The sequence below is a fragment of the Ixodes scapularis genome, unplaced genomic scaffold, assembly GCF_016920785.2.
Source record: "Ixodes scapularis isolate PalLabHiFi unplaced genomic scaffold, ASM1692078v2 PGA_scaffold9__187_contigs__length_104089568, whole genome shotgun sequence".
In the NCBI taxonomy this organism is placed as follows: Eukaryota; Metazoa; Arthropoda; class Arachnida; order Ixodida; family Ixodidae; genus Ixodes; species Ixodes scapularis.
Window position 1 is genome coordinate 88,280,345 of NW_024609884.1, and position 144,179 is coordinate 88,424,523.

The following is a 144,179-nucleotide window of genomic DNA, read 5'->3' on the forward strand; positions in this document are numbered from 1 at the left end:
GCGGACAGTGTTCCCGGGGTGATTACGACGGGTTTTAAGGCGGTTACAAATCCAGAAAGCTTCTTCCGTGGTGCCAATATGACGAAGGGAAAACTCCTTCATGAATCTGGCCGCGTGTACGACGTGAAGAGTCCGTTTCGACGGACAAGTGGATGTCACGGAGCGCCGTACTCCGCAAACAAAATTAAGCGCACTCACAAAAAGTTTAGTTGGCGTTGAGTGGACTGCGCTAATTATGTACGTTTATTTATGAATCAGCTTGGCAATAACTGGGCGATTTTTTTCGCGCCGTTCCGTGATTCCCACTACTATCTTCCTGTAGGCTGATGGAAACATCCAAGGGTATACGCTTGGGTGGGCGACCGCAATCCGCTTCTCGATTCCAGTGAAATTTGCTGCATACTTTAGAGTTTGCCGTCGGTGTCGATGCTGTTTCATTGCCGCTAGGATAAAAAAAAAGTTAATTGTATTATTCGTTGGCAGCTTAAACAGAGCGCGAACTGGAAGGTAAGAAACGCCACTAACCTGTATGGACGCACAAGTCGCACCCAGGTCGCCCAGTACTCCGCCTCGTACGGCTTCGAAGGGACGATGTAGTATACAGGGTGTCACAAAAGAAAATTTACACGGTCTTTTTTACCGCAAAAATAAACTAGGCATCGCCGAACGCTCATTCTCCGTCCAAAGGTAGAGCTAGAGGTCACAACCAGATGCCAAAGTTTCAGCCCGATCCGATAACTTAATCAAAAGTTATAACTTATAAGTGATTTCTGAAAATTTCAATGGGAAAATGGCGGCCGAAGGAGTTTTCAAACACATGGGGCTCTATGGCACCAGAAACCGAAAACGGGCAAAAATGGGCTCCATTTTCCCATTGAAATTTTCAGAAAATCGCTTATAACTTTTGATTAAGTTATTGGATTGGGCTGAAACTTTGGCATCTGGTTGTGACCTCTAGCTCTACCTTTGGGCGGAGAAGGAGCGCTCGGCGATCCCTAGTTTATTTTTGCGGTAAAGAAGACTGTGTAAATTTTCTTTTGTGACACCCTGTACTTCGTGCTGTGCGCGATCTTGCTCGTACTGTTGCAGCCGACCAAGCAGCAATTGTTGCGGCTTTCTTGGTGCAGAATAGCCATCTTAGAAATTTCAGCGCTACTAACCCACTGCAACGCACAACCAACGCAGCGACTGGCAGAAGCTCCCCGATGCAACGGACCCGTTTGCCGCTAGGGGCGCTCTGGTCGGGGCTTGAATTAGATCCGCACGGTTCCTATATTGCTGATTATGTGGTGTAGATATACTTCTGTTATTTGCGGCATGTGCGGAGAGTTTTGTGCACTTTTCCGTAGGTTAGTTTTTGCGGTAGATTTGTTTGCGTGCTTACGTAGGTTTTGCACCTGCTTAACAAAAGGGCGATTGAAGTTATCACTTAGAGTGTATCAAAATTGGTCGTTGGAAAGTTTTTTTTTTTTTTTTTTAGATTCGTCCGCGTTATTTTTTGGGGGCTTGCCTATGATTTGATTTACAGTATTGCACGTTTCCCGGATGTTCTCCCCACACTGTTTGAGGTGTGCTGTACAGAACATCTTTTTGGACAGCCTTATTTTTGCAGCTACCCTGTTCCCTATTCGCCTATACTCTTCCTTCAGTGATTTATCTTGCAGGTTTTGCCTGAATCTGTTCCATAATTTATTTTTCTCCTTAACTCAACTATTTCATTATGAATCCACTTATTGGTATGATTTCTTTTTTTTAATTTGATCGTCTTCTTTGAACTTTCATATCTGCTTCCAAGTTTCTCGAGAACCGCTTCATACAGAGCTATATGTTCAAGCTACAAGAGAGAGAGTACCAGTTGTACTTTTTTTATGCTGTAGTCCACTTTTTTGTTTTCTTGTCAATGATTCGTTTGTATTCGCTTTCTTCCCATCTGGTGTGTAGAGTTTTCATCCAGTATCCGGCAGAGCAACGAAGTAATGATCTGCTACTTTTTGTTTAATTATGCCACATATATAAAAAATAAATTGCTTGTTCGGGCTATTATATGATCAATGCTACTCTTTGTAATTTTATATGCAAGGTGCTCTTCCCTAGTGTAACCATGGATCACATTTTCTAGCCCGTAACAGGACAACATACTCATGTAATCCGAGATTCCGTATTTATTTTGACTCGAAACGTCAATGTTTAAGCCGCCTGCTATATAATCGTTCTTCAAATTCTTCATGGAATAAATGTAGATTTCCACTGTGTGGTCTATAGAGGGGCACATTAAGTGAACGATATAGCGGCTTTATGTGTATTCATCACGAGAGCTTCGGAATGCTACAAAGCTACCTCAATTCGGTCGAAAAGCCAGCCATTTTTAACGTATATCAGAATCCCCCCTCCTTTCCTGCCTTCGCGCCGTACAGACATTTCGTGGTACCCGTGTATGAGGAAATGCAGGGGTTCGTTTATCTTGACATTTATTTCGGCAAGGATAAGCACATCCATATCTACCAGTGCATCTGCTATGAAACATTCAGTTCATCCCTGTGCTTCTTGAGGCTTCTAACGTTTATTTGAACGATATAGCTAGGATCTGGTCTTCTTTCCTTTTTTCTTCTTCGGTTAGAACTTTTTTTGGTATAATTATTCTATTATTCAAATGTATCGAAATACAATAGTTGAATTTTATTCAGGTCACAATCGTCATCAATTCGAATTGCATGGGCTCCGTTCCTCTTTTTCACAAAAATGTGTCCGTTCTTCATCCAGACGTATTTGTAACTCATTTCCCTCGCGCAATCCTTTGTATTCCAATACCACCATCGCTGCCTGGCCAAGTTCTCGTTGATGTACAGTGTACTCAACTGTTAAATATAACGCGGGAGCGGTGGCCGGAGAGACTGCATGCGTCATCTACCGGCTCACTCTGGCAGCTTATGCCGCTGTTGTTTTCTGGAGTTTTACTCCCAGCTCCGAAACAATCAGCAATGCGTGACTCGACGATAAAAAAAAAAAAAGTCGCTTTTTGGTTTTGTTTTTGTCGTCTGAAGAAGGAGGCCTTTACCAAAAAAAAAACAAAAAAACTGCAAAATCCCCGAGATATGGTAACCCCGGATGGTAAATGCGTAGGTATGATTAAACAGAGTGAGAAGAACAACAAAACAAACAAGTAAAAATTTAAAGCGTGGGTGATAAATAAAGAAACGAGGAGGTCATGCGATAATTGTAACATTGCAACACATTGTAACTGTTTTAATATCCGCGGCTTTTTTGGTAAAATATCAACATGGGTTCCGACGTCGTTACTCAACAGTTACTCAGCTTCTCCACACATTCCATGAATTTGCTGCTACAGTGGATAACGAAGGCCCAAGTGGATTCTATCTTCTTAGATTTCACGAAAGCCTTCGACAGGGTATCGCATCGGAAACTGCTGTTCAAACTTAAGCAGATACTCGACAACGATCATCTTTTACGTTGGGTTGATTCTTATCTTACGAACCGTTGACTGTACGTGACTGTTGGGAAAGCGGTGTCCCTAGATTTGCCAGTTCTGTCAGGAGTACCCCAGGGCTCGGTAGTTGGGCCTTTTTTTTTGTGTGTTTATAAATGACCTGCGTGTAGATAAGCCCGGGATTCAGTGCCGTCGTTTCACCGACGACTGCGTTTTGTTTGCCAAAGTGTCATGCACTTTCGTTCAATTATGGTTAGGCCTACAATCTGTGTTTTGCTGGTGTCAAGCATGGCAGATGGATTTCAACGTAAAATATACGTGCAAATGACAGTAACTCTAAAGAAGTCTCCAATTTTGCTTTGCTATTCTATCAACTCAGTATACCGTTAGAAAGTGTCACTTCTTATAAATACTTGGGTATTACCATCACATCTACTTTAAGCTCGTCTGTTCATTTAGAGAACATTATAGCAAAAGTGTCTCGTAAACTGTGGAGTCTTCGAAGGACTATGCGACATTGTACCCCGGAAACCAAGCTTGTTGGGTACACTAATTTGATTCGTCCATTATTGGAATACACGGAAATTTCGTGGTGCCCGTATTCACAGTCATTGATTGACCAACTTGAGGAAATGCTAAAAAAGCACTGTGATTCATATATAATGCATACGGGATGTATACGACTGTGTCATCCCTTTATGCGTTATTCGGATTAACGCAGTTATCGATCCGCAGAAAAGTGAAGCGTCTAAATTTTTTCTATAAATTAATACAGGATAAGATTAGAATGAAGTTCGAAGACTATCTGGTGTACAATCTCAGTCGAGTCACACGGCAGAAGCATGAAAATCTTCTTCGAGAGTTTCAATGTAGAAAATACATTTTTAACTACTATTTTTTTCGCAGAACTGTCCCAGACTGGAATGGCCTGCCTCACAACATTACAGGCAGTGCCACCTTCGACTCGTTTGTCAGCACCTTAGATGGAGTTTTCATTCCACTTGACTAATCATTGCCAAGTGTTACCTCTGTTTATTGGGAAGCGTCTGTTCTATATGCCTTACACTTTTTCTCAACTATGTTTTTTGAAGCCATGTATAACTAGAGCTACGCTAATGTATTTGTCACATTTGCACTCTCATGCCTTGGCCCACAAAAGTAGGCCGGCATTATTATTCAAATAAATAAAATTGTATCGGGGAGTGGCGACAATCGCAGGAAGAGCCACCTTATTCTCTGTCGCATCATTGATTTAATTCATAGACTGCTCTGATATCAGTTTTGGCCACCGCTCCCGCGTTATATTTAACAGTTGAGCACACTGTACACGTGTTCGTCCTTCAATGCTCTACGTTCGGAGGCCCATCTGTCTCGTTCCGATCTGTCATCGAAGCGTACGATGATATGACTCAATCTTATCGGGCTGTGGCACAGATAAGTTCAGTTTTGTTTTCAGGTTCTTTATGACTGCTGTCAGGTCTTCGCGATCGTGTTGTGTAATTTCATGAATTTCTATGTTTTTTCTCCGGGAGTATTGTTCCGCTTTTTCCACTGTCCTTCAAGATCTTTAGTGCTTGCATCTCTTTCGTGCCCGAGCTGTTCGATCTCATTTGTCTTTTTTTTTTTTAGTTCAGTCATGACACGGGTCAATGAGTCTACCTTTTTTATAAGGTCATCATATTGCTCGGAAAGCATCCTTGTCGAGGTTTCTGTCGCTTGAATAGTTTTTTCTTGTCTATCGAGCTCTTCAATCGTGGTGTCATGTTTGAGAGACTGGATGTTTAGCTTCTGTTCGATGTTTTCGATTCTAGATAATAGGATTTCCTCTAGCTTCTGGTTTGTTTTCAACATCTGCTCCATGCTCAGATGCTGAGATGTTTTTTTGCTACCTGGAGGGTGAGAAATTTTACATGGGAAGTGGTCGGACAACGACGGTGGGAAGTCGCGAGGAGATGCAGTGCATTTTGAGAGTTCGGGCATTTGTGCGGCGGGAAGTCATGACTTGTGAATGCGATTCCCATCGCGTGTGAGCGGGTCATGAGCCCGGTGAACATGTAGCGATGCGTTGTCCAGCTGCGTGACAATTGCTATGAAGCATTAGTGACTTGCCTGTCGGTGATGCCCTGGATGATGCTTTCGATTCGGTGTTGGTCAGTGAGCAGCACGGGACATTGCACGAGAAGTCGCAATTTGGAAAAGTGTATTGATGAAGCGCCTCAGATGGAGTTCGGAGGCGCTCCATGACACGTTGTTGCCACTCGATGAGGGTGAGTTGGTCGCTAAACTGCTGGAGGAGGGCTGCTTTCCAGTCAATCCATGGGGCATGGGCGTGGCCGGGTAGGTGCCAGTTCTTTGCAATACCTCGAAGCTTACCGATGGCGATCGCACGGAGTGTCGAATCAGTCCAGTCGGCGAGTTTTGTCTTCTCCATTTCCTCCTGCCATTGTTTGGTAGAGGTCATTTTTTAGTCATCAAATGTTGGAATGAAGGAGCACAGATCTGAGAGTGTCGCAGTCTGTACTGGACGGCTGTGCATCTCGGCCAAAACTGGGTGTTCTGGTGTAGGCAGGAGACCAGGAGTTGCATTACGTCCGGTGGGGCCACGGGCGTGGCAGGAGGCTGTGTCGTGTCTCCATTCTTGGTGCCAAGGGAGGCAGCACTTGAGGCGCGAGGGTTTGGGGCTCGGGGGCTTGGGGCTTTCGGTCTTGAAGAAAAGGGAGGTGGGCGACCAAGTCATGTTTGGATCCCGAGGAATCCAGTCAACTGGCACCCAGTTCCGCGAGGAGGAAATTGGCGGTGAATGCATGAAGGGCGGCTTGAGTTGCTTGATCCCACTGGATCATGGCGAGGGCGTAGGTGATGGCGTGCAAGATGGCGAAGTAGGCTTACCACAGGCAATGGTCTAGAAGTATTCCATGGTTCAGGAGGCGAAGGCGAGATATTGGAAATTGAGGTTCGAAAGGTGGACTGTGCCAGATATGTCGGTCGCAGGTAGGCCCAAGGAAGAAGGAACAAGTTTGACGATTAAGATAACTGTTTATTACCGAAAGGGAAGCTCTGTTTCAGTGACACAGGCAGAAGCAACTGCAAGAGAAGAACGCGTGCTTGAAGAATCTTGAGGCGAAGAGGCGATGTCAGCGGGCATTGGCGAGGGCGAGAGGCTAGAGCGAGGAATTCTTTATGAAGTGATGTGTAAGGTTACAGGCCGGTGGCGAAGAAGTCGGCTGCCGGGGCTCACACGTCGAGCAAAGTCGACCTGATTGGTGTTTACATTTGGGCGATGGGCAGAACCGGAGGGCTAGGAGAATGGAGTTGCGTCGGTTTGAGCGGCGAGGGGCTTGTTGGCTGTAGAGGACTGTGGTTCCGCGGAGAAGTCGAGAAGGAAAGAACGGAGCGAGAGCGGCAGAGGGGACTGAAGAATAAGAGATGGCTACGGTTAACATATGCTTACAACAATGTGCTCTTTTGCTAGGCAGGCTGCATGTCGCGTGGACTTTGAATTTACACGTCTTGGTCCGAGAACCCATGGAGCAGAACGGAGACGCGTTCGGACTGCGAGGTCTCTTGAGAACAACTGGTCACACACGCTGCACAAGTACCCGAAGGGGTTGTCTGCTCTCTGAAATTTACCGGTCGCCGCGTCGAAGGGATCGACGTGCAGGTTTCGCCGTTTCCGCTGATTTGCGTCCGCCTTGTGCTCTTGCAGCTCATGGTCTGCGGAACGCCGTTGACACATTCTCTTTACCTCTTTCGAGAGGCACGGCCGTGAGTCGGACCGAGTGCGACTGAAACGGCTTGCGACGTTAAACGGATTGCTATGGCAACGCGGTTGGAAGCGGCTTCGAACCTCGTCTGCATAGCAACCCGTAAACGAACTGCTCTTACTCTTATTCTCAACCCTCTCTCCATATCACGCCAGCTTTTGTATTCGAACAGTGCCTGATTTCGCCGGAGAGGGGGTGCTAACAGCTGCTGAATGCATCATAGGTAGGGTTCCGTGTTTTCCCGAAAAACTCCGCAAAACACCTGCCGGTATTATTTTGGGCAACTCGGATTTATCCGATAAACTCCGAATTTTGATGTGTCAATGCCCCCCCCCCCCCCCCCCCCCGTCCCTCAAATAAACTAAATAAAGACGGTGTTTTACAATTAAGTTTGATCAGCGCACATGGCCAATGGTCCCGGGAAAATGCCACTACAGTTATCTTTTAAATCTCAGATCATTGTGACAAAAGGGGTCTTGCCGCTTTTCCCGTCAAGGTTCAGGACGACATGTCATTGTACTTTCCGGTCACGACAAAAAGCCTCTGTATTGGTGTCCAGTTTGGGCCATAATCCTATTTGTGTTTTAAGAGGAAGGAAAGGTTGTGTTTCTGTAACAGCTAAAGCTATGGACCATAGAGATTGCAGACAATTGAAAAGAGGGGCATTTGAAACTTCCCTATTACATCCTTTACTGCTCCACCTCGCGTCGCCGCGGGGCAGCATGAAGTAAGATGGAATGAATACGTGCTTCCCAGCGACACACTTCCAGGAGTTTATTTTTAAGGTATCGACGTCTATCGAAGCCACACATGTGTGCAACCTTTGCCGCGGGACAAATTAGTATTGAAAATGGCAATGGCACCAACACCAAATCTAGCTGAAGAAATATTAATTGATACAAGCGCGTTTTATTTTACTTTATGTAGCATACGTTTACACCCGCATATTATTTATTTAATTTTCATAGGAAAGACTGCGAAATTAAGCTCCGCATTTCGGCGCTTTTTTAAATCAAACAAAAATAAACGCCTATGAACTCCTAATTGGCAGGTAAAAAATAAACTCTGAAAAACACCCTCCGAATTTGACGAAAAATAAACTCCGAAAACATGGAATCGTAATCATAGGTTGGGTGCCAAACCTTTTACATGCAGTGGCGTAGCCGGGAATTTGCTTCAGGAAGGGGAGCGGGGGGCAAGACTCATGTACTACAGGGTCGGTTGAATTTCAGGGAGGGGGGGAGGGGGACTGAAGGCTCATAAGCCCCTCCCCTGGATACACCACTGATTACAAGGTATCATTGTTTGAGTCTTTTGGTGATGGGTCCAGCAAGTGCGCAGCTCCCACCGCAGTCTGAGCTAAGGGGTGAATGGAGTATAGTGAAAAATTTAAAGACTGAAACAATGATAAACAATAATACCGGGTGATGAAAGGGAGGTCCGCCTCCCTTTCATCATCCGACCCAGCTCTCCGCGGTAGGTGGTGGGCGAGAGCGTGACCACGTGGCAAAGGATCAATGTACAACTGGTCCAACGCGCTCGTAGCTTCCAGTGCAGTCTCAGCTTAGGGGTGAAAGGAGTACAGCAAGTGCATTATTTTAATCTAAGAAAATTCTTTCAACAATGAATTAAAGTGCCATCGTTTGAACACAAGGTGACTTTTGCCTGAATGCCGAGTGTCTAATGCAACCGCAATGAATGCGGTTGCACTTCTAATCGCAATGTAGTTCACACACCGAAGTACAAAAAGATGCAAATCCAAGTTTTTCTTTTGTCTGTTGCAGGCAAACCACGACTGAAGTGCTGGAATCAGAGACCACAGTCTCGTGCCTGAAGTTTTTCCTGCTCGTGCTATGCCTTGATCAGAGATGCACATACAAGATATGGCAGAAAAGTAATGAGACTGGCAGCTGTGCACAAACTGACGATGCTGCTGCTTCCCCCTTCACATGTCAGTTAGGTTAACCACTGCCGTAGACTCAGTATAACTTTGAACTTGCTACATCGGCTATACGATTATTGAAAGCGTCTCAGGTACAATAATTTGTGCGGTGGGTTAAAGCAAATGGACCGGCAAAATTCTGAGCAATGTTGTGCCATCAAATTCTTCTCCCACCGGTGGCAGGAGGTCTCTTCTGTGGACAACTCCGGGGGAAGGGGGAGGGGGTTGTGGGACATATTACGACAAGCAGCTTACCTTTAAACTAATAACATGCACATGCATCCAAACGCTGACACAGCTTTAACGCCACGCCAGAAATAGTCCCAAATAATTCATGTTGTACCCATGAGTTTAGTTCTCAACTTCGCCACTAGGGGCGCGAGGGTTGGATCTACTCCGCAAAGTGGTCTCGAACGCCTCGTCGAAATCCACTGGGGTCCGAGATCCCCGAGACTCCCCTGACTTTAAGCACTGGTGTCATCGAATAAAAAATCAAATCAATGCTCTTTTTTTTTTTTGAGAGAGTCATGCGATTGCCCAGAAAGAATTTGTGCCTCTAGAACAAACTGACAAACTTTTTAATGGGAAGTCCTTTAAAGGCTGAAAAATAGGGTGGCACATGTGCAACCGGGACCATGAGCGAATGACGTTTGAGTGAACAGCGGTCATTTGAGCGAATCGATGTTTTCGCGAAACACTCGAGCAAGAGTTAACCAATCCCCCCTTTCCCCCCTCCCCCTCCCCTCCCTCCCGCCCGCGGGTGGTTATCATTTGAGCCCGTTGTCGTTTCGCCCTTCTCATTTGGCCCTTCTCAAAACAACCATTCTCAAAAAGATCTTCTCTCTTGAACCTGTCGCATTTAGCCCTTTCCCGTTTCGTCCTTCGCATTTCAACCCTCCTCATTTGAGTCCGTTCTCGTTTCGCCCTTCTTACTTGGCCCTTCTCAAAACAACCATTCTCAAAAAGATCTTCTCGTTTTGGCCCGTCGCATTTGGCCATTTCCCGTTTCGTCTTTCGCATTCCAACTCTCCTCATGTGGGCCCGTTCCCGCTTCGCCCTTCTCCCCTGGCCCTTTTCAAAACAGCCATTCTCGAAAATACCTCTCTTTGACCCGTCGCACATGACTTTTTTCATACAAAAATCGTTTTATGGTATATTAATAAATACATCGATATATTTTGTGCGTGTGTGTGTGTGCGCCACGCTACAGGCATACTTTTTCTGCTAAGGATTTTAGCAGTGCGTCGAGGTCGTCGTGAAAAGTTAATAGCTGACAATAAAACAGACCAACTATTTATCGCAGCCAGATCATATTCCGAAATGTCACGTTGTTTGAGGTCTCTCGACTTGAGACAATGCCACATGCCACTTCTATAATGCAGTGGTTCTCAAATGGGGGTCTGCGAAGGTATCCTAGGGGTCCGCGAAGCCCTGTCTCAACAGTCAAGCACGGCAATATTAGTTGTCTTTCTTCACAGTTGAGAAGAAACTTTCCAATTTTCGGGTGAGTACTCTCGTGTGTATGTCAATGAGATAAGTCTACATCACACTAGCAATTAGTTATATCCATTTATTAAACCATTATCGTGATACCCTATGCCTTTCTATTCCCCGCACCTCGAACGGGGTCCTCCATCATCTCCGGTTTTCTACAAGGGGTCCGCGAAACATCAATGGTTACAAACCATTGCTATTATGTATGCTATTTCTGTTCAAACAAAGTTTCCAAATTAAATGTTCATCGCTTTTTTCTTCTCGTTTGCTTAGAGGAAGGGAAGCAGGCGTCATTGTGTGATTCTCAGTGCATACCTCTACACATAACATATATCTGATGGTATGTTGGGGGCCCAAGCAAGGTAAGGCCCATCAACAAAATCGCGAAGGCCTAACGACGTTAGAAGCATGCCGAACTAGTGCCATTCGGTCGTATTTCGAACGGGCGAAATGAGAATGGGTCCAGTTGCGAAAAAATACAATTTGGATCTTATGAGAAGGTTCAAACAAGGCGGACCAAATGGGAATGGGACGAAATGCGCACGGTCAAAATGCGAATGGGACGTTTTCAGATAACGGGCAAAATGAGAATGGGTCCAGTTGCGAAAAACGCGATTCGGATCTTATGAGAAGGTTCAAACGAGAAGGACTAAATGAGAATGGGACGAAATGTGCAAGGTTCAAATGCGAATGGGACGTTTTGAGATACGCCCAACCCCCCGCCCGCCGCCCCCGGCCTGCGTTTTCGCGGCGACAGTCTGCGGCGGCTGATTATGCTCGAGTCCCACTAGAGCGACAAACAGAAACAAGTGACAGTGACATGCCTCAAACCAGTCTTTCGCGATTTGACAGGCTTTGTAGAATAAAGAAAACTATGCTCGAACACTAGCATCATGCACGTGAGAATATCTTTGGCAAGCCTGCAATCACTCGTGCTTTCTTCACGAGCACCGAACGACTAAACGCCTGCCAAAGACACCATCATGCTGCAAGTGTTTTGAGGCTTGTCGCTGTCGTTTCTTTCCGTTTGTCGCTCTAGCGGGAATCGGGCATTACAAAAACGTTAACCCACCTGGCCCACCCGTGAACGCCGCTTCACGGCAGCCGACAATTCGCTGAAGTATCTTTCGATGAAAAGTCGGTGTTCGCTAAAACGCCGTTCAACCTAGTGCCACCCGTGCAACCAGGCATTGCAGGCATTTGGATGCTGCACTATGGTTGATCGAATGCCATTTCATCGAAACACGTTTTAGAGAACAGGTACGTTTTATCGAAGCTCGGTTTAGAGAAAGCGGAGCCTCTATTTGAAGAAACTCGAGTTTATCGAAAAGGAACGCTGTTTAAAAAAATGAAAGACGTTTACAACTCCCTGTAATACCCAATTAGAGCGCAGCTCTTCAGGAGGAGGAGGGAAGGGTACGGAGGGGACGGTATGCCTCTCCTCCTGCCTCATCTACTTCTCCTCTGCTCCTCGCCTCCTCCCCCTCTTCCCTTCCTCCTCCCTCTTCCCTCTCTCCCTCTTTCTCCTCCCTCCATCCTCCTCGTCCTCCTCCCTCCCGCGCGGTGCATTATGGGAAACGTCCCATAATGCAACACGCGCGTCACCGCGGTGCATTATGGCACGTTTCCCATAATGCACCGCGCGGTTACGCCGACGGCGACGCGTCACGCCGACGCGTTGCAGCTACGCCGACCGCGACGCCGACGCGTCACGAAAAAGCGTTACGCCGACGCGTTAAGGCCGAACCACAGGGGGCGTATTCATGACATATTCACGGGCGTTTTGGCGGACGTAATCCCGACGTATTCAGCGATCCGACCATGCAGATCTCGGCGCTTCGGCGTATTTCTGGGTGGCGTATCCGGAAGCGTACGGCGCGGTGCCGGCCAATCAGCTCCCGAGTTGACAGCCAGAAGTTGCCCCAGGATTGGCTTGACTAGCTATGCGGCCGGCTGGCTGGCTTGACTCGGCCGCCGAAATGGGAGCTCGCTTGGCGCGTTCGACAGTTTATTGGCTAACTGTACGAAATCGCTATATCTCTTTGGAACGAGCGATGAACGACTGAGACAGAAGAAAATAACCTCTAAGTTGCGGGCGATGTGAAACAATCATAAAAGGAAGGGTTTTGAGCAGAGATCGCGGCCGTACTCCTGCCGGGACTTGTTGGCAAGTTGGCGATTGCAAGGAACATTTATGAAGCAGGCGTTTGCAAATTAGGCTTTCGTGGTTGATTAACATTTAGTTATTTCTGTCCCCTTGCTGAACGCAGTAATATAACAGCCGATCTAAATTTTGCCTCCTTTCATGAAAGGCGCATGTCGGGCTACACTGCACCAAACGTCGACGAGACGTCGACGAAAAGCGCCATGTGTGGTTTGCGACCTTCCCCTCTTCAATTCAGTAAAAAAAGCGCCCGCCAAATGCCGTGATGACGCCGGCTGAAACGCGCGTAAATTCGTCAAGAATACGCCCTATGTGGATCGGTCTTTGCGGTCACGCCGACGGCGACGGCGACGCCGACGCCGCTCAAGCCGGAAACGGGCGCCTAAGAGCTGCGCTCTAAAATTCTTCTCTCTTTGGCGCATGTATCATTGAGGCGCGTGTTGACCCTTGATCCACCCGGCGATTACGCCACTTCGCCGGCTGCAGTCTTTGGCAGCTCATTACAAAAATGTTAACTCACCTGACCCATTCGTATACGCCGCCTCGCGGCGGCCGAATTCGCTAAGCAGAGGCTCATCGCCATTTTCTCTAAACTGCGTTTCTCTATACACGTTTGCAAGTACAGCCTCGGGGCGCCGCCATCTTGCTCAGTTGGGGTGCGCTTGGGCACGGCCATAATCCGAATACGATGGCGTCGGAATCGGATTATAGCGCGCCCCATCTGAGGAAGATGGCTGCGCCCTGAGGCCGCACTTGCAAACGTGTATAAAGGAATTCGATGAACTGGGGTCGATAAAACTGTGTTCGCTAAAACGAGCCCCTCTAAACCGCATGTCTCCGCTTTCTTTCCGCACCACGACAATGCCCCATGTCGCACGGCAATCCCCAAGAATGAATTTTTGGCAGAAAGTACTTTCTGTGGTTCCTCAGCACCCCTATTCGCCAGATCTCAGTGCTTGAGACTTTTTTTTTTTTTTTTTTTTTTTATTCTCCCGTCTGAAAGACCACTTTAAAGGGCTCCATTTTGTTACTTTGGATAATATCCAGAAGACCGTAACCGACGAGCTGAAAGGCGTTCCAGCAGAAGCCTTCCAGCACTGCTGTGAACAATGGAAACCGCGCCTCCTTCAGGGTGTAACTGCCCAAGGGAACTACTTTGTAAGGGATAACCCTAATTGGTAAAAAGAATAAAATTCATGGTTAAAGAAAATCGGTCACATTACTTCTGTGTTACGCCTAGTATGACATCCCTATTTGAAGCCAAATCCTTGTTGCCAATACCAACAGGTGCACCACATTTAAAATTCTTGAAAATATCAGTTTATTACCTAAACAAGGGCCAGTACAAGTAGAACAACAGCACAGAGTTACATTTTCAGAGGAGGAATAAAAGAAAGTTAAGCGCTTGCTTTGGCGTGTAAAAGAAGCCAAAACGAGCGCAAAAAAGACTTGCACACTGAGCCCCACAAGCTGCTCTCTCGGCCATGCCTGTGTGGCCAGGGGCGCCGAAAAAAAGAAAATTTTTTTTTTACACAGGCCAACTAAGAGCACTCGCGCGGTGCCGGAGGTCTCCACCGCGCACAAAATGGGCATTCTTCGACGCCGAACCACAATTTGCCGCCTCCTCCTATCGGAGGAAGACCGTGGTAGCCCAGCTAAGGCCACTTGTTCGCTGCGCATAAGCCTGCAGGGCGGTGGGGGTTGGTGGGCAGAGTCGTTGCCTACGGATGTGGCTCGGCCAACTTTTCCGCCTCCTCGTCGTCGTCATCGGTGTCATGGTGGTGCGTTATCGAACTGGGAGTCTCGGGCATGCGCAGGGGCACCTGAAAGCACACGGGACTGGGTCAAGAGCAGCCCTCCGAGGGCAGTCCAAGCGGCGGTTTATTGGCAACAGATGCAGAGCTGTTGGCCAAAGCTGGGCGCGCGGCACGGAAGCTGGGTCGAGAGGGACGCCAGGGTCACGGGGATGGGACGCGCCCGGAGGCCCTGACCTACCTGTTCGGTCTTGGACAATCTGCGCACATGCTCCGAGCTGCACTTGCCTTCCCCGTCCAGCAGGCTCTCGCCATTCATCTGGTGCGTCGGGTCCTGCTCGTGGTCCACGGTCGACTCGTGCGGCATCTGCGGACAGTCGGAGGCTGCAGATTTCGGGGCGCGCCCACATCTCCAACTCCCATGCTCACAGCGTGCCTCGGGGTTCTTTCGTGCAGCATGGATCCAAGCCAGAACTACGAACATCCCAAGCTTGGAGAGCCAGCATCACCCCAGAACGCCTTATTTGCTACATATTCCTAACATAGGCACAGGCAGTGTCTCCTGCCTTTCCCAAGTCTTCATCACAGAGCTGGTGCCACACACACTCTCCAGAATAATAAAAACAAACTGAGCAAAGAAAGTCGTCTCCTATACCCTCTCTCAAAGAGAAAGAGGTCCTCACCAGCATTGGTGGTGCCCGGAACATGTAGCTGAACGGGTAGTACATGAGGTTCACGAATGTGTAACCGTAGATGTCGGCGTAGCGACAGATCTGGTTGGCAAAGAAAGTCTGACGAGAACCTGCGAATGGTAGTGACACAATCGGTTAGCTCAAGCAAGGCAAGAGTCTGCAGAAGGAAGGACCTACCACTGCGGAACATGCTGCCCAGGATCCCATAGCACATGTCGAGCTCGTGTGAAGATTCCTGTAGCAGTCAAAGACCAATCAAATTCATTTTCAATAACCCCCCCCCCCAAAAAAAAAAAAAAAGAAAAGAAAGAAAGGAAGAAAAATGTAAAGCATTTTAAATTTAGGGTCTAGGTTCCCATTACAAATGCTTTGGTGACACACGTTCGGGATACAAAACACGTGAACAAAAGATTAAAACACCGTATGCACAGGATTAATCGAAAAAGGTACACAACAGAATAAATACCACTATATTGAACAAAAACAGCCAAGCACTAAAATGCTATGAATCTGTTAATGATAAGCTGCTGGTAGGGCTACTAACCGTCCCGGATATTGCGGGACTGTCCCGACTTTTAATGAAGCGTCCCGAGCCCCGCATCATCCCTGCCGGGACAGCTATATGTCTCGGATTTGGTCTTTATAAACGTGGCTCTCATCCCCTTCTGCCAAATGCTTCTCCCACATTACCTTCTCGTTCGAATTTTGCCTTGGGAATGATACACCAAAAGAAGTTGACTTATCGATTTTCTTGCCATTGGCCTGTACGCATGCATTATGCAGTCTGTCCAGCGCCATGACTGGAACTCGAAAAGAGTCGCACAGATTTGCTACGATTTTGCTACTGGACACCTTGTTACCACCAGTCCAGTTAGTAAAACTTCAATCTGCCATCTGCTATTTTAATTTTGCCGAGACAGTGGTACGCCAAGACGCTTTGTCTGACTGCTTGCCATCGTCTGTTTGGATGTAAGATCCAGTCTCTCCAGCAGCATGACAGGAACTCGTGAAGGGTCGCACGCCTAAAACGCGTGACACGTTGCGAAATACAAAGTTAGCACGAATTGCACAAAGCAGTGCTGCGGTGGCTATCATTGGCTGCGATAAACTTCAGCTACTTTAGCATAGAAAGCCATGGCAGGCCGGAAATAGGAGCGAGACTGGTGCCGCAGGAGCCGCAGCAAGCAACGCCCCCCCCCCCCCCCCCCCTTGTCCCGTCCTAACTTCCTTCATTGAAGAGTTGGTAACCCTAGCTACTGATGGCAATACAGAGTTCATTCACCTTCTCTCCAGCTAAAAATCAGACCCCCAAATTAAAAGTGAACCCACTCGGATGGACTGCCGAAGCTTGCTGATGTCTGGAACGTCAGTTGAGCTGCTGTCAAGGTTCCTGAGGGAAAGTAAGACCAGCAGTTCTAGAAAAAAATATTCACAACAGAGCTGCTCATGAAGCAAGATAACCAACTTGTAGATGTCGCCTAGACTGATGTCCAGCTCCTGAAGCTTCTCAAAGAGAGTCCACTGTGAGATGCTGACGTGCAGTTCCCGTGCCAGCTCAGGAATCATGAGGAACGTGCGCCAGCCACGCGTCTTCTTGGACTTAAGAATGTCCCCGTAGATGTGATCTCCGATGTAGAGTACATCCTTGCCTTTAGCCCCAACAAATTCTGTGAACACGTCGCAGCTACCTGCACGAGAAAATAGTCCGGGCCTTAGTTGCTTTTTGCTAATAGTAGGAACCTAGTCTTGAAAACCTTCAGTAGATTTCAAAAGCATCTGTAGTTCAGCTGAGCTCAGGTGACACTGACAATCCTCCATTTGGTTCAAAGAAATGTTGCCAAGTGTTACCAAACAGCACTGCAATAAATGAACATACCTGCGGTAATAAAACTCCATGTTGACTACCATGCGAAGCTAGGATGGCAGGTCCAGGAGCCAAAGGCGGACATTGCGTTTTGCTGCCCTAGGCAGCCTTTAACAGTGCTGCCCCCCCCCCCCCTCCCCCAACCCCCCGCTTTCCGGGAGGGCGCCACGAGAGCGCACGACACGAAAGCGCCGACGGCAGAGCGCGTGACAGGAGAGCGTTGCGACACGAGAGCGCGTTTCATTAAAGCAGAAGTTTGGGCTAGTTGGTATTTCATGATTAAAGATTAAAACAGCGCAAGGACACGGACAAGAACAAGAAGGTAGACAAACAAGGCGCTGTTCCGTTTTCACCTTCGGAAGTGACACGTCATCCCTGCGCTTAAACGTGGCCGTTATGGCGTCTGACGCTTTAGACATAAACATCCCCTTAGGCACCACTACGAAGCCTCCCTCTTTATCCGCTGGTAATAAAGACAGGGAATGTTCGCGCCTTGTTTGTCTACCTTCTTGTTCTTGTCCGTGTCCTTGCGCTGTTTTAATCTTTAAGCGTTTCATTAGAGCGCGCGTCACGAAAGCACTGAACAGCTGCAGTCACGAAGTCGCTTTTCCCCATGGCAGAACGTTCAACTCTCAAATCCCCTTCACTAGTAACTTGGTATTAATATTTAATTAACTGTTACGCGGCAGCCAGCACTGCACAATATGTGAGTGCAGTTCATATTTCGTCATTAAACAAAGGAACGAACGGATGGATTTCTAGCGCGTTCACATTTGGACGTTTTCCCGACGTTTGCCAGAATTAAACATGATATTGATGTAACACCGCGATAGACTCCTGCAGCCTTACTCTCAGTAAATAACTAAAATGTTCAAACTCGGAAAAAAGCTCATCGTCAAACCGACAGTTTTTTTTTTTTTTTCAGCCATATTGATATGTGAACAAATTCTTGTTTCTGGGAGGAAAAAAATGACAAGTAGCATTGTCTCGATAGTGAAAGTAGTGACCATATTCAAAAGAAACACTCTATGAGCGGCTGCGATGACAACTGTGCGGTAATCACTTCCCCACGGGTCTGCATACTCAGCGAATTAAACGACCCCACGCGTTCGAAATGCGACTCCCTTTGGTGTCAAATGGTCCTCTCCGTGAAAACAAGTGTTTAAAGACCTCAATATCGATCATTCCCAAGATGCGCACATTCGCTCTCGTGACGCTCACTCTAATGACACGCGCTTTCATGTCGCGGCGCTCTCCTGTCGTGCGCTCGGCTGTCGCGGCGCTCTAGTGTCGTGCACTCTCGTGTTATACAGCCCCGCTATCCCTGGTCAGCGACTATGGGGAGCGGTGGGGAAGTAGCTCAACTTGGAATTAAAATTTTTAAAAGTTGTTAGATTTAGCGCTAGGATTTCCAAAGTAGCTAAATTCGTAGCTAGACTACAAGAAAAACCCAATCAATTTGGGAGCAGCCACAAATTGGTCGCCCCAAAAATTCTGCAACCCTAGGCAGCTGCCTACTCTGCCTATTTGTAATTCCACCCCTGCCAGGTGCACACAATTTTGGAATTCTGGAGCAATTTTCTGGCACTGCAAACATTTTGTTAGGCCCAAGCTAATTACTGAATTATTTGCTAGAGCAGTGGTTCTCAACCGCTGATGTTCCGGGGACCCCTTCCGGATCGACAGAAGTGATGGGGGACCCCATCGACCAAAAGGGAAGGGAGGGTATTGGATGATTACGAAGACAAAAGGAAAAATGAAGGAAGCTATAAATGCGTGTAAACGAACGTTGAGGCTCTTAAATGGACAATGATCAACCCTACCCTCTCGGTGCATATGGTTTGGTCAATTTAGCTTTATGGCACAGCCAGAATCAATAAAAAAGGTAGTTTTTGTGCTCGGCTTGACTGACGGTGCTTTGGGGACCCAAGAAGGCCTTCAGGGGCCTTAAAGGGCTTGCGAACCTCCATTTGGGAACCACTGGACTAGATGAATCATGAAAACCTCATCTAGTGACAACAAGAATCAGCCTTTTTCCAGATACAATGCTGGTTTTGCACAGACAGGAGCATGCATTCACCAAAGCATCTTGCTTTGGCTGCTTGTTTACCTTGCTTCTCACAACTTGGGCAGAAAGTTTTAAAATCGGTAGACTGGAAAGTGCATGGCATTAACCAGGAGGTCCGCTTTGAAGGGTAGATCGAAAATTCTTAATTTCAAAACAATCATTTCTGGACCTCTTCAATATAAATCCTATCCAATCCTTTTTAATGACCCATAAACTGGCGCCGCAGTTCACGTGGTCGTGACAGCAAGTTCAAACACAATGCTACGCCAAAACCAGCGCAATCTTGCTACACCAAGCAGCAGTAACTTCCAACTCAAAATTTCAATCATGTAGTATATTATTAACCATAATTCGCTACTTGAAATGACGAAAACCATTTTTGAGTATAAACCTATTTATTTATTAACGCATGCGTCTTGAAACAATGGTTAGTACCACATGGGGCACCAAATACTAAAACCCCATGTCAAATGTAAAAAAAAGCTTCACATGAGCACGTTCAATGTCAATATATTACTATTACAACTATAATGCAACTTCACTGTAAAGAGAAGTTGCAGTAAGCTTGTAATGTTGCAACAAAAAATAACAAAAAGTCCAAACTAACGAGACTTTTGTATACAGTCTAAATAGTGCTCTTCCAGCAAAGAAATGACGTATGAGTGAAACAGCATGAGGCTACCTCCAGAGTAGACTTGGCCCAGCTGCAAAGGTCCAATGTGACTGCCAATACGCAGTGCCCCAGTAGTCTGCAGCGAGAAAACAGCCCGTTAACGCCTTCCCAACAAAGCGTCCCATGCAACCCAACCAACCGTGTCCACTTGTCTTAGGATGGTGCCCTCGCCGAAGAAGAGAGGCTTCAGGGCATCCACCACGATGTAGTCGAAGTAGGACTCCCAGCTCCGCTGGAACAAACACAAATCTCTCTCTTCCTTTCCTAGATCCCAGTGCTATCAAACAGTTTGTGCAGCAGAGTCAATACCAGACTATAACTACAAAAGGCATAAAAAATAAAAATGAAGAAACATGGAAGGAACAAAAAATTGTCGGCAGCGTTTTTTGGCACGTCTGATTAATAATGAACATTCTCGCAGAGTTTTATTAACATGCATTGAAAAATAAAGGCAGAAATGACTAGTATTCACACGTTGGCGATGCGTGCGAGGCGCGCCACGTTTGCCTGAGCACGAAGAGAACCGCGATAAGCATCAGTTCCGAAACCTGATGGCTCAGGGGCTACTAGGCCTAGCCTCGTGTGCATATATTCTCTAGTAATGCGAAATTATAAAAACATTGACTATCAATTCTATTAATATTTTTTTCAAAAACTATTGATAGTATCGAACACTACTGATAGTACTATCAATAATACTACCGACCGTTTAGTACTAATAATACTATCGATATGTTGGCTCTTGGTTGAATATCAATACTATATTAAATGTCAATTTTCAGGAAACTATTGAGTGCAATGGAAATCAAAGCACAGCCGAAAAAAAGGGGATGATGACAGATGTGTATGGGCAGACAATGCAGGATTCTGGGAAAAACATGAAATAAAAAGGAAACTAAACATAACGTGCAGTTCTTACAATTAATTCAGAGATGAAACAGTGATGGCATTTTGGTGCTTTTCTTGTGCCCATATTTTGTATATATCTGGGGTTCGGATATCAGGTTTCAAAATTTAGGATACGCCCAATAGACCGATCTCACCAGTCCGTTTGACTACGCCACCTCTGCCGCAGTGCATTGGGGAAACTTTAGTCTTTCTGCTCGTGCGACAACCCCACTGGAGCTCTGCACGTGTGGAGCAAAAGACGGCACGAGCCCTCGCATCCACGGCCGTTTGCCCCCTGTGAACTAAAGTTATGGCGGCGTCACGCATGCGCCGAACGCTTGGTGAGATTGGTCCATTGTAAAACTACAAAGCATATTCAGTATTTTTTTTTTTGTCTTGGAGCTAGGGAAAGCACTCGCTGAAGACATTTCGCATCAAGGCTTTTCTTAAGTTTTTTTTTTTCACGGTTGTTTCTTCATTAATAGTCACATATGACCTTCCATAGTCTTGAACACCGACAGGTAGAAATGACCAATCTGCTGCGGATCATAATTTGTTTTCCTACCAATGACCGTTCATAGCTAATTCCCGGAAATAGGAATTTAGCTGTTGACGTAGGCAGTTTTCGATAATGATGGCTGGAAAATGATTTACCTATTGGCTTAAAATACAACTTTAGTATATATAAGCCAACACAAATGTAGAAGTAAATATTTTTGAGTCAGATGGATGCAACAGATTTTGTTGTGGACTCTTCAAATTGAACATTACCAGATAAAAAGATAATAAGGTGTTTTCACATGTCAAACCGCCATTTTGTTGTTTGTTTTTTCAAACAAAATTACTAATTTAAAGGATTACATCGGAACCTGTTGCGGAGATGGCAGCCTTGTAATTATAAGCTTCTACGCTCTACGCATATGAGAGGTCATGAAAATCCTCTGAATGCTCGCCTCCAGCACACGCCAAACAGCTCGCAACAACAAAATGGTGGACGAAATCGCGTCAGTGAAAACACCCTATGCCAAGCCAACATAGTTACTGGTGCTTTTATTTTTTTCCACTCTTCAAATAAATTAAGTTTGGAAACACAACATTGAATAAAAAAAGAACGATAAAAAGGATTGTTTCCAGTTATTCAAGTAACGAAATCGTTGGCAATCAGGTATTATTTCAATGACAAAAGCTTGTGAATCGAAAGACGACATTTTTTTCCTTTCTTTCTCACAACCTGTTTGGTCTAAAGCAGGGGTGCACAACATACGGCCCGCGGCCCAGCTGAGCGCAGAAACCGCTCACAGTGTCATTCAATGCACTGCGGCCGTTGACTTGGCAGAAAGCATTCGAACCCGTTGACGTACTTTTCTCAGAGTCCTCTTTTCCGGGGAGAAACTCCGCGTCCTCAGTTCAAATATTCCCTCTCCACTAGACCCACAGAAAACAACAATACAAAAGCCTGTACAGCCATCCAGTGCGTTGTTATGACCCGACCCCGCGTCCCTGTGTTTGTGAATGTTCCATGTCTTCTTCATCCCGTTTCCTCCTCCCTCTCTACACGGAGGCTACAGCCCTCTCCCCTCCTGTTGGGACATGATCAGTGACAGCTTGCTGCAGATAGAGAAAAGCTAGTCGTGTCGCGCTTGGAATATGAGTGCACTTCCAAAGAAGAGAAAAATCGACCAGGAGGGCCGGAAATTCAACCAGGAGTGGACATGGAGGTACTTTTTCATTGAGAACGCATCAAAGTGCTAATGTCTTGTGTGTCGAGAATTTCTTGCGGCTCCTAAAAAATACAACGTTCGACGCCACTACGAGACCAAACATGCCCGCGACTTCAGCGCTCTTTCGGATTCGGAGAGAAAAACAAAGTCCGAGGACTTCAAACGGAATTTGCTTGCTGAGCAAAGTATTTTTACAAAAGCAATGAACACATCTGAAGCAGCCACGCGGGCGTCTTTTCAGATATCTCAACAGATCGCTCGTTCAGGTCGTCCGTTTACTGATGGCGACTTCATCAAGGAATGTGTTATGATTGCTTCTGAGGAGATGTGCCCGGTCAAGAAGTTGGTTTTCCAAAACCTGAGCCTGTCAAGAATGACAGTACAATGACGTGTGCATGACATTACCGACGACCTATCAAAACAGCTGGAAAGGAGTTGCATTAATTTTGTCTACTACTCTCTTGCTTTGGATGAGAGCACAGACATCAAAGACAGCGCACAGCTGCTTGTTTTTATCCGTGGTGTGAACGAAAACTTCGAAGTGACTCAGGAGCTGGCAGAGCTTTGCTCAATGCACGGACGGACTACGGGAGAAGAGATCAGCAAGGAGGTCAAAGACGTCATCGAGAAGCTCAAGCTATCATGGGAAAAACGCGCAGGTGTCTGCACCGATGGAGTTCCAGCCATGATGGGAAAGAGAAATGGAGCCGTTGCCTTACTTCAAGCGTTCAGTGGTGTAGAACTGAAGCAATATCACTGTGTGCTTCACCAGGAAGCACTCTGTGCCAAAGTGATGAAGTTTGACCATGTGATGAAGGTCGTGACTTCGGTTGTAAACTTTATACGTGCTCGGGGATTGAAGCACAGAAAATTTCAAGAGTACCTGAAAGAAATGGAGAGTGAGCACATGGACATCCCGTATCACACTGAAGTTCGCTGGCTAAGCCGTGGGAATGTTCCGAGTCGCTTCGTTGCGCTGAAGGCCGACATCATCGCTTTCTTGCAAGAGGAAGGGAAACACATACCAGAGCTGGAGGAAGAACAATGGTCGTGGGATCTGGCATTCCTTACCGATATTTCAAGCCATCTGAACACGCATAACATAGCTCTCCAAGGAAAGACCATCTCATTTCGGACATGGTGAGCGCGATCTTCGCGTTCCAAGGAAAGCTGCGCCTCTTTAAATTGCAGCTTGGGGGTGGAAGCATAAAGTGGAGATTTGGGCCAGTTGGTTCATTGCAAGCAAAAAAGCGCCGAAAAAATATACAGGGACACAGACGAAGGGAAACAGGACAAGGCGCACTCTCAACTGATGTTTATTGAAAAATTCACACGTTATATAGCCACACAAAAAAAAAAAAAAAATCATTTCTTTTTTATCTACTCAGCCCGCGTTTCAAAAATTCAAACTCATTTGTAGATAAGGATACCGACGTGTCACTTATACAATTCTTGTCTCTGGTCCTAATTGCATACGCCTCGTGTAATTCCCGCGACACTTTATCTTTGTATCTAGCCAAAATCTTGGAGTCATTGAAGGCCGGGGTGCAAGAGCATCTATTGCAATGAATTGCAAGGTGCCCCGAAGGCGTCGTTCTTGTAGAGGCAGCGTGCTCTCGGGTGCGATCATTAACGCACCTGCCCGTCTGGCCCACGTATGTCATCCCACACGTCATGGGGATTTCATAGACGACGCCAGTGGCACATTCAACGTACTTATTTCGATGTTTGGTAGTGCAGGGATCTGAAGATGGCTGTGGTGAATTGATCTGGCGACAAAGTCGCGCCATCTTATTGGGTGCTGAAAAAGCTACCGGCACATTGTAGCGCTGGGCTACCTTTTTCAGATTGTGCGTTATATTGTGCATATATGGAATGACAACAGGCCTCGTGGTCGGTCTATCGCTGTTTGATTTCCGATTACCTTTAATCTTTTTGATTAAGCTTTCTGCCACTTCAACCAAAGCTCTCAACGGAAAACCAGCCCTCTGCAGGCGTTCTATCTGACCCTCGAAGCTGCCTTGCGCACTGTGCAAACATGACTTTCTGAGAGAAGCCCCCAGGCACGAACTGGCTATGCCCCTTTTCACTACCTTCGAGTGGGCGGAATCAAAAGGAAGGATGCCCTTCCTAGTTCGAGGCGCGTACTTCCAACAAACATGGTCCCCCAAAAACGACAGCTCGAGGTCCAAGAATTGCAGTTTGCTTTCTTTTTGTAACTCATGCGTGAATGTCAACCCGGAGCAACACAATTTAAACACGTCTAGCAACTGAGAGACTTCACTGCAAGGGGGCCCCGCCGAGCGGCTAAGGATGAGGAAATCGTCGACGTATCTGAAGATCTTCACATTGTCATCGTTCGAAATGTTCAAAGCGATGTTTTTTCCACAGCTGCCTAGAAAAATGTCACACAAAACAGGTGCAACACTGGACCCGATGCAAACGCCTTTTCTTTGCACATAAAGACCCCCCTCGAATGACGCAAACGTATGTTTTAAGTAAAAAACCAGGAGCTCAAGAAAGCTATCAACACTGATGCCCGAAGAATTCTGGAAAGCGACAACTCCGTTCTGGTCTATGCATTGTCTCACCGCCGAGAATAGGGGTTCATGAGGAATCGAGTAAAATAAATCCTCGACGTCGATGGAAAACCCACTGCGCATGCACTGGCCCCCTTGCCTCAAAAATTCAATGACACATTCTGAATTTCGCACTATGAACGGATCATGCAACTCAAGCGCGCACAAATGTTTGCGCAGGAAATTACCCATGTGAAACTGCCAAGCGCCTCTTTCTGTAACAATGGCCCTAAAGGGAACTTCAGGCTTATGTGTTTTAGCAGTAAAGAATATGTCGAGGTTCAATTTCTTGCTCGACTTCACGCTCTTTAGCAACCCCGGTAGTTCCAATTTGCTGCATAAGTCCTGGGCCCGAGATTTCACCTTTGACAAGGGTCCCGGAAAGACTCGCTTGAAATTCTTGTCGATGGCCTGGCTTGCCTTCGCACCGTACAGAGCGGACGGAGCAACGACGAATCCTCCTTCCTTGTCAGCAGTAACCAGCTTGAGGTTGTGTTCCGAAAAGTAGGTGACGATGTTGCTGGTCTTGAAGCTTCTCGTTGATTGGCCAGCGGTGCGTTGGAGAACGTCCACGCCGTCGGCCACGCATCGTTCTTGGTGCTCAGGCACAGCCAAGCCGCCCATCCATCTCACCAAGGACAGCTTTGTGACGGGGCACAATCTCGGTTCCTGGCTAAACTTTGGTCCGTGGTCTAAGGCAGACTTGATGTCTGGTGGTAAAGTGGCACCTCCAAGAATGGTGACACCCTCTTGCTTCTTGACGCTGGCGGCACTCTTCTTCACCAGCGAGGTCCGGACTTGCTCCCAAAGGACATCTGTGTATTGTGCCGCTGTTCGAAGGTGTTTTCTGAAGGCTTGTTCCGCAGCGTGTGTCCCGGCACCAGAAGAATAGCACGTGATCTTCAAGCAATACCTGTACCTCTCAACTTGTTTCCAAGTCTCAGACCGGAGAATTCTGCAAATTCTCTTGGCATGACCAGTAGAAGGCTGGACTCCGTTGAAGAGGGAGGTCACTTCACATGGATAGCATCCACGGCGAATGGCATATGAAAGGTGTCTGGCTCGACAGCACGAGAGGGCGATAAGGTTAATTAAAGGATAAACGGATTGATGGCTGTTAGGAGAACATAGAACAGAGCCCGTTGCAAAAGAAATAAACTGCAGTAAAGTGGAGATTTGGGCCAGTTGGTTCATTGCAAGCAAAAAAGCGCCGAAAAAATATACAGGGACACAGACGAAGGGAAACAGGACAAGACGCACTCTCAACTGATGTTTATTGAAAAATTCACACGTTATATAGCCACACACACAAAAAAAAAAAAAAAAATCATTTCTTTTTTATCTACTCAGCCCGCGTTTCAAAAATTCAAACTCATTTGTAGATAAGGATACCGACGTGTCACTTATACAATTCTTGTCTCTGGTCCTAATTGCATACGCCTCGTGTAATTCCCGCGACACTTTATCTTTGTATCTAGCCAAAATCTTGGTGTCATTGAAGGCCGGGGTGCAAGAGCATCTATTGCAATGAATTGCAAGGTGCCCCGAAGGCGTCGTTCTTGTAGAGGCAGCGTGCTCTCGGGTGCGATCATTAACGCACCTGCCCGTCTGGCCCACGTATGTCATCCCACACGTCATGGGGATTTCATAGACGACGCCAGTGGCACATTCAACGTACTTATTTCGATGTTTGGTAGTGCAGGGATCTGAAGATGGCTGTGGTGAATTGATCTGGCGACAAAGTCGCGCCATCTTATTGGGTGCTGAAAAAGCTACCGGCACATTGTAGCGCTGGGCTACCTTTTTCAGATTGTGCGTTATATTGTGCATATATGGAATGACAACAGGCCTCGTGGTCGGTCTATCGCTGTTTGATTTCCGATTACCTTTAATCTTTTTGATTAAGCTTTCTGCCACTTCAACCAAAGCTCTCAACGGAAAACCAGCCCTCTGCAGGCGTTCTATCTGACCCTCGAAGCTGCCTTGCGCACTGTGCAAACATGACTTTCTGTTGTCATTCCATATATGCACAATATAACGCACAATCTGAAAAAGGTAGCCCAGCGCTACAATGTGCCGGTAGCTTTTTCAGCACCCAATAAGATGGCGCGACTTTGTCGCCAGATCAATTCACCATAGCCATCTTCAGATCCCTGCACTACCAAACATCGAAATAAGTACGTTGAATGTGCCACTGGCGTCGTCTATGAAATCTCCATGACGTGTGGGATGACATACGTGGGCCAGACGGGCAGGTGCGTTAATGATCGCACCCGAGAGCACGCTGCCTCTACAAGAACGACGCCTTCGGGGCACCTTGCAATTCATTGCAATAGATGCTCTTGCACCCCGGCGTTCAATGACACCAAGATTTTGGCTAGATACAAAGATAAAGTGTCGCGGGAATTACACGAGGCGTATGCAATTAGGACCAGAGACAAGAATTGTATAAGTGACACGTCGGTATCCTTATCTACAAATGAGTTTGAATTTTTGAAACGCGGGCTGAGTAGATAAAAAAGAAATGATTTTTTTTTTTGTGTGTGTGTGGCTATATAACGTGTGAATTTTTCAATAAACATCAGTTGAGAGTGCGCCTTGTCCTGTTTCCCTTCGTCTGTGTCCCTGTATATTTTTTCGGCGCTTTTTTGCTTGCAATGAACCAACTGGCCCAAATCTCCACTTTACTGCAGTTTATTTCTTTTGCAACGGGCTCTGTTCTATGTTCTCCTAACAGCCATCAATCCGTTTATCCTTTAATTAACCTTATCGCCCTCTCGTGCTGTCGAGCCAGACACCTTTCATATGCCATTCGCCGTGGATGCTATCCATGTGAAGTGACCTCCCTCTTCAACGGAGTCCAGCCTTCTACTGGTCATGCCAAGAGAATTTGCAGAATTCTCCGGTCTGAGACTTGGAAACAAGTTGAGAGGTACAGGTATTGCTTGAAGATCACGTGCTATTCTTCTGGTGCCGGGACACACGCTGCGGAACAAGCCTTCAGAAAACACCTTCGAACAGCGGCACAATACACAGATGTCCTTTGGGAGCAAGTCCGGACCTCGCTGGTGAAGAAGAGTGCCGCCAGCGTCAAGAAGCAAGAGGGTGTCACCATTCTTGGAGGTGCCACTTTACCACCAGACATCAAGTCTGCCTTAGACCACGGACCAAAGTTTAGCCAGGAACCGAGATTGTGCCCCGTCACAAAGCTGTCCTTGGTGAGATGGATGGGCGGCTTGGCTGTGCCTGAGCACCAAGAACGATGCGTGGCCGACGGCGTGGACGTTCTCCAACGCACCGCTGGCCAATCAACGAGAAGCTTCAAGACCAGCAACATCGTCACCTACTTTTCGGAACACAACCTCAAGCTGGTTACTGCTGACAAGGAAGGAGGATTCGTCGTTGCTCCGTCCGCTCTGTACGGTGCGAAGGCAAGACAGGCCATCGACAAGAATTTCAAGCGAGTCTTTCCGGGACCCTTGTCAAAGGTGAAATCTCGGGCCCAGGACTTATGCAGCAAATTGGAACTACCGGGGTTGCTAAAGAGCGTGAAGTCGAGCAAGAAATTGAACCTCGACATATTCTTTACTGCTAAAACACATAAGCCTGAAGTTCCCTTTAGGGCCATTGTTACAGAAAGAGGCGCTTGGCAGTTTCACATGGGTAATTTCCTGCGCAAACATTTGTGCGCGCTTGAGTTGCATGATCCGTTCATAGTGCGAAATTCAGAATGTGTCATTGAATTTTTGAGGCAAGGGGGCCAGTGCATGCGCAGTGGGTTTTCCATCGACGTCGAGGATTTATTTTACTCGATTCCTCATGAACCCCTATTCTCGGCGGTGAGACAATGCATAGACCAGAACGGAGTTGTCGCTTTCCAGAATTCTTCGGGCATCAGTGTTGATAGCTTTCTTGAGCTCCTGGTTTTTTACTTAAAACATACGTTTGCGTCATTCGAGGGGGGTCTTTATGTGCAAAGAAAAGGCGTTTGCATCGGGTCCAGTGTTGCACCTGTTTTGTGTGACATTTTTCTAGGCAGCTGTGGAAAAAACATCGCTTTGAACATTTCGAACGATGACAATGTGAAGATCTTCAGATACGTCGACGATTTCCTCATCCTTAGCCGCTCGGCGGGGCCCCCTTGCAGTGAAGTCTCTCAGTTGCTAGACGTGTTTAAATTGTGTTGCTCCGGGTTGACATTCACGCATGAGTTACAAAAAGAAAGCAAACTGCAATTCTTGGACCTCGAGCTGTCGTTTTTGGGGGACCATGTTTGTTGGAAGTACGCGCCTCGAACTAGGAAGGGCATCCTTCCTTTTGATTCCGCCCACTCGAAGGTAGTGAAAAGGGGCATAGCCAGTTCGTGCCTGGGGGCTTCTCTCAGAAAGTCATGTTTGCACAATGCGCAAGGCAGCTTCGAGGGTCAGATAGAACGCCTGCAGAGGGCTGGTTTTCCGTTGAGAGCTTTGGTTGAAGTGGCAGAAAGCTTAATCAAAAAGATTAAAGGTAATCGGAAATCAAACAGCGATAGACCGACCACGAGGCCTGTTGTCATTCCATATATGCACAATATAACGCACAATCTGAAAAAGGTAGCCCAGCGCTACAATGTGCCGGTAGCTTTTTCAGCACCCAATAAGATGGCGCGACTTTGTCGCCAGATCAATTCACCACAGCCATCTTCAGATCCCTGCACTACCAAACATCGAAATAAGTACGTTGAATGTGCCACTGGCGTCGTCTATGAAATCCCCATGACGTGTGGAATGACATACGTGGGCCAGACGGGCAGGTGCGTTAATGATCGCACCCGAGAGCACGCTGCCTCTACAAGAACGACGCCTTCGGGGCACCTTGCAATTCATTGCAATAGATGCTCTTGCACCCCGGCCTTCAATGACACCAAGATTTTGGCTAGATACAAAGATAAAGTGTCGCGGGAATTACACGAGGCGTATGCAATTAGGACCAGAGACAAGAATTGTATAAGTGACACGTCGGTATCCTTATCTACAAATGAGTTTGAATTTTTGAAACGCGGGCTGAGTAGATAAAAAAAAAATGATTTTTTTTTTTTTTTTTTTTGTGTGTGGCTATATAACGTGTGAATTTTTCAATAAACATCAGTTGAGAGTGCGCCTTGTCCTGTTTCCCTTCCTCTGTGTCCCTGTATATTTTTTCGGCGCTTTTTTGCTTGCGGTGGAAGCATAGTTCACTTTCCAACCTGCCAGAAGCTCTTTCCCACCGGCGAAAATCGGAAGACGGTAGCTGCGACGTACGCTTCACAGGTTGAGTACCTGCTCTCCGAGTTCCAGCAAAGATTCAAGGCATCCGAAAGTGAGAAGAGTAACTATGATTTGTTCCGCGATCCGTTTTTTTGTCGCACCGGAAGGCACAGGTCCGACGCTGCAGCTAGAACTCATCGACCTCCAGTGCTTGCCAGAACTGAAGAGTATGCATCGTGAGTCTCAGCTGCTGGACTTCTACAGAAGCCTTGACAGGAGCAAGTACGGAAACCTTGCGGACCACGCATTGAAGCTTGCATCACTTTTTGGGAGCACGTATGTCTGTGAGCAGACGTTCTCACTGATGACCCTCAACAAGACCCGTCTTCGATCTTCTATGACGGACATGACACTGCGAGATGTGCTGAAGACAGCAACCAGTGCGATGACGCCAGACATTGAAAACCTGTCTGCAGCAAAAAGGTGTAACGTGTCACACTAGGTGCGGACCGCGCAGTTTCCAATAAACAATTTTGAGCCCGCGTCATTTTTGAGTTGTGCACCCCTGGCCTAAAGTAACGTCACACTTGTCTTTTAATCTGGGTAAAGTCAGATCTTCGGATTCAATCACCATCGCTAGCATCACAATTCAAGCAGAGTTTAGGATTTTTAGGATAGGTATTGTCATTTTCCTAATGGACCATATTCGAAATGCACAGCGCCATCTATTGGGGCGCCGAAGAACATGCTACGTCTCACCAGTTGACTTCGGCGCTGGCAAAGGCCAGGGGGCGAAAGCGTAGTTCTGAAGAATCCTTCACTCACACAAGCACTCGTGAAGAGAAAGCGCTTTCGAAAACAAGGCGTCTGCACACGTGCCTTTGCCGGCCCTCAAAGCCAAATTTCTAGCTGAAGTCTACGTCCCCCATGTTGGTTGCGACGAGAAACCAGCGACCGGCGGGGCGACGAGCACATACATGCGCAAGAAGAGCGCAAAACAATACTAACCCTTAGCTCGCTGGTATGGCTGAGGATCAATGACGGTGAGCAGTGGGCGAGAAGGCCTCGATTGTTACCGGCGCTACGAAATTGACAAACAGCAGAGGAATCTCGACGCAACAAAGATGGCAGCGCACATTGTTGCCAGATGTTCGAACAATTTCACATATGGTCTATTAAACTTCAGTAATATACCATCGATTGTTTTTCTATGGTTTATTTTCAATAGTTTCCAAGGATAATTTGTATAGCTTTCCGATAGTTTTTCAAAAGGTTTTTAATTGTTCCTCAATAATTATGCGGAAGTCCCCAATTGCAGTTGCGTTTTTCTCCAAGCTTCACGACATTTCCCAGAGGAACACTTGATGTCCTTCGTCCATAATAAAATACTATTGATAGCTTTAAGATAGAATTAGTTATCGATAGTTTCACGAGAGTCGACTATATATAGTATAAAAGTATACCGATTGTTTTTTTGTTTTTTTTTCACTATCGAGAGCTATAGGTTCGACTCCCCTTATCGATAGTTTTGCACCACTAGTACTCTCGTTCGAAGCGTTATTTTGCAAGCTTCCGAAGTAGATTGTTTGCTTATTTGTTTATGCTTTCGTGCACGAAAGAGAGCCCCGTAGAAAGTTAATATGTGGAATTAACAGCGTAAATACGACAAGGAAGGATAGACAAGGGAGACAGGATAGAGCGCCGATTCCCTTGTCTATCCTTCCTTGTCGTATTTGCGCTGTTATTTCCACATAATGATCAACCAACTAAGCCACAAGATGATCGCGATGTTATTTCCACAGTCGTGTGCACAGCCCTGCGTGGATAACAGTTTGATCACCCGCATCCGATCCGCATCTGCAGACTTTGTATCCGCACCCGAACCGCATCCGCAATGTTCTTAAATTATTGTATTCGCATCCAATCCCCAGTAGTTTACTTTGCATCTGTATCCGAACCGCATCCGCAAAATTCGGAACCCCATTTCACCCGCGGCCCACGCACTCGTGTTAAATTACGAAATCAAGCATAAAATAATAATAATAAAAAAAAAACAAAAAAAAAAAAAAAACGTCTGGATGATATTTCATAAGTAGGGTCCCGAGTTTTCGGATAAATCTGAAAAACTAGTTTTCGTCGATTCGGATTTAGCTGAAAAACTCACTTTCCCGGCCACCATGGCAAAAGCAAAAAAGACGGTATTTTACAAGTAAAGTTTGTCGAGCACGAGGTTAGCGGTCCTGAAAAAAAGGACACTTCATTTTTTTTTTTATCTCGGGTTTATGACAAAGTGAGTACAGAGCAATGGATCAATGTACTTCTGGGCCACAACAAAAGCCACTGTTCCGGTTTCCAGTTTGGACCATACTATTTCTGCTTCTTAGATAAAGAGGGGTTGTGTTTTTATAACAATGCAAAAAGGTACACATTTTATAGAAAAAGCAGCTGAAGCTTTTATGCTACCCAATGACTACGTTCAGGAGTTTGGCTATTTCAAAGTACGGATGTTTATTGAAGCAACACTTGTTTGCAAGAATTGTCGTGGGACAGTTAGTACCCCCAATCACAACGGCGATTGGGAGCACTAACTTTCGTTGAATTAGGGTATGTTTTTATCTGAAATCATTGATCTTTAATTTGAATTCTCAAACCGGGAACACAGTAAAACTAAACTCCGAATTTCAGAAAATTGGGACTCTAACAAAAATAAACTTCGATAAGCCCCACATTTCCAGGAAAAAATCAACTCCGTAAAACACCCTCCGAATTTCACGAGAAATAAACTCCCAAAAGATGAAATCCTACTTGTAAGCAGTTTGCTTATCTTTGAACACAGAACTCTACGAGTAAGAATACGGTGAAAATCATTTTACCGTACTCCGTTTTACCATATTTGTATTGTAAGCGATCACGCTTCCAGTCGCACTTCGCGTCGCTGGAAAGATGAGCACAGTTACGAGATCGCCCTGGGAGTCTGCGATACTCTGTCCTGAAGATGCACTCAAAAGGAGGGGAACTTTGATTTATTTTTATTTTTTACTTTGTAACATTCATTTCAAGGAGACGCATATTTTCTAAACATGATAATGAATAAATGGCTGACTAATAACGATGTGCAATTTTATTTAGATCATATAATAAAAAAAAAAACTGGACAGGAAAGGTGGTCACTCACCTAAGGGAAAAACACATAAGTGGCAAGATGCGAGTACACCACTGAGAAAATACCACAATAACAACACCTATCGATTTCAGTTTTAAACCCGAACCCACAACTTCGTGCTTCGAACCACCTACTTAGCAGAAACTTGCCATCTGGCGTTTCGCGTCTGATTCATATGTCGAGGAGGCTTCTTTACTTAGCAGAAACTTGCCATCTGGCGTTTCGCGTCTGATTCATTTGTCGAGGAGGCTTCTTTTATAAAAGAAGCCTCCTTGACAAATGAATCAGACGCGAAACGCCAGATGGCAAGTTTCTGCTAAGTAGGTGGTTCGAAGCACGAAGTTGTGGGTTCGGGCTTCGGGCGAATAAAACCCAAAACGTACAAGCCACAAGAAAGTATACTTTCTTGTGGCTTGTACGTTTTGGGCTTTATTCGCCCGAAGAATATTTTCCGCTCTTACCCTGCCAAACAAGAACACGCTTTCCCCGGGACGATTGATACCCCTGCATTCTTAACATTTTCTAGCGAGAGCGATTTTGGCAAGATAGAAACGCTCTAAAGTAATCCTTGCTAAGAATCGGGTTTTTTTTTTTAGCATAAAGAATAATTGTCTCCCAGATTTGTACCTTTTTTTTCTAGAGAGTACTTTGCTCTCGCAAAACATTCGATGATGCATTTCATAGCATCACTCACTCGTTCATTTTACACTCTGCGGTCTGACATACCTATGGACCGCCTCGGCAAAAACATGTACAGTAGAACCTCGATCGTTTATACGTTTTTCAGGGGACCGAGTAAATAGAACGTACGATCCGGGAAAATGCAAGAAACGAGAACGCCATTCAGGGGGCGCTAGAGATGCGACAGATGGTCTGTTACGAACCAATTTATTTTACATATACATTCGTAAGTGTGAACTCACATTGGCACAGCAAACGTTTGTAAACATTCGTCTGTGTGAACTTGAATACGTTCAGAAAAGGCTCGTAATTTCCACCTGTCGCTTTGTGCGACCAATACGGGCGAGCGACAAAGTCCTGGGCTTGCGGAGGACCAATGTTCTCGTCGGTTCCTCAATACGCAGTCGTATAGCAACCCAAAACTACTCAAAAGGTCTTGCTGGACGACAGCCTGTGGCGTACGTGCAGGAGATTGCGGGGTGCTGGTCGAGTTTTGACAGAAGCTTCTTTGCACGGTCCCGGAGGAATACCAGAACCTCCAGTGCGTCAGCTGGGCGAAGTTCTTGCAGCTTTCCTCACGTCTCGAACCAAGAACCACGCGACCACACGGACCAGCAAAATAACAAAAATAGAACAAAGCACAATGATGCCCCATCTTCGTGTTGATTCTTAAAGAGATACTGACGATATTTATGCTCGCCAAGGGTTTTATTTGTACAAGACATATGAGAGCCCAATTACCCAGAACACAATTTGCTGCTCGAAATTCGTTTTCTTTCCGCCCGAAAACCGCCGATCGAGAACTGGCCGGTTAGAGTCGAGCTTACTCTATTCTCCGTGGTCACGTGCCGTTGTCTATGGTTTAGACACAACCACGAAAGATAATCAAAGTCGTGCGTCATCGAAGGCACACACTCATTACTAGAAATGGACAAAGAAAGATTATACCTATTTGTTTTTGTGGGTTCTAAAAAATAAAAATACGTTAACTGAAAAAAAAAAGAAAAAAAAAAGAAAAAAAGTTGCACGGCAATTAATTCGGGTATCTTTCTTTATATTTCTACCTCCCCAGTCCAGTTTTTGTTTTGGTTTAAAGCTGGGAGAAATCCCGGGGATTTCTCCCCGGCACGAGCATCCCGCGACGAAAACGTCAAGCTTTACGATGTGCAAAAGCCTCGCGTTTTCGTCTCGTGATGCGCGCGTGCCGGGGAGAAATCCCCGTGATTTCTCCCTCGAGTGAATACCCCTTTATGACTTTGTTAAAAATATGTGTGACACTGCAGCTAAATTTTGATGAGGTTGTCCTTTGACACCATAATAAATCGCCTGGTAAAGAAAATAAATACTGGGAAGGGAAGGTGGGGTGTCAGTATCCCTTTAAAAAGAAATACATTTTTCGTTGCCAGACTACACCTGTGATGCGTAGTTTGGTGTAAAAAGATTTGCGAGTAGAAAAGCGCCCGGCTTTTTCTGTCCACGCTTTTCACAGATTTTTGGCAGGGTTTTCTCGAAAACTGTTCTATCTCGCAGGTTGACCTTTTTGTTTGACAAGCAAAAAAAACGATAATGCATTGTTTCATTCTTTCCTTTTGTTCGTTCGTTGGTTCGTTTTGACGCGGGATTCTTGGTTCCACGCACTAATCTCTGTGACAATAGCTGGATCGCGGTTCTCCGCTCGATCGCTGCAGCGCGAGGGAAGCCACCGGACGGCCATCTTGCTCGCAGACAAATTGCGGTTTTGCTAGCGTTGCAGAGGCTGGCGGCAGCGTGCTGAAGACAAAGTTTTCTATTTGTTCGTCATCAGTTGCCGAAGAATTTTTTAAGGCCCCGTGTAAGTGTTGAGACTTGCCATTGATAACACGTGGAAATTTTGACGAAAGCGCAGTGCCGCAGGAAAAAAAGGCACGACAGGACGAAAGCAAGTTTCGTCGGTCTCGCGGCGTGATCAAAGCTTCATTGGCACGCCGAAGTGCTGCATCTGTGCGCTTTCGCACGCTTGGATAGCGATCAAGATTCGACGCCGTGTAGATGTGTTTTGCGAGTGCAATGGGCCTGAGGCCATATGTGGCTCTGGAGTAGCGTTTTACTTTACTCTGACGACTATTTGTAACTTGCGGCACTCGCATTCTAGAAACGAGCTTGATCCAGCGCCCAGTGGCGACGGAAATGGTGGTTGGGGGGGGGGGGGGGGGGGGGGTTACGCCTTTTTTTTTTTTTTTGTCGTTCGACGGTTTACAGAATACCGCGCCAGAATACCAGACCACTGATCATCACTGCTCAGTGGTCTGGCTCATCATCAAACGTAAGAAAGTTTGAGCGGGGCTGCTCGCTTAATTGTGATTGGTCAACAGAGTGCGCACGACCCTATGGGCCGCGCTTCAAAGATTTTTAATCTCGCCGTCTTGTGCTTTTTCCTTCGAAAACCCTCCCTGCTTCACAGCGTTGCTTTATTTGTGCTGCCATGTAATCCATTAGAGTAGATTTGGAACATAGCCATGGTTAATAGTGCATCAGCATCTGATTTGCAATCCGCCAAATCCGATTCATTTTTATCCGCATTCGACAATTGGCCGAGGATATTCGTGGATTATCCTCGGATATGCGGATATGCCGTGCGACATTGGTGTTTTACTTTGTGTTTCACCGAAGAAACCAACCATTTTCATTACCATTTTCCACGAATAGGTTTCCTCAACGGGTGATCTTTTTGTTTGATGTATTTTGATGCAACCCATCATAGGATAAATATATAAAGCTCAAATTTCGTATGGTATCATCTCATAGTGCCACGAATATATAATATACCTTGAAATTTTCATATGAAATGGCAAAGCGGTTCAAAAGTATGTACTCTAGAGTAGTGTCCACCCTTAAACCGAGTGTGACACTTGAGACAAGTTAGATTACTTTTAGAACACACAAGGAGAGGCGCAACTCAAGCATGGTTAACCCCTTGGCTGCGTCGTCGCCCTTGACCACCATGCCACATTTCTATCGGACTGTTCAATCAACCTCAGTGGACTCTTTCTTCTAAATCCATCCTGAGGAATGGGTGAATGCAATAAAATATGCATATCCAACTAGCCCAGCTCAATATCTTAGTGCAATCATAGCTTTGCTGATATATGCTGATATGGAGTGGGCACAGAGGAGCGGCGGCTATGCGGTCGCTTCAAAATCCCTTCTGCTTCATTCTGCAGATTTTGGCCTTCCTTGGGACAGGGCTACCTCCTCCTCGACAGCCAGCCACCATCTCTGCACCGTCATCATGCACTGTATTCCTGGCGGCTATCGGTGACCACATCGCGCCCGTGTTCGATGCCACAGTTTCGTCCCTCCCCTTCACCAAGCCAGCATCATCGTCAACGACAGCAGGATTCTCTGCGAATTTAAGCGCCTGGTCACCGCAGGACGCTTTCAGTGGGCACAGAGGAGCGGCGGCTATGCGGTCGCTTCAAAATCCCTTCTGCTTCATTCTGCAGATTTTGGCCTTCCTTGGGACAGGGCTACCTCCTCCTCAACAGCCAGCCACCATCTCTGCACCGTCATCATGCACTGTATTCCTGGCGGCTATCGGTGACCACATCGCGCCCGTGTTCGATGCCACAGTTTCGTCCCTCCCCTTCACCAAGCCAGCATCATCGTCAACGACAGCAGGATTCTCTGCGAATTTAAGCGCCTGGTCACCGCAGGACGCTTTCAGTGGGCACAGAGGAGCGGCGGCTATGCGGTCGCTTCAAAATCCCTTCTGCTTCATTCTGCAGATTTTGGCCTTCCTTGGGACAGGGCTACCTCCTCCTCGACAGCCAGCCACCATCTCTGCACCGTCATCATGCACTGTATTCCTGGCGGCTATCGGTGACCACATCGCGCCCGTGTTCGATGCCACAGTTTCGTCCCTCCCCTTCACCAAGCCAGCATCATCGTCAACGACAGCAGGATTCTCTGCGAATTTAAGCGCCTGGTCACCGCAGGACGCTTTCAGTGGGCACAGAGGAGCGGCGGCTATGCGGTCGCTTCAAAATCCCTTCTGCTTCATTCTGCAGGTTCGTAAATACCTATCTTTTCACGTTAAACGATCCTGTAATGGCTTTCTGCTGCTCCTCCAGTGCCCGCTGGTTTTTCTTAGAATTGCTTATATGTGTGTTCACGTTTTTAAGTTACTTTTGTTGTCTGGGGACGTTGAATTAAACCCCGGCCCTATCACTAACGCTGATATTCTGGCTGCCATTGCTGAACAGTCTTCTAAAAACGATGCGCGTCATACCGAAATGGTTGACATGCTAAAGCAGGTCAAAGATAACCAGCATCAGCTAGAACTAAAAGTGTTAGACATCAATTCAAGACTTGCAGCAGTCGAATCACTTGTAGAATTACTAGATGTGCCAAAGCATCCTACTGAACTGTCTAATGTTGTTAGTGAGGCCGTCCGAGGCGAAACTACCGTTCTGAATTCAAGACTTAATGAGCTTGAAGATAGATCCCGTCGTGACAATTCACTCTTCTACGGTATCGCCGACACCCTTTCCGAAGACTGGTCGCAGTCAGAATCTCATATCCGCGATAATCTTTCCACAATATTAGGACTAGATCTACCTGGCGAGGCAATATCCCGTGCTCATAGATTAGGCTCATACTCAACTAATAAATGCCGGCCAATAATTGTTAAATTCTCTTCCTCTAAATTCAAGGCGAATGTGTTTTCTCAGCGTTTTAAGTTGAAAGGAACAGGAATTTCAGTCAGTGAGGATTTCTGTCCGGCTACGCGGCAGTTACGTAAAAAGTTAATTGATTTCGGTAAAGGCACCGGTCAGAGGTTCTCGCTCAAACTAAACAGGCTGCACGTTAATCAAAAGGTGTATACTTACTGCCCCGTAACAGATTGTGTTTGCGAAGTGACTCCTAGTCACGCTCGTGAAGCTAACAACGCCGCGTCTCTCCCTCCGGGTGCCAATAATACAGTTTCCGCGCTGCAACCGGGCACCGATAACGCAGTTTTCGCACCTGGTCCAAGCAATTATAATTCACACGCGTCATCAACATAACTATGTAAAGGCCCGGCGACTAACGCTATCTCAATATTGTATTCTAACGTGCGAAGCGTGTGCAACAAACGCGACGCTTTGTCATCTCTTATCGACACGTGTACAGCTGATATTGTTATCCTGACCGAAACGTGGCTTTCTAGTAAAATTGCTGACAGTGAAATTTTTGAGTGTGAAGGTATGTACAAATTTTATCGTTTCAATCGTGACTCGCGCTCAGGTGGCGGTGTTCTTATCGCTGTTCGTGATTCTATAATATCGAGCGTTATACCACTTAACCTATCATTAGAGTTCGTGTGTGCCCGTGTACATGTCAGAAACAAGGATTTTATTTTTTGCGCCTGCTATCGACCCCCCGCTTCGTCTAGTACATTTTGCTCTGAGCTTCACGATGTCTTAAATAGATTGGTAGTACGGTTTCCTTCTTCGTCTTTGCTTCTTCTGGGGGATTTTAATTTTCCCACAATTAACTGGAAAAGTGACACCCCCACAGTAAGTGATCACTCATTACAGGCTCTTTCGTTTCTAAGCCTTTGTCTTGATTTTAATTTAAAGCAACTTGTACAAGAGCCTACACGATGTTCATCTCATTCTTCCAATGTATTAGACCTCATTCTCACTACAACCCCTGAGCTTGTGTCTCCCTTAACATACTTACCAGGTTTAAGTGACCATTGTGTTATTCAGTTCGACCTGCAGGCATCTGCTTCCTCATATAAAGCATTTAAGATTATTCGTGACTACAGAAATGCCGATTTTGTTTCAATTAATAATGAATTAGACACGTTTCTAACTGATTACATCTCACGTTTTCATACGCGGACGGTTGAAGAAAATTGGTCTCTCTTCAAGCAAAAAGTGAGTGACCTAACTGACCAGTACATCCCTCTGAAGCGCATCCGCTCTAATTCACAGGCACCTTGGTTTAACGCACGCCTTAAGCGTCTGCGAAATAAAAAGAAACGGTTATTTCGGCGCGCAAAATTCACAAAAAGTGCTGAGCGCTGGGACGCTTACGAAGCTGCTGATACGGAATATAAACAAGCTGTCGCACAATCAAAGCAGGAGTTTTATCAGTGTACACTTTTTTCTCTTTTAAAAGATAACCCACGAAAGTTTTGGAGCGTGGTCAGCGGTAGTAGATCCAGTGCGGTTGAGCTTTGTGATGCGAATAATGTTCCTGTAGATCTAAACGATTGTTGCAATGTCCTGAATGATGTGTTTGCTTCTTATTTTTCCCACACGACTCCTACCTGTTACCCCATTGTTTTCAGCCCTAATTATAGTCCTATGTTTCCTGTTAGTATTGATTCATTTGGTGTCGACTGTTTAATCCAGAAGCTTAAAATTTCTGCGTGTGCTGGGATTGACGGAATCAACTCAAAATTCCTGAAGAGCACCGCCACCTATTCATCTTTGATTTTTTCCGAAATTTTTTCACAGTCTTTGCAGTGTTGCACGTTACCCAACGATTGGAAGGTAGGGAAGGTGGTTCCTTTGCATAAATCAGGTACTGCTCACTCCCCACTTAACTACAGGCCCATATCATTGACTAGTGTGCCGTGTAAATTACTTGAACATATCATTTACTCTCACCTTGTTGCCTTTCTCGAGTCCAATTCTTTTTTTACTAATTGTCAACACGGGTTCCGAAAATTTTTTTCTTGTGAAACACAGCTCGTATCGTTTACTAATGACCTGATGGTTGCCATTGATGCCGGGCTAATAGTTGACTGCATTTTCTTAGATTTTGCTAAGGCTTTCGATTCTGTCTCGCACGACCTACTTCTCTTGAAACTGAGTAAACTTAATATCGATCCTAACATCTTGGGCTGGATTAAATGTTTTTTATCTAACCGCTCACAATATGTTTCTGTCAATGGGCATGATTCTTCTACTACTCCTGTAACGTCCGGGGTACCACAGGGATCTGTCCTAGGGCCTCTCTTGTTTTTAGTCTACATTAACGACCTCCCATCGCAAATTGTCTCCTCTATTAAATTGTTCGCGGATGACTGTGTACTTTATCGCGTAATTACTAATGCTCAAGAGTGTGCTATACTACAGTCAGACCTCGACGTAGTTTCTTCTTGGTGCGCTGAATCCCTAATGAAGCTTAACGTTACTAAATGTAAAAGCATGCGTGTTTCGCGACTCTCTAAAAACACTGACCCTGCCATATACATACTTAATGATATACCATTAGATGTTGTTGCTTCATACAAGTATCTTGGTATTCACATAACTCATAACCTTTCCTGGAACATGCACGTCGACTATGTCTCTAATAATGCTAATCGTATGCTTGGGTTTTTGCGGCGCCATTTTCGTTCCGCTAATCTTCCCGTCAAACTGCAATTATATAAAGCCTTAGTCAGGCCAAAACTCGAATACGCCTGTTCCGTTTGGGATCCGGGTCATGTTACATTATCACACATTCTCGAATCAGTCCAGAACCGAGCAGCCCGTTTTATCCTTTCTAATTATTCTCGTACTGCTAGTGTTTCATCAATGAAGACAACTTTGGACTTACCTGACCTTGCTTTACGCCGTAAATACTTTCGTCTTTGTCTTTTCCATAAAGTCTATTATTCTAATCCAATTCTAAAAGATCAACTACTTTTTCATCCGTCATATGTGTCACCTCGCCACGATCACCAGTGTAAGGTTGGCACGCCGACATGTCATACGAACATCTATTTTGACTCCTTTATTCCAAGAACATCTAGCGAATGGAACCACCTCCCTGCCTCCATCGTGTCCATCCAGGACGTCACATACTTCAAGAAGCTTGTCAACGATTTCATCTGTACCACCCACTCGTCTCTGTAGAGCCTCCGGGCATTGAGAGTATGAAAATAAATAAAAAAATAAATATATATCAAACTACTGAAACTACACAAGCTGGTCAAAGCAATCCCAGATTTCTTACTCCAACGCCGGTTGCTTCTTAGGGCTTGGGCTTTTTTTTAGGTTCCTCGACGAATCCCGTTTTCATCATTGTCAAAAATGTCCCGAGAACATTGAGACCTCTCATGATCAGCGGCGTGCCCACAGTCGTATTCATGCCTCGTTTGTGTTCAGGATAGTAGTCATTTCGACAGTCTATTCAATGAGCTCGAATTCCTAGACTTACTGACTAGCCTTCCAGCTAGTTGCTTTTCCACAGAATATATTGCTGCTGTAAATATCTTTATCCATCACATACGAAATATTTTGTATCATTTGGCATATACAAAAGAAAAAAGCAAACTTCCGTGGAGCATTTGAAACTGGTGGTGCAGGTGGCACCAAAGAATGGGTCTCGGACCCTTCGCCTTCCTCATGCTCTCCTACCACTGCTATTGCTGTTCATGATGAATGCTAAATTGTCAGAGTCGTATTCTCCATTGCTGCCAAACACACAATCAATGATTACACTGCTGGAGAGACTTCTACTCTTCCAAAACGCCATGTTCTAATAAAAAAAAATATTTTTTTTCTTTATTTTTAAATGTGCATAAAAATATGAAACACAGGTGTCAAAAGTACTAACCAAACCACAAATCGTGTACAAGGTTCGCCACATACCGGCCTAGTTAAAAGTCAAACGTATAAACAGAGACCGGCGAATTGCCGGCTTCGTGCACTTATCCCTAAGGCCCTCTTCAGACGGGGCAACTTTTCCAGCAATTTTGAGGTTGCTGGCGGGTTGTTCCCTAGCTTTCCCTCGATCGACAATCGACACGAATTGCTGAGATCGGGTCCGGCTCGAAACGGACGAGCAAGTCGAGCAACTCGTAGCCGTTTGAAGCGGCAGCAGCCAATCAGGGACGCGATATTTTCACATGACACCCCCGTGGTGGTGATGATGACAGCTAAAGACTTGGTTCTGGTTTGAAATCGATCGTTTTTGGAAATAAACCTTTTCAGAAAGATGAGTTAGTATTCTCCAACGCCATTCAAATATATAAATACACGTTTTTAGCGCGTAGCTGGGCGTCTAACTAGTGAAAGAAAATTAAAAGTGAATGATGATGATAGCAGGTCGTAGCAATTCGGTTGCTGCGTGTGATCGCGGACGGCCCGTGTTGCTGGTGTTGCGACGTCAAGTTGCTAGGTGAAATCGCTCCGCCTGAAGCGGGCCTAAGGCGACCGGTGGATCAGCGGCTTCGGAAGCCAACAGGGTAAAGCCTGTCTCAACTTGCAAGTGAATGCTCTATCCGTTCCTTTCACTGATAAAAAAACGAAAATGGGGAGTTCACATGACAAACCAACAAGAATATCTAGCATGCCCCAGCAAAGGACTGAAGAATAAATTCTTCTCAAGTGCAGCAGAAATCTCAACAAGCCTCCATCAACTTCTGGGAACCTCCGCTCGAAAAAAATCGGCCAACCAAAGAATCCAAGAGCCAGCACCTTGCATCGGAACCACCGAGGCGGCAAATATCACTCGTTGCATTCTTCGGCAAATCTTAATGCGAAAGCATGAACTGTCCCATGGAGCGGAGCCCGGCGTTGTCTGTAGTAGCGAAACGGCACCTAAACTCCCAATGGCTGCTACGCGTCATGTGGCCCCATAGCAACGGCGTCATCGTTGCTAAGGAGCAAGCCGAAATTCTGGTGGCGCAGTGCAAAGAATAAAAACACGTCAAAAATATCTCAAGGAGGTTCCAGTAAACAACAAAAATTAATGGCTTTGAAAAGCAAATTCCGTGCATTTCTATATGGGTGGGAATCGAACCCGGGCCTCCTGAGTGCGAGCCGAGCACGCTTCCCGCAACGCCATGGCGGCTCCACGGTTCCGGCTGACTAAAGCTATGCCTAGTGCATGTGTCATGCCCTTTCGCCTTCCCACACGTAAACAATCTTTAGTGCCTCTGCGGATTTTTTTTTTCTTTTTTCACGTGCAATACGCACAGATTTTACACATCGCAGACAAGCAGAAACAGAAATCTTCCTACTTCAGGGTTCAGAGAAACCCCAATGAAAATTCTGCAGCATTGTCGGTTGAACGAACAAATTTGTCAAAAGGTCCCACAAACAAAACAGCAGAAACACTCACGTGCTTAGTGTTTGGGAAGTCAAACAGGTACTGCATGATTTTCTGTAAAAGCAACAAACACGCTATAAAAGGGGGGTTCACGGGTTGGAGCGATGGGGGCACAAGGGTAGGAAAAGATACTCACGGCCGTGTATGCATAGTCACTATTGGTGAGCAGGAACAATTTCTTGTCGTGAGAACGCATCCTGCAGAGAAGTGTGAAACGAGGGTCAACATTTTTACAGCCCACTGGAAGCACAGACTTGCCTATCCAGGAGCAGAGGTAGCCTCTCGTCCTTTTCCAAATACTTGTCTAGGTTGTTCACTGTTGCCGTTTTTAGTTGGCCCTGAAACAAAGCAGAGAATCCTAATTATTCATTGCGTGCATGAGCTGTACTCGTTCAAGGGTCGCATTCCCATTTTTACAACATAATTGAAAAAAAAAAAAAAATTTAGTGGAGCTAAATTTTCCCTTTTTTTAAAGCGCACAGACTGCATCCACGGTGTGGCATGTGCTCCGCTCTGCGTCTCTATGCTTCTCGACCATGTCCTCCACGACTTTACTTCCGTTTTCTGCCGTGTATTGTCGCGGAGAGAATGATTATGCGAGTAAAGCTTTAGGAAGCTGTCCTTCTCATGCTTTCCATATCATCCTCAGTCGCCTCTGGTCCACGCAACAATAGCCCCTCCGAAATTGGGCGTTCAAATTTCCGAACGTCGCATTTAGGCTTTGCAAAAGTTTCGTTCTTCTAAGTTGGTTTATGCATTTCTCGCAGCCTGACAGCAATGGGCAAGTACTTTTGAAAGGTCACTTATACTGTGGAGCGATGCAGACGTAAAACGGGGTGGGTATTCAATGTCGACAAGATATTCGCACAATGCTAGCGACAAGCAAGGAAAAGTGCACAGTCCGGGGCAGGCCCAGTGGTATGCTGCGGCCGCTCCACCTCGCCGCCGAAAAGTTGCCAGACGTTCATTCGCGTTACAAATGACTAACACAAACACCCAAAAGGAGCTAACTAGATGACTCCGAAGAGCCATCCACCCGAGCGTCGAGGATACCGCAGGTTGCAACAATTGAGACCAAAATAAAGCTGTTCCAGCGCACTGCGTCTCACCTCAAGTACATCAATTTTTTTATGCACACCTTTAACCCTTCGCCTGCTCATTTTTTTTTCCCTTCGAGGAGCGTACAACAAAATTTTATTTTAAACGGAGAATTTGCACTAAAATAAGACAAAAACATTTTCTTGACTTCCAGGTGTGATATCTTGCTCTAAATCAGAACTTCTGGTCAGAGTCCCACTGATGTGCAGACGCCGAAGTTAATGGAATGCTTGCTGGATGCACATTGTTTTCATCCCTCCTGCAACTGTCCATCAAAGTATCGTCCGATTCCTAAAAATCGGAAAGGCTGAAGGATTCCTCGCCACGTATGCCCGAGCATTAATCCTTTTCAAAAAGAAGGCTTTTGTATTTCTTTCTCGGCTAAAGCGGACATCCGCACCAAAGCTACATTGTTTTAGCGTGAACGCTCACGAGTGACTGCTTTGTTTTTCTTGGCTAAATGGAGAATTCTCTCCCTGTCAAGCAGAAAAACAAACGAGGAAACTACCCAAGGTAAATGGAACAATATATTTTGTTTTCCATCTGCCAGAGAGTGCACTAAACAAACGCCGAAGCCGAAACGCGAGTCGCACTCGTGGTCGGGCTTTATGATCTCTAAGGGGTGTCATAAGTGACACTCATTAGTAGGCAAGGGGTTAACCATTTCCTTCTTATCCGCTTTAGGGCCACATATCGAATATTAACCAAAAACTTCGCAAGCGTGGCCCTTACACGTTTTTTGTAATGGTACAGTCGCAGGGTAGCCTGGTGAACACTTAGTAATTGTAAGCAGTGAGAGAGTGCAGGCGAGCTGGTGATTAATCAACATCTTATAAACCCTGAGATGGGGAACGATAAAAAAACGGACGAACACAACAAAAATCTCAAACGCAGGCAAGGAAGGAAGAGAAATGGAACAACCCAGCTGCGTTTCAGATTTTTGTTGTGTTCGTCCGTTTTTTTATCATTCCCTATCTCAGGGTTTACAAGATGTCGCTTAGTAATGTTTGGGCCAATTTAGGCAGACGAGCATAACGGCCATAGCATAAGAACGTTCAGAAATGAGGGGGTGGGAATACAAGCTCTAAAACAGACAGCACAGCACTATACTCCCAGTCCTATAGGCATCCACTATTAGAAGCAAGAGTCAACCGCACAAATAATACTAGTAAAATAATATATAAGTTGCTTCACAATAACCAATTCCTGATTCTGACTTACGAACATCGGCCTCCAATGTTATTTTAACGACGCGAGGCGCCGAAAACCACCTTTCTGCCCATATCCATCCATATGAATGAAATCTCGACATATTTTTGTGACAATTATGGGCAAAAATATTATAAAACTTTGTTCCATCTAAATAGAAAAAAAAAGCTCTCTTTTCTTTACGAACTCCCAACGACTGCAGCGCTTGAGTAGAAAAGCAAACATATCGGTATAATGACGTGGAGGACATCCAACAGTGCCGCCGGAATGGGAAGAGGCAATCCCCCCCCCCCCCCCCCCCCCCCTCTACAGATATTTCAAAACTTTAATATAATCGATACGGGGGAAAACATGTGACCATGTTTAAACATTCATCTTTGCCATTTGAAGTGTTAAAACAAGGTCTTTCCACATCGGATCATACAAGGATGGTTTGGGTCATATTTGTTTATATTTATGTAAAAGAATATATTATGTGAAAGCCTTGTTTTTAGGAGTTTGGGAGCATTCAGCTATATGTAAACATTGAAGCTAATTTTCTATTGTAGATATTGCCAAAGTTTCACTGTGGTACTTTGCACAGCCGTCAATTTCAAACCATAGCATGCACATAGTAATACTGTCCAGACGGTTATAATGAAGTCAACGGGAATCGGAAATCGCTTCGCCTATATCCATATCCGATTCTTCGTTATATATATCAACTTATACAAATAACACGAAAAAAATAAAAGATAACACGGGTGTCCCGGGCACATGTTAGTCGGACCTGCAGAAAGCGGTCGAGGCTTCCCTGCACGCGTTCTTTGATAGATCAGAGCCGCTTCTCGCCAACTGCCGAGAAGCTCCTATCGATAAAAGATCCCGCTAAGTACGGACCGTGTTGACAGCCGCGACGGCCTGCGAAGACGCCGGCGGTGGACGGCATTTCTACGTTTATGCGCACTCCGTCGAGGATGGCACGCTTTTGATTCAAGATTGCCTTCGTCTTCCCCGTCGAGGTGCCGGCGGTGCCGGGACTCTCCAACGTTGAGTGGCGATGATTTGCCAAATCGGTTCTTCAGCGAAGTAGACTTTCGCGCAAGAGCTACCTCACCGACCAGACGCCGACACAGATCACGAAGTAAACAAAGAAGCGCTCACGGCACCGAGTTGGCGCTCAAGCTTGTCTGTCGTCGGTAGAGAGAGCCCGGATTTAAGAGATGGGGCAACTGCTCGATTGGAGTCACGTGCTTTGTGGGCCGCGTTTGCATAACGAGCTGCAGCATGCAAGGAGTCAAAACTCAAAAGCGTTCACCTTCTGCAAACACGTCCGCATCTCCGCCCAGTTTCCCCGCCACACTGGCCACGCGACAATCCAACGCAGGCGTACTTACTCTCTCCCCCTCTTAAATCTAGGCTCTCTCCGTCATCTCCGCCAGTACGTTGTCGCTAGCGCTCCGAACGCCCCTATCGGCATGCCACGAAGGCTTATCCACGTGCGATGCGGTAAAGCCTCTTCCCAGATGAGGAGCGGGGAGCAGACTATGTTGCAGAGACCAGACTTAGTCACTTAGTCCAAAGAAACAATACTACCATACAACAATACTTGGACTAAGTGAGTTATTAGAGGAAACGCATATTTGAAGGTCAAACCCTTTCTTTGTGTTCAGTAGTGGTTCACCTACGTTCGCCGGGTGACGGTGGTTATGCTAGAATGTGACCCTTTACAATTGAAAACGAGCGTGTTGGTTAATAGATACAAAACTTGAAAGCATAAAACAGAGAGGACGAGGACGGGAACAGGACATCTTTCATTTAGCAACAACATAGAAGAAACATAGAACAACAACATTTGCCATGGGGACTGTTAACAACATTTCTGCACCGTCATTATCATTGACAAAGACAGAGGTCGAATTCTTAACACCAGAGATGACTAGAATATTGACACCTCGTCGTGACGCTACAGATTTTTAAACTCTTATATTTATAGTACAATTCTCTTTTTGGACTGCAAACAAGAATAATTCTGCATTATCACTGACAATGACCAAGGTTAATTCTAACTAATCGAAAATAACTAGATTACTGATGCGCTTTTCAAACTTTTATTTTAGTGTATTCCCTTTCCTTCATAACTAGTATCTCCTTTGCCTCTTTGAGAACGTTGAGACCCTTGGGGGGCGGTTTTTTTATCGTTGTGCCATTCTATGTTGTTGCTAAATGAAAGATGTCCTGTTCCCATCCTCGTCCTCTCTGTTTTATGCTTTCAAGTTTTGTGACCCTTTGTGTGAGTGTTTCGCAGGCAAGGTCAAGGACGATAAGAGAAGGTTTACCCAAACTTCATTGTCCTCTTGTCATTTTTTTTTTTTTTTTTTTGTAGAGACAGCGTTGGAGTTGTGGTATATAGGGCGTGTCCGAAATAAACTTTGCAGCTGAGTTTGAGACGTTGCCTCCTCTTTTTCTACCTTGTGTTGTGTTCTCTTTTCTGCCCCAGTCTCAGGTTTACAATCATGTTCAACTTACACCAGCTCGCCTGCACTCTGACTATTTTTTCAAAACAAACACTGGCCGGCGGCGCCCAAGGGATACCAAGGGCACCGCTCCCCGGTCCTGGGGGGGCGGTCTGGTTTGCCCCCCCCCCCCCCCCCCCCCCAATCAAAAACAAGTTGGTACGCCACTGCCCACGTTCCTACGCCGCGATAGAGTCAATGCTGTCTAGGTTGTCCCTAGGAAGGCTGTGAATACCAACTTTCTCGTAGACTCGTCGTTTGTGGAAGTTATCAGTGACGACAAAGTGACTTTTGACAACTTCAGGAAGGGGTGATTTAAGGCCAAAATCTTTCTACGAATCAAGGCGAAAATTAAACTTTTTGATATGGCGCTCATCTTACACTATTGTCAGCAACGCTACCGGTGTGACCGAGAGACAGTGTGGGTAGTAGTGCCGGAAGCGTTGGAGGTCAGGGTGTGATGGGGGATGGCTAGGGGAAACCGGTGGTGGGGGAAAAGCCTGCGGGGACCCGGGAAAAGAAGATAAAAGGCATGTACAACCAAAAATGTTTTTTTTTGTGTGTTTTTTATTTATAGTGGGGGGAACAGTTGCATAGGAAATGTTGGGGAGATTGGGAGAGGGGCATAGGAGTGGAGAAAGGGGATTACTCTTCCCGCAAATCTTTTGTTGTTACATATTTCTGAAATGCCTGGGGCTGCTGGGGCTGCCACCACCCTCCCCTGCACATTGAATATTTAGAGGACTCTAAGACAGCACAAGGGTTGAGAGACCAATTACTTATGACGGCGCACGTTTGCTCAGTGATTGTGACGGAGCATTTGCAGTACGAAGCGCAAGGTATATTTATGATTAGGCACTATAGTGAACGTAAGGAGTCACTATGTGTGTATCTTGACAGCCTTCGCGCTGTGCCTTCATAATAAATCGAAAACAGTTGCTTTCGATTACATGAGGGAATTGTTTTTGCGGTATAAACAATCGCTTGATAGGTTTATCTAAAAATTTGAAGAAACTATGCATTGTGCTCGGTCCGATGTCTGAAGATAACTAATTTATCTTAATTTATTTAGACGCAAAGGGTGGGGCTCCCCGGTGCAAAAAGTGTCCCAGAAAGCCTGTGAGCACCTCTAGCGAGCAACATGTGACGCGGAAAAGAAGACGATGCCGGATTTACTTTCGACCCGCAGATGATGGTGAAAAGCTCCTATCTCTCAACACAGATCTATGAGGTGGTGCCTCGCATTCGACTTCAGCTAGGTTTGTCAGAGGTCACTTCTCTTGCGCCCTTTAATTTCATTTTGTAAGTTTTACGGGTCTGTCCCTTATAACCGAATATGTCGTAAGGAAATGTCCGTATAACAAATAGTTTATTTTCTAAGGTCAACATTATGAAATGCTGCTAGTGAATACCTTAGCAGTGCCAATAGTTGAAAGAAGTTCTTACTCTATCTGTAGGATGCACCATCCCAACATCTCTCGAGTATATCGTTTCTTAAAAAAAAAAAAAAAAAAAAAGACCAGGTGGAGAGAATATTGCTTCTTTTTTACTGTGTCACTACAGAAGAGCTTTGCAATCGGTGGTGTTCAGAAAACATTGGTGTCCTTAAAAATCAAACAGTGCAGCACTAAATTTCCGAGTGGATCTGTTCTCTGCAATTCAGCACATTGTTAATCAGATTGTCTACTTGCTGTTTCACTATGCCTACATGCATTAGTCTCCTTATTAGTTCGTTTTTATGAGAACTAGGGCCAGTAGATACGGCCAATATGACTAGAGACAACCCTCCTCCTGTATCAGTTCAGTCGTTTTGCCGCAGAACCTGGCCAAACGATGAACGTGATCAGATGAAAGTGTTCGTAGAAGAACGCCCACAATGTATGCTCATAACAACTTCATAGTTCTTGAAGTGGCCCAGTACCATTGCTTGTTGGTTGTGTACCATAATAGCCCGACCACACTAGCGTGAACGGCGCCACCGGGCGGCGCCGCCGGGCGACACCGCCGTCCGGCGTCCCAACGCGAGGAGTCCACATTGGCCTCCGTTTTGCGGGTGTCACGTGACAGCACTGGATCTCGCGATCGCGCCTCCCGTCGGATTTCCCGCTCTTTCGTCGTCTGCTCTTCGCTAGATCCTTCCGTTTCGGCTCCCATCTTTCGCATATATAAGCATCGAAACCGCACTCGCTACCTACAAAGTAGGAGTCCACAATGACCTGGTGACCAGCGTGAATGTGATTATCCTAGCCTGCTTGTTGATCTTGCGACGTCGCCGCGCTCTGAAGGGAAGGAGACGCAGGTTTTAGGCCCGGCCGAGTTGGTTCTACCCAAGGAGGTTGCCTCCTTGGTTCTACCGAAACACCGAAGTCAGTGCATTGCTGCCCCGGCGGCGCGCCAGAGATGAAGGCTACTTTCGAAAGTGTCACGAAATCAACACGACATCCGTCACAACACAGACGACATGCAGCAAGTGCCACGGAGAAACTCACTTGCCATTCCGAATTCCTCTGCTATAATTTCTCAGCGGTTGTTCTTAGCGTCATTGTCTAGGTGGTCTGGCTGCGTCTTGTCATATAAAAGGGAAACAGTCGCACAGTTTCAAAGAACCGCTCCGTTGCGGAAGGCATCGGGGGGAAATAGGGATAGCAGACGACGCGAAACACGTCCTTCGGAACGTGAAAGACGCGCCGAGGACCGGCTTGAGCGTTGCCATGGCATCGCGACGTCACTATCTACGCCACCTCTCATTGGCTCCTCCCTTCTGCGGCGTGCGGCGTCGAGCTCTGAACCGCGCACGGAGCGGTTGACTCTGCGGCGCCGTACGTCGCGCCGTTGAAGCCGAAAACTGGTTTCGGTCGGCAAACGGCAGCACCGACCGTCGCGCCGCAGGCCTCCGCGACGCCAATGTGGTCGTGCCTTAAGGGGCACATTTGTATTACCAAACAAAGCGAAAACGACATAACACAGCCGCGAGCGTGCTGGAACCAAAACCAACCAAATTGAAGCCACCTTATGGCTCCCCGCCGGTCAGCTAACTACCGAGATTAAAAGGTCTATATATTGTTGTTCCCTTGCGAATCAACCCTGCTGCGTTTGTGATTTTGTGTCGTCTTGCTCATAATTTTATTTCTCCGTGTCTCAGGGTTTCGACATATGAAGGAAAACATGATGCTTTACAAACAGTGCGCAGATAAAGGGGTCATGAAACTTTTTTTCCAGAAATTCTGAGCTACATATGTCTATTTGGAATCATTATCTTTTATTATAGTGTTCTCTTTTAGGCTTTACAGATTTGTTCTTAAAAAGCCATAAAAGATACACTTATGCGGTCTGTGCAGGAAAGTTATATGTCAAGGGGGACATAATATAAGGGGTAATGGTTATAATAAGTCGGCTAATTAACTAAGATATGTTAATTGACTTTTTAATTAGTAAAAGTAAGCATATGGTCAGTGGCGTACCAACTTGTTTTTGAGTGGGGGGGCAAACCCGACCCTCTTCCCCCCCCCCCCCTTAATCGAAAATTCGGCGCAACTTTTGTCGAACTTTTCTAAAGATGTGGCAATGATTCGGCAAAATTACAACGTTACCAGACTTAACATTGATATTTTGTTTTTTCTCACGAAAAAAATTTTGCTTCTTCTTCTTAAAATAAATACAACTTGTAGTGCCTATTGAAACAGTTATGATTAAATAAGGTGATATTCTACAAGATAATTGTATTGATGTCGCTTTTGTGTGTTTACTGGCAATTTTAGTGTTTGCTTGCAGAAAGTGGCGTGACAACGAGGTTGGGTAGTAGCCGGAGTAGTCACGAATCACACTACGAGAGTTTTGATTTTGAGGCTTCATCAGCGCACGCCTGCAAGTGTGTTTACATTGTTAAAATAAAGACAATCACTGCGTTCTTACTTTCTCTGGGAGTCACCGTTTCGTGCGCGAAAACGGATGCAACGGTTGTTTAGCCTTCACCAGAAGAGATAACAATACTGTAAATATGCATGTTTTTCGATTTGAGTCACTTGACGTCAGCTTTGCATGAAAGTGCGCGTTCCATATTCGCAACGTGCCGTTTTTAACCTTTAAAATTCCAGTTTCTGGTGTTAGGACACACACGGACGTTTAGGAAGATGGGGAGAGTTAGGAATGTCGGATGTGCAACGTCGAGCATGATAGTTCTGTGTTTAACGAATACTTTTCATCAGTGTTTACTAACGAGTGCTTGGACTTCGTCCCCACTCTCCCTGAAGAGCTTTACGAGCGCATGCATCCTATTAACGTTAACTCCGCTGGTATTAAAACATTGATTGATAAACTAAAACTTACTTCGTCCGCTGGAACCGATAACATCAACCCTAAAATTTAAAAGAAACACCCGTGTTATTTCTAGTGAGTATTTCAAACTCATCTTCATTCAGTCCTCATCTCAAAGCTGCCTTCCATCTGACCAAAAGGTGGGAAGGGTAATTCCCAGTCTTTAAACAGGGCAGCCGCTCTTCCGCATCTAATTATCGCCCTAATTCATTGACTTCAATTTCTTGCAAACTACTTGAGCATATCCTCTACTCCAATATCATGAGGCACCTATCATCCCATTTCTTTTCTTTAAACAGCAGCACGGTTTTCAAAAGGTACTTTCCTGCGAAACGCAACTCTGCGACTTCATCCATGACTTGCACACTAACCTTGAATGTCACGTCCAAACTAACGCAGTTTTTTTTTTTTTTTTTTTTTTTTTTTTTCCAAAGCGTTCGGCCGTGTGTTCCATCAACGCCTTCTTTCTAAGCTATCATCTTTTTGCCTCGACCAATAACCGTGTGCATGGATTCGTGACTTTCTTTTTTCCCGTGTACAGGTCACGTCCATGATGATCATGAATCTTCCTTAATAAATGTATCTCCTGGTGTTCCCCTGGGGTTCGAACTTGGGCCCTTACACTTTTTAATATTTATTAATGACATTCCCATTGGGATTTCTTCAAAAAAACGCTTTTTCGCCGACGACTGCGTCATCCATAACAAAGTAACTTGTGTGCAAAATAATAACCAGCTTCAGGAAGATCTAGATAAAATTAACAATTGGTGCAAAGAGTGGATTATGTCACCAAACAAGTGTAAACGCAAACTAATCCACTTCACCAAGAAAAAAACCACTCTGTCATTTAATTACTTCTTGGACTCCGATCTGATTGAGACCGCTACTGTGTATAAATACCTTGGTGTAAGACTAACATCTGACCTTCCCTGGAATAACCACATTGAAGTCATTACCGCCAATTCATCTGGAACTCTTGGACTAAGCAGACGTAACTTAAAAAATCGCTCCACCCTTTGTCCCTAAGCTAACCTTTAACACGTACGTCAGACCAAAAATAGAATATGCTTTAACCATCTGGAATACCCATCGACTGTACCTCATCAATACGCTGTAGAGGCAGTTCAGAACAGAGCTGCTCGCTTCATTTCATCCACTTATGACTTTTCTTTCAGTGTCTCGGCGCTAAAAACTGAACTAACCATGTCCTCTTTGCAGCTTCGCAGGAAAGTCTCTCAGCTGTGCCTTATTCACAAAATCTACTACCACATTCCCGACCTCAAAACCACTTTGTTATTACCCCTCGACCGAACATCTTCTCGCCTCAACAACGTCTGCACCATCAAACACACTTCTGGCTCTACGAACGCTTTCAATTGGTCATTCCTTTCTCAAGCCATCAGCCACTGGAACAGTCCCCCATCCTCCATTGTCACCATCTTGGACCCTGCTGATTTCTCCTCTGCAGTAAAACTACACCTTTCTTGGCCCATGTGATGGTGTGCGGGGCTAGGCAGATCAGTGAAAACACTTACGCAGAGCGCTTGCCAGGCCAGACTTGTACGTAGTTCAACTACTTTACTCAAGTTACTGTAGTTTAACTACTTTTCTGGGTAGTTTAGTAACTTTTAATTACATTTCTATTCTAGTAATCAGTAGTTTACTTTAACTACTTTTCCGAGTGACTTCCACTCAAATTACAAATTACTTTCTCATTTTAGTGGTTGTTTTGCCTATCAACAGAGAACAGAGGTCGGAAGGTCAGCTGATATTTGCAGAGGGGGAAGCATGCGGAGTAGAAAAGGGGGGGGGATGGGAAGGAAGAAAGTGATTTAGATAGTCCAAAAAAGCCCAAAATTTTAACGAGCCCCCCACTGCAACAACACTGCTACGAGGCGCGGGGAGCGAACAGACACGACGCAAGAGAGGTCGAGTAACTGTGGGATTAGCTCCGAATAGTGGCGTTTCTTTGTATTCCGAAGCTCAAGGAGACTTGACGCATTTGAAGAAAGGGCTTGTCCCCGCTTCTCTCCAATGTAGGAATTCTTGCCCACTACAGGAGGTGCACACACTGCTCCTTTTACGGTGCAGGCGATAGAACCCCTAACAACGACGCTCACGCCGGATGGGCTGCTCGTGTATCACTCGAAGCGCGTTAACCCACCCCCGCGCCTGCGTTCACGCCGCTTCGCGGTGACGGTGTGCGGCTGCTAATTACAAATCTATTAACCCACCTAGCCCCCCCATCCCCCGTACACGCCGCTTTGCGGCGTCCGGTCGGCAACCCAAGCCCCACTGCCCCCCATGCACTTCCGTAAATAGAGTCGATACGATTTAGTTTAGCGATGTTTCGTCAACAACATTCGTTTTTTTAGTGTTAATGGTAAAAAAGAAATGTAAATATCGCCAAATGCCTCGACAAAACAAAATGTTCGAGAAAAAAAATAAAAAGAAGTAAGCCGGCCCACACCATAAATAGAACCCGGGTCTGACACGTATGAGGCAGACATCTCACCACTAAGTTACGCTACCTCTTCGGAAACTCGCATTGCATCCGCTGCCTATGTTGACGGCGGCAGCGCCTATCTCCAAGCAAGCAAGCAAAACTTTATTTTGTGTAAGGGCCTACGTCCTGGTCTGGACGGCCCGTCCGGCCCATATCTCGCGGATGGATTCCGTAAGGTTACCGTGTAGCCTTGTTCGTGGAGCAAGGCTTTACGAACCAGCCAATCCGGCGTGCGTGAGCACCGTTGCTAGGGTTTGTATCGCCTGCGCGTTAAAAATATGCCCGCGCGGGTCGGGGGGCAGTGCCCTTGGTATTCCTTGGGCGCCGCCGGCCTGTGTCTGCTCTGCCCAGTGGTGGCCGTTTCAGGGGGGGGGCAAAACGCATGCCTTGCCCCCCCACTCTGAGAACTGGGGGGGGCAAGTGCCCCCCTTGCCCCCCCGGTTGGTACGCCCATGCATATGGTTCCAATTAGACACTTCATGAGTGTCATCCAGAACCACAAAATCGGTCAATTTCAGAAAGACTTGGAGCATATGAGAAGCCTGGTGGACCACTAAAGTTAGCACTCGTGCAGCAGGCGCAAGGCTACCGGTGCGATAAGAGCGCCTGAACCGTTTTTCTGTCTCTTATCATCCGCGTTTTCTGTCTACTAGCCTTGTGGCTGTCGCACAAGTGCGAACTTTAGCGCACTACTACGCTTCCCACGCGCTCAGTGTTTCTAAAAAATACGGATTTAGTAATTTTCGATGACACTCAGCAAGCTTCTAATTGAAATCATATGGTTATTTTCAATAATTAAGAATAAATTAGCACATTCCAAGTAATTATTCGACTTATCGTGACAATTAGCCCCTATATTATGTTGTAGCGTCTAAGGTTGTTCTAGCCCGACTCGGAAGTTAAACTGGTCTGGACAGTGGCGTCACGAGGGTCAGCGGCACCCGGGACAAAAGCCCGCCCCCCCCCCCCCCCCCCCCTCCCCGCCCCTTGTGACGCCACTGGGTCTGGAACGGTTGGTAAGAACACTAACGTTTTATTAGCTAAGATATGGCCGAATTTAAAATAATGATGAAGACGCGGAGTCGGCGTCTGTCCAGGCCGCTGGTCCCAAGTCGTCTTGTTTCCGTCTCGTCTCTGTGTGTCGTCCTGCGCCGCGTTCTTTTGTACCCTCGTGGCGAGGGTTCCCTCGCGGTGGCGTGAAGTGGTACAACCGCGAGGCAACAAGGCAGCCGGACGAGAGAGTAGTGTGCTGTGGATGGTGAGATTGCTAGGATATTATCCAACGTTATGCAGTGGATAATGCGCTGAACCGATGTAAGCGTGCGGCAAGGTCTGCTGAAGGCGACGCACCTGAGCCGGGTAACGTAACCCGAAGCTTCCGGAGGCGATCGAGTCGAGCGGAGAAATGTTCTCCCGGGAGCCGCCGGATGTCGGTGTATGCGCTACCACAATGTCCCCCCTGGCTGTACTATCGCGGACAATATGAGCTGAAACAGCGCTCCGGCCGGTGCACGTAGAGTTCCTGTATAGGCTCCCTACGGGAGCCTATACGTAGCTACCGTAGGTAGCTATACAGGAACTCTAGGTGCACGGTACTATCTGCGCCGCCTGTCGCCTTGCTCAGCACACATGGCGCACCCCGAGTCCGAGATATTTTCTCACTTGCGCTCGCTGCGCCACTGCGCTCTTCCGGCTGTCTGCAAGCGAGACGGCGGGTGCGACAGCGGGCATGTGTGGTAGGGCGGCGGGGGAACAAAAGATTACACCTGTCGTCCCCCTTTTGGTATTGATTTACTTTACTCTATCGCGCAAAATCACGTAGAAAAAAACGCTGACTGGTGAAGGAAAAATATTGAAGTGTCTTAAATTTCAACTGCGATTACCGTTTTTGAAAGTCACATCAAAATACGTTGCAGGTTGTTTTTGTTTATTATAGGTGCATGCACGAAGTGGGACATCGTAAAATATAGGCCAAAATGCGTACGCCGGATTTAGTCCGGCTCCAATGTATTTTTTTTCTGTTTCACTGATCACAGATGTTCAAAAAACGGTAAGCATACATGTTATTGAGAAGGTTTTGTAACCTTGATTAGTTTGAAAAGGTTCAAAAATATTGTTTCTTTATTACTGGGCCCACGTGTTTGTTTCAAGCAAAACAAGTTGTTGACAAGACACCAGTTTTTTGTTTACGAATTCTTAGCCTTAATAAGGTGGGACAAAGAGTCATATATTTGTCAATAGAAGGAGATTGAAACTTAATCGAAAGAATGTTTGCAGAGGATGATTGTCAGACACAAAAGATTAATAGTCGGCGTGAAAGTTCAACGGCACTATACAAGAAGATCGGGATGAAAGAGGCACCCCTCAAATGTATGCGTGGTTAACGGCGTCTAACAGTGCGTCGCAGCCCTAGCATCAAGCTTTGTCCCAATCGGCAAAAGTCCAGTTCAGGGGGTCCTGAGGTGCAGTAAAACTTGCAAAATAATTTAATACCGCGTCATTCTCCCCTGACCCGCGACCACGGCTCTCATCCTATCTGGTAAAGAATCATAGAGCGCGGCCACGAAGTCTGGCTCAGCCCCGAAGCCACTCCCATTCACCTCTCATTGCTTTCCACAATTTGTAGGCAGTAGCGCGGTGGAGGGGACGCCGTGACATGGCTACCTTGATGCACCTCCAAATGTTTTCGATGATATTCAGATCGGCTCCTTTTAGGGGCCAAGGCAGCTTCGTCAGGCAGCGCTCCTTGAGGAGATAGGAGCGTGACAGCGCATTTTACACTTCGGCGCTTTTTCGAAATGCACTGAAATGCATGATAGCTGAAAACGTGAATATTGGGCTAGCAGACGGCCGGAAGAGCGCAGTGGCGCATTGAGCGCAAGTGATAATTTATCTCGGCCTCAGGGTGCGCCGTGTTCAGAGAGCGATGCGACAGGCGGCGCAGGTAGTACCGTGCACAGGCCGGAGCGCTGTTTCAGCTCATATTGTCCGCGATAGTACAACTCCCTAGCACAGGCCCCATTAGTGTAGTTTTCACTGTTTTTTTTTTTTTATAGCAAATCAGTAACGTTTAAAAAAAGCCTGCATAACCTACGCTCATTCGTCCGATCGTTCAGATTCATTTACTAGCGTAAAAATATATAATTTCGGCTTCGTGGAGAGCTTCCACCTCGGTTCCATAAACACGTTTCTGTAGGTAGCCAATAGGGAACTTTTGTTGTCTGGGCAAGATGGCGACATAGACCGGATCTGATGGACAAAGCCAGAGCGTCATATCGCTCCAACAGTGGCACCATAATGACGTCACATACGCAATTCAACGGATGGCACCTGACAGCTGATATGCTCCGATAATTGAAGATGGCTGATTTCATTGAGCTCTAGCGTCGGCTACTACATCGGGGTCGGCTTTCAGGTTTTGGAACCACACCCCGACACCGTATATTGTGTGTGCTACCGCATGTCGTGCTAGAGAGGAGAGTTTGAGGGAATCGTTTTAACTTCTGTCGGTCGAGCTGCGTCCCAGTACGATCATCAAATAATGAGCTGCAAATACGTCCTCGCTTCGGCCAAAGAATTGCTAATCCGTCCGCAGAACAAGGAGAAGGAGGCTAAAATTACAAGCGACATGTCAAGTTACTGCTTGTAAAGATTGTGGTAAAGTAAAAATAATGAAAAACTCACGACCATAAGCTGGTCATGGGAAAACTACAACGCCCTAAGACTACGCCTGCGCAAAGAAACAGCCCGAAATTAATGTGCTGAAAGTTCAGAGGTCACGTGCGAGCATCCCTCCTTGCTACTGACTTCCAGTGGCACAGCCAGGAGGGGCTTATGGGGCTTCAGCACCCCTTGAAATCCAACCGACGCTATAAAGTACCATCTATAATGCCAATGACCCTGAGAGTAAGTACATAAAGGCATAAATAAATAGGACAATCCTACAAAGCCTCTTTCCACTTCAGCAGAGGGAGTGCTGGAGAGGAGGTGAGTTAACTCGCCTCCTCTCCGGCGCTTGCTTTGCTGAAGTGTAAAGAGTGAAGGGCTTTGTAGGAGGAGCTTGTTCTGTTTTTCTTAACCTAGAACAAGCACAGCACATAACACTCATTCACATCCAAGCAATGATTATTACTTAAAGCATACAAGGGTTGTTAACAGTTCTTTCCCAACTCACATAGGTGTGAATGGCATCAACTGCACCCCGAACATCCTGGAAGATGGATTTGTAGGACATGAACAGGCTGCCAATATTTACTCCAGTCTTCGTGCTGCAAATTTGAGAGCCACCGTCAATGATAACACTGTGTCCGAGTGCAGTTGGGGTCCTCGAACAAAGATGAAAAAAAAATATTCAAGTAGAGAGCTTGAGGAAACAAAGTGTCCAAGGTAAGAGCAACGAAGACAAATATAAAAAGGGATTTACGGGCTGTACTGCTGTGAAGTGCAGAAGAAGTCCACCAAACAAGCCAGCAGGTAGGTTTCTGGACAGGGTAACAAACCAAGTGGCAGGTTGTACAAAGGGGCTAAGAGGAGGCGCCAAGTCCCCAAGCCACCCACCCACCTGGCAGGTTGAACAATGTGTTGAGCACAAACACCCGTGACTCGTCCAGCTTGATGAACTTGTTTGGGTACAGCTTGTAGATCTCCCCACTGACAAGACAGGGAAGACAAAAACAGCCAACATGTAATCAACACATCCACTGCACCCTCCCTCGCCTCCCGTCCACTGTCATAAAAAAACGAGAAAAGTCAACGATCGCATGTCCATGTCGACTGTGTCGCGCTCTGTCGAATATTAGATAGCACTGGCGGCGTTCGGAACCACGCGCTGTACTGGGGTTTGTCATATTATCCGTGACTACATATGTGAACGAGGTTTAGGGTTTTTGTTTTTAATTTGCTACTTTGCACACAGATTTTGACAATAAAAAAACGGCGACAACGAGGAGAAACACAGACATACTCACACGGTGCTAACCCATTTACAACTGTTCAGTGGCTTTGGAACGGGGAAAATGTCTGTGTGGGTCGGGGGGGGGGGGGGGGGGGGGGGGAGGGGACAGAGAACATCTGAATATGCAGTGCATTTGAAAATTGGGTTTACCGATGACAACAAAAATTAGTGCATACCATACTTGCCCTCAAGTTGTGTCCAGCATAATAACAGGCAAAACAGCAGAGGTGCACCTTTGTGCAAACAAATCCCTCTCTAAAGCCCGTGCCTCCAACAAGACTGCACGAAACTACGGGGATGGAGCCTAAGGAACCCGCCAAGCGAACGACCGGAGTGCTTACGTCTTGAGGAATTGGAAGCCATGACAGCAAACCAGAATGTTTCCATAGGGGTCCACCTTGAGCAGATTGCCATATTGGGTGTCGAACCAAAGGCCCCTGTGCAAAAAGACAAGCATTCAAGCGAGAACAAGTTTGGTTCAAGGACGAAATTTCTCGTTTGTCAAAAAAAGAAGAAACGCGCGTCTTTTAGATGCCTAGCCCCCGGCACATGCTTTCTGCCGTTCTTTGGCTTCTGTGCATCTTCCTCCACCCGGCAATTTACAGAAAGATCCCAGTGAACCATGACCAAAAGGCTACGTCTCCTACTGGCATTCTAGAGATGGCAAAGTCGTGCTGGGTGCTTATTTCCGCTTCAGCGAGAAACCTCCAAAACTACCCTCGGACAAGGATGACGATCAGTGGCGTAGCCAGGAATTTTTTTTCGGGGGGGGGGGGGGGGGGGGGGTGATAGACATGTAAAAGCTGCGAGTTTCTTTAAAGTTTCTTTAAAAGAAGGTTACATAACACATGCATTAAAGAGGCTGGGGTGGCTGGATAGCTGGGTGTCAAAATGCATGTGTTTATTATAGGGTTGGCTGGATTTCGGGAGGAGGGGGGGGGGGGGGGGGAAGTGGGGAACTGAAGTTCCATAAGCCTCCCCCCTGGCTACACCACTGATGCCGTTACATTATCTTCAGCCATTCCTTTCGAGATAATGACTGGGTCTTTCGCCCGTCACTTCACACAGCCCGCTTCTAGCTCTTATGAGAAAAGTACTACAACCAACACAACACATTCTTACACCTATTGAAGCACTTTGATCGTACTACCACCCTCAACAAATAAGTCCCACTGGCTGACAGGCCAATTTGCCTCAACTACATCAAAACCACATTGCTGCTGAAGATGCAGCCATCCGCAACTTTATTTCTTCGTGATATCAAAACACAGAGTAAACTGAAGCACACCATAAAAACAGTACAGCTCATGGCGCTATTGCCACCCTCCACCATGGGAGACTTGGAAGTTTTCCAACTTGGTTATCTAGTAACACGTGAAGCAGCTCAGTGAGTTGGCCCGAGTTGACACTGAACTATGAAGAAGATCGAGATAACACACACCACTCAGATGCCTACCCACGGAAAACCCTTATCTTATATGCACTCCCCATTGCAGATCAGTTTTGCACTATCTGAAGAGTCTGTAGTGGAGATGTCCGGCACATAAAACTATTTATTATACTGAACTACAGAAGGTATAGCAATACATGAGCGCGATGGCCCCGGTGCGGGCGCGTCCCTCTGATTCCGAAAGTGTAACCCGAAACTGTTTACTCAGAAGCCTGCGCCCTTCGGCGGCATACCTCAGCAGCTCTAGTTGCCAGACGCCGGAAACAAAACCGAAGCTAAACGTGTTGCGAAACCGAAACTAAACATGCGATGTCTAGAAGCCTCTGCACTTTGCCCTAGCTAAAATTCCGATAGAGATTTCTATCGGTCCGATAGGAATTTCTATCGGTCCCATAGGAATTTCTATTGGTCACATAGGAATGTGTATCGGTCCCACAGGAGTGTGTATATCTGTCCCATAGGAATGCCTATTGGGCCTAGAGCAATTTCTATCGGTTCAATAGGCATTCCTATTGGTCCCATATTAGGTTCGACTGGTCCCATAGGGACTTTATCGGACTATTATGAATTCTTTTTAGTCAAACAAAAGTTTTGTTGGCCAAATAGGAATGCCTCCTTGACTAGTGGAAACCTCGAATGGATCAATAGGAAGTCTAGGCAAACTGTGCATGTCTATTTGAGCAATAGGAACAATATATATATATATATATATATATATATATATATATATATATATATATATATATATATATATATATATATATATATATATATATATATGTCTGTCAAAACAATGGAGATGCATATTGGACGAAACAAGTATTCAATCAATGGCAACATGTTTCTGTACTCTTAAAAAGGTTTTTTTTTTGTTTTTTTTTGACGAAGCTGATATATTTGTCAGACATCAAAATGAAGTAAAAATAGTCCGCGTCAGAAATACATCGGCCCATTTGATGCATGTGTTATGTAACCTGGCCTGTGAGATGCAAATATCTATTCCACATCCTAAGGATGTGTCCACACTAGAACTCCAGCATGTATAAAAATACATTAGTCACGTTAATTATGCGACAATGATACGCTTACTTTTTTTTCAATATTTTCGGATGGCGAAAATGGTTTCAGCTCGAAATTAAAGGCGTGCGGAAACGAAAATTGAAATATGCAAATTTCGTTCAGAAATGAGTCAAGCACGACGGATAATAACTGTAAATTATAATCGCACATTTGTATTTTGAATGGCTGGCGATATTCTTCGTTCCAAACGGAAATAACGGGCTTGGGGCCCGTTATTTCTCGGAAATAGCACGGGTTAACGCGCCCCAAAGAAATACCGCTGCGAATCGCGGCGCCCTCGACATCTCCACTGATCGCGTCTTCGAAGAGAAGCGAACGGAGAGCGCGATGCGTCATGGGATATCCGGCGCAAAGAAAAAAAAATATTCCCCGCATTCGTGACGTAGCAAGGCTTGCATAGTTATGAGCTTTGCCGTTGGTGGCGTTGTGGTGACGTCAACGCGTTACAACCGAGCCGTTCGAGGTACCCATGGGGTGACGAGCGTTTCACGTGTGAGATCAGTCGTGCGCGTCGTGTTCGTGTGGCCCACTCCAATGGCGCTTCAGGATGAGGACATAGACTTCAACGACACAAGTGAGGATGAGGACATCGACACCGCTCTCTCTGCATTCATTTCGGAAAGGGTATTTGGAAGTACGTTGAACTGTAAGTTGAGCGTACTTCTAAAGAGCGGCGCTGCTCCGATGTTTAGTGTGGCTACCTAACGGTTCTTGAGATTCGGTCAGTTTCGGTTTCGGTCTTGTAAGCAACTCGTTCTGGTTTCAGATCCCCATCGCTAGCAACACCAACAGGACATAAGAAAGGAAAAGATGTCTGACAACTCAATGGGAAGTTATTTCCTGTTTGAGGCGAGAATGTGGGTTTTGAGGACGAGGACTTATAGGGCTAAATTTTAGGAGACAGACACATTGTGTGCGGCCTGCCACAATGAGAGCGAGACACTAGAACACTTGGTTTTGAGGTGCACGGGGCTTGGCCCTGCCCTCCCTGAAGGGGTAGCAGATTTGGCCGGAGCCCTGGGTTTTGCTGGCGACGATGGAAGGACAGATGAGAAAGGATTACAGTCACCAAGAGATGATTAGAAGACTGGCGGAAATAATGTAGGGAAAACTGAATGATGCACAACTAACTAGTACAGCTGGGGACAGGCGGGACAGACGAAAATTGGGACTCCCTTCCGCGTGGCTCCGGCCGAAAGTCTCAACAATGTACCCCAGTGGGTCCGATGCAGGGGTAACGCCGACAAGGTTTGACCAGAGGAAAATTGGTGACTCCCTCGCCGGGGTGAAGAGGCGGGGGGTGATGCTTTTAGTTTTTTCGCACCGATCCCCCAAAGGTCATCCTGGTGATATCCCACACCACCTGGTGATAGTTAAGGGGAGAAATTGGCTTAGAAGGGCGGGAGGAATCAAATGTCTTTTTTAGACATATGCTAGGTGGCGCAAGCTACCGTTCGTTTCAAAGGTCATCTATCCATCCAGACTTCCGTCATGGTTGTGCTAGTCGTGCGTTTGTGTCGCGGGATGGAAATCCTTTTGGACATGGAAATGTGCTAATTTAATCAAGTTCATCTAAGTTTCCTCTCATGATGATTGTTCAAGAAAGGCGTGGAAGACCCACGACGCGACAGTCTAACGAGCAGCTCAACACAGTTGTTAAGCATGCTTCGTTGGTCTTTGTTGGCATTGTAGACGCGTGAAAAAAGTTGTGAACATTAGGCAGTTTCAGAATAACGTCTACAATCCCAACGAAATAACGTCGTCACTACTGCGTATGCGCAGACCCAAAACAAGCATTGGGCTTGGGGCCCGTTATTTCTCGGAAATAGCACGGGTTAACGCGCCCCAAAGAAATACCGCTGCGAATGGCGGCGCCCTCGACATCTCCACTGATCGCGTCTTCGACGCCGCCGCCCGCCTGGGAACTGCGTGAGTCGCACTCGGCGACCGCTACCGCGGTCGGTGTAGTCAAAGTGTATTGAAAACGCCACGGATCGCTGGATTCACAGCTCAAAGCTTTCAAAGCGCGTGTACTTACGGTCGCGGCAGAAATGTAAACATGCCGGGGTAGTGCATCGTTTTAGCTTCGTAAGTAGCAGCTTGGCAGTGACAGAAACATGCGGCACTGAGTATAAAACAGCTATACAAATGTTACTCCAAAGAAAAATTTGTTTAATTTTCAAGATATCACATTCTAACTTCAAAACAAAAACTGTCGCGACATCTTGGTGGCGCTTTAAGGGCGAGATGCTTGCATTTTGGGACCCCGGCAGAGAAACGCTCTTCTAAAACTCTCCGCCGCAATCCTCGGTACTTCACCGTCCGTAACGCGCTGTAAAGTAGCGCCCGGTATTGTAAAGTTCCCTTTTTTCTCGAGACACTTTTGCTTGTTAAACTAGTTTTTTTTTAGCTAGTTGTGCTTGCTCTACCTGTCCTTATGTTTGGAACTGTGCGTAATATAGTGAAAAGTTGCCACTCATTCTGTGTGTGCTCCAAGGAAGTGTAGCTTATGTTAACAGAGCACGCTTATTGAATTTCTTAATGCTACCTTCCATACGTTGCTTTAGAAAATGTTTGATCGGTGTAGCAGTGGACCCCTAATATGGTCCTACTATAAATCTATTACATTGATCATACTTCATTTCATATGAGAAGTTACACTTCCTTAGAATTCGGTTCATGCAGAGCCACTATGCCTTTGCAGTCAAAATGGTTAAAAGGATAGCCATCTAATTTCGAAATGTGTGACAGCAAGCGACTAGTTTTGAAGTTATGGAAGTGGACTGGATGGTACTGTTTGGGCAAACTTCGGTACCCTGACCTTCCAGAATTCCATCTGGGTTTACATACATACGTATTTGTTGACCTGACTAAATGAAACCTTGTCAGGAATCCCACAAACATAAAGCTGATATTAATTTAACATTATTTAATTTCAAGGTTGTCCAGAAGGTTGACACTTGCTTGAGAGGTTTTGAAGGCAGTTAGGCTCATGATGAACTCAGAAGACAAAGGAAATCCAGACTCTTAATGTTCTTTTCCTCAGTCTTAAATTTCCAGCATCTAATGGATTTAGCCTCAATCATCTTTAGTCATCTATCTTTCTGTGGTGACATCATCCTCCACCTTTGCCATGCCACCGATTAACTATTTTTGTTTGTTCTGCTGCTCATTTCATGATTTCAAGCAAGAAGTATGCAATTCTGCATTGGCACATTCAATACTCAGTTTGTGACAGTGTACAGCATCCAGATGCCTTCATAAAAAGCGCAAGTGTACCCCAACACCCTATTTGCATAATAAGATATATAAAGGCACCACCATACCCTGTGTGCTCATGCAGATGGCCTATATGCCAATCAACAAGGTAGAGGGGGCTTAGGGCGATAAACTGCGTGGTATCCCGTTCACCAGGCAAAAGTCACCCCAATTGGCTGCCGCCATGTTGTACAATTTCGAACACTAGACACGTAACCGTACCAAATCCCGACCATCTTACACAAAACTGAGCCGAGATATTATTGTGATCGCTGTAAAAAACAGGATGAACTATTTTTTAATAGTGTTAGCCGCAGAGATCAGTGTCTAGATCCTATAGAAACCGAAAATACAGCATTGCGTCTGAAGGCATCCAGCAGAGGCATTACGAAGCTGCCCGAGCTTTCGTCGTAAAAGCACATTTTGGACTTAAAACAAACCAAACATAACTTATCTTTTTCGGCACTGTTATTAAAAATCAATAAACAATTATTTGTGGGCGGTACTTCGTTAAAATCTAGACGTAAAACTATAAGGTCACCTGTCTAGTGGTCAAAAATCTGCAATATGGCGACGGCAAATTGGGGATCACTTTCTGCTGCAAGTTTATCGCTCTAAGGCCCTCTACCTCGTTTATGCCAGTAGACCAATACACCAATACACCAATAGGCCGATACACCAATAGGTCCATACACCAATAGGCCGATACACCTACAGGCCAATACACCTACAGGCCAATACAAGGCCTACACCTCAAGCTTCGAAGGGGAACCGGCATGGTTACATCTGTCCGCTTGCTGATTTGCCGACGTGCACAGGGGCAGATACATCCTAAGTGCAAACATGCTCGAACACCTGCGCTGCATGGCAGGCTGTGCTCACATGTCTCGGAATATTACTGCTTAAAAAAAAATTAGCTGGCCTGCCAGCTAATAAAACATTTTTTTATTAAATTAAAATTTCCAGAAGAACAGCAGATTGCACTAGACACGGAGAACATGATCCTCGCGAAGGCAGGCAAAGCCAAGCGGCTTCAAAGCGAATTCCCCCTTGGCAGACACTTCTCTTTCCTAGAAAGGAACGAAACAACGAAACCATGCAGAATAAATTTCGAACTTAAAAAAGCGATACAACTTTTTTTTTTTTTTTACTGTTCGCATATACCACTTAGAAATATTCCTCAGCATTCATAACCTATGAAACGCGCATTGTTTTGTTTTTTTTTCTCCATGCTATGGCAGTCGCAGAAACTATTTGAGAAAAACTAACAGCATTTACCCCTTCAATTCTCAGCCAAAACGAGCGGCCATGCGACCTGGAGCCGATTAAATGCCACCAATGCTTAGCAAGCCACACGCTGGGGTTGGCAAAACACAGGGCTTGCGCCGAGTTCCACGCATTGTTAAGGTTCGGCTATCCTCGTCGTCGCGGCGACTGCACAGGAGCCACTACCCGAATGCATGTCAAGGCGCTGATTGTCACGAGCCCAAATCGAACGCCCACATAGTGCTCGTGTCCACTGTATGGGACGAATTTAAATATTGTCCAAGAGGGGATAGCAAGGCTTGATGACAAAATCTCGGGGATCGAATTGTTGGCGTTGTCCCCGCAACTTGGTCATCACGTTTTGCTAAGGAAAGACGGCAAGTGCACGTTTGCTTTTATTCTTCAAACTCCACCACGACAAAGACGCTTCTTGGTCACTGTCGTTGTGTGCGAGTATTCTTGGGTCACACTAGTGCCAGCAAGCTTGTGTAAAGTGAGAAACATTCCTACTTAATATCGTTGCACGGGTCCTTTAACAGATGCCAAATACGTTGGCGCGAGAGAGCTAGGTAGCAGATTTCTATAAGATATTGAAAAACTTGGGTCACAACATGAGAAGTACCTTAACATCAAAAGGGATTATGTTTTCATTGAAAATAAAGCAGTTCACAAACATAATGGCACAAGTTTCTGACTTCAAAACAGAACTTTCTTTTTGGACAACCACGCACTACATTTTACAAGGGTGAATGCACACCCCGTTGAAAATTACAGAGAGACGCTGTGAAGTTAACTGAGCACCCTGCACACTTGAGAGGTGCGGACCTTTGATATTCTGAAGCTTCTTTTCCGTACATTTTGCTAATACCCAAAATGGGTCTTTCAGGTATACAAAATAATAAATTATAAATAAGATATGGAAAGTTTTCACCCAGTCCAACAGACACTACAAAACCTCACAATAAAGTCTGAGCTGGATGGCTATCAATGTTGTGTGAGGACACTGGAAATGTTACGCGAGCTGTTCAGAGAATAAACAACGTACTTAAAAAAAAAAAAAATTCTAATTGTACACAATAAGCAGAATTCTCGATTCAACTCCATAGGCAAAAATACTTCCTGTACTGTGATTTCAAACATACTAGACTCTCAAAAGTTACAACCGACACTGAGTGGTCGAGTGTATAGCCAAAAAATGGAAAAAAAAAAGAACGTTTACAATTCTTTGTAATACCAAATCAGAGCGCAGCTCTTGAGGTGTAGGGGAAAGTAGGGGGGGGGGGGGGGAGAATACGCCTCTTTTCCCACCTCCGTACCCTCGCATCCTCCTCCTCTCCTGCTCTCCCCTCCCATTTAACGAGAAATTTTCGCTAAATTTCCCGCTAAAATTAGCGGGGAAACAGAATTCGTGTTCAGCTCATGTGATGTCAATTTTTCGGTAAATTTAGCGGTAATATTTTCCCGCTAAATTTAGCGGCAAAAATTTCCCCGCTAACTTTAGCGGAGAAACGTCCTATAATGCAACGCGCGGTTAGGCCGACGGCGGCGCCGACGCTGCTCAACCAACACCACCTACAGGGCTCAACCCGGAATCGGGCGCCTGAGCTGCGCTCTAAAAGACGGAGGGAAAATGTGCAGCCAGAAGGCAGTGTCCCATTTGGGGGGACTTTGTCTCATTCTGCATGGGGAAAGGGAGCCAATTAAAAGCGTCGTTGAGAGGAGGAGGGCTGACACGGCAGTAAAGCCACAAGGGGAGGTCCACAGCCTCGACGAAACGAACAACTTGAAAGAAGTTACAAACTATAATTCCGGTCTCTTTGTTCACTGACACACGAATGAGCATGCACACTTCAAAGGAGACCTCTCCTTCTCTTCTACCAGCGTTCTCATGTCTCTCAATTCAGGTTTCCACTATTCAAAACGAGCAATATTTTTACCTCTGAGAAGCGCCTAAAAGCAACGTCTACAATCTTCTGGAACCCCTGCCCTTCAGCTCGTATGACCAGAAATGTTCGAAGAATAGAACTGGACTACAAATACCGCTTGGACATTACAGAAAACTACCGAGAACTGACTGTGAAGACATGACATGACAGCAATTGAAGCTTATTTCGGCTGGGCCGTAGCTGGGGGAGTCACTGGCAGAGCCCACGCTTCCTCTCTTATTTTCTACGCCGCTACCATCCCTAGCAGGGGCTTGGACTTCCAGACTAATCAGTGGAACTCCACTCGCCGCATACGTGGTTTGCTGGAAGATACAGCTTTCCCCGCACATTTTTCTTTCTCACCCCTTTTTAGAAGTAAGGTAACTAACGTTACTAAGAAACTCAGTTGGGAAACTAACCCTTGAAACCCGGGCCGCTCGCGTCCACCGAGACCAAACTAAATACGATAACAGCGCCGCACTTTTGCGACGAGTCGAACCATGAAAGATGATTCATATAGCCATTACAAAATATTATACCGAGATGGCGCCACAGTCCCCGCCGCGATTCGACCTGAGCTAGGGGTGTCGCGAACTTTTGTCGACCAGATTTTTTGGTCGAACTTTCGGGGTTCGACTGGTCGAACCGGTGCGACGAACCTTCGAACTTTTCACCAGATTCGACCGGTTCGACTTTGTGTACAGTGTTGCCAGACATCGATACAAGCATGTCTAGGTTTAGAAAAAACATTTTATGCAAACGGTTATTTCATATTGTGAAAACCTGCAATTAAAAGAAACTAATTCTAATCAATGAAGAAGTTAATAACTTTATTTTTAGCACTGCATTAACTAAAATAGCCAATCAGCGCTGCACTTAATTCATCTCTTAGCCATTATCATCCAATCCGAAGCCAACTGGCCAGCCTATCGCGCATGCGCACACGAGTCGGACCTCAATAGAAGGTCGTCGAACTTTCCACTAAAGGTTCGAAAAAGTCGAACCTGGTCGAACTCGAACCGCGGCCGGTTCGCGACACCCCTAACTTGAACTAATACGTGCAGCCGTGCAGTTCCCGGAGTGACTGCTAGGGGTGTCGCGAACCGGTCGAGGTTCGAGTTCGACCAGGTTCGACTTTTTCGGACTTCTTGTGGAAGGTTCGACAAAGGTTTGACTCAGGTTCGACTGTTATGCGTATGCGTGAGAGGCTGGCCAGCTGGCTTTGGATTGGATGGTGATGGCTAGGGAATAAATTAAGGGCAGCACTGATTGGTTATTTCAGTTAATACAGTACAAGCAATTAAGTTATTACCTTCTTCAGTGATTAGAAATAAGTTCCTTTTAATTGCAACTGTTCATAAAATGAAAATAACCCTTTGCATAAAAAAAATATCTAAACTTACCATGTTGGAACTTAACCCGAGACCGGGGTAGAAACAGAAACTTAAAAGTAGAAGGGACAGAAACAAGTGAAGAAGAGAACGTCTCAAACGCAGCTAAAAGATTTATTTAGTCCCACATCCTTATATACTCACAACCACAGGGTCACCCAAACACTCAACATGCCCCTTCCAAAGACACAACACACCGAAAAAAAAAAAAATCAAAGACAACAAGGCAAAGGGACGCCCACTCAAGCACTACTACGAACAGGGGCAAACCCTCCACTTCTCCGGAAAGAAAAAATTTTCCTTTTCCCTTTCCTTCTTTTTCTCTTTGTGTGTCACTGACACTACACCCACGAACAAACAAGACCCAAAACTTGAGTACAAAGACCAACGATCTCCGCGAACACAAGGAGACTTGGGAAGAATATCTCCAAACCGGAACAACACCCACAACAGACAGATACAGAAGGACTCACTCTAAAAAGCGCAAAACCACTTCACCATTAAAAAAGAAAAAATATAGTTTACAGTTTTAAAAATGCTTTAGCATTGTTTCCCAACTGCAACGATGCCTGACTTATACAATTACCGATTGATTTAATCCGAATGGTTTCCCTTACCAGTCTTTTACTGTCATTCACTTCTTTATGTATTATTTCCGTCTCTGACCACAAAACTGTTAACTATATATATATATATATATATATATATATATATATTTATATATATTATATATATATATATATATTTATATATATATATATATATATTTTTTTTTTTTTAATGGTGAAGTGGTTTTGCGCTTTTTAGAGTGAGTCTTTCTGTATCTGTCTGTTGTGGGTGTTGTTCCAGTTTGGAGATATTCTTCCCAGGTCTCCTTCTGTTCGCGGAGATCGTTGGTCTTTGTACTCAAGTTTTGGGTCTTGTTTGTTCGTGGGTGTAGTGTCAGTGACACACAAAAAGAAAAAGAAGGAAAGGGAAAAGGAAATTTTTTTCTTTCCGGAGAAGTGGAGGGTTTGCCCCTGTTCGTAGTAGTGCTTGAGTGGGCGTCCCTTTGCCTTGTTGTCTTTGTTTTGTTTTTTGTTTTTTTCGGTGTGTTGTGTTTTTGGAAGGGGCATGTTGAGTGTTTGGGTGACCTTGTGGTTGTGGGTATATAAGGATGTGGGACTAAATAAATCTTCACTTGTTTCTGTCCCTTCTACTTTTAAGTTTCTGTTTCTACCCCAGTCTCGGGTTAAGTTCCAACATGGTAAGTTTAGATATTTTTTTTATGCAAAGGGTTATTTTCATTTTATGAACAGTTGCAATTAAAAGGAACTTATTTCTAATCACTGAAGAAGGTAATAACTTAATTGCTTGTACTGTATTAACTGAAATAACTAATCAGTGCTGCCCTTAATTTATTCCCTAGCCATCACCATCCAATCCAAAGCCAGCTGGCCAGCCTCTCACGCATGCGCATAGCAGTCGAACCCGAGTCAAACCTTTGTCGAACCTTTCACTCGAACCTTTCACTCGAACCTTTCACGACCCGTGATGAGGCTAAAAACGGTGAATGAATGAATGGATTGGGGGTTTAGGGCGGCAGCAGCAACATGGGCCATAATGTGCCAAACACAAGATAGATGATTATGCTTTGGTTATGAGGTTAAATTCAGAATTAATCAAAGATCTCCAATAAAATTACTGTTTACAGGCGGTGTAAAACATCTATGCTTTCTAGAAAATTAAAAACCTGCCTACAAGTGACAAGGGGTTCCTCGCTGAGCAAAAGTGCTATGTGGAAGGGTATAAGCTCATTAAACAATATGGGGAAATGGATGTGGCGTTGTTCATGAAACTTCGGACATAGAAAAAGAATATGAACTATTGTTAGAGGTTCCGAGCAGTGGTCACACGGCGGTTGGTTCTCTTCCCTTAGATGATGGCCATGGGTAAGGTGCGTGTGGCCAATTTGCAGTCGACACAAGGCAACTTCATAAAATCGCTCTCAGTGGCTGGCGCTATGCCATTTACTCAAGATGGGTTTGACAAAATAGACCTTGCTGTAGGAACCAGAGTCCCATTCTGCTTGGCAAAATGTTTCATTTGTTTCCGTAGAACTGTTCTATAGTCCGTGACTGGGATGCTGTCGAAGTCAACTGCTCTTTCTAGGCAGGTGCACTCTTAGAAAAAAAAGGGTCAGTGTAGTGCTCCGAAATTAACCGCCTATAAGACATTAATTCGGCCTACGTTAGGATACGCGAGCATCATTTGGGACACTTACCAACTATATCTTTCGTACGGTTTAGAAAAAATTCAAAACTGGGGTTTAAGATTTATTTTTTCAAAATATAGGCGCGCGGTGAGCATGTCTGATTTGCTCGAACAATCGAAAATGCAAAATCTTGGTGTTAGACGGATCATTGCGCGCTTAAAGTTCATACATCAACTTTAGCATGGCCACCTTAAAATGAGAGCAGATAATTATTTGAGGAAACCACATAGTCACTCTAATCGAAGTAACCATAGTAAAATGATTAAACCGTACCAGTGGCGTCACGAGGGTCAGCGGCACCCGGGGCGGCAGCCCGCCGCGACAACCCCCCCCCCCCCCCCCCACCCCTCCCTTCCCTCCCTCACCCCCGCGGCCCGCCGCGACACCCCCCTGAGTGCTGCACCCGAAGCGTGCCGCCCCCCGCCCCCCCCCCCCCCCCCCCCCCCCCTCTTTTGTAACGCCACTGAACCGTACATCAGCCACAATGACACGTTCAAGTATTCGTTCTTTGTTCATAGCATTGAAGATTGGAATTTGTTGCCGGAGGAATTAATCGAAATTTGCGAAACGCAGTCGTTCGTAGATGGCTTCACTAAGTACTTTAGGACATCTTATAGCCAAAATGTCATTGATTTTAACATGTAGGATATCTTAAAATTTCAACTTTTTTTGTATCAGCATTCGTTGAATGTAATCTGATGAAAGCATGCATTAATATACAGTACCCTTGGCTGAATCAGATGAAAACTGTAAGTGTTTAACTTTTGTGTCATTGCTTGATTGAATTTGTAAAGTACCATGTTCTCCGTCGTTATGTATTTATGTATTGTCGGGTTTTTGTTTGTGTTGTATATGGTACTCTTGTGTATTGTTGCATGTAACCTGCCAGGGCCTGAGAAAGGCCTGCAGTATTTTCTAATAAATAAATAAATAAGGGGAGGAACGCTCTTGACAGATATGTTCCCTCAGAAAGGGAAAAACTTTCGTCCTGAAAGCAGGAGAGCAAAGTTCCTCCGTCGCCTTCATCTCATTATGGCGGCCACGAATCGAGCAAATCGAGCTCAATGAGGCTTAACGAGAAGACTAAGTCTATTGTACGGGGCGAGAGGAGCAGCAAATAAACGTAACACGAGCATTCCGTGAACTGTATTTATTTCTGAAGCCGGCTCCCCCCTGCAGGTAAAGAAACCTACGTTTCGAAAGCATGCAGTCACTTAGTCTTCTCATCGTCAGCACTGCGATGTTAAACGGAGACAACCGGCACCCAGTTACTTCGCGCACTTTATGTCTTACCTTTGCTACTCCTCGAGACACAATTCCTTCGTCAACCGCACATCACGGAGGAGTGGTAAACCTTCGCCCGCAAAACCATAGCCGCTCTCAAAAACAGCAAATCCGAAGTAGCCTCTTGGCTCATTTCAGCACGGTAACAAGAAATTATGGAGTAGCCGCGTAGCGAAAAATTAGTTAACAATCGCTTGCCACCAGATGGCAGGGTCAAGCAGAGTAATCGCAAGTAGCTCGGCTAGGTGGCGCTAGGTACCGCCCAATTCGTATTCTACAAAAAAAAATATTTCTATTTTCTCACGCCACCATTGCGCTGCGGGATCTTCGGGACATTCTATTATCACACAGGTAGACACATTACGCATACTACAATCATCAGCTGAACATACATTAAGCGCATACAAATGCATCGCACATACAGACATCAATACAACGGCACACTAACCCGACCACTACACCCGAGCTCTGTGTTTCCGTCTTTTATACTGGTCGTTTTGAACGTTCGGAATTTCTCGGTGACTGCCTAAGCAATAAAAAATATTCCCAGCATGTTGATTTTTTTTTTTCAGCAATGTAATGCCTCTAAGAGTATTTTTTTAAAGGCTCAGGGGATGAATCTCTTAATAAAAAGAAAACGCTCGATTATGCCGTAATTATTTTAAAGCAAATAAATCAAGCCGCTCCAATGCGGTTCAAAGCCACGAGTTTGTTTTCCCGCACGGCACTTCGTAGCCAGTATTTCTATTGTAGTGTTTGTTTTTCTATATGTGCTGTTCGCGCACGGCTGCAATTCCCGTTTTGAATTAATCTCTGTAGAGCGGATATTCGCTCAGCTGGAAGTGATGTTTCACGGGCAGAGAAATCGCTTTTCGATCAACTTGAATGCAGTCAAAGCCGCGACTTGCGGCAGGTGTTAAGTGTACGGAGCTACGCCGTCGCGAGCCCGAAAACTTCTAGCGCTCATCCCAGCGCGCCACTTGGAGGGTAGTTTCTCCAGGAACTGTAGTATATTTAAACAGCAAAATAAAGGATGGCTTTTTTTTTCGATTTTACCTACTATTTTTTTAATGCTAAAATTCCACACTGTAAATATACGTACTGCCCGTCATAATTTCGTACTGTTCAGTCCTTTCCCCAGAGCTCAATCGCTCTCGGGGACTGACAGTCACATTGGCCACTGTACGATAGGAGCTTACCGTTCAGACTAGTGTTCCAACATGACTATCCGCACGTCGGTCGATTGCACCTAATCCCGCAGGTGGTCTTAAACTCTTTAATGTAATGTAAAGCGGAATGTCACTGCAACACCCCGCCCCCTCCGATCACGGCACGACTAGCGGCATCAATGACCCACAGCTCACGTCATCTCATCTTGTTACACCACTGATACGCGAACACACGGTCACATCGGCGACAATTCCAGTCTTCTGTTCACAACGCACAACACTGCCATCACGGTGTTGCTCCTATGTTGCTGACACGCAGAAATACAGAACCACTTGGCATGGGAAAACAGAGCCGAACTGAGCAAGGAAGGCATCCATGCAGCCGGCAGTAAAACCTGCCTGTCTTGGACACAATACCTGCGATTTCCATATCGTCGAAAACATCGACACAGTTCCGCGTGGTTCCACTCAAGGAGGTTAGAAGTACTAGGAGGGGGCACGTTGCAATATTGGTGAAGCCTAGTCATAAAAAAACCGCATCTCCACGTGGTGAATGATGTTGATTGGGGCGAAGCTCTGGTGGTGCTTCTCTGCGTAGACGCTGAGCCGCAGCATGCCGAGCCTTTCGTTCGTTTTCATCCATGTCACGCTGCGGTCAAATGCTCAAATGCGTATTTAGCCACGTTTCATCCCACACATTCTCTTTCTGACATGGATGAAAACGAACGAAAGGCTCGGCATGCTGCGGCTCACCGTCTACGCAGACAAGCAGCACCTGGGCTTCGCTCCAATCAACATCATTCACCACGTGGAGATGCGTTTTTTTTTGTTTTTTCTGTCTCGTTCCTCCCTTCTCGTGTCCACTTGGGGGCGCGTCAGTAGAAGGGAGGAAGACGCACCGTTGCTACCTTTCTCCTCAATTTTTTTTTTTTTTTTTTCTTAGAGTGTGTTTGCAGCCTGGTCGGCTTCATCATTACCGCCTATTCCAATGGGGTTAGGGACCCAACAGATCTCAATGACGAACTTACTTTTTAGAGGATTGATTACCTCCTCTCGTAGCTGAGAAACAAGAGGGTGCTTTTGCGATGTCACGGAATTAAAGGGAAGAAAGGAACAGAGTGAGTCAGAAAAAAATAATGGATTCTCTATAGTTCCGGTTTGTTAATTCACAGCCATTATCAACCCAAAAAGCTCAGCTGTAAATATAGATGCATCAATCAGGGTTTATTCGTCTTACGGATTTGAAGGACTGCCCTAAGCGGCACAGCCAGCATAGCCGATGCCCTTTGTTCCATCTGTTAAAAGTTTCCTGCAGGTCTCATAGCAGCTCACAAGCTCCCTGGATTCTTACTGTGTAACATTGGGGATAACCATTTTCTTGTTATACTTTGTCAGCGAGAAGTTGTAGGATATAACTGCATCATCCCAAGGAGCAATTCCAAGCTTATTTTCAAGGACTGGTAAGAAGACATTGATAACATAATCTTGCGCAGTGCTTTTTACACTGAGTGCAAAAGGGAGGAGCGACTGAGAGCTTATTTATGAAGGTGCGCTCGTACCTAGTATTATGAATCAAAGAATACCTAAGTAGCATGTTGGGGGAGGCCATGGAGCGGTAAAAATTACTGTGCACTAAGATAAAACCTCCGTTTGTCAAGCGACTATTCATTGCATTCTGCATACAATCTAGTCAAAGGTGAAGTTCGGAAGGCTCCTGTTGCTAGTCAAATCCCCTGGTAGTGAACTGGATTCAACACCTTGAGTGTAGAAGATTTTGCAGATCCGTAAACAAAACAGCCATAGTCCAAAATGGAGCGCACAGATTCCTTGCATACTCGCAAATGACAAGCGCGATCGGAACCCTAAGAGCGACGCGAGAGAACTTTAAGCACATGCATCTTTCGGTGTGCTTTCACTCTTAGCGACTTTATATGGGGACCAAATGTAAGCTTGTTGTCAAACATCAAGCCTAGAAACGTGTGTTCTTTTCTGACAGGGATTGGTGTACCCTTGATATGCAGTGATGGATCGAAAGACACTCCTCGTTTTCGAGTAAATCATACAACCACAGTCTTACCAGCAGAAAACTTGAAACCATTCTCATCAGCTCATTGGCTTATCTTGTTGTTGGTCAGTTGCAACTGGCGCTCAGATCTAGCCAAGTTACACGAGGAAAAGGAAATTTGAACATCGTCAACATAGATGGAGTGAATAACAGGAGGGTGGAATAACAGAAGATATGGAGTTGATTTTTACAATGAACAGCGTGACACTCAGCACACATCCCGGTGGAACACCATTCTCCAGGAGAAAATTGTCAGACAGTTGTTCCCAGCCGTACCTGAAAAGTGCGATCCTCGAGGAAGTACATGACGCAATTGAACGATTTTCCTCCGATGCTCATGTTCATGATATCCCAAAGGATGCCATGCCGCCACGCCGTGTCATAGGATTTTTCAAGTTCAAAGAATATGGAAAGGCAGAACTGCCTATTTACGAATGCCTCATGGACGGCTGTTTCAAGGCGTACAAGATGGTCTACGGTAAGTCTCGACGAGCTGAAACCACTTTAAAGTTACTTAAAAGATTAATTTTCTCGAAGATGTAGATTGATCTATTATTCACCAGCCCTTTCAAATGTCTTGCCCAATTGACTGGTCAGAGCTCGCAGCTTCGCTTCTGTTTTTTTCCTGTTTCAGTATTGAAACCACGCTTTTTTTACGGCAAAGAGAAAATTGGCCTTTTGTTCACACTAGGTTAAAAAACTGAAGGAGAATGAGAATAAATTAATCAGGCAAGTGAGAAAGCGTAGCGGTGCATAATGGGCACTATGCTCTGGGAGACGTAAGTTTTACTAAGCCGAGGGCACGAAGTGACTCTCCAGAAGAAAAATGACGATTGTAATCCTCATTCCCACCAGTTGACCCACAGGTGAAGAATGTTTTCGCCTTCGATTTAAACTTTAAAAAATTACGAGTGCAATTTTGGGAGCTAAAAACTTGAGCGATATGCCTACCCAGCGCATTGGCCTGTTCGTGGAACGACAAATGATGATCTCCATCTTCAGATAGCAGCAAGGGAATAGAGAACGGTAGGTAATTGACATTCATACGTCTTACTCTCTTCCAAACAACCTTAGCTAGGTAAAACTATTTATAGTCAATGCATAGGAGCAGAAGGATCTCTTTTTCCCTTGTTTTTTATATAACGGACTTTTGCACAATCTTTTCCAAGAACAGTTTTGACGCTTTCGAGATTTGCGACACTTACCGTCCCCCACGGCTTTGGGCGTCTCGGCAGGTAGCCGGATGTATGTGGGATGGACAGACCGGCTGTCTCAGGAATGGTTGATGCTATAAGCACATTTGAATCGTCCACGGAGACTGCTTGCGAAAGATCCAAGGAAGAAGGAATGCTAGAGTAGAAAAGACCATAATCGGCTGAAGAGTTTTTCCAACGGGGAGGACAACACGTAAGCCTAGGTAGGACTTCTAGTGGAGTAAGGTACACTTGGAAGTGGTGGCTCCCAGAGAGGTTATCCACTACATTACAAGAAAAAAAATATGTAAAAGGTGCAGAGGAACAAATGGCAAGGTCAAGGCAAAAGAAACAGCGGTTCTGAGAACCTAAATATGTTGGTGCACCTGTATTTAGGACAACCACTTCTTTAAGAGACAAAAACTCCGTCACAACAGAACCCCAGGGTGTCAGTCCGTTCACTGCCCCAGGGCGGGTTATGTGCATTAAAATTGCCCATTAAACTAAAAGGTTCAGGCAGTTGGCCAGCTAAAGTTCCAAGCTGGGAAAGTTCCAAGGAAGATGTTGGAGGGATGTAAATGGAGCAGATAGTACTGATGCGATCTTGTAGCAACTTCACTGCGACAGCCTCCAGAGACGTGTCAGACATCACAGGCAGGTACGACACGCTCTACGATAATGGCAACTACCCCAGAAGCACCAGAGGTTGTCACGCGATCCTTTCTATAAATCTTCTACGACTTAAGGAAATTGCTATTGGATGGTTTCAGATGTGCCTCCTACAAGCAGAGTACGAAAGGTTCGTGTTTACGGAACAAGAACCTCACATCGTCAAAATTACAAAAAAGACCCCTACAGTTCCACTGCATGATGCACGTCATAATTAAGAAAAAACAAAAAACACTAGAGTGAAGGCTAAAAGGCTAAAAACATGAAAATAGAAGAAATTAAACAAAATACCCTAATTAAGCAAATACAAGTTCTTTAAATCCATCTTTATACGGGGAGTGTTTTTCTTTTCTCTAGCAGGGAGTTTCTGCTAACTGGTGGATCCATTAGTGGCTCGAAGGGAGCACTCTGACCCTGACATGGGCCCGTCCTAGTCGGACTTGGGCCCATTCTCTTCAATGGGCTCCTCGGTTGCTGTCGCCGGCGGCTGGCCCTTAGGTGCTGCTAGTTTAGACGGCAGGCCAGAATTCCTCTGGGTACCAGAGGGGCGGGGTGCTATACCCTGTCCTCTGGGGGGCAGGGCGGCGGGAAGAGCAACAGCTGCCAAGCCTTGCTCCTAACTAGATGTGGGCACGGTCAAATCCTCCCTAGCGCTGGGGGACTGTGCCTGGTTCAACGCTCCCGAGGTGGAGGGGGACCCAGACGGGAGACGCAGGTCATCCACAGATGTCTGCGTTCCCGTGGACACCATCGGCCGTGCGGGTCCCCTGTGTACGGCCTCTGCGTAAGAACCACGTGATGCAAACAAGAAGTGCTTCTTTGCCTCGTGGTACGCAATGTTCTGTTGGACCTTCAGTGCAAGAATTTATTTTTTCCCGTCTCCAAAGAGAGCAGGATCGAGAGTATGCAGCGCGTTTTCCTTCGCAGTTAGCGCACTTTAGCTCATTCTTACGGTCATCTGTGGCATGCTCTTTGCTTGGGCATTTCGCACACGTGTCAGATCCGCGACAGCTCCGCGAGCCGTGGCCGAACCACTGGCACTTGAAGCAGCGAAGTGGGTTCGTCACGTACGGGCAAACGCTGCAAAGCAGGTAGCCTGCCTTGACAGCTTGTGGAAGGGCGGTCGTAGCGAAAGTCAGTATGATATGTTTTGTTTTGTGTTCTACACCGCCACGTCAAAATGTGAGGCGCCGTGCGGCGACCACACCCTGCTGGAGAGACCCTCTACGATTTCAGCCTCCAGAGTTTTGAGCAAGCCATCTTTGGAGATCACTCCTTGTACCGTATTCAGTGTTCGATGGGGTGTTACACTAACTTTGTAGTAATACACTGTGTTTAAAGCAAGAAGAGCATCACTCTGGGTATTTGTGTGGGCCTCCACGAGGAGGTCACCTGATGTCATATTTGCTTGAAAGATCTTTCCTACTACACCCTCTAGCATATTTGCAACAAGTAAAAGGTATGTACAATTTACTTAGTAGCGTTTCGGTTTCGGAGTTCACCATCAAGAACTTTGGGAACTGGGGAGACACTAAAGGTGTCACATCAAGTGTAAGTGTTCCGGTGCGGACCCTTCTCGGTGCCTGATCAAAATTTTTTTTTTTAGTTTGAGAATCCATATAAATGGGAAAAAAGATTCAATGCCCGGGAGTACCGCCTACCACGGAGATCAAGAAGGGGGTAGGTAATGTACCATAGCAAGAATGGCTTCCTGACACAATTACTCTACCAGTGGTGCCCGGGCACGATACTTGAGTGTGGCTTCAAGTTGATTGATTGATTGATTGATTCATTCATTCATTGATTATTTGATTGTAATTTTATGGCGCGAGAGCAACTAGGCCAAAATGCGCCAGGTGCATACACTATTGCAGGAAAAGGATTAAGGAGAAGACAGAGCTATATTAGCTGGTGATGCAATAAAAGGATGAACATGAATCGTGTAAAAGATATAGACATGAATTTCAGGCAAGTATAAAAGTTATAATCAATAGGGAATTATCTGAAAATAAAAAAACGGTGAAAAAGGAGGGGTTATAACAGGTGTAGATAGCCTGTTATTTTAAGAAATTCCAAAACATTATTGAAAGGTACAAGAGGTTCATCTCCTAGCGAAAATGTGGGATGAAATGGAAGATAGGATCCAAAAATAGTAGAAAAACATGCTCGTCGTTTTTGATCCAAGTACCTACAGTGCCACAAAATATGCAGGACAGTCAATGTTTTGCCACAATGCTCACAGCGCGGGGCATCGTCGTTACAAAGTAAATATAGATGTGTTAAACGTGTGTGTCCAATACGCACGCCGCACATCAAGACCTCGTGGAACCGGCTCCTCTGGTGGGAACTCTCCCATAATCCTAAACAAGGTTTTATATTATGTAGTTCATTGTCTGTTTCTTGATTCCATTCTAACTGCCAAAGTTCATAAATTGATTTTAATAACTGGTTTAAAATCCTCATAGGGTAGGCCAACCGATACTTTTAGGCCACCATTAACAGAGGCAGCCAATCTATCTGCTGCCTCATTACCTGGAATACCTACATGGCTTGGCACTCAGCATAGTTTTATATCAAGGCCCAGTAGTAGAGCGCGATTCATTTGGACACGCGCTTGTTGTACGAGGCGATTCTTCGTAACGGTAAGAGAACATACAGCCAGTAGAGCACTATGGGAATCTACAAACAAATTAGCCTTCGTCACACGGTCTTCTAAGATGTGTTCAAGCGCCATGAGCATAGCGTAATTAAAAAATGGCATATAGTCTTGATATTTCTCTTGTAATGCGAGAAATTCCTTGTAAAGAACCTGATAGTTCTGACCTTTTATTATATTTTGTGAGCGACCAGTCACATGACAATCTTACTGCCTTCCAAGGGGCGACAGTCTGTGTTTCCTTAATTAAGTTACTTTCAGGAAGAGCCAGCAGCAGGGAGGCAGAAATACTGTTAAGCCGGAAGCTTAATGGGCGTAATATGCTAGGTTTGTTTTCAAAAAGCCGCAAGAACATGGAGGTGTGAATAGAAATATTTGATGGATGCCCAGGATCAGATTTCACTTTGTACCCATAACACAAGCTAGATATTGTCTGCGCTTCTCTAGTGACATTTGATGTGTACCTACATACAGGCTCAAAACAGGCGATGTCCGAAATGCTCCCGTGGCAAGTCGAAGGCCAAGATGATGGACCGGATTCAGCATTTTTAAGACAGACGTGCTGATCCGTACACAATTGCACCATAGTCCAGACGGGAACGGACCAGTGAGTTGTACAATCGGATGACACATCGCCTGTCAGACCCCGAGAATGTGTGTGAAAGCACTTTGAGAATGTTAGACGACCGCAAGCATTTCTGCTTCAGCTCCCTGACGTGAGCCAGAAAGGTAAGTTTCTTGTCAAGAATAACCCCTAAAAGTTAGTGCTCGTATTTTACAGGTATTGCAGCGCTATTGAGTTGCAAACAAGGATCAAGAAACAGACCACGACGTAGTGAAAATGGCACACACTGTTTTTTCAGATGAAAACTTAAAACCACTTTCATCGGCCCATTTGCTCATTTTGTTTATTGAGACTCGAAGCTGGCGCTCGCAATTTGGGAGATTGCAGGACGAAAAGGAAATATGCACATCATCTACATATAATGAACATGAAATTGACGGTGGCATCACTGCAGCAAGGCTGTTTATCTTCACCACAAACAAGGTGACGCTTAATAAAGCCCTTTGAGGGACGCCATTTTCCTGAGGAAAAACATCCGAAAGTGTGGAACCAAGTCAACCTGAAAAGTTCGGTTAGTCAGAAACTCCCTTATGCAGCGCAACATGCGACCACGGACACCATATATCGGCCGCTTTTCTGCTACAGCTCTGAACTTCTTAAATTTTGTAGAATAATTAGATGAGCTATGATGATGAGCATCGCCTTCGCCAACCTTGAAGGGCCAGGCAAATGTTCTTGCGGAACATTTCTGTGAAGTACAGAAATGTTCCGCAAGAACATTTGCCTGGCCCTTCAAGGTTGGCGAAGGCGATGGAAATAGATGCGTCCTAAAAGAGAGGTAGTTACCGCGAATTTTCCTTATTCGGTCCCACACCTCCTTAGAAATGACAAAACTGTTCACCTTGAATACATATTTCATCCATGAGCTTTTCTTAGCTCGTTTTCTTTTCCAACGAGCCTTTGCTTTACATTTTTTAAACTCTATCTTGTTCCAGACGGTCGGTTAGCGGCAAAAAGTGCCCCAGGCCCTGTTCTGACATTTAAGTGTAACAGTCTTTGGTCCACCAAGGCTTGCAGTGCACAGGAAGATTTTCAGATATTTGTGGAATGGAGGCAGATGCCGCATTTATGATACGGTCTGTAACGTACAAGGTGGAATTTTCAGGGGTCATAGCTAAAATTTCAGTTGGGTCAAGCGCTGCTTCCAAAGCAAAAAGAGCCCAGTCATCTTTGTCTAATTTCCACCAGGAGATACGTGCTCACAGTGAAGGAGGTGCTACAGTACTTTCTAAAATAACACGAAAATGGTCACTCCCAAAAGGGGTTATCTAAAACCTTCCACGAGAAACTGGGAAGTTGGGGATGAAAGAGACAAATCGATGCAAGTGAAAGTATTATGAGGTGCACTAAAAAATGTAGGATCTTGTTCATTTACAAGGCAAAGGCCGGACGACAATAAAAATCTTTCAATCACACCACCACGGGAGTCTTGGCGAGCACTACCCCACATGGGGTGGTGGGCGTTAAAATCCCCCAAGGTTAAAAAAGGTTTCGGAAGTTGCGCTACAAGTCCATGCAGGTCATGTAAATGCAGTGGAATATTTGGTGGCAGGTAAAGTGAAACAAGCGTAATAAGGCGGTCAAGAAGAATACGAACTGCCACTGCTTCTAGAGAGGTTGTGAGAGGAACTGGGGAGCACAGGCAATACCACTCTGCAGAACCACAGCTACTCGACCAGAGGAGCTGCTAGGGGATGCACGGTCCTTTCTAAAAACCTGATGACGGCATAGAACATTTTTGTGTCCTTGAGATGAGTCTCCTGTAGGCATACAGCGGCAGGTCGAAACTAATCAAGAAAACAATTTATGCCATCAATATTAAGGAAAAGGCCGCGGCAATTCCACTGCATGATACTACAGTTCTTTGCCATTTAAAAAAAAAAATATATATATATATACAAAAAATGACCTAAAAAAAGGGGGGGGGGGGCGGGAAGTTTGTTAAGTTTTAAAATCTATTTTTACACGTGGAATGCATTGTTTTTTAGGAGGATCTTTATGTTTCCGAGTGGGGATCACTGGCGACAGAAAGAGAGGGCTCCGATCCTGAGAGGGGAGCACCTCATCGGACCTGAGCCCGCTTTCGTCCATGGGCTCGTCTGTTGCCGCTGGCAGCTCACCCTTGGAGGTCGACTGCTTCGGCGACTCCCCGGGCTTCCTCTGGAGAGCAGAGGTGCGAGGGGGTTTACCTCGGCCCTTAATTAAGGGTCGAAGTGCCAGGTGGAGAAGGGGAGGGTCAGTCCCTGCTCCGAGGTGAATACTGAGGAGGCAGCACCCACCTTGCGATTCGAAAGCGGTGCTACTGGCACCGCTCCCGAGGGTGCAGGAGACCTGGACGGGAGACGCAGATCGTCCGTAGACGTCTGTGTTCCAGTCGAAACCACTGGCCGTACCGGTCCCTTATGTACGGCCTGGGCATAAGAGGCTTTGGAGACAAATGCGAAACACTTTTTGCATCAATGTAAGATATGTTCTCATAAACTTTCAAAGTGAGAATTTCTTTTTCTTGCTTCCATAACGGGAAAGATCCGGAGTATGCTGGATGTTTTCCATTACAGTTAGTGCACTGAGCTTCGTTGTAACACACATCAGCAACATACTCCTTACTAGAGCATTTGGCGCAGGTCTCGCTACCCCGACAGTTCCGCGACCCATGTCCAAACCTTTGGCACTTAAAGCAGCGCTGAGGGTTCAGCACGTAAGGCCGGACACGGCACTGAAGGTAGCATGCCTTTACATTAGTGGGTAGAGTCGTGGAGTTGAAAGTCAGAATGACATGCCTGGTTTTGCGTTCTATGCCGTCGCGACGGTTGGTGATGCGTCGTGCTGCAACCACTCCTTGTCCAGAGAGACTCTCAACTAGCCCTGTATCTGTCAAGTCGAGCAAGTAATTTTCAGAGATGACCCCTTGGACGGTGTTCAACTTTCGATGAGAGGTCACACTGACCTTCTAGTCTGAGACGGAGTTCAGGACTAAAGTTATTCACTTTGTTTCTTTGTATTTAGATCAACAAGAAGGTCGCATGATGCCATCTTTTTGGCGCTAAAGATCGCACCGATAATACCTTCAAGCACTTTGGATACTAAAAATGGAGAAAGTTTAGCGAGTGGCTTTTCGCCCTCAGAGTGCAAAACAAGAGACTTTGGGAATTTTAAAATATCAGGGGTCTTAGTGGAAATGTCAAGGACTTCGGTGCAGGTCCTTTTCAGGACCCGATCAGGTGGTTTACTTCTGGAACCCATGAAGATGGGAAGGAATTTCAGTGCCCGGGTGCACCGCCCACCACGGAGCCCAACGAGGCGGTAGGTAATGTGCCATAGCAAGAAAGGTTTGGCTGACACATTTACTCTACCAGTGCTGCCCGGGCACTATACCCGAGTGTGGATGCAGGGACAGCACCTGCTTCCACCCAAGGTTAGCCCTTGCCGCCTAAAAAGGTGAAAAAGGAAGGAAGAGAGTGCAGAAGAAAAGAGAAAGAGGTGGAAGGAAAAGTGAAAGAAGGAAGAAGAGGGTAGAAGAGGCGACTGACTGAATCATCCTGGTCGGGCCAAGCCAGAATACCCGTCTACGAGAAGCAGAGACCGAAGCGGTGTATTGCCTCGCCCGGGGGCCCCGAAGAGTCCAAACATACCCCGGGCTCAGCTCAACCACCAGGGTCCCCTCTTTCCCGGGCATAGGTTAAGCCATGCACAGCCAGACTTGGATGGGCGAACCCACATGGCTCGGGGTTCGTAGTGACGCCACTCACCAAGCACCTAGCAAAGCAGGTGCCCCCTGCGTGCGGGTATGGCGGCCCACGTGGCTGGGGTCCGTGTGTAGCGCTACTCACCAAGCACCTAATACCTAAGCTGTAGGCGCCCCTGCGGGGGTGGTTTCAAGGAAAAACCATGTTTCCACCCAAAGTTGGCCCTAACCACCTAAGGAGGTGAAAAGAAAGGAAGAGAATGTAGAAGAAAAGAGAAGGAGGTGGAAGGAAAAGTGAAAAATGAAGAAGGGGGTAGAAGAGGCGACTGACTGAATCATCCTGGTCGGGCCAAGCCAGAACGCCCGTCTACGATCAGCAGAGGTCGAAGTGGTAAATTGCCTCGCCCGGGGGACCTTGAAGGGTCCAAACGTTACCCGGAATCAGTTCCAACCAGCAGGATCACCCTTTTCCCCGGTCACGGGGGAAGCCATGCACAGCCAGGCGTCTGTGGATGAACCCACATGGCTCGGGGTTCGTAGTGATGCCACCTGTAGTGCCCCCTGCACGTGGGTATGGGGGGCCCACGTGGCTGGGGTCTGTGGTGACACCACTCACCAAGCACCTAACACCTAAGGTGTAGGCGCTCCGTATGGGGGCTCAAAACGGTGATTATCGGTGAAAAAATCGGCTTTGTACACCCTTAATGTACACAACGTGAATAAATGCTGCCATAGCGAGAGTAATTGACGTTCAATATTTTGAATGAGTTTGACAGGCATGCCGAATGTTAAAGTTTTTTTTTTTTTTTTCGTGTAGCGGCAGCAGTAACTTTAGTCTCAGAATTGCCAAAAAGACGCAGAGCTTCATTTTGTGTCTTAGTTACGTTTTTGTTATCGAAAGTTGAGACAAGACGCACAGATTCCAGGTTTCGCGGTGGAAGTGGCAGGATTTTCAGAGCACTTTCTGCAACTGTGAGGTGGACAGAACGTATACACACATCAGCCTCTCTATCCAAAAAAAGTAGAACAGTTCCAGCGAACCCAAGACAGGGTGACATCAAACCGAACCCACAGTCCCAGAAGCCCTTGAAAACTAAACAGGTAACAAAGAATGTATCTGCGTCCCCAGGCGAAGAGACGTGCTTTCCAAGGTCAGTGGCCATAGACCACACTAGTGCTAGTGTCTTCCAACCACAGCAAACTCTGAATAGGCACTGGAAGGATGCAGGACCCACGAGATAACGCGTTTGAAGCACCTCTACAAGGGTGGAGTTTCGAAGAAAATAGCCGTCGCAAGGGCGGAAATATTCAACGACCGGTGTTTTGCGGTTTTAATCAGGCCAAAAACATTCAACCACCGGTGTTTTTCGGTTTTAACAAATTTTGTATCTTCAGCACCGGCGGATATTTATCGGTGTTTAAGGAACTTCTGTTAGCCCTCTAAATATGGCGTTTTCGCGATTTTCAAGTATTTTAAAATAAAATAGGTCTTGCGCAAATTATTTTTGTTGTTCATTGCGCTCAGTGGTTTAAAAGGAACGAATTCAGTTATTTTACTAGGTTCTTTTCAGTGTGTTGCCATGCCCCACGTGTGCGCAAGAACATGGCTTTTTTCTGAATGTGCATAGCATCACAAACATAAAAAACTAGCTATATCAAAACTACTCTAAAATACCGCAGAAGTGCCCACTTCGCTTACGCGCCCACTATTAACATTTTTCAAACTTGGGAAGTATGCAAATTATATGTTAACTCCCAACTTATGACAAGGAGATAAAGCACTATAAACTGTTAAAATTTCATTCTGTTATCGTAAATAATTTAGAAAAGATGTTTTCCCCTGGAGCATGTCCCCTTAAACTCGCAGAAGCTGAAGAGACATCACGGTACCCGAGTGGATCTGGACATTTCATTGAACACCGTTTCAAGGCGTACCACCGCAGGCGGTTTCGTCGAATGCCTTTTCATTGAATGCCGCCTTGTAGAGCACTAAAGTACTGGATCTACGAAATAGTTCTAACACCGGAAGGTTATCAGTGTTATAATAATCATCCTAATTTCTCTCTTGTCCAGCAGAGTGGGGTTAGAGTGAGGGAGTGAGAAAGGCGGGGCATGTCCTCCCCAGCAGGCGCTCCATATCTTCTGCCGTGCTCTGGCTGCGCGCGTGCGCTCGAGGTGTCCGAGACGCGTTGTCCAAGGTAGGAAGCTGGTACTCGAGGCGGGAAAACTCGAGCTCCTCCCTGCTGTTCCCACCTCATCAGTGACTAGAGTAAGAAGAAACTTGCAGTTCTGTGCTACTTCTTCCATTTCTAGGCTTTTTAATGCAACTTATGATTTCTGCCGTTCATGTGACCAGTAAGAAACGGCAGCACCGACTTCACATTTTTCTTTTAAACTTGCGATCATCCAGTACCGAAGTTATGTCCCTTCAAAGGCGCATCCACTTCCTTGGAAGATGCATACTATTCTACAAAAACGAAACCGTCCTTGAAATAATGACCTGTTTCTATGCCACACGAAACAAAAGAGACTTGTTAACATTTCCTAATCGTCAGAACCATGAACCTGCTTGCTTTTTGACTATATATGTTCTTATGAAGGAAGCAAATCTTTTATAATAAAATGAAAACAAAAATCAACACACAAATACAAAATTAAAAAGGTGCAGCGGAGAATAGTTGTATCTCTTTTGAAAAAGAGGGAACAAAGTGTGTGGTGGAGAATTGCCCCCTACCCTATCAGAAAACGAGAAGTTCCACTCACTCAAGTTTTATGTAGTTACCTTGTATGGTTCAGTAATCAAAGTTTTGGTGAAAGAGTGACCAGGGAACAAATTTATTTTTGGTGATTCGTCCAGTGTCAAAGCAATTTAAGAAGCAAGAGTAAAACATGCAAGCAGCACTTTAACAATTGTAAGTTCGATAAAGACACATTCTATGAAGCGGCGTTCAATGAAATGTCTACTTATTTTATGAAACGGCGTTAGATGAAATGGCGTTCGATGAAAAGGCGTTCGAGGAAATGGCGTTCGAGGAAACGGCATTCGAGGAAACGGCGATCGAGGAAACGGCATTCGAGGAAAGGGAGTTCGAGAAAACGGAGTTCGAGAAAACGGAGTTCGAGAAAACGGAGTTCGAGAAAACGGAGTTCGAGAAAACGGAGTTCGAGAAAACGGAGTTCGAGAAAACGGAGTTCGAGAAAACGGAGTTCGAGAAAACGGAGTTCGAGAAAACGGAGTTCGAGAAAACGGAGTTCGAGAAAACGGAGTTCGAGAAAACGGCGTTCGAGAAAACGGCGTTCGAGGAAACGGCGTTCGAGGAAACGGCGTTCAAGGAAACGACGTTCAATGAAACTGTGTTCAATGAAACTGTGTTCAATGAAACTGTGTTCAATGAAACTGTGTTCAATGAAACTGTGTTCAATGAAACTGTGTTCAATGAAACTGTGTTCAATGAAACTGTGTTCAATGAAACGGCATTCAATGAAACGGCATTCAATGAAACGGCATTCAATGAAATGTCCGTTATTTACACCCGAGATGCCATACTTTTTCGATAAGCAAACTTTGTAGATGCCAAGCTGACCACCGGTACATGCTTTTTCATCCTTCGCACACGATGAATGGAACAGATAGTAAATTAAAAAAAGGTTTGCGCTAGCTTCAGTCTAAAAAAGAGTAAAGCCAAATAGGAGGCGATAAAAAGCCAGTCCGGAAAAGGAAAATCCGACAAACACGACAGCCCTTTGGGATCGATTACCTGCCAGGCCATTTCCACCAAGGTGGGGCTGGGCTCGGTCAACTCAGTCACAGAACGTAAGCAAAAGTCGCCCAGTCAATCCATACACAGAAAACCCTTGTTGAGCTAGAACAGGACATCCTTGTCAACGTTTCGGTCCCAAGCAGCGTGCTGTGGCCTTGAGTAAAGGCCAGCCCGACACAACTAGCGCATGGGGGAGGGAACCACTCACCGGATGGGAAAGGTCGAATCATACTGGAACTGCTTCAGCTCCGTGGGATACCCGATAGAGAGCAGCTGATCCACAAGCAGGTGGAATTGGAACGCCTCGTAATCAGGAGATTTGTACTCTGAAGGCAAAAAATTTCACTGGGGAGGGCTTCACAACCCACCAAGCACGCCACTTACGAGCCAAGGTGTAGTCCATGTCAAACCCGAAAAACTTGATCTTGTCCAGGTGCAGACTTCGGTTGACAAAGATCCTGCATGGGCCATCCCCAGATGAGCACCCTTCGAGGACAAGGTTTCCGCTTCCCCTGGTTAGGTACCTACCTGTGGTGTGGTGCCCGGTAGTACTTTTTAGGTGCTCCGGACTGGGCTCCATCGTCGATGGCCACCGACGCCACACCATCTGCGATGGTCTGCGACGCCCTGTGGACCTACAGGAAGACGTTGCGTGCAATGTAAGTGACCACACAAATGTCACAAACGGAGGATAGCTTAAAAAATGGACACATGTGAGGATCAGCATAAAGCATGCAAAATGTTCTAACCACCCATGTCGGATCAGATAAAACAAACTATCGACTGTTTGACTCTGCATAGAACATTTCCTCAAAACGTAACCAATCTAGTGTACCATCACCTTTTTGAAGGCAGTAGCCATGGATAGAGCTACGGCACGCAAATACACAAGGATGGTCGTTCCAAGTTCTATATTCCAGGCAAAACGGATTTGAGACATGCCATTCGCAAGACACATATTCCCACTTGTTCGGGAGGCCTAGTTCAAGCGCAACCGGAATGATGTCCCGGGAAATGGAGTATCCTAAACTGCATTTCGTGTAGCACGCGCGAGGCAAGAGAGCGCGTTTTAACACGTCCAGCCGGCTCAAGTGCCGCACATACCTCGGCCTCACCGCCAACCTGACCGACGCACGCCATAAGCGAGGCTTCGCGATCCTTGGTCACCAATATGTCACTGTCGTCCGTCCCAGAGAGCATAGCAGCTCCCGTGCTCAAACCGAATGCACCCGCGCCGCCCCCAGCCAGGGACGGCTCTACAGAAAGGCGAGGGTGAGCGACCGCCTCCCTTAAATTTCTGCCTGCCCCCCCCCCCCCCCCCCCCAAAAAAAAAAAAGAAAAGAAAAAAGCTGTCGGAAAAAAAAAAAGGGGGGGGGGGGGGTTAGTCCGCAAATGTCGTGCTTTCCCGAGAGGCAAGTTAACGTCGCACATCACGGGCACTTCAGCAATGGACGCCGAGCGTCCGCCCTTGGAAGCAAGCAGAGAACTTTCTTTGGTGCTCACCCCCAACTTCTCTGTGCTACACTGCCAAAGCTACCATAGTTCCCGTAGTGCTCCCGTAAAAACAAAGAGAGAGAGAGAGATGGGATGCAATGAAGAAAAACGCGCCCCTCACACCCTCTCCCTACGTACGTGGGGGAACTGGAGCGCTGCGAAAACTGGCCGCTACCTTGAAAACGTTGGACAAACCAGTTGAAGACCAGTGGTTTTTGACGCATGGCGGCCACCTGCCCCTGACCTATCTTATTTATATTGTACCAATATTAAGTTCAAAGCAACAGACGTAATTTGCCAGAACAACTTTTATTTAGGCAAAACAATGAAGTACAAACGTGCGCAGGTATCTGCCCGTCACGTTTCATTTCTTGAAGCTGAAGCGGCGCTTGATGCTTTTACCTCAAATTTTCCTTTCTTTTTCTCTCGGTTATTCCGGCCAGAATAGTGATTGTATAATATATTCATGGTGTTTGTTTTCAATTAAAGGAAGAAAACAAATGTCTTAATCATACTGATAAGGTTGGGGAGGCACAGAGTATATTATGAATGAGCTATGCACGTGCGATGTGTGGTTGTGCAAGCTAATAATAGCTTGCACAACCACACACAGTTACGATTTGTTTAGATTTGCCCCTGAATGGTAAGGAACTTGTTAAGCCTGCCCCAATTTTGTGATGCAGTGCTTGCAAAGCCACAGAGCATGTGCCTAGCTCATTCATAACAGATTCTGTGCCTGTCTGAGGTTATCAGTATAATCAAGACAAGTTTAAAGGGCTGTGAAACGAGTCCCTTACTTTCGCTATATACTACTCCCAATTATTTCTCTTCGTTCATAGCCCACGGAAAAGACGTTAACTTTTGTCTCCACAGAATGGCAATTGAAGAAAAAATAGAGCAAAACGAGCAGCGTTCCCATCCTCAACTGGCAGCCATAACAAGGGACTACGTGATCCGGGGCCGATACTATGCCGCCAACGTGAATCCCAGCCACGCGTTTGGCAAAACGCGCACGTTTTGTCGAGAGCGCGCGTCCTGAGCTCCAGACATAGTTGGAGTTTGGCTATTCCCGTGACCGCAGGGATAGGACACAAGCCACTGTCCGAGTGTTCGCCGAGGCATTGATTGTTGCGAGGCCAAGTCGAATGCTCACGCAATGCTCGTGTCCAATCCTTAAGCCTTGCTCGACCGTCGTCACATGGGTACCGCGATCCCCCAAAACCAAATGTCACCGAGCTTCACGAAGGAGAGATTGACAAAAATAGACCACTTTATTCTTGCAATTTCATAACGACGAAAAAGCTTCTAGAGCAGTGGCGCCCCGTTTTGAGCATACTTAGGTCAGACCTGTGATGGACAAAATACTCGATAAAAGTATTTACGTTAAGTTACTAAATACCTGCTTCATAAAGTATTTAAAATACTACTCAAGTTACTTTCACATTGAAGTATCTTGAGTAGAGTACAAATAACTAGAAAAGAAATTCGATTACTTTTGAAGATACTTCCGCATTCCGCAATTTGCATCGACGTCAGTGACAAACACAATTATACGGTTGCACAAATCTGGATTACCAGAATGATTTATTGGCACGCAATACCGCAAATATCATCGTAGGGCTATTTGATGCAGTTAACCATTAGGAGCAGAATATCACTCCCTTGATACATGCTACAAAACATTTCTGGGAAAAAAAAAAAAAAGAAATGTTGCTTTACCTATTCGCTACTTTCACGACTTATAAGGGGCGAGCTGGTGCGAACTAAACGGCTGTCATCTATTTGATCGTCGTAAAACAGCAGTAAGAGGCGGGGTTCGCGACGCGTAATTCTGGTTTTGCTTTATACGACCAGCATTAGAGCCTTACTTTATATTTCCCGCCAGGAAGGTGTAGGCAATTACCCTTTTTGTGAAGCCGATTATCCAGGAGCTAGAGAGCGCGATACTCACAACACAGTGCCACCATCGCTGAAAGTTGCAAATGGTGACATCGCTGAATATCACGTCCTGCTGCGCACCTTAGACGCATCGTTTAACTACAATCCATATTACCTATATGGGAAGTTCACTATAAACAAACTTGGGATACGAAAATGAGTCAATGGATAACAAAGAGAGCCCACAGAATAGCCACGGCACTGGTCGCTCCTTCTTCAAGTAGGTTGCGTTCAGAAAGGCACTCAAGGTTGGGGGACGCTTTGTTGGCATTTGAAGAGGTCCTCCTGCTCGTAGCTCGTTTCCCCTCCTGTTCTCTGTTTATCAATGTTCGCCTACAGACAGTGTTCGCCAGAGCAATAAGTGCCAGACAGACGGTAAAAAGAAAAAAAACAAAAAAACCTCGACGTTTTGCCGTATTGGAGTGAAATATTCAAGCAAAACAAAAGTGTCTTCCTTTTGCGTCCACTTCTCATTTTCTTCTATTTGCTATTTTCTTAACACCGAAGTCTGCATTATTGTCGCAGGTTGTTTCCCGTTCTGCTTTGCGTCTCAGTATGGCAATCTTTACTTCCGTAAAACCACCCCTTTTGTTTGAAAATTGTTTTGGGGGCAAACTCTAGGAAACAAAAGGCGTCTTTGAGAACACAAGGGGAAAACCTTGATTGTACGAACTTTGGGTTGAAATATGAGTCACGTTCGGCACAAGAGCGATGTTTTCACGAGCTTAATCTAAGTCACCATAGCTTATCGGAGCTAGCAACAGGATTTGGTCACCAAAAATAATGTTCACGTTTGCTTCTGCCACGCCCACGCCACTTCACACCGAAAAACAAAAAAAAAATGGAGGAATGTCAACAATGCATTTGGATAATGAGAACAAGATACTCCGAAATGTAATTAAAATACAGCATCAAATACTCTCGACCAAAAGTATTTGCAAGATACCAAGATATTTCAAAAAGTATTTGAAATACAGCATTCGAGTAGCGTATTTGTGATAGGCAGAAGGCTGGTATAGTCTTGCATCCCTTGTCCCTTATAATTAGGTTTCCGCGTTTTCTGATAAATCCGAAGAACTCGGAAAAATCACCCGCCGGTAAAATGTTGGTCACTTCGAATTCATAAGGTAAACTCCCGATTTTTATAATAATCTCCCCCCCCCCCCCCCCCTTAATAAAAAAGTTGGTGTTTTACAATTAGGTTTGATCAGCGCAGAGGGTCCTTGGTCTGGGGAAAATGCCACCACAGTTATCTTCCCAATCTCAGATTATTGTCCAAAGGGGTCTTACGGCTTATCTCAACAACGTACATTCAGGACAAGGCCCTTGTACTTTCAGGTCACGACAAAAGCCACTGTTTTTGTTTCCAGTTTTGGCCAGAGTATTTGTGCTTTAGAGAAAGGACATAAAATGGGGAAGAGGGACAGTTGAAACTTTTCTTTCTCATTCTTTACCACACCACCTCGCGCGGCCGCAGGGTAGGTTGATGGAATAGGGTGGTAAGAGTGCGAGCTTCCCAGCGACTACGTTCAGGAGTGTATCGATTTTAAGGTATCGACGTTTATCGAAGCAACAATTGTGGGCAGCTTTTGTCGAGGGACAAATTAGTATTGCCAATGGCAACGGCACCGACGCCGAATCCAGTTGCAGAAATAATAACTCGTACAAGCGCGCTTTATTTTTTTATCTGGCATACGTTTACATCCGGATATTATTTATTTAATTGTAATAGGAAACACTGCGAAATTAAACTCCAAGCTTAAAAAAAAAATAGAAATCAAGCGAAAAAAAAAGACTCTGATAGACTTTGAATTTTTGCAAGAAATAAACTCCTAAAACACCCTCCGAATTTAACGACAAATAAACTCTGAAAACATGAAATCCTACATAGAATATACCTAAAAACTTCAGCTCTACGTACAGTGTCACAGACGTCGAACAGACTGTACCAACTTTCACGAGTGGCTGGATAGTCGAGTGGTACAACTTATTAAAATGTCTAATGTGCGTGTCACTAATAACAAAATAAAGGGAAAAAAATATCGTTTTCTTTTACCCTATTGCGAAACCAGTTTCTTTCTTCTTTTTTTCTTTTGTCTTTGATACGTATTTTAGCTGCTTAATAAGTTATATCCCACCGGTCATCAAGCCCCTGGTAAAAGTTGGGGCCGTTTGTTCGACGTCAGTGCGCTGTATGTCCAACTGCAGCTTTGGGGTGCATGATAGGGGACAAAGGGTGTAAGACGACACCCTTTTTTCTGAGAGTGTAGGGAGCCGGATGTTTCGACGATCAACGTATTCAGCATAAGGAATTTATGCACAATGCGAAGCTTAGCTAACAGACTCTTCGGCTTCTTTTGATCACGTTCTATTCTACAACCACATAATATCAAAAATAATATAATCAATTACCAATGCGTTCCATAGTGAAAACGCGAGTTAAAAATACCGCAAAAACTAGTTTCGTTCTCTCGAGATGTCAAACGTTTACCAGATCGCTTATGCCCTCACTGTTATTCTTATGAACAAGCTGGAACTTTAGTTCACAAACGTTGGCTATATTGTCGACGCTTGGGGTGCACAAGCTTTTAAAACGCAGTGCGATCCTCCTCGTGGTCTTTCTGCTGACGAACTTACGCGCGTCCGAGATAATTTTTTTAACGACTTATTCGTTTAGAGTTTGCAATGTTTTTCAAAATATTTTGAAATTCCCTTCGACAAACAAAACGCCATAAAAATATGGGGTTCCTATTATGCTCTATGGGATTAATTTCAGAAGAAACAAAAGAAGGGCATTTTGAGTACACAAGAGAAAGAATGTGGATTAAATGATATCCAATAAATACATTCCATATACATTTCGATTTGATGATGCCTATATTCGGCGCTAAGTCATCCTCAGTTGCGTATACTTCAGGCGAGATTTCTGCTCGGCAGCAGAAAGATTTCCGCCTATTGCGACAGCCTGTTATGAAGGTAAACATAAACAACTAAAACAGGACCCCCCCCCCCCCCCCCCCCCCCCGAATTCAATAATCATGGCGTGAACCCCCCCCCCCCCCCCCCCCTTCCCTCCCTACAAACAAATCTGGCGGCGCCCCTGCCCGCACAGACCTCGTGCCACGCGATGTGCGCTGGTCGCTTCGGGCGGACGCCAGTAGCAGAGGACGTTCCCAAGCGCAGACTCTCGCCGCGCTTTTCGAACTCGGGACTTTCCGTCTGCGAGACGACGCCGACGACGCCGTGAACACCTAGGTTCCGTCCGGGCAGCGACGGGACGCAAACCTGAACCGCACTAACAACCTTTGACGGGGCATGGTATGTACGCTCGACAGTCGATGAACTAAGTGACTGCCACCGGCTCGACAGCGCCGATATACAGTTACGTGACCCATCGCCAGCGACGTGAAGGTTCCTGACGCCGTCGTAGCTGCTGATCGCTTTCTCGCTACTTTCTGCCTGTGCCCAGTCCCGCTGCAACGACACGCTCCCCGCGGTGGGGAGTGCAGCTTACTCGAGGCATTTCTGCTGCTGATGGGAGACACGACGCCGGCTGCTCTCCGGTTGACCCCGTTGACGCCCCTGGCAGGTACTCCGCTCAAGCAGTGACCGGCTTTATCGCGAGGCGCACGACCAAATAGTGCTCTTGCGTCGTCAAGCCCCGCTCGGGACAGCTGATAAGAGCATTTTGTGCGGGGAAAGTCCTCCGGCGACAAGCCACCGAGTTAAGCGCTCTTGTCACACTGGCGGCCGTTATCAGTCGCGGCCCCTGGCGCAGATTACCGCAATAATCTACTTCGTCTGGCGCGCACGTCCTTCTTATCTGTTGCTCGCTGCAACCCTCAATCGTGCAAGAAAAAAAAAAGTAAAATAAAGTCAAGAACACAAGTAACTCGGAAGAGCCTTCACGATTGGGGACGAAAAAGCAACTGGAGCGTCGTGGTTGGTACTCAAGCTCGCGAAACGTAATTCTTCATATATATATATAAAAAAAAAAAAAAGTCGTTACAGAAAAATAAAGAGGAGTTAACTACTTGTAACGTAGGCCGCTGTACGAACGGTCGAGCACAAATATAATCAAATGTTCGCACCGGCACTTTGCGAGTTGGAACCCAGGAAGCCTTGATCCCAAGTGGCCATCGCGGTCCTCAGGCCGGCGGCACGAGTGAGCAGAGCGGCGGCCACATCCGAGAGGCGGCGAGCGCCTCCCAGCAGCAGGAGTGTCGCCCCACTCGCATCCCGTGCGAAGCAGGCGGGATGACGGCAACCGAGCCACGCCGCGGACGGGTGGCCAGACACCGCGTCCAGACCCCGACATGACGTCGCGTAGCCCCGAGCGGGGCAACGCGCTGGAATGCCGCGACCTGACGGAAGCAGCTCGGATCGTTGCGTCATCGAACGTGCGCGCAAACCGAGCGCGCCGCAACACAGCCCAGAGCGCGACGGTGATCCCCCGTCAACGTGTGCCGTGACGCAAGCCGACCTCGAAGGCCGCGCACACGACGACGGTGACGACGGCTTGCGACCGGCCGCGGTGGCGTGATACGTCCCGGCAGGCAACGCGCTTCCGTCGGCGAAACGGCTCCGTCAAGCGAGCGACGACACGGCAGGCCAACGACCAATGAACGCTCCATCGCACCGCCGGGCCCCCGGCACGAACCCCGGCACCCGAAAATCGAGCAACGGGGCAGCGCTTCTCTCGATCGCCCCCTCTCCCGAGCACACCCCTCTCCCTTCCAAAACGTCCGCGGAGGCCACTTACGTCGTCGAAGAACACGTTGGACGCCTTGCATTCCGTGGTTCGCATGACGACAAACACGCAAAAGCGCCGCCACGACGCGCGCCTCGTTCCTTTATAGGACGCCCTCGCTGCATCCGCCGCGCGGCGCCCAATGGCTGCTCGCCTCCCCTCCTCGACGCCCTCGCGAGCTCGCCGACCACACTTCGGCTTCTCGCCTGGGGTCGGCTTTAGGGTCGCCATGCAGCCCGCCCGAATTCGCAGCCCGGCCCAATTTTCCCAACTTCCCCAAAAACTGCTTAGGGTCCTCCGTCCGCGATCCACACGCGCCCGAATATTCATCCCGGCCTATTTGCCAGGCCTCCCGCACCCGCAAACGTCCGGAAAGAATATTAAACAGCGAGAAGAAGAAAGATAAAAAATAAAAAAGAGGGTGCGCTGGTTATCACTTAATTAGTAGCGACCCAAAAGCATTGAACATTTTGCTCGACCTGCATCTCCTCACCCATGCAAAAAAAAAAAAAAGAAAAGAAGTACTGTATATATATACATCTCTTTTTTTTAAGGTTAATGTTAATTCAATTTTTGTAAAAACACGGGTTATGAAATTCAAAGCCTCAGCCAGGGGGAAGTGGGGCCTCATAGAACCACTCCCGCACGCACGCACGAAAAAAATTCCTCACTGGATGGCTTCGATAACTTTCTGGATCGTGCCGTAATATCCCGAAAGAGAAACACCAATAGGCCGGCTCAAGAGCCCCGGGGTCACGAACACAAGGATAGCTCCGTACCATCAAAGCTCCTCCTCGACGGCGGTATGTGGGCTTCGCGAGAAATGCTAGCCCTTCCGTCTGACCCCCCCCCCCGCCAAGCTACTTGTTTCCTAGCAGACAGCTCAGCCCCGTCAGAGACAGCGGTACGTGCGCCATACCTCTGGCAGAACAATTGTCTCCTTTCCTACAGTTTGCCCCGACAGACAAAGCAACATCACTCCCGTCACTGTCACGCGCACTCAGAATCCCAGTGCATACCCGGGACCGTAGAACCTTAAAGATCATTCCGAACAAATTACCCGCACAAGTCTTTGGCCACCTCAACGCACCACCATGAGACATTAGGAAATTCATAACGCTCCAATTTAGAGTAAACTTGCACTTACACATGCAGGAGAAACCAACCAAAAATCAAGTGTTAAAACCTGGACCGGATGCTACTTATTCATTTTGAAGACAGCGCACAAAAGACGGGGACAAAGAAGTCCGATTCGACAGTCGAGCGCACGTCTGTCGTACATCTCCTATATCGTACCGTCTTTTTTTTTTTTTTTTTTTTTTTTTTGTTTTGTTTTGTAGGTATTTGAAAAGCGCGTAAAATTTGGAATTCGAAAAAAATAGCACCACGTAATTTCTTTTATTAGACCATGCGTCGATTGTTAACTCACCGCAATCGCAAATGTTCTTTTTTTTTTTGTTTTTTTAACAAACCACACTTGCGAGCAGACTTGTACCGTACGCATTACAAGTAATCAAATTACTTGTAATCGATTACTTTTTGGAGTAATTTTGTAAAAAGCTGATTACTTTTATTAGGCAGTAATCACAAGAGTAATCTGATTACTTTTCGAAGTAATAAATTACTTGTAACCGTTATAATCTGTCCACGGGACCCCCCCCCCCCCCCCCCCCCCCCCCGCACACGCCTTTTTTTTATAAAATGACAAAAATAAAATTTGCTTTTTTTTTTCGAACGAAAAAAAGAAAGATTTTTGCGGAGCTGTAGGAAACGAGGTCAATCTCTTTCTATGTACAATTTCTGTGGAATGTCCGTTTTTTTTGTTTTTTTTTCGAGCTGGGACTGGGAGTGGGAAGCCCCAGGGAAGCCACGGTGCCTGACAAAGGCCATTCAGGACGAAGTTTGAGGAAGCAGAATGTAGCTTTGTAAGTACTTCGTTCACACTTGCCCCCTCACGCACACACACACAGAAATAAAAAAAAAATAAAAAAATCCTGCTTAGGGTACCTACTCGCAGCCCGTAGGAGAACCAGAACCGAAGAATGCCTAAAGTGGATACAAAATATAACAAAGGCAGTTGAAACATTTCCCCATTTCCCCTACGTGGTGTTTGTGACGAGCAATGTTTCGAGTTGAGAAGTGGTCGGGGCGATTTCTTCCGCTAATGGATACTACACATGATCCGTTTCAAATCCTGGAGCTGCTGCTCTTTTGTATAACATGCGAGCTCATCCACATGTGAATAATAAAATGAGCGACGCAAACTTTGATTGACAACCCTTGCTCAAGCTTAACAAGATCTAGAACCGCCTCCGCTCCCTCCCCCCCCCCCCCCCCCCCCCCCCCCCCTTCACACACACACTGGCGAACGCCCAAATCATTAAACGTCTTCGAACGAATTCTATGCTTGTATCCGCGTAGTGAAGGTGCAACGACCACGAAGAGGGAGCCAGTTTTTCTTCTTCAATACTTGTGCAAATGTGAAATATAGGTTGGAAGTAGTTCATTGTTATGAGCGCTAAAGATGTGTCTTCACACAATAAAGTAATCGGAAAAGTAACGATTACTTCTTTAAGTAATGTCCAATTACTTTTGCCGTCGAGTAATCAAGTAATCTAATCGAATAATTTTTAGCCAAGAGTAATAGTAATTGTAATCGATTACTTGTTTTTAGTAACGTGTACAAGACTGCTTGCGAGGTACATCTATGTGCAGTAAATAACTTGTTTTCGTCTTGTTTCTTTGTCAATTTCGGCAGGTTTTTGGCGCATCTGTGTCCTAGCCAAAAACGCAGAGATATCGGGCCAAAATCGCAACACGACAAAAGCAAATAGCGTTCATCGCTATTTAAAAAAAAATATAATAATAATAATAATAATAATAATAATAATAATAATAATAATAATAATAATAAAAAGGCTATGGTTAATATTGCAAGGACATCGCAAATGTGTAAAAAAAAACTCCAATAAAACTCCACGTATTGGTCATTTTTCGAAGAATAAATAAAATAAATATAATAGAAAAATGGCGTGGGAACTGACGAAAATAATCCCTGGAGAAGGGGAACAAGAGGGACAAAGGACAAACGCAAATCTCCAAACACAGCTACGTGTTTGGATATTTGTGTTTGTCCTTTGTCACTGTTGTTCCCCTACTCCAGAGATTATTTTCGTTTCCCCAACCCGTTCACCCCGAAGCTGACAGTGCTGTGGAAGCTACGTACTCGTTGGACCAGCCACACTCTTGCCACGTGATCACGCTCTCTCGCGCATACTCACGCGCTGAGAATGAGGCCAGGTGATGAAAGGGAGGCGGTTAATTTGTCCGGCAGGCGCGTAGCTTCTATCACACTGTCAGCTTAGGGATGAAGGGAATAAGTGAAATCCGGTGTCGTGTGGCGTGCGTTTGGGCCCTGTGACGCGCTGCGGGGACCCCGGATGTATCATAGTGAAAAGACAGAGCTAGAGCTTACGAAGAGAAGGAGGTACGAAATAGTCCGCTGTGTTTTCAAATTTTCGTACCCAAAATCAGGCTTTTGACTTTCTGCCTTTTTTTCTTTTGGCTTTGGCCCACTGAACGATGTGCTATTAGTAAAATTCCAATATAAATTGATTTATTCCAGCCCAAAATTCGTTTCGTGGGCCCTTTAACTGTTGGGCTTTTACGGATGAACTGAAGATCCCTTTTCTGGCGCGAGTGGTCCCAAACTTTATAATATAAACCTGACCCATATAACCCTCTCTACAGGGGAGAAGCCTGGTCGACCGGTATTTCGCAAACTGTAACCAAAATTTAAGATAGAGAAAAGCAGAGGTGGAGTGAGGAGAGATCACAGGAAAGGCTAGCAGATTAAGCTCATGCCGCAAAGCTCCCGACTCATTCTACTTTAGCATATGGAACCCTGGAAAGTGGCGAAAAAGAAACCACCAATCATTGATAGTAGATATCTTGTTGCAGGGACTTCTCTTTTTCTTACGTTGCAACAGACTGTCTGCCTCCGTTGTCCAATCTCCTCAACCTTGGTGACTCAGAAGCACAAGTTTCTAACCGGAGACGACGGACCACAAGAGGGACTCCAGCCGTGTCCGTGATTTATCTAGCTCCGTTGGATTTGACCGTGTGGCAGTGGTACAGTCAGTCATTACTTGGTTAGTAATTAAATTACAGTAGTTCAGATTACGGTAACTTAATTACTTTTCTTGGTAATCTCTAATTGTAATAATAACTTTCGGCTAAAAGGAATTGTAATTGTAATTTAATTACTTTTAAGCATCAGTAATTGCAAAATTTCAGGCACAATTACAATTACTTTTTCAAGTCTGTGGAGCCACCGGAACCTCCCGGAAGGCCTCTGCGCTCGTGCAAGTGGCCTAGCGTTCGGTGCCACACTCACACACGTAGACACACACGCACATACACACTCAACAAAAATAGAATTGCGTTGTTTGTTGTTTTGTTGCTTACACTGCGGGCTTAGAGACTATCCTCTTTGGAATCTGCTTCAACGGCGCCGTGTGGCGCCGTCTGCCGGAGCGAGCAGAAAACAATAACATAAACATGCTGAAATATTGAAAAAAAAAATTGAGCTAAAGCTTTCAGCCGAGCTTGAAATTTTTCATTGTCTATAAAGTTTTTCTTTTTTCAGTTTTTTTTTACGTTTTTCTTTAGTACTTTAGCATATTTGTATCTTTGTATTATTTTCAAGTTTATTTCCTGTTGGTTTTACTTCAGATATTATTTGCATAAGCATTTTGGAAACTGACCTCGAACCTGTGAATATTGTCACCAATGATTCGGAAGCCCCGATTCGGTTCTTATATATTTCTGAACCATTATAATTTCAAATCAGTGGAAATTATTCACAATACCATGATGTTTGTATGTGAATACGGTCGTATTGACCCGTGTGAATTTTAGTTTTATATTAATAGTTGTAAAATATTAATATATGACTAATTGTCGCATTTTTATTTGCCGGGCTAGCACTGGGTCTGTCAATCCAATTCTTTCTTTGGCGGTCTGGCGTCTTCCAGCATAGGAACAAATTTATTATTATTGATTAAAAATAAAAGAACGTAGTACTTCATTGCCCCAAACTGTCAAGTTCTATCATGAATTTAACAAAATTCATAAAAGGAAAGTACAATACGTGACATTTATGCAGCGATGCGCCCATGAAACGAATTTCGGACTGGAATAAATCAATCTATATTGGGATTTTACTAGTAGCGCATCGTTCAGTGGGCCAAAAGAACAAAAGTAGAAAATCAGAAGCCTGACTTTTGGTACGAAAATTTTGAAAACATAGCGGACTATTTCGTACCTCCTTCCCTTCGTAAGTTCTCTGCCTTTTCACTGTAATACATCCGCGGACCCCGCAGCGCGTCACTCGGCACCCGCAGCGCGTCATCGGGCCCAAACGTACGTCACACAGCACCGGACCTCACTTAATCCCTTCACCCCTAAGCTGACATTGTGGTGGAAGCTACGCGCTTGCCGAACCAATCAGCCTCCTCCCTTTCATCACCTGACCTCATTCTCTGCGGGTCGGTATGCGCGAGAGAGCGTGATCACGTGGCAAAAGTGTGGCCGGGCCCAACGAGTACGTAGCTTCCACAGCACTGTCAGCTTTGGGGTGAACAGGGTGGGGAAAGCAACTTGTCTGAATTTTGAGCGACGGGCTAATCTTCTAGGGGGACAATGGCTGTGTCCGGCTCTACCAGCGAGATTCCCAGCAAAAGAGGACTCCCCCTTTCCGTCTTCTTGAACTGTTTGGTATAATGCCCGATTTATGAGTTGAGGAGGAAAGCTAAACAGGAAAAAGTTGGAAAAGCGTTTCATGATTCCTTTAAGCCTCCTCAAACATTGCAGCAAGGAACAGACAAATACGTCGCATTCTATACAACTCGTTTAAAGTTATATGGCCCAAGTCGGGTCGCTCTCAGAAATAAGTAATTGTAAAGTAATTGCATTACTTTTTAAAAGTAATTTGTAATTGTAATTAATTACTTTTCACGTAGTAGTTATTGTAATTGTAGTTAAACTACTTTTGAAGCAAAGAAATTGCAATTGTAGTTCAATTACATTTTAAAAGTATGGCATTGCCCAAGGGGATAGTGTTAATTAAGTGGTACGTCGACGACATTTTAATGTGTTCAAAGGTAGATGGACTCCTTCCCAAAGTCCAAGGTGTCATAGAGCACTTGAGTTGGTTTTCAGTTGCGAGGAAAATGTTGGAGGAGTGTGGGAGCTCTGGCTTTGAGGTTGAGCACGTTAGATGGACTGTGCTGGGAATATGGTAAGCGTGCGGGCGAAACCTTTGTTACCTTTCACGAGTTGCCACTCAAAGTTAGCTTAACGAGGTGCATCCTTGCTACACAATTCTCTGAGGATGATCTTGTCAGCACGAGGTGCCTGGGGCAGTTGAGCATCAGTTATTGCGCTTCAAGGATGCGGAGTGCTCGAATAACATAGTGGAGGGGGTAGCCTTGAAATGCCTAAAAGGTTTTAGTTGCATTGACAAAAAAAGGAGGGAGAAACCGAGTGGCGTGCATTCCGTTTCTCACGGGGTTTCTCGAAATTTTATGTCGATTGCGAATAGGTACCGGATAAAGGTGGTCTTTACTGCATACTGCAAGTTGAACATGCTTACGCCATATTCCGGGGGTAATTCAAGGTTGTTTGAAAAGGCAGAGGGAAGCCCTCGTAATATGCCAGGTTGCTGATGTCTATGAATGAAAGATTACTCGAGCTCAATAGAGATGTGAAGAATAATGCTACGAACTCGGAAATTGCAAGGCACGCAGAAGAGTGCAATAATCGTTTGCCGGTGTGGACGACACTATTGTATTGCGTAAACAAAAAAAAAAAGTGTACAAAGAGACTTTTAAGAGTAACAATTAGGATTGGCTTTGTGGGAAATTGTATTAGACGCGGAGGTTTTCACTTTTGTAAGGGGTGGAATAGGAGGAAAAAAAGCATTGTATAAAATCTTTTTTTTAACGGTTAAAAACAATTAAGGCTCCAATCCACCCTTTGAAGGTGGTTGGACAGCGAAGCTGTGGTATCACCTGCAACGATTGCCCATTGAACTATAGACTCTTTTTATGGCAAACGCCACCAGGTGGTGCTCCAGTCCCAGAAAACTTCCGGTTTTCTGGGACTCGACCCGGACTGACTTTCGAACGAACGACCAAGTAAGAAATTCTTTCAACTGCCGGTTATTACCTACCCTGGAACGATATGGAGAGAATAAGAACGAAGAGGACGTCGAGACGAGCGCAAAACACCCGCATAATTCGAGAGGCGACCACTATTCTTCGGTCTACTGACGTGGAAGAAATCGAAGCTACTCTGCGGAAACTGGACGTCAACTACGAAGAACTCAAAAAGATCAACACTGACTTAGAACCATTTATTGCGGATGGAGATCTTGAGGCAGAATAGCTGTCAGTGATGGAGTACGAAGAACAGACAACTTCCGTTTTGAGTCTGCTTCGGAGCAGAGCCAAGGTATATGTACATATGGTAGCGAAGCTTCCATAGAACCCCACGTGTCGAAAAAATGGCGGCTCATGGGGCTTCGCTAGCGCCATCTATGTGTCGTGATAGCATTTCCGGCGGAACAAAAAATAAACAGGAAATGACGTCACTTCCAAAAAAAAAACAAAAAAACGTAACGTCACTTTGATGTATTGTTTGGCGCGAAAATTAAATATAACACGAAACCGAGACTGCAGGCAAAAAGGACGATCGTCCTTTTTGCCTGCAATCCCGATTTCTAAAAAAGTCTCAAACAAAGCTTTCTGGTACTAAAAAATCTAAAACAAAGCTGTGCCAAGCTATGTTTGACTTCGTTTAGTGTGTTGTCCTTCTTGCCTGCAGTCTCGGTTTTTTTATGTTGAATTTACACCACCCGTTTGGACTCTTAAATCTGCGCGAAAATAATTTAATTTTTGTACGCGGCCGCCTTTTTAGGCAGCTCACTACGAGAATAATTTTTTTTTCATCCCACAGAACTACTTTTTCTTTTTTCTTCAGCTTTTCAGAAATATGGGAGCGGCTTTAAAGTGATTGACCTCACAAACAAAGTGACTAACAATAACGTTTCTCGAGTGTGTTAGCGTTGAAGATACACAACCGTAACTCTAATGCAAGTCCAATGTTGCACTAACATTTTATTCACTTCATTCACTGCATTGTGGCCTAGGTATCCAGGCCGCAGGAAAGCTGACTCCTTGAAATGTAAACAGAAAACAACCATGTTTCGTAGCTGCCATGGAGTCTTCCCCTGTAGGCCCCGGTTGTTGGAGAACCGAACCCATGCTTCACGCCTGCGGATGAAGCGCAGTGCTATCTAAGTGTCTTGCGTACTTGCAAAGAGCAAATGTAGCCAATATGTGCACACACCAAAGCAAATCGGAGCGAGGACATTCACAGATTAGTAAGCAAAACTCTCTGTATGAACCACAAAAAGATAAACATGAACCTTTAGTACAGAGGCTTTTAAATGTATCTATGTCGTGTTGCATCCTTGATTAGAGCGTCGATGAGTATGACCCCATACTCCTGAGGGGCAAACCGGTTCAGGTAAATTCAAATATCCTGGGCGCTTTCGTAATGAGCGCAAACAACGCTGCAAAGTCAGCGAAAACTAACAACAGTTAAGAGAACATTTTACAAAGGGGGCATGGCATCACTTAACACAACACAGCAGGCACCTCACTGACAGGAACAAAATGTCACCTTCGAGTGTCGACAGGAAACCGGTGCAGCGAGACGCCAGCCGTGCGGTTGTCACTTCGGCATTCTTCCACGGAGCAACGCCTCGTTGCATAACGTGTCGAGCTCATTGTCACGAAGGACGTTGAGCCCTCCGGACGCAGCAGCGTCCAACCGCACGAAGGTGACTGTTCCTATATCACGCTGATATTACGCTCCTGCGCACGTAACTTGCGTAATCACGCTGAGCGAACGAAACTTTTCAAACTATTTGAAGTGACGGTAGAACGATTCAAAAAGCACGTGGAGACCTAAAAGAAGCAAGCAGACGGACAACAAAAACCTGCCTCTTGGCGCAGCACGATGCCTCTGCAATTTATCGCTATTAAAAGCCAGCCTTGTTGCTTGTGCAGTACAGAGGGCGCTAAGAGCAAGTTAGAATATTAGTAGTAATAAAAGCTATTTTAGCTTTCTCGAGCGCGATAAACCTTATTTAAGACCACTAATAACAACATACAAAATTTAAAATACAATTCAGTATAATTTAAGTTAAAGTTATTTTATTTGTATATAGTTTGCCATAACGTCTCCTAGTCGCGCTTCAGACGCACCGTAACCACGTGACCCTCCTGGTTGATGTCGCTGGCAATTTGTTTTGTACCGTGTTTTGGCCCAAGTTTCGCTACCATCTGTACATATACCTTGGCAGAGCGACGCAACTTCACTCAAATGAACCGCCACGCCCAGCAGCATCAGCAATTGGCTTCCACAACGAAGAAAGAGGCGAAAGGAGACGCAGCGGTGTAACGCTTCCTAGGTTGCAGCTGCAGCCATTCAAGGGCGATCTTTCGGAGTGGCAGCCATTTTGGCAACAGTTCAAACGAGCCGTACACGACAACGATGATCTGTCAAATGGCGAGAAGTTCCAGTACTTGAAGACGTTGGTAAACGGACCTACGAGGGCTTCCATCGCCGGTCTCCTAGTAACGGACGCCCAGTACAACGATGCGATCGAAAGTTTAACAAGACAATTTGGAGACGCACGACTAATCCAGAAGGAGCATCTTTCGAAGCTTCGCAATCTTCAAGCTGTTACCTCTTCAACCGACGCAAATGGGTTGAGAAGGCTTTTTGGTCAAGTGCAAGCCCACGTACGAGGTCTTCGAGGAGTTGGAGTCGCACCTAACACGTATTCGACCATGCTGACAGATATTGTCGTCAGTGCACTCCCGTCTGACATCGCGGTCGACTATTACCGACGTGCTGGTCACTCCGAAAGGAGGGCGGTCTCCCAGGATGGAGGAAACATGACCTCGACACTATTTCTACCAACGTCACTGGAAGAACGGTTTTCCTCATCCGGTACTGCGAGCACTGCGGCGCCGGCCGCGAGACCAACAGAACGAGCTGAAGATATTCCAACAGCCCGACGTCCTTCGGAAGACGAATTGGAAACCCTGCTGGAAAACCTACTCATCGAGATCGAGAGCAGAGAACGATCGGGAGTCATCGATGATCGCCCGCAGAAGAGGAATAGCCGAGAGCAACAACAGAAACGAGCTTTCTTACCATCCTCTTCGGTTCTGCATGCCTAGGCACAAGACACAAAGAAGTGCTTCGTTTGCGGAGCCACGAACCACGATACGGAGCTCTGTACCAGTGACATCTCTTTGAAGGAGAAGAAAGCGAAGCTTGCTGGGGAAATGCGATGTTTCCGGTGCACACTAAGAGGACACAGATCAAAGGATTGTCACAGGAAGGTGTTCTGCACTACCTGCACAGGACGACACGCAACATCAATGTGTGATCCCACTTGGAAACCTTCATCGGGTAGCAGCGAAACCCAAGCCATCACTGCTAGCGTTCAGAGCACCGGCAACAACAATGCTGCAGGCTTGCTGGATGCAGAATTTCTTCTGCAAACCGTTCGGGCCAGGGTAGTAGTCGGATATGGGCGCAGTGTATGCATACGTGCTATCTTTGATGGCGGAAGCCAGCGAACGTTTATTCGCGAAGACATTTCAAGTAAGCTAATTCTGAATGTGTTAGGTGAGACTAACCTCGGTTTGAACACATTTGGAAGATCGACGTCGATACCACAACAACGAAGGTTGGTTGAAGTGAAAATGCGCAGTCAGCACAGTCATGAGGCTTATGCTATCGAAGCGGTCGAAATACCATTCATATGCAAAGACGTTGTCCAAGTTCCTGTGGATCACGAGTTTGTCCAGAGCATCGAACAAGAAGAAGGCTGCATAGCAGATAAGCTTCTTCTCCTTGGTATGCCTACGGAACAAGGAATAAGCCTCCTTATTGACTCAGACCAACTGTGGAAGGTCACGACCGACCAGATGCGGCGATGTGAGGGCAACTCCAGTCTAGTGGCCTTCAACACCAAATTTAGTTGGACTTTTCAGGGACCAGCATCGCTGCATAGCTCTCTTACTGGATCTACTAAGACCGTGGTCTGCGCGCTACAACATGGGACAATTGAAAACGTTGAGGAAAAGACCTTGAGCAGCTTTTGGACCCTGGAAAGCATAGGAGAGATAGATAACCTGTATGACGCGGGTGAAGAACAAAACGCGGTCTGGAATGAGTTTGAAAGAACTATCGTAAAAGTAAACGGACGATATGAGGTGAGCTTGCCTTGGAAATCGAACGCAGGCGAGCTTAACGATAACAGAGCTGTAGCGCTGAAGCGACTCCAAGCTTTGCAGAAGCGACTCTCACGAAACGAGTCTCTCTTGAGAGATTATGAGAATGCCATGTGCGGCTATTTCAAAGCTGGACATGCGGAGAAAGTCCCACCAGGGTCCTCAAACAACTCACGTACCTATTACATGCCTCACCAGGCAGTGATTCGGATGGATTCTGAAACCACAAAACTAAGAGTGGTGTTCGGTGCATCATCACATTCGCAAGGAGTTGCCTCACTGAATGGTCATCTAGAAAAGGGGCCAAAGATGAACGCCGATTTAGTCGAGATTCTTATACGTTTTCGAACATACCCCATCGCTATCACAGCCGATATAGAAAAGGCTTTTTTACAAGTAAGCGTGCAGCCTGATGATCGTGACGCACTGCGGTTTTTATGATTTGATACCCCTGAAGTACCGGCTGAGGAGCACCAAGTCGAAGAATGGCGGATGACCCGGGTGCCGTTTGGAACCTCGGCGAGTACATTCCTGCTTTCGGCAACTCTCAAACATCATCTGCAAAGCGTGAATGAAGAAATGAAGGAAGCCGCAAGTCTTCTTCAAAAGTCCTTCTATGATGATGACTTGCTTGTCGGAGCTCAGACAATAAAGGACACTAGGGACCTTCAAACCCAAGCCAATCAAATCGTGAAAGAAGCCGGCATGACACTTCGAAAATGGGCTACAAACTCCAGCGAACTCCAGGAAGTGATCGACGACGGTAGCCTGGCAACAGACTTATCAGAACCCAGAGGGGTCCTTGGTTTGAAATGGAGACGGGATAATGACACTTTATTGATTCCGGTAAAAAATGTCCTGATCTTTATCTACAGTACCGACAGGACGAAGCGGGGAGTGCTACGCGCTGCAGCAAGGGTTTTTGACCCACTCGGGCTCGTAGCACCCTTTGTGATAAGAGCGAAGATTTTGTTCCAGCGCCTATGGGAACGCGGACTCGATTGGGACAGTGAACTTCCTGAAGACCTCTCAGGAGACTGGCAAAAATGGTGTAAGGAGCTTCCACAGATAGAAAACATAATGACGAAACGGTGCACCATGAGCACACGAAAACTGCAGCCAAATACTGTACAACTTCATGTCTTCTGTGACGCTAGCCCTCTCGCTTATGGAACCTGTGCGTACCTGAGGGTTGACTACATGGATGGAAACGTAGACGTCAGTCTGGTGTTCGCCAAAACACGAGTAGCTCCTATAAAATGGTTGACACTTCCTCGTCTCGAGCTTATGGCGGCCGTGATCGGTAATCGAATTGGCAAATTCCTCAGAACGATACTGGAGTTTCAGGAGGCATTCTTCTGGATCGACAGCACAATCGCTCTCCATTGGATCAAGGGCTCGGCCTCCAAGTGGAAACCTTTCGTTGCTACAAGGGTGACCGAAATTCAATCAGGAGGGGAACCAACAAGTTGGAACCACTGCCCTGGACCAGAAAACCCTGCTGATTTAACAACACGAGGAATGTCGGTAGAGGACCTAAAAACAAAACAACTATGGTGGAAGGGCCCTAGTTGGCTCTCGGAAGACCGAACAACTTGGCCAAGTATGAATACAAATGAAAAGATGTCGACCGAAGTAGCAGAAGAAGAACGAAGGTGTAAACCTCACGTGCTACATATACTAACCGAGGAAACGACACCGCTCTTGGAGTTAGAGCGATACAGCAAACTAGAACGTGTTCTTCGAGTTACAGCGTGGATCATGAGGTTCTGTAAGAACTGCAGAACACCACCAACTAAAACGGGGGGTCCTCTGGCCACAGATGAACTTGAGAAAGCAGAACTATTTTGGATTAAACGAACCCAAGAGGAATCTTACACCAATGAGATCAACGAGCTAGTGGAAGACAGAGGTTTGAACGTGCAATCCAGCATTATTGCTCTCAGTCCTTACCTCGATGCCAACCGGCAACTGTGACTCGGAGGACGACTCCAAAACAGACACGAGCGAGTAGAAGTCAAGCACCCACTATTGTTACCCTCTGGGCATCGCTTCACAGAACTTCTGATAGACAGCATGCATCGACTTACATTCCATGGAGGAATACAAGACACCGTAACACAGTTAATAGAACGTTATTGGGTTCCTAGAGCTCGGCAGACCGTCAAGAGGATTATTAACCGTTGCAACGTCTGTGCTCGGTCAAGACCCCAAAAGGCATCAGCATCAACGGCTCCGCTTCCAGCAGAGCGCGTAAATGAAGCAGGACCCTTTGAAATACCGTAGTAGGAGTGGACTTTGCCGGATCCCTCTTGATCAAGTCTCGACACGGCATGGAAAAGGCGTATATCACACTATTCACCTGCGCAGTTACGCGCGCCGTACATCTAGAGTTGGTCACATGCCTGGCTACTCCAGTCTTTCTCATGGCCTTCCAGAGGTTCACAGCCAGGCGAGGAATACCTCGGGTGGTGTACAGTGACAACGCCTCAACTTTCAAGAAAGCCTCCAAGGAAATTTGCGACTTCTGGAACGTGCTCAATGACGAGAAAGTGCACGAGCACTACTCCGAGCAAAGGATACAGTGGAAATTTATCGTAGAGCGAGCCGCCTGGTGGGGCGGTTTTTGGGAACGCCTAGTGCGCACCGTGAAAACAAGTCTTCGAAAGGTTTTAGGAAGGAACAGCTACGAATTTAAAGAACTTACACCATCCTCCACGGAATTGAGGCGGTCGTTAATTCAAGACCTCTCTCATTCCTACATGCGTCTCCTGACGAACCAGAAGCGTTAACTCCGGCAGATTTCCTGACAGGAAAACGGCTGACAGCTCTTCCAACTTCAGCTATGGAAGACCTTGAGCCATCTACTAGGAGTGAAGTCACTCGGCGCTGGAGGCATCGTCAGCGGCTACTAGACCACTTTTGGCAGGGGTGACGTAAAGACTACTTGCTTCAACTCCGGTCAACACATGAAACGCATTGTCGTAAAGACAGTCAAGTTAAGGAGACCTCGTTCTCGTGGAGGACAACAAGACTCCAAGGCATCTATGGCGGACTGGTCGGATCCGAGAAGTTTACCACGGCCGGGATGGAATTGTGCGATAATGTGCTGTGAACATACCGAGGGGACAAGTATTGAAGAGACCACTTCAGCTTTTATACCCTTTAGAACTGCATAGTGAATGAGCGATTCCCTCACGCTCATTTTGGGGGGAGTGTGTTGGAAAATGACTAGTGGAGGGCGATCCTGTCTCGCGCCTGTGCAATTTTTGGTTAACGAGATCGTGTCTGGGACTGAGGACGAAGAGGAAGTGGATGGCGCGAGAAGAGATTCTTTGGGTTTGGTACGACGAGGAGGCAGGGCAATTGTCAGGATGGATTTTACCGTGGTCATGTAAATATTAAACCAACTCCTTTTTTGTAAGTCAGTTCGTGGTGACTCATTACGCAAAAGATGTATCGCGCAACGCGGCATCATAATACGACGGGAATTAATACCCTTTAATGCCAATGGAGAAGGAAAAAAAGATGGCAATATTACACACCTGGAGATCAGATACGCCTAACGTAGCATTGATCATTTTTTTATTTGCAAGGATTAAAGCAAAAGAGTACCACACCGCCAGACTTGAACGTAAGGCGTCCCCTCTCACACCTTTCTACTTCAGCAGAGCAAACGATGAAGAGGAAGCGTTCGCTCTGCTCAAGTGAAAAGAGGTGGGAGGAGTTTTCCCCGAACTCTTAGCCTGTCACCATGGGCGTACCAACCGGAGGGGCAACGGGAACGCTTGCCCCCCCCCCCCCCCCAGTTCTCAAAGTGTTGTGTGTGTGTGCGGAGGGGGGGGGGGGGGCAAGGGCGTGTGTTTTGCCCCCCCCCCCTGAAACAGCCGCCACTGGGCAGGGCAGGCACTAGCCGGCGGCGCCACAGGGATACCTAAGGCACCGCCCCCAGCCCTGGGGGGGGGGGGCGGGGGGGTTCTGGTTTCCCCCCCCCCCCTCAAAACCAAGTTGGTACGCCACTGCCTGTCACTGAGTATAGTTACTTTTTGTTTTTCATTGGGGTCACGTAACTCACCCCCCCCCCCCCCCCCCCGAGGTCACGTGACCTCACGGGGGCTTCCTGGGGTGAAGGAGGAGGAGGGGAGGAGTAGTAGCAGGCAGGATGAGGAGGTGAGGACGAGGGAGGAGGGGTGTACACTCCCCTCAGTACCCTTCCCTCCTCCTCCTCAAGAGGAGGAGGGAAGGGTACTGAGGTCCTGCGTCCGAAAAAAAGTGGCATTGTGCGACAGAGTTTCAGAAAAATCAACGGGATCGGGACCAATGGCTGGCTGCAATTCCTGTAGAACATGTACGGGCACCTCGGAAAGCGGACGCTACCTGATTTATATGCTCCTTGCATTTTGTGTAAAGTGATTACATTGAGTTCGCAGGTGTCAAAAAGAAAATCCCATACCATTTAATTCAGCGAAGTTTCGTCCGCAACATTTTTTTTTGTTGTTATTTTTACTTTGTTTCTTCAGTGATAATTAAAAGAAATGTAGACAACAAAAACTTTTTGAAAAAAAAAAAAAAAGCTTCATTGGGGATTGAACCAGGTCCTACCTCTATGGTCCTACCGCGTGTGAAGCGGGCGTCTTTCCCTCTGAGCTACTGGGGATTTTTTTTTTTTTTTTTTGTGGTTTTATGTTAGCAGAGGCGTCAAACAGAAACCTTGCACCAGTGTTTTAAACCTAGAATAAGAAGCTAGCTTTAGTCAAATTTGGGGGTTTTACGTGCAAACCAACGACGGGTATCTGGCACGCCCCAGCCGAGGACTGAGTATTAATTTGGACCACCTGGGGATCTTTTGACGTGCAACCGAAAGCTCGGTTACACGGCGCCTTCTCCACAATAAGCCTCCGTCAGGTTGCGGGCACCTCGGCCGGGATTCGAACCCGCCACATGGGGATCCGTAGGCCAGCGCTCTCGCCTCAAAGCCACCGAGGCTTTTTTTTTTTTTTTTTTGTGGCGTTTTGTTCGGATCTTTAGCGCTACTTTTTTTTTTTATTGTAAAAGGACGGCTATTTACATGGATAAAAAAAAACTGCACAGAACAAATTCAGAGCGTCTCAGTAGAAGGGCAACCTAGCGCATTCATAACTCCCAACAACCGAACTCTTTGGCATTTGCAGCCGTGTACGTACATAAGGGAACTTGGATGGCCTCCACGCCTAAGCGTTTTTAGCGCTTTGCAATCGCGACTTCCACACCGCCCAGCACTCTAGGTCAGGCTGTAGCGTGGCCTCTAGCAGAGAGTCAACATACATGAAGCCGTCAATGAAGTGGCGCCATGCCGGCTTGCCCCCCTCCACCACATGCAAATGATCGCTCCTCGACCTCCATAGTGCCTGCAGCCCAAGCAGGGCAAGGACTTCCCAGGCTCTGCTGTTCGGACCTGACCCGAACTCTAAGAATTTCACTTTTTTCCAGGTCATATACATGTCTATCCGCAGCACACCTCTAAGTTCGGCCCAAAACAACTCTGCATTTGTACAGTACAGAAAAATCTGTTCAAAGGTTTCTGGCAACGGGCACAGCGCGCAGTTCTGAGTCCAAGGTACAAAAAAACCCTTCTTCGCCGACCAAGTCTTCACGGGTAACACCTCCCAATGAAGACGTACAAAAAATTCTTTGTCCCTACTCTCACTGGATACCGCCGAAGACGCTGGAAGACATCGGACTTAATGACACCTCCGGCACTCATACGGTACAAAGGAGGAGGCGTCAGGGAATCGAGCGTATCCCAGTACAATTTTTTTCTTTTTCACCTTTTGAAGGTACTCCCTTGAATACCTTGTTTCGAAGAACTCTATTGCGGCCGCTATTTCTTTGTAAAACTTTAGCACCCGGGACCGGGCAGATACTGATACATCCTCTATCCATGATCTCAAGAAGGAGCCTCCAAGATCTCTGAAGGATGACAAAATAAGGCAACTCTTCTGATCCCTAAAGAACAGGAAACGCTGAACCAAAAGTTTCAGTTCAACATTCACCAAACCGATCCCGCCCTTCTTTTGGCTTAAAAAAAAGGTTGTTGCGTCGCATGCGTTCAAAGTTAGACTCCCAGACAAAGGTCGCGAATAGGCGTTGAACTTCAGCAATGTCAAGGCACGCACACGGCACTACCTGCGCTGTGTACCACGCGGTCGGAAAAAGAACAGAGTTGCAGACATAGGCCCGATGCATCAACGAGGTGTGCCTACCATAACAGTCTATCGTTTTAGACCGGAAGCGGAGCAAGTCCATACCGCCACGGCCCGTGTTTAGCTGCTCAACATCTAAGCATACACCCAGATATTTTGATACACTCGATGTCCATGGGATGCCAAGAAAGTTCTCGGGCTTGGAGTCCCAGTGGCCCAGCCAGGCATCCGCAGATTTGTCCGGGTTCATTTCTGCACCCGAGGCTGCGCAGAAATCACTTATGTGCTGCACAACTTCCTGCACCTGAGTTGCCGACGAACACACCACCGCCACATCGTCTGCATACGCCAGGACTTTAACCGATCCTGACGACAAGGTCAGACCCTTGATGTTTGCATCACTGATAATGGTCCTGCAGAGTGGCTCAAGGTAGAGCGCGAACAAGATCGGCGACAGCGGGTAGCCTTGTCTTACCGATCTGCTCACAGCAATGGGAGCTGTCTTGTTCCCGTTTACGAGCAGGCGGGTTGAGATGTCATGCACTGTAGCATAGCTTCACGTACTGCAGTAAACGCGCGCCAATCCCGCAGGCCTCCAAGAGCGAAAAGAGAAACGAGTGGCACACTCTGTCGAATGCCTTGCAGAGGTCGACCTGCAGCACAGCCAGCGGGCACTGTAGCACCTGCGCAGTCTCGCACACTATGCGCATTGCGTGCAGGTTTGTGGCGATCGTTCTTCCTTTGATGCCGTATGTCTGGTGGTCGCCGATGATGCTGCGAAGCCCGGACTCCAGCCGCTTAGCAACAATCTTGGCCAAGATCTTATAGTCGCTGGTCGGCAAGCTGATTGGTCGAAAGTGACCTACCCCCATCGGGCCCACGACGTGCTTCTTTGGGATGAGGACGGTGACCGCCTGACGCATCGACGGCGGCAACAGCCCTCTGCGCAGGATGTCGGCGAAGACATCCCGGAGGATTGGGGCCAGTTGCTCCGCAAACGTCTTGTAAAAGAGGCTGCCAAGGCCGTCCACACCAGACGACTTGCGAGGGGCCAGCTCCTTGATGGCTCTCTTGACTTCGTCCACATCAATCTTCCTGTTGATTTCTTCTCTTAGCTCCTCCGATACTCGGGGCATCGATCCTCCGTATTCCCCACTACGGCTCTCGTTCTCGGCCGCTGTGAGCAGCGTAGTGTATGCTTTCACAAAAGCGGCCTCAATGTCCTCTTGCCGCGTCACCACGTCCCGGCCTACATGTAGCTTGACAATTCGGTTACGGCCCGCATGCTGTCTTTCCCGTGTTTTAAAAATCTTCCGGGGCTCTTCGTCTCTTTCCAGGGTGAGCGTTCTGCTGCGAATCATTGCGCCCTTGTATGCTTGCTCCAGGAGCTTGAGGATTCGGCCCTTGCACTCTCGAATGTCGTCCGCGAAGACTCCGGGCGTCTTGTTCTCAACGATTAGAGCGAGAAGGGTCTGCGCCAAGGAGCGCTTTTTAGCCTTCTTGCAAGCCGCTCTCTCCTGGCTGAACCGATAGGCAGCCAGTTTGACGTCTTGCTTCAGTTCCTCCCACATTACCGCATCTACGACTTTCCCGTCGCTTTTTAGAGCGCAGCTCTTAGGGGCCCGTTTCCAGCCTGAGCGGCGTCGGCGTCGGCGTCGGCGTAACCGGGGGGGGGGGGTCACGTGACCCCCCCCCCCCCCCCGCGGTGACGTGACTACCCGCAGGTGACGTGACCCCCCTCAGTACCCTTCCCTACTCCTCCTCAAGAGCTGCGCTCCAATTCGGCGTTACAGGGATTTGTAAACGGCTTTAATTTTTTTTTTTGTAATAATCTCTTCTAGCCCGGCGCGCAGCACCTCATCCTCGAGAAGACTTTCATTTAACTTCCATCCGCTCCACCACGACGACGGGTTCTTCGGACGGGCGGCCATCCCCACAGCGACCGTCACAAGGGCATGATCCGAGAAGGCCAGCGGTTGAACGTCGTATGTCGAGTTACTTGCCGCGAGCTCACTCGAGACATACACGCGGTCCAGCCTTGCATGGCTGCTTCCTTGCCAGTGGGTGTACTCTAGACACGGACCCGCAGCACACTCCTGAACATCTTGCAGGTCGAAGTCGCGCAGGAATTTTTGAAGTTCCCCGCGGCTCACATCCGACCGCAGCCCCCTTGAGCAGTCTGCCGCGTGCAAGACGCAGTTAAAATCGCCTGCCAGTAGCGTTTTGCATGGCGTGTCAACGTATTCATGAAGAGCGATAAAAAAGTCTTTTCGCTCAGCAATGTCGTTTGGGGCGTATACAGAGACCAGCTTATGTAGTTCGCCCCGATACAAGACTTCTACTGCAGAAATACGACCGTTATGGTCGGTTTCCCGTTCAGGGTAAATCTCAATGCCTCTTCCCTTCCGGATCAAAACAGACGATCCGCCGCTGTGTGCGTTAGCTTTGGGCGAAAAGCACTCAAAGTGCCTTCTCATGAAGATAAGCCAAGGATTCTACCTGCTGCTCAGTCCCTAGTTTCGTTTCCTGAAGCATGGCCACATCCACATCTTTTTGTAGAAGCAAGTTCAGTACCCACTGTTTTCTTCGTTGGGCTATGAGGCTCACGCAATTGATGGTGGCAATCTGCAAGGCTTTCATTGCTTTGGTGACGTGGGATGGCTAGCCCGGTGCAGGCAAACGAAACCATGTTCCAAAACCACCCTAAGGGATACTAGCAAGCAGAGGCCGAAGCCGAAGCCGGACGTACCTAAGGCGGGGGTTGACCAGTACGTCGGCGCTCTTCCGAGGGGATGCGCGGCTTAGGGTTGAACCACTCTTTCCTTGCCAGCGCCGAATGCCACTTGAAGTCCTTGCGCCCGGCGGCGTTGCCGTCCTCTGGATGCAGGTCGTCCGGTTTCTGGAGAGCATCATCATCGGCCCCCTCCATGTACGACTCAATTTCGATCAGAGAACCCGCCGTTGCCTCACCCGGCTCTGGGTCTTGAACTTGCGGGACACGGTTGCTCTCCTTGTTCTCGATGGTGATTCGCGGAGCTTAGGCCGGGGGCCGGTCAAGCGTGCTGCTGGAGTCACCCTCTGCTGACGCCTCTATTGCGGTTGTTTCCGCAGACCGTGTTGAAGGGACGGGGCCGGAGTTTTCGGGCACGGCGCTCCTCGCGGCTGCCTCAGCCTCTTCTTCATTCATTGCGTGTTCGTCAAATTCCCCCGCTGAGGCAACTTCCGTCACCGCTGCGTAAGTGCAAGCGCAGTTCTCTTTCTCGTGCCCGACGCGGTTGCACTCCTCGCACCGGGGAACACGACAGTCCCTTCGGATGTGCCCCGTCCTCTTGCACCGAAGACAGAGGGGGGCCCTGCAGGAACTAGGACGAGCACATTGCCTCCTTGCACACGCAGCTGGTGCGGAAGTTTTTCTTTGGTGACGCCGTTCTTGAGGGTCATCTTCACGAACCGCGTGGTGGACTGCACGCCCGCGAAGCCGTCAGCTCTCCACGTGTCGCGGATTATTCCGCTGACCTTTCCGTAGTGCTCGAGCGCTCGCCGCACCGGCTCGTCGCTGTCGTGAAAGGGGAGCCAGTGAAGCTTGAGGCGCACCTCGCCGTCGTTGGGATCCACGACGAGACACTTCTTGGCTTTTACTTCCAGCTCCCGGGCGTCTAGCAGCTTCCGTGATGCCTCCGGCGACTGGAACGTGAAGAGCCAGACGTGATTCATTTGGTACGCCCCCCCTGCTTTTAAGGCGGGAAGGACGCCCAAGCGATGCAGTTCGTTCTTGAAATCTTCAATCCTGTACGGACGTCCCGTAACGTCGGCATGAAGAAGCACCGAATTCAAAAACATATCTCCTGTTGGCAGGGGAGGCAGTACGACGCGATACGATTCCGAGGATGATTCAGCCAAGATACCACGGCCGTTCCCGGCCGCTATCGCCGCTCCTTGGGAGCCCATGATCCTGCGCCCGCTCGAGACGAGAGCCGGAAACAGAGTGCCTCGGAGCCACCGAGGCGGCTCCACTGAGTTGAGCTACTGGGGAACCTCTTTGTTGGGGATCTCTTTCCTTAGTAATAATTCAGCAGGTAAAGCTGTAAGTTGGAAAGTTTGCTGCCGATTTTTCTCCAGCAAAAGCACTCTGGGGCGAAGTCAGGAAGCACGACGCATTGGTGACATTCGCAACTAGTAAGGAAATCGTACGCGTGCATATTCAACTCGAAGTACACACATCGTGAGGTGCTTGACGTTTGCGCGAGCGATGTCTTCAGCCAAGAGAAGGGAGCGACGGCTCGGCGACGTCTTCGTGCAAATCGGCTTGGTGGTCGGGCGTGTCGTACGGGATAACTACCAATTCTTTTGATCAGTCCCAAATTCCTCTTTTAAAGGCAGACAGAATTCGCCGGTACCGCGAACAACAGTTCTGAAGTAGAGGTCCCACGCCCGTCGTCCGCTGCCATCGCCGTCCCCGCGAGTCCCACGATACGTGAAACGACACACGCACAGAATGCTTCCGGTTCTCTGTGGAACTTTTGTTTTTTCCAATCAGCGTATTTGCAGCTTTTTATAAGCCACCAAAAAATGGGTTTCATGTTTTTTTTTCTATTTTTAATACTGAGTGTGTGCCTTCAGTGACCAACGACTTAGATTAAATTTGGTGGACGCTTCGATACCTTATACCCCATTCAGACGTGCGGTGTAAAGGTACCTTTAGCATAGGTCCCTATTCTAAAGGGAGATGGAGTTCGTAATCACACGGCGCACAAAGGTCCCTTTCGCTAAAGGAGCCTTAAGAATAAACGGAGCTCGCAGACCTCCCTTTACAGCTACAGGGAGTAGCCTCGGACCCATGAACTCTAATAAAAAAAAGTCTAGCATATACGCTTCTGCTTTGTTTATTGCATTTTAATAAAAAGAATATTTGCAAGGCAAAAATTATAAAGTAAACGTGAGCACAAACCTGATGAAAGATGGTAGTACCAAATTTACACTCGCGACAGCGGGCAGCAGCGGTGGTATGAACGCAATGGCGGCTGTACCAGCTTTTCGTGCTTTGAGTAGCGACGAGGAGTCGTCCGCTTCGCCTGCCCAGAGAATTTTTGTGACCATGATTTTGCCTGGTGGACCAGTGAACTTGGGTGCCAGCACTAGCGGCACCAGTGGGAAAGGCCCTCGAGTTCACTGGTCCGAGGCGGAAACATGGTCACTAATCCGACTCTGGGAGGACAACATTGGCGAACTCCGGCGACAAAGGAGGAACGCCGGAGCTTACGAGACCATCCGCCTCGTTCTGGAGAGGCTGCCTATCGATAAGACCCGGAAACAAGTGAGCGATAAGATCAACAACCTCAACCAGACATACAGGTAAGCCAGTTTTGAGGTTGCTGCTCACCTGTGCCCTCTCGCCGACTCTCGGAGCGCGCTCGCCGAGCTTAAACTTGACGAAATGCGGTATTTGATGTCGCTACGACAAATAGTAAATAAATGAATTGTTTTGATCAGCACGACCTAATTTAGCGATAATGTTCGAGTGTGTCGCCTCAGTGTCTACGAGGCAAAATGCTGACCTATGGGTCCTCAGTGGTGGGTTAAAATCTCGGCCGAGGTGTCAACCATTGGACGCGGAAGGCTCTTGCCTTCACCTCAACAGATCCCCAACTTTTAGTCCTCCTCTTGGATGTACCATTTGTCTTTCGTGGGCTTGGCACGCAGGCCCTGAGAAATAACGTTTTTTACTGTTTCCATTGACAATCCCTAAAACAGAACACAAAAAGAATGGCAATTCACAGAACGTGACAAGGGCTCTTGGTTCACATGTTCCAATTCTAGTTGCAGCCAAAATACATTGCCAACCCCTTTTTTGGTTAAAACTGAATTTTCCACAAAATATTTCGGTCGGGGGGGGGGGGGGGGGGGAATTCAGATGAAATATTATACCCACATGTGACAGCAAGCCCCATTCAGTTGCTTAATACGTAGGAACACTTTATATATATATATATATATATATATATATATATATATATATATATATATATATATATATATATATATATATATATATATATATATATATATATATATATATATATATATTTTCTCAATATCTCAATTTCTCAATATTACTACGGCTGCACTTGTCAATCTTCACTCAATCCCATTATATATACGGTGCAGCCTGTCCCTATGGGGAGGAGCGGTTCCCTAGATATCCTGGAAGACGGGCCCTTTCCGACATTTGCAAGCTGAGATGACGTGCCACGTCACTGCCGCATGTCGGAAATAGCGCGGGCCTTAAATCAGCAACGGTTGTCGTCTACCCAGTTAAGCGAATTCGAAACTAAACAGTACACAGGGAGCTGGTCAGAAATTGAGTCCGCCGAAACCAGTGGCCAGGATGGTCTAATCGGTTAAGGCGTCGCCCCGGTCAGGCGAAGGTTGCGGGTTCAATCCCCGCTCCTGGCCCAATTTTTCGCCAGCTCTCTTTCCCTTTCCCTTTCCCTAACTTTAATGCAATAAATTCAATAATCACCTTCTCCCCTCTTCGTTCTCAATATTACTACGGCTGCACTTGTCAATCTTCACTCAATCCCATTATATATACGGTGCAGCCTGTCCCTATGGGGAGGAGCGGTTCCCTAGATATCCTGGAAGACGGGCCCTTTCCGACATTTGCAAGCTGAGATGACGTGCCACGTCACTGCCGCATGTCGGAAATAGCGCGGGCCTTAAATCAGCAACGGTTGTCGTCTACCCAGTTAAGCGAATTCGAAACTAAACAGTACACAGGGAGCTGGTCAGAAATTGAGTCCGCCGAAACCAGTGGCCAGGATGGTCTAATCGGTTAAGGCGTCGCCCCGGTCAGGCGAAGGTTGCGGGTTCAATCCCCGCTCCTGGCCCAATTTTTCGCCAGCTCTCTTTCCCTTTCCCTTTCCCTAACTTTAATGCAATAAATTCAATAATCACCTTCTCCCCTCTTCGTTCTCAATATTACTACGGCTGCACTTGTCAATCTTCACTCAATCCCATTATATATATATATATATATATATATATATATATTTTTTTTTTTTTTTTACAGGAGGAAGAAAAAAAACCTAACAACTGGATCTGGGAAGGTAACCTGGCCCTACTACTATGATCTGCATAGATTCCTTGGGGGCCTGCCGGTAAACGACCCAAGCTTAGTGGACGACTCGCGACCTGGAGATGCTTTGCAGGTATTTCAGTGATCTCACATGCTTTAAAAAATTGCTCACAATTTTTTTACCCGTTTTGGTTTCAGGTGGGCTCTCTGTTGGAATATTAAGGGTCCATGAAAAAGATTTTCTCTTTCATTAAATATTACTAAAAATTAATGACGTTCATAACGTGCATTAATTTCTTCCTAGATGCAAAAAAAATATTGAGAAACACGAGCAGCCTTCGCCTATTCAACTCGCAGCCAGACTAAGTGACTACATGACCTGGCTGGCGTTTATATGCCGCCAATGTTTATCATAGCCACGCACTGGGGTTGGCAAAGCACAGGGCATGTGCTGAGCTCCAAACATTGTTAGAGTTTGACTGTTTTCGTCATTCTTGGGTTGAAAACGAGTCGCTGCCCAGTGCTTGCTGAGGCTTTCATTGTTACGAGCTTAGGTTGAGTTGTCTCTAATCGTCATCACGAGGCGCACCCCGAGGGTACATCCAAATTGTGGTTCCCACGACGCATCGTCAAGCTTTTCAAAGCAGACTGAAAAAATTGCCCGCTTTTATTCTTGGAATTGCTACGTAACAACACAATTTCTGGAGTCATGACTTCTCGTTCGAGTATCCTTAGGTCATGCTAGGGACAGTATTCCTGCACAAAGCGAAACACATTCAAACCAAATATCGTTGCATGATCCCCTTTAAGTTATGCATGTATCTTTAGGTCATGGGCCCTTCTGATGAGCACTCATTGCTTTTTATCAGGAACCTGAAGACATCTCTCCTGAGGAATCACAGGAGACGGTGGATCCTCCTGAAGAACTTGCAGTGGAACCACAAAAAAAAAAAAAGTCTTTCTGCAAACAGGCAGACCTCGTCATGTTGTTCCTCGAGGAGCAGAGGGCACAGAGACAAGAGCTTCGAGAAGCTAGGGAAAGAACTCACATGGACCGGCAGCGCTAGTTTGCAATCATGCAGGAATCGAATGACCTGCAGCGAGAGTTCCTCCAGTTCTTAAAATCGAAAGCTCAAAAGTAAAAAAAGTAAATGCTAAGAAATAGCCTCCTTTTTATTTGAAATTTGGGTTCCAAGCATTGGCATACAATGCTTGCTTTGATCGTTGTTCGGCCTTGAACCCAATTGCAGACGTTTTGATCAAGGCGGGACAAACACAAATTGTTTGGGATAAACGTCAGACCCACTAGTATTTTCTAAAGGTTCGAGTGAGTTGATGATGAAATGAGGTACAATACTATTATTTTAAAGATGTGCATCACATGCGACTACACCAAAATTTAGTAAAATACATTTCTTTCAAAGAGACACATAAATATCGGCAATCATGGTAGAAAAAAAAATATTGGTTCCTTGCTTATTACTACACATGTGGAGAGTTAGGACACTTGTTTGTAGGGATTTCGTGAACCTGACGAGGTTCAGCTTTGTTGAACTTTCTATGCAAAGTTCGACTGAGATCGACAATCATGCACATGCGCAAAAAAAAAACAAAAAACTAGTTGGTGCCGCCTGATGGATGAGGGGTAGTGTAAAACATGCTGCAGAAGGTACGTGCTCAGCTGCAAGGTAGTCACAATGGCAGTCTATAATTACATCAGTGCAAACTATATATGGAGGAGGTTGTGGTATAAATAGGGTTCCACGTTTTCGGTTTTTATTTTTTTTAAATTCGGCATAGTTTTTTCAGTGTTTATTCTAAAATAAAATTTTCGTTTTTTTTTTTTTTTTTTTTTTTTTTTTTAGTGTATATTTATTCCCGAAAAAGTTTACCGATTTTTTCGGTGCATATGAAAGAAACACAATCCGACACCGGATCAGATGATCCTCGTACCTGTGATATTTGTGATCACTCAAAGAATAACGACAGATATACATGCGTCGTCTTCGCTACAACTTCCGTCAGAACCCACCCCAAAATCGTGGGCATAATCTTCAGCGCGCTTCTTTTTCTTTCCCATTTTGACGACGAGACCGTCTGAGGTGATGACCATACAGTAACCAGCTGAACGGCAAAACAAAAAATCCATTGTATTTATGTTCTCAACCACAGAGAATATAATTAAAAATGCAAAAATAAAAATGGACCCATACTGCTTCCCTGGGACACTCTAAAAGACAATGAATAAGCATTAGGTGAAACATCCTAAATGCAAGCACAGTTTGCCTGCCAGGGAACGGTCATCGCTGAACAAATTACAGTGCCTCTGCTGAGGCTTGGTTGCGCTTGGGGGGTGGGTTAGCACCAAAATGTGCAACAAGTGCAGTGCGCACCGCAGTGCCACTGTCCGTCTTGGCCTTGGTTTTGCGGCTCGGCTGCTCCAGCTTGTCGTCCTCCTCCACTTTCTGGATCCACTGCTTGGCCGCACTGTCGTTGAGCGTCTCGCAGACGTTGTGCAGTATGCAGCACGCACGGACGACGGCGTTGACATTGTCAATGCGAACCTCCATTCGCTTGAGGACGATTCTGAATCGAGCTTTCAAACGCCCAAGCGCGTTCTCCACACACGCCTGGTCTTGGAGAGGGCGTAGTTGTAGTCGCCTTCGTCCTGAGGGTGATTCAAACTGTGGGGGAAGGGCTTCATCAGGTTCCTCGTGAGGGGGAATGCCTGATCGCACAGGACGATAGGTGGTATTTCTGTACCACCAATGCTTCTTGGCACAGCCACCTGGTAGTCCTCGAGCAGACGCCCCAACGGGGATCGCCCATACACATTGGCATCGTGGCACTTGCCAGGGGAGCCCACGCTGATGTACCGAAACAGGTACCTGTAATCCACCAACGCCAACAGGATGACGCTGTACCTAAAACAAAGTGACCACATGTGAGCAAGGAACAGCAGCAGCACTGCATGCAACAGATCTAGCTAAATTGTGTGCTCCTGAAATTGCAATTTCTTGTTAAAGAGAGCCTCTCAAGCACAGGCAGCGAAATTGACACAGCCATCATGGGTGCCCTACACCCACGGGCAACTTTCTGTGGCTATTAAGTCTATTGTAAGGAGAGGGTGCGTTCATCATTTTGCACATGCTTTCCTCCTCCCTTCGTTTCAACACACAAAGTTGTCCGCGAGTGTAGTGACATCATGTCTGTAATGCTGAAGAGAACGAGAATGGTCCCTGGTGTGACTGCACCAGCGTATATTTTTGGTTTATCCGTATGTTTGAAGCACGAATTATTAAAATTGCTTAGTTTTTCCAAGGACCAAATTGCACTGAACGGCCCAGCATTGCTCGCGCGAAAGCATTCATTACCCCGTAATTTTATATGAAATGAGCAAAGTTACCCCGAGAAAACTAGTGTCACTGTTTGCTCACCAGCCTTTGTAATTGCGGTAGTCGACAGCCGAGTCTTTCGGCGGCGACACGGGCAGGTGGCAGCCGTCAAGAGCACCGATGGCGTTGGGGAATCCCAGGACTGCCTGGAGTTCGCGCATGTGGTGCTCGAGATCCTCGTTCCTAATCATCGAAACCGTTCTGGCCTCCAGTTCCTCAAGGCCTGTTCACACATACAGCGGAGCGCTAAGTTAGCGCTACGTGAGCGCTCCAAGGAGCGCTCATGTGGCGCTTCCTGGCGCGTGACTTAGTTCTAACACAGCGCGCGATTAGCGCTTCTGTAGCGCTTTGTTAGCGCTCCAGTAGCGCCTTGTTAGCGCTCCAGTAGCGCCTTGTTAGCGCTCCAGTAGCGCCTTGTTAGCGCTCCAGTAGCGCCTTGTTAGCGCTTCAGTAGCGCCGTGTTAGCGCTTTAGTAGCGCTTCTTGTACCGCGGTGCTGCGGATTAGCACGTGCACTGCGGTTCCGGTTCCTGTGCTTGGGTGTGAATCAGCAGCACCATGGCGGACATGTGGGATGCTGAAATAGAAATGCGACCAATGCTCTTACATACGCGATTAGTGCATATGTGTGTGGACGGCTTAACGACCAGAAGAGCCTTCTGGGTGCGCGACATCTTTCGCCACCGAGATACCGACAGGTATACTTAGTGAACCTTGTTCCTAGGCTGAGGGACCGAGACACAGAGCTCTTTCGAAGGCGATTGTTTTTACCTGCATGTCTTTGAAACCAGGGTCACGCATATCAAATAGAAAGCGATGAGGTCGTACCCAATCAATTAGTCGCTCAACGTCCATGACTCTGGGTCGCCTGCCCGACCCTTTGCTTGGAGAGCGGCTGTTTTACTTCCTCTTCTTTCAATGCCAAAGGAAAAACAACAACAAAGGAATCGCCGTGCACGCGCTGTTCCGCAGCAGCAAGCACGGCACAAGGAGCGTGCAGAGCGCTTCTGTAGCGCTAACAGAGCGCTAACAAAGCGCTTCTGAAGCGCTAACAGAGCGCTTGAAGCGCTAACGGAGCGCTACATCACGCGCTAGGAAGCACCACATGAGCGCTCCTTGGAGCGCTCACGTAGCGCTAACTTAGCGCTCCGCTGCATGTGTGAACCGGCCTTCAATCACAACGTCGCAGAACTCGCAGTAGCTCTCGTTTACCACCGATTGTCCCACAGCGAAAAGGTGGCCGATTGTCCGTTCCTCCGCCGTGGAGCAGAGCCTGTACAGGCTTATGGCTACTCTCTTTTCCACTGTGATCGCAGTTTTCATGGCTGTGTCTTGCCGTTGCATCGACGAGCGGCAGACGTCCACGAGGTACCGGAAGGTGGTTGAGGACACACGAAAGCAGGCACGAAAGTGTTGTTCGCCCAGCCTAGGCAGCGTCTCCTCAAACCACCTCCCCGACCGAACGTACATTGCCCTCTCGCGAGGGATCCTCGTGAACCGTTGAGCCAAAAGAGCGGCGACAGTGAAGTTTGTTGCCACAAGCTGCTCCTCGAGTTCGTCCGCTGCCTCTTCGGTGGCTTGGATGCTCTCCTCAAGCTGATGAAATTCGATCCGCCGCTGATGCACCGACCACAAAATGCCCATCGTCCATCGCAAGACGCTCGTCGCCGTCAGTCACTTCCATCACTACGGCGCGATGTTTCATGGAGAGTTTTCGATCACGGACCACGTTTCGCACCTGCAACTCGACCACTGCGACCACTCGACCTGCCTCGACCGCGTACATCTTTTGGATTTGGATTCGATAACACGGCGGGCACACACCAGCTAGACATTCTAAAGAAAAGCAGATTTTTTTACCTCCACCATGCAATAAAATTAAAACAAAATTATTAATTGGTTTTAAAACGATATATTCTGCTTCTAATAAAGTAATGCATGTGTCTCAAACCTGTTTAGACAAAATATATATTGCTCGTTCGCCCCTCGGTTTAGCTTGGCTATCCCCGGTGCAGTAAACATCAACCCTAAACCCTCCGTTTATTTGCCGTGTGATCACGAACGCCTTTTAATACAGGTACCTTTAGCTAAGGGGCCTAAGCTACAGGTCCTTTAGAAGCCCGTGTGAATGGGGTATTAGAAAACGGCCCGTGACTACGGAAAAGAGAGCGAGCGAGACTCGAACCGGCCAGTTCTTGAACGGCGGTTTTCGGGCGGAAAGAAACCAAATTTCGAGTCGCAAATTGTGTTCTGGGTAGTTGGGTTCTCATATGTCATGTACAACTAAAAATCTCGGCCAGCATAAATACCCTGTCAGTGTCCCTTTAACGTGTGCGACGTTGTCTCCTGGTTGCTCTCCGTTCAGATCGCTTTACCTCGGCGTTGACGTCTTCACAATCTTCCATTCTTTAGCTTTAATTATTCCTTTTTATCTAATCCAGTGCATCTTTATTATTTGTAAGTATAGTTATTTCATTCTGCGTACTGTATTTTATTATATTTAATGTTTTTGTGTATATTTCGTCGTTCTCGACGCGGGCATCAAGGGATACCACGCCGCTGCTTACGCCGCTGCCGAGATAAATACTACTGTTGTCACGAGACTCTATCGCGTTATAAACTCGGCTATTTGACCCGCACGCAGTCTTGAGTGACTGCAAGCAGGAGGTTCACGTAAAAAGTCCCTAAACAGTCAACAAATTTCCGTGTGCATCTTTTGTTTTTTAACTACAGATTTTAATCGTTTTCCTTCTCCCCGGATCCCACTGTAACCATAGAACCTTGTAGACATTTTATTAAACCACTTTATTTATGTTGTTGTTCTTCTTGAGTATTGTGTTGCGCACGAGAACACCACGTCAGGAAAGTATCTTCAAATCTATGCGATTGTACACGTGCCGCGCAGGTCGTTGTACAGAACTCTGGGGTTCCTGATATTTCTAGCAATATTCTAATCATAACGATGCCTGGAACTCCAGAGTTCTGATATCGTTATGATATAGCGGCGAAATTTCTTTTAGCATATTATAGTATTGTGCATGGGCGTATTTAAGGGGGGGGGGGGGCGGTCTCCGATGTCAACTTCTTAATAAAAAATCATCATACACCAGCTTTTTTTAGGAAGAAATGATTAGTGTTTGGTGACACAACAAATATTAGGTCAACAAAACAGATCTGGGCAACGTTTCGTCCGTGATGTCATCTCCTTGCGGAACCCCCTCCTATTTAGGCCAAATCCCCCCCCCCCCCCCCCCCCTCCCCAAAGCCTTACCCATAAACCCGCCCCTGGCTGGGGATGTGCTGTAAGAAACTTCACCAACATATTCCCGAAAAAAAATGATCCAAGCAGAAAACATTTATTTGCCTCCGCAAAATGGGACACCACTGGACATGTGCTAGATCTATATAGCAATCTACAGTTGCTCAGAAATTATTTTAAAATCTATAAATTGTCTAATCCAGAGTGTTTAGCAACGACTACTTTGCAGCAGTTTACCAGAAGGGATCCACTAGCACACAACGCTTCGTCTGTGTGGGCAAATTACAGCCGTACTGATCAAATGGAAATGAAGATTACAAAGTAATCGAAAAGCAATATTTTGGTAGCCAGGATTCGAGCTCCGGGTTTCCTCATAACTGGGAGGTGTGGTGACCACTGCACCATTCCAATATTTTTCACACTGTACCACACCACTTCGTCATTAGGCAATTTCTATCTCACTTACAAATGCCCCAAAAATTGAATTAACTCAATCAGAGGTGTTCTAGAGCAGCAGTCCCCAATACTTTGACCATTGCGGATCCCCTGACAGACTCAGAGACCCTTCAGGAGCCTACACCGAGTCACAATATTGATAACGAGAACGTACACATAAAAATGCACGCTAAGCAAGGGCTAGAAAGGGGTACTATATTTGCAGCTGCTGGATTACGTTATAGTTTCTTGATATGAAGTTGAACTAGCACTCGCAGTACACGATGTGTGTGAAAAATGGTTTTGCTTGTTGTACACAAGGCTGCTGATGTCAAGCTGACTGGAAGAAAATCGAAGTCGTAAGTCTGGCTCAACATCAACCTGTTTTGTGACTTTTGTTTGATGCAGAAAACGTAGCTTCACACAGAAATGTCATCGCAAATGGCCCAGCAAGAGATTCCATACCTTCTCGCACGTGCGAGTGTATTACGAAAGTACTCGCCCCTAGAAACTGGCAAGGAGGCGTTGGGAAAACACTTGTAGCAAAGTCCGCGCAGAGAAGGTCAAGCAGCGCCTCGTCTTCCAACGGCCTTTTCTTGAAATTAATTATCCAGCCTGTGTTGGCACGGAGGTGGCGAAAGTATCCTTTCATTCGTGCTCTGATGGACTGCAACTGTTCTTGAATCCCGGCCCTAAACTTTCTTGGTAGCTGCAACTCCACCTCGGAGGTTTTGCCAATTCTATTGAGCTGAGTAAAGGAGCCTAAAACGTTGCTCTCCATCCGGCTGCTCCAGACATCTATGTCCTTGAAAATTACATCGATCGTGTCATGCACATTGAAGATTGTGATTGTTTTCCCATGGAAAGGACACGTTCAGCGGGACATTTCAAAGTTCTTGAATATGCGCGGACCCCACTAAACGCTCTCAAGGACCCTTGGTGGTATGCAGGCAATAGTTTGAGAATCGCTCTTCTAGATGCACATGAAACCTCGTGCAACGCGGTACGACATTCTTGGCACGTGGTACGTGCTGTAAAAGTACTTGTTGTTGGGTTAGTAGGTGATGACTGTTTGGAAGCATAGTTAAAAACGCTGAAAAGACAAACTCAAGAGAGAAGACAAACACGGGCGCTTTTCACAACTGTTTTTGAAAAAAAAAAAGTCGGGGCGCCAATCCACGCTGTGAAGGTGGTTGGCCAGCGAAGCTGTGCTATCAGCTGCAACAATTGCCCACTGCACTATGGACCCTTTTCATGGAAAACGCCACCAGGCGGTGCTCCAGTCTTTGACCTCCCAGAGAACCTCCGGTTCATAAAAACAACGAACAGAGCCCACCCTAAACACCGCTGCTTGAAATGTAGATGAAACGTTTAACCACCAATTCTCCAGGTGAACGCCAAAATAACGAAGAAGCTCGAGATCTGTTCAAAATTTTCGAACATTCTTATAAACCAACTTGCCTCCTCCAAGACGTTAAATTGTCAACCCGAAGGCTTTCGTTAAATCTCCAAGATTGTTGTCCATGTAGCATTTAGGCTGGTAGCATAAGCAAGCTCGACGGGCTTGCAAAGACGGAGCGACCGGAAGTCACTTGGCACACAGGAGGCAGTTCATGTTTGTAAACAGCAACCGGGTCTATATCAAGTAATTGACGAAAGAAAAGTAAATGCACTGTACCAAAACTGTTGATATGTGAAAGGCTACTTACGTCACTCCCCACGTCGCAAGCTGCCGTCCCCGCGGCAGCTTGCGGAACATTGCTCTTTACCGAGAAACGTATACGGTGAGCGCTACGTCCTTCGCATTGTTTGCAGGACTGCCTTATCATCAATTATGTGGTTCGGATGCTTGTTTTGTGCTTGTTCTTTATTGAAACGAATGCTGTGCAGTATGTTGTATGCATGATATGCACTTCTCGCTTCAGTCGCTGAAAAGTTTTTTTTTTTTTTCGTTTTTTTTTTTTTTCTTGTGAAAACGACGACACGAAGAAATTCGAGAAATACGACCTGTGAGTCATATACAGATTCGCCGTAAAAAGAAGGTAAAAGTACAGAGCGCGACACTGTAAGCGCGAACAAGCGATCGCCGGTTTTTCCAGTTTTCTCTTTGAAACCAAGGGATGTCATCCAAGTTATTATTGCTACGGAAAGAGCTCACTTAGTTCTATAATGTAAGCGATAAACTTTTCGTGCTCGCTAATACTATTTAGAAGTAAAATGCGAAAATGCGCCGATGTCGTGTTCGCGCTAACAGTGTCGCGATGTGTACAGTGCTAATCACACTTCTCTATAACGCACGAGCGTGCGGCTTTCTCTGGGGAGCGCTAGACTGGTGGCATTCGCGGAAACTAAGCTAGTCACGTGGCGCAACATGGAACGGCCCGCTCGAGGGGTGTCCTGCCCACTCTATCAGCTGGCGGCGAACGCGAAAGGCTGCTCGCACGCTTTTTACAAACATCATTGCTCGAACAGTAAACAAACTAAAGCATGAAGGCGTATCAACGATGTAGTCATCAAAAAACAAAAACAAAATATATCACAAAGCACTTTTATAGCTTATCAAGCTGGTATACGGCTTGCTACTATGCAAAAAAAACAAAAGTATATCAATTGACCGGATTCAACATGACGGCGCATAGTATCGAGAGAATCCTGCAGGACAAAAGCACTGATCGCCGTCAATGACACCGCGTTCGCCGCCAGCTGATAGAGTGGGCAGGACACCTCTTGAGCGGGCCGGTCCATGTTGCGCCACGTGACTAGCTTAGTTTCTGCGAATGCCACCAGTCTAGCGCTCCCCGGAGAGAGCCGCAGGCTCGCGCGTTATAGACAAGTGTGATTAGCACTGTACATATGTATATGGTGGTACACCCATCGTCACCAAGGCTACGCATGTGCCGGGATACACGCCCTTCAACCCGTTTACATAAATTCATCAATAAATAGTATCTCGGCAATATACAATGTAATCGACGTGTCGCGGACGTATTGCGGCCCCCTCTTCCTGGTAAAGTACGCCTTTTGCAGTCCGCGTGCTCTTTGATTCTTGCTTCTGCCTAGAATCTCTGTGTCACCGAAGCGTGGCTCACATCTGCGGGCCGGCCCTCTCTCAAACGGTCATTGGTGCACCTGCCCATTTGCCCAACGTAAGGTTTTCCACACGTGAGGGGCATTTCATACACGACCCCCTTGACGCGTTCGATATTCGGCCTGGCGTGCTTCGTACCACATCCTCGCTCGTTCTTGCTTTCACTGACAATTCGAGGGCAGAGTTGGCCGAGTTTCTTCGGCGCTGAAAACACGCGAGGCACTCAATACCTGTGTTGTACACGTTCCTAAAAAAAAAAAAAAAAGAGGAACGTAATCTTGTTTCTCGTTCTTCTGATTTTTGCAACGCGTTCCCGTTACAAGTTTCATATGTGAAAAAGGAACTCGTTCCCGTTTCAGTTAAAAAAATGGAACTTATCGTTACATATACGTTACATTTGTGTTCTGCTGAGAACCATATTTAGTTAGATCGATCAAAGCTTTTTTTTATCTACTCCATCAAAATAAACAGTCATAACGTTGTTCTCTATTTTGTACATGTACACTGTATTACTTGATTCCTGTTATGTAACTCTTATTACCGCTTTTGAAAAATTGTGTTATTTTAAGTATTATATAATTTCATGAAAATGTATTCTTTGCAACTGCTGTGTGACTGTAAGGGGGCTAGGACCCGTCAAGCTGCTTAAACAGCTTTTTTCCTCAGCTCCCACCATTCTTATATTGTGAATTAAGCTCATTATTTTTATTATCATTAGTAGTAGTAGTAGTAGTCGTAGTAGTAGTCGTAGTAGTCGTAGTAGTAGTAGTAGTAGTAGTAGTAGTAGCATGTGGTACTTTCGATCGGTTCATTAAGAACTATGATTGAAGCAAATTTATATCCTTCGTTAATAGTATGAACATGTATTTTGTTTTCATGGAGATCATTAGAAAATTTCGGAAGTTATCGACAACGATTGTGCACGTTAAAAAACGTAGACCTTCCTTGCCCTGGCTTACATCAGATATCCTTGCAGCTATAACTCGTAACGAACAATTATGGAAAAGATTTCGGTGGTCTCCCAACAACATTAATCTTGAAATAAAATGTAAAATACAAAGAAATAGGGTTAATTCTCATTAAAAAAAAAACTATTATGCTAAAAAGATTTTCTGACGCTCGTTTTGACTCTAAAAAAACTTGGTTGATTGTAAACGAGCTTCGTGGTCACATGCAGACGAGCGCGACTGAGTCATTAACAAAGCATTTCGGAACGGACTTAACTTCTACTGTCAATGCCTTTAATGATTTTTTTTTGTAAACTCACTCACGCTCTCCTCTAACGATGATGATGTACTAACATCCCACATTCCGTTTACCTCTGAATCCGCTTTTCTTCCAACTCTTTCAGAGTCAGATTTGCGGTCATATCTCTTTGGTTTCAAACGCTCTAGGTCGGCGTGAGTTGATGGCCTGACAGTTCGTGACTTATGTTAAAATTATGACTCCCTGAAAAACGTTCTCCTTGTTCTTATAAATAATATCCTAAAAACTTCTCATGTACCTGATAACTCAAAGCAGGCCTTGGTTGTTCCTCTCTTCAAGGGTGGTGCACCAAGTCAAGTTTCTTCATACAGGCCTATTTCAATGTTGTCTTGCATTTCCCAGATATTAGACAAACATGTTTTTGTCGTTATGTCCGGGTTCCTTGAGAAGTACAACACAATTTCGCCGCATCAATACGGGTTCGTAGCTGGTCGCGGTACCACTCATCTTCTTGAGACTTTTTCTGACATGATACACTCGTCCTTCGACCACAACATATGCGTGCGCCCCCTTCATTGATGTCGCCAAGGCATTCGACACCGTTAACCACACATCATCCTTTAGGCAAGCTTCATTGGGTGGGCTTTCTTGGTCCGTTTCATGATCTACTAAAATGTTTTCTCACGAATCGTTCCCAAGTTGTATCAATAGATAACGTCCGCAGTTCTCATGCTTCCTTAGTTTCACAAGGCTCCATTTTGTCTCCACTATTATTTAACATTTTTTGTAAACGATATCTCAACAGTAATGCCCACTTCCAATATATTGCAATACGCGGATGATACCCTCTCATATTCTCAAAGCATCTAATATACCAGCGTGCAATAAAAATGCTCCAAGCAGATGTAACTAAAATAATGGACTGGTTCTTAGCAAATAAGCTTCGTGTAAATGCTTCCAAAACCAAGCTGATATGCTTTCACAATCCATTAAAAAATTTAAGTTTGACTTCTCCACTGTTTCTACATAACTCCAGCTGTTCATGTGATAATTGTAAGCCTGTTGAGTATGTTGACTCAGTGAAATACCTATGCCTTAACTTTGACTATGGTCTTTCGTGGAACACACACATGTCTTATATATGCCAACGATTGAGAACTGTTTCTTGTTTGCTTTACCATATAAAAGGATTTCTACCATTGTCACTTAAAAAGAGCTTTACGCACGCGTTAGCCTACAGCATACTCAGATACGGCATCACTGTATTTTTTAACTCTCCTCAGTTCTTTCATCTATGAGTTGATCGTATTCTAAAAGGAATTTTGAAAAGTGTCGCACATAGCAAAGACTTTCTATCCCGTGATAACTTGTTTGCCTCTCTCGAGTCACCTTGTTTTCACTCACTGTTTCTCCAAACTGTTATCTGGCGAAACTTCTGGGAAAGTGAGTTCAAGGTGTCTTCAAGTCCACTTCGCGATCTGAGATCTTCTCCGCGTTTTCAAACTCCACGTGTAAGGACTCATTATGGTGAAAGTATTCGCTCATTTTATGTCCCAAAAATATTTAATGAAGTCCCAGATTCTTTGCTTCTCCTTACTTCAAACAAGACATTAAAGAAACTTCTGAGGAGCTCGTTCTCCGACGTGTATAGACAGTGAACTTTACTGCTTTTAACTCTTGTTTCTTTGTTCTCACATATTGCATATTCCGTCGTGTCATTTTTTTTTTCTTTTTTTTTTTACAGAAGCACTTATTTTTTATCTTATTTTTTTTTTTATTATTTTTGGACAGACAAAGCGACTAGTGGATGTATTGTGCGAAATTTGTTATTTGATCCTATGCATTTTGTTTTTTGTGTGAACACACCCTGAGTGAATTTGCCTGACTCAGCAAGATACATTCGTGTCTTCAATACGATATTTCTTGTTGCATTTTTTCGTGATTTCGTGCGCAAAAGTGTGTGCCATTCAGTGTTTTTTTTTTATGACTCATCTTTAAGCTACATACAAACACGACTAAAACACTAACTCTGACTTTTCGCCGGTACTCCGACGAAACAGTAAAATGTGTTTTTTTTTTTTCCTATGTTCCCGTAATGCAGGGTTGGGCAGAAATAATCAAAAATGTATTTGGAAATACAAATACTGGGATACATTGAAATAGTAGCTAAAATACTGATACTAAGATACACCTGTAAAAATGTATCGCGATACGTATCGGAAATACATTTTAAATAGAGGCAAAAAGTATTTGGAAATACAAATACAGGAATACATTTTAGGGAGGGCAGAAATACAAATACAGAAATACTAATACTGCAATACATTTTCTAAATTTTTTGAGACGCCAACTGAGATGAAGATTGAAGTTTGAAGTGGAACTTTTTTGATCCCGAAATTACTTTCCTGTAGGCTTGGCACTTTGCCTTGAAGATTGTGGTTTCCGACGACAAGGAGTCTTCAATGGGCCCAAAAAAACGTTCCAACAATTGCTGACCGTGGTCCCTTCCATGACATCCTGTCTGTCTAACGAGGGAATCCTGTCAACATTGATCACATTATGTCACGGCGGAATGAACTAGAATTCTTTATCTGTAGGTGTGGCCCTGAACATGAAACTTTACCACGCTGCTGTATGCGCACTTTCGTTGTAGGCTACCTAGCTGAAGATCGTGCATGCAATGTCATTTGGAATCTTTGAGAATAGTGGACCACCTGAAGAACCTTGGAATACATGTCTTATCTTTTGTTTTACAGCTGAAAAAACGATACGGTAGCATCCCTGTTCTGAAGGTCCTTACTATACCCACCCTCTGCCACCGACGCACGGATTGCAGTCCTCAAGTTTTGCCTAGCATTATCCAAAAAGAGACCTCGTGGATTACGAGCTGATATTGCCGGCACAGGTGCGAGCTGTCCAAGAAACGGCGGTCTCGAGGCTAGTCGCGGGAGTACGTAGTCTGGGATGGCACAGCGATGCCACTTCTGGCCTCCTTCTGGGTTTCGGATGACCAGACCAGCGGGTCACGTTCACGTCGGCTGATGACGTATCCTTGAGCCGTGCAATATTACGGGCGCAGCCGCAGATGCATTCGGATATGTGTTGAACTTCACAGCGTGAGTCTTTCTACTATTTCAAGTCAGCCACCGCCTGGCTCGTGCTGCCACGGAATGTGACTCAGCTTTGCCGGCAGGGTGTACTCTGTACGCTAAGGCAAGAGAGACGGTGAGCAGCGGGCATTGGATGCCAGGAAACAATCACTCAAGAAATCCCTACCTAAAGACCTGCGGCAGAAGATGCTCCGACTCCACTTCTGGCACGCCACCTGGTTCGAGTTTCCCACTACGCAACACTTCTCAGAAGAGAGAAGAGGATTAATAGAAAAATAGTTTGCAGATTCAAAAAGAACTAATTGGTCAGCATAGTAACAATACCCCAGCATCTCCTTGACTCTGGTGCCCTTAGAAGTAAAAAAAAAATGCGTTCGAACTTGTTTTTTTTTTTTTTTTTTTTCTTTTCGGGGGGGGGGGGGGGGGGGGGAGTATTTCTTAAGAAATGTAACGAAATACACTTCAACGTGATTGTATCGCGATACAAAGAAACGTCCAAAAATGTATTTCGATACAGGAATATAGATACTGGTGAAAAAATGTATCGCGATACAGAAATACAGATACGAAATGTATTTCCGAAATACTATCGCGATACATTTGTATCGCGATACTGCCCAACCCTGCCGTAATGTGAGTCCGTGCGAATATCCGTTCTGCCACACCAAATGCTGGATCTGGTCCCACAAGCCTCTGCTGCTTTGACCAGACCCGACAGTCAAGTGGTTATATTTGCAATGTTGAATAAATATTTATTATTATTTTTTTTTTTTTTTTTGGAAACAGTAGTGTTGAGGCACTACTGGGATAACACCTTTAAGACCCCCAACACTGTCTGTCGTGCCCTCCGAGACGTGAGACCATATCAAACGCCGCGCATCAAAACACATTTTGGAAAATGCGTTCGCCTCTATTATGTATCCCATATTTTTAACAACCTCCCTTCTGTGCTACTCGACGTAAGTTCTCGAGGAGCTTTGAAACGTAGATTGAAGACTCTTTGCCTAGACATCATTTTTTAAAGTGCCGATTAATTTTTTTTTGTTTTCATTTTGTTTTCTACTTGATGTTATTTCTGTGCGCTGTGCACTACTCCCCTGTTTGTATATATTTCTCTCTGTCACGCGTTCTAGATCTCTGAAAGGTTTATACTAACTTGCTTTGAGTGTGCCTTAAGTAATTTGTAAGGAACTAGTCCTACAAGCCTTTAGGGCTTTGACGGTTGCGATATCTGTATATAGTTGTATTTGAAGCACCTGCATTAAATATTATTATTATTATTATTATTATTATTATTATTATTATTACTATACTGTATACTGTATGCACTAACTTGCGGCGTTCACACCGAAATTCCCCACTTTGAATGCTTTTTTTTTTTTCTTTCTTTCTAGCAATTGGTGGTGGCGGTAGTACCATTAAGGTTATCGTGTGTTGTGACTTTGTGTTTACTTTTTATAATTTTTAAGTGTATTTTTCTAGGGCTTGTTCGTTGTGTGTGTTGTCCGTACTATTGCTTTATGCCCTGTTCTGCCTTATATGTTAACACAGTGCACCTGTACCAAGACCGCAAGGTTGTTCCTGGGCACGAATAAAAACATTGATTGATTGATTGATTGATTATTATTATTATTATTATTATTTCTCTGATCACGTTGGTAGGCTGGTTAACTCGTTTTTGCAAATGTTTGGTGTTGCCTCTCGCTTAACCAGGGAGTTCAAAAACCCGACGGCTTTTATCACGTTATACTGCTCGCTATCCAGGTCACAGTTAGAATATGCCTCAGTTGTTTGGAATGAAATTTTTAAAAGTCACTCCTTGGAGATCGAGCGTGTGCTAAAAAAGTTTGTTTCTATCTTTAAACATCGCTACATAAAGGAGGATGTTCACTGTTTAACATATGAGTCTGCGTTAGAGCGTGTTGGTTTGCTTAGCTTGCACCGGCGTCGGGAGAACGCGGACTTACTATTTTTGTTTAAAACGCTGCATGGACTCATCAATTCTCCGAGCCTGTTATCTGAACTGTGCCTTAGGGTCCCACGTGTGCCTACTCGTCTTCTGTCATCTTTTTTATGTTTCTAGAACGTTTAGTCCGGTAAACCCAATTGTGAGAATGGCTCAGCGTTTGAATCATTACTCTGTGTGGTGATTTCGGACTTCAATGTAGAAGAAAAAAGAGGACGATTACGAAAAGGAATGCTGATGTGGCTGGTTGACTGTGTGTTTGTGTGCACGGAGAAAATTTGGCGCGACTGGCAGGTGGTGGAAAAAGAAGAAGTAGAAGGAAGCCTCGAGGTGACCGAACAGGACAAGCGAGCAGGATCTGGTGGACGAAAAAACCGACCCGCAACGATAGGCGTGGTCGGCACGGCTTCAGTTCGTCGTCCACAAACACAGGCCTGGTCAGCGGGCCTCCGAGGCTGCCCTGCCGCTACTTCAGGCCACACTCTTCAAGCCACCCCGTCGTGCACTACCCAGCCCCAACGCGCCAATCTACCTGGCATCACGACTTCGGCGTGTCAACCATGATCAGAACTCAGACCCGCTTCACGGACTATGTGAAGTACTCCTCTTTAATTACCCTTTAAGTGTTAGATTTTCCGATAATTAATTTTTTTTAATTTTCTCATTCTCTAGTGTTTAACGCTTTAATATATTTTCGTACTGGCCCAAAGATGTCGTCTCTTTGTCCATGCTCTTCGCGTCGCACACCCACGCAAGCGTGAACGCGGTCCACTACATATCTGGCGTCCGCGACAGGACCTTGCTCTTAACTGACACCCTAAAGAGCTTCACCTTGCGAATCGGTGCGACGGCTGAGAATGGATACCGAGAAATTAATGAAGGTTGGCCAGGAGTTGGGGTTGTCTGGGGCAGCTTTGAAACAATGGATGGATGAAGAGCGAGTGCGCGAGAGGGACCAGCGTACAGCAGAACGCGAGGCTACTAAAGAAGCAGAAGCCCTTGCTCGGGCTCGCTTAGACGCGGATGACCATACTCGTGTGCGCCTAGAAGCAGAACGTGCGGTGCTGGAGCTCCAATTACGTTTACAGGAGCGACGAGAAAGTGCAGTAGAGGGAATTCCGAACGAGTCTGGTGCGGGTACACCTGCTGGCTTTGTACAGGGGTACCGGAGCCCACACAAGCTTATCCCCGTTTTCAATGAGAAACGTGACGAGCTTGACGCCTACATCCAACGATTCGAGCGGGTGGCAACGTGCCAAGAGTGGCCACAGGATAAATGGGCCTTGTCCCTGAGTCTATGCTTGACAGGGGAGGCATTAAGTGTAGTCGGACGCATGGCGGCTGACGCTGCTACAAACTACACAGTGCTTAAGCAGACTCTTCTCCAACGATTTCGGTATACGGAAGAAGGGTACCGCGCCAAGTTCAGAGAGGCAAGACCAGAGAAGGCAGAAACAGGCAGACAGTTTACTGGTCGTCTGTTGGGATATTTTGACCATTGGCAAGAAATGGCCAAAACGGAGCGTACCTACGACGCACTCCGGGACAAAATAGTGTCAGAACAGTTTCTCAAGAGATGTCACGAAAAACTGACCATCTTTTTAAGGGAAAGAGGCTGCCAAGGACTTGACAAGTTGGCGGAAGCTGCCGATCATTATCTTGAGGCTCAAGGACTAGTCCATCTTGGCAGAACAAATAAGGACCAAGAGGCGAAGCTATTGGGGAAAGCGAAGATTTCTAAGCCTCCAGATGCAACGGGGAGACCCGCCTGTTTTCTTTGCAACAAGCAAGGTCATCGTGCAGCAGACTGTTGGTCCAAGTCAAGAGGATCCAACCCAAAGTTGACTGTTTGCTGGAAATGTCGCAAAACCGGGCATAAAGCAGAGTCTTGCCCTAACAAGACAGACGCGGGTGGACAAGCATCGTGTTCCCTGGCGCCTCAGAATGAGCCTGGGAAAGTTGGTTTGGACAGTCATTCCCTTAAAAGAAATGTGAAAGCTGAGGAGGATGAAAAAAGAATCGATGTTCAAACAGATGGCATGCCAACGGCTGAAGGACTGCTTGAACGACACCCTGTCATTGTACTGCGTGATTCAGGATGCAAATCGGTCATCGTAAAGCGATCTCTGGTTCCTGATGACAAACTGACAGGAAGGAGTCGATCGATCTACCTTCTCGACCGGACAGTTCGATGCCTACCTGAAGCGGAAGTGGACATCGACTCCCCTTATTTCACGGGCACAGTAAGGGCGACCTGCATGGAAAGACCGCTGTATGATGTCGTCTTGGGCAACATCGATGGCGTACGGGATGCTTCTGCTCCTGATGTCAAGTGGAGAGCAGACCAGAAATTTCTTCCCCTGCAAGAAAAGCCCCAAGAAAAAGACGAAATCATGGGCAACCAACGAATTTGGACAGGGACGACCTCCTCACCGAGCTCCGGAGGGCAGAAAGGCGAGCTTCAGGCTAGTGTCGTAACGATGCGGACCTCGGCGACAACTGCTGGGCTACCAGTTGCAGAAATAAATCCACTGGACATCAACCCGGCGGAGCTAAGCGCCAAGCAAAAGCAAGATGCTACACTCCAAAGATGCTTTGAAGCAGTGGGAAGCAAGGTTGCCTCAAGATCAGCCGACATCGACTTCGTGCTGATGAACGGGATTCTTTTTCGACGGTACAGACTTCCATCGCAAAAAGAAATGGAACAACTCGTTGTCCCAACTGGCCTCCGAACATTCGTTCTAAAAATGGCACACGAAGGAATACTATCTGGACATCAAGGAATCAAAACCACGACAGATCGAGTGCTTGAAGAGTTTTACTGGCCAGGGGTACAAGGGGATGTCACGCGGTTTGTGAAATCATGCGACATCTGCCAAAGAACCGTTCCAAAACACTTGGTAGGCCGCGTGCCTTTGGGGAACATGCCCGTGATCGAGACGCCTTTTCAACGGGTAGCAATTGACATCGTGGGACCACTGTCACCAACCTCAGAGAAGGGCAACCGTTACGTACTAACCATGGTGGACTACTCGACCCGCTATCCTGATGCAGTTGCCCTGCCAAGCATCGAGACGGAGAGGATTGCGGAAGCTCTCCTTGAGATGTTTTCACGCGTGGGATTTCCTACAGAAATCATCAGCGATCGGGGCAAATCATTCACATCCGGACTCATGAAGGAGTTTAGTCGTCTGCTCTCGTTTAAGCAGATGCCAAGCACGCCGTATCATCCCATGGCCAACGGCCTCGTGGAACGGTTTAATGGCACACTAAAACAAATGATACGACGAATGTGTCAAGAGAGCCCGAAAAGATGGGACCGATACTTGGCACCACTACTATTCGCGTATCGCGAAGTTCCGCAGGCCAGTGTTGGGTTTGCACCATTTGATCTCCTGTATGGCAGGTACGTCCGAGGACCGATGGCCATATTAGAGGAAATCTGGACAGGAGAGCACCTTGACGAAAACACAAAGACCTCGTACGGCTACATGGTCGAGCTCCGCCAGCGCTTAGAAGACACTTGCCGGATAGCACAGGAGCAGCTCAGAAAGGCGAAGATAGTACAGAAGAAGTACTACGACAAGAAGACGAGAGTGCGCCAGCTAGCTGTTGGAGACAAGGTTCTACTTCTTTTCCCCTCCGAGAACAACAAGCTGATCCTGACCTGGAAGGGCCCCTTCAAGGTTTTGGAGAGAAGAAATGACATCGACTACGTCATTGATCTGGGAACAAGAAGTAGTCTATTCCATATTAACATGTTGAAAAAGTACGAAGAGAGACCGGTTTCTAACCAACCACCGCAGCATGCCTCAGTCGCGGTCAAGCACGAGGAAGTAGAGGAAGAGGACATACCTTCTGTGACACTCCACAAGAAGGAAACTTGCCAAGATGTGAAAGTCTCGAACGACCTAACAGCCTCTCAACAAGCACAGGTATCTATCCTCTTGGCTGCGCACAAGGAAAGCTTCACAGATGTCCCAGGAAAGACCTGCCTGGTGGAGTGCAAACTGAAGACCACCACCGACATTCCTATTCGAGTACAACAATACCCGATACCGTTCGCTATCCAAGAAGCGGTGCCGGAGGAAGTCCAAGAAATGTTACAGCGGGGCATAATTGAACCCTCCGAATCGCCGTACCAATCTCCCATAGTGGTGGTAAAGAAAAAGGATGAATCAATGCGGCTCTGCATTGATTTCAGGCAATTGAACAAGGTCCTTGTCCCCGACAATGAACCCATCCCAAGGGTGGACATGATGTTCGCTAAGTTGGGAAGCAGCCGATACTTCTCAAAGTTCGACTTTTCGAAAGGTTATTGGCAGGTGCCGATGCACGGAGGATCAAAGCAAATGACAGCTTTCCCTACGGCTTCGGGACTTTTCCAGTTTCGATTTATG

The 144,179-nt window shown here is 46.3% G+C and overlaps 3 protein-coding genes, 2 non-coding genes and 2 pseudogenes across 8 annotated transcripts in view; 5 read left to right on the forward strand and 2 right to left on the reverse strand.

Annotated features, from left to right (window-relative positions):
• Positions 1-14,106: 14,106 nt before the first annotated feature.
• LOC8051813 (cytosolic purine 5'-nucleotidase) lies at positions 14,107-98,822 on the reverse strand. Of its 4 annotated transcripts, none has more exons than XM_029989109.4 (19): positions 98,696-98,822; positions 91,030-91,136; positions 90,886-90,959; positions 90,710-90,827; positions 61,112-61,207; positions 60,378-60,466; positions 60,240-60,297; positions 59,991-60,084; positions 44,453-44,532; positions 44,331-44,391; positions 44,207-44,248; positions 20,000-20,092; positions 19,870-19,936; positions 16,721-16,943; positions 16,585-16,645; positions 15,433-15,490; positions 15,247-15,365; positions 14,805-14,930; positions 14,107-14,632 (listed from the first exon to the last, which is right to left on the reverse strand). In XM_029989109.4, the coding sequence occupies exons 1-19, from the start codon at positions 98,738-98,740 to the stop codon at positions 14,531-14,533; spliced, it is 1,713 nt and encodes a 570-aa protein (XP_029844969.2). In that variant the 5' UTR covers positions 98,741-98,822; the 3' UTR covers positions 14,107-14,530. The 4 variants fall into 4 exon arrangements, with proteins under 4 accessions (XP_029844969.2, XP_040354986.2, XP_040354984.2 ...); XM_040499052.2 differs by lacking the exon at positions 98,696-98,822 and adding an exon at positions 97,448-98,630; XM_040499050.2 differs by having other exon boundaries at positions 16,585-16,943; positions 98,696-98,797.
• On the forward strand, positions 38,184-43,788 carry LOC121045785. Its single transcript, XM_040499055.2, has 2 exons — positions 38,184-39,340; positions 43,477-43,788. The coding sequence occupies exon 1, from the start codon at positions 38,257-38,259 to the stop codon at positions 39,160-39,162; it is 906 nt and encodes a 301-aa protein (XP_040354989.2). The 5' UTR covers positions 38,184-38,256; the 3' UTR covers positions 39,163-39,340; positions 43,477-43,788.
• Positions 98,823-112,780: 13,958 nt separating the features above from the next.
• Positions 112,781-113,250, forward strand: LOC120836441 (annotated as a pseudogene).
• Positions 113,251-122,625: 9,375 nt separating this feature from the next.
• On the forward strand, positions 122,626-122,699 carry Trnat-ggu. Its single transcript has one exon. It is a non-coding gene; the product is annotated as a tRNA-Thr (tRNA).
• Positions 122,700-123,059: 360 nt separating this feature from the next.
• On the forward strand, positions 123,060-123,133 carry Trnat-ggu. The gene has a single exon. It is a non-coding gene; the product is annotated as a tRNA-Thr (tRNA).
• Positions 123,134-125,636: 2,503 nt separating this feature from the next.
• Positions 125,637-126,877, reverse strand: LOC115328041 (annotated as a pseudogene).
• A 13,759-nt stretch (positions 126,878-140,636) lies between these two features.
• LOC120836439 overlaps positions 140,637-144,179 on the forward strand; it is an 8,139-nt gene continuing 4,596 nt past the window's right edge. The window contains exon 1 of the mRNA XM_042287459.1: positions 140,637-143,858. Coding sequence (XP_042143393.1) covers positions 140,637-143,858 — 3,222 coding nt within the window. The remainder of the gene's footprint in view (positions 143,859-144,179) is intronic.

What these genes read in the sequence shown, in the direction of transcription:
- LOC121045785 (XM_040499055.2), top strand. Translation starts at nt 38,257, where the DNA reads ATGTGTGTTCACGTTTTTAAGTTACTTTTGTTGTCTGGGGACGTTGAA.
- LOC8051813 (XM_040499050.2), bottom strand. Translation starts at nt 98,740, where the DNA reads ATGCGAACCACGGAATGCAAGGCGTCCAACGTGTTCTTCGACGAC. An exon ending in ACTTCACAGCAGTACAGCCC is followed by an intron (nt 60,085 to 60,239) that starts GTAAATCCCTTT and finishes TCAAATTTGCAG; the next exon opens with CACGAAGACTGGAGTAAATA. An exon ending in GGGCAGCATGTTCCGCAGTG is followed by an intron (nt 15,366 to 15,432) that starts GTAGGTCCTTCC and finishes TACCATTCGCAG; the next exon opens with GTTCTCGTCAGACTTTCTTT.